Source organism: Cebidichthys violaceus, unplaced genomic scaffold (genome assembly GCF_023349555.1).
Source record: "Cebidichthys violaceus isolate CVI_PGR_0920_01 unplaced genomic scaffold, fCebVio1.0.p SCAF_21, whole genome shotgun sequence".
Lineage (NCBI taxonomy): Eukaryota > Metazoa > Chordata > Actinopteri > Perciformes > Stichaeidae > Cebidichthys > Cebidichthys violaceus.
The window spans coordinates 6063047-6186342 of record NW_027176384.1 but is presented as its reverse complement, the minus strand read 5'-3'; the positions used below and the strand labels follow the sequence as shown (position 1 = coordinate 6186342).

General features: G+C 42.5%; 1 protein-coding gene across 2 annotated transcripts; it reads left to right on the top strand.

The window, feature by feature from the left end:
• The first annotated feature begins 2599 nt into the window (after positions 1–2599).
• Positions 2600–115105, top strand: scube1 (signal peptide, CUB domain, EGF-like 1). 2 transcript variants are annotated; one of them, XM_068717060.1, is made up of 23 exons: positions 2600–2777; positions 6840–6962; positions 24570–24695; positions 35936–36070; positions 65568–65696; positions 67748–67864; positions 73118–73207; positions 79854–79970; positions 95318–95440; positions 97317–97433; positions 98320–98442; positions 98611–98730; positions 103272–103370; positions 104618–104734; positions 104852–105010; positions 105154–105357; positions 105473–105634; positions 106192–106359; positions 107431–107592; positions 107765–107962; positions 109582–109734; positions 109892–109971; positions 110082–115105. In XM_068717060.1, the coding sequence occupies exons 1-23, from the start codon at positions 2690–2692 to the stop codon at positions 110232–110234; spliced, it is 3063 nt and encodes a 1020-aa protein (XP_068573161.1). In that variant the 5' UTR covers positions 2600–2689; the 3' UTR covers positions 110235–115105. The 2 variants fall into 2 exon arrangements, with proteins under 2 accessions (XP_068573161.1, XP_068573162.1); XM_068717061.1 differs by lacking the exon at positions 73118–73207.
• The last annotated feature ends 8191 nt before the right edge of the window (positions 115106–123296 follow it).

Below are 123296 nucleotides of genomic sequence, written 5' to 3'. Positions count from 1 at the left end.
GAAATTGTAACTAGACGTAGCTATAGGCTGGTGATACATGTAATTAAATATGGGAAATAACAATGATTCACTCAGCGACCTCCTTCATTACCCAAGTCTTTATATCTATCAAAATAAAGCTGTGGAACAGTGACTATTTTGGGTTTGCCGAGGGTCTAATAAACACTATATTCACCAACAGCCTGCACAATTACATAAACTGCGGTCCTTCAACTCCCAGAGCTCAGGGGGGCAAAAAGGACTATTATTGTTTTTTAACTGTTAGCTCATTTAGAAAAAAAAACTTAAAACAATGACAATCACTGTATGTTGACTTGTTTTTAATCCTTGACATGAATGAATGGTTGGTGACCCTTGACATAACTGGATTAACCTGCCAGTGACATATGGCCCACATTGAGTGTGCCCCAACACATATTTCCCCCAACCCTATTTGTCCCGAGCCCCGTAAACCAACCGGTATTCAATAGCGTAAGATGAAAATCTGCCCTGTCTAAGGTTTGTGTGTCAGTTAGTGTGTGTGATCCTTTCATTCATTACATTATTTCAGGGTGTGGACATTGGTGATCCACTCTTTAACCTTGATGTCAAACCCACTAGGTGTCAGTATTTCTTAATCCTTGAAACCCTCAAGACAGAAAATTGTGCCAATAAATATTGAAGGAGAAAAACTTAGTGAATTCAAGCCTTCATAGACTCTTTGATATTTGCCAAGTCTCTGCTTCTAAAATTGCCCTCATACAATCACGCCTAAGTGGTTCCTAAACTATGACCTCGGGACCGTTGGGGTTCCTTAGTGGGCACAGTTAGGGCAACACTGTGGGGTTGGATTTACAAATTCAATTTAAAAGTAACTAAACCACAGAGTTTTGGCTGAAGCACCACATGAAGTGCTGGGATTGGTGTGCGTCACTTTAACATTTAACATTAGCTGAAATGTTTTTAAATGACCATTCAAGTTAGCCGTTAGCCGACCCTTTCAATTAGCTTATGCTAATCGCTGTCTGGCTGCCTATTGTTATGATTATGGTTGGGTATGTGCAATATCACGGTGAGTCACAGTCACGGTGACAAAATACAGTATGACCTCATGTAAACATTTGGGAATTTGAGTTTACGTGAGAGGCTGGGATATGTGTTTGCTGGTGATTAGCATAATGCTGTGTTCACACTTCACGAGTGACAAAAGCAACAAAATGGCCAAACATGGCCAGCTGCGTTGTCGGCGAAGTTTTGCCAAAGCAATTGTTGCTCTAGTTATGTCGTTACGTAGATTTTAGATGGAACAGAATGGGGTGGAACAAAAACCTATAATTGGTTGATGCTTTCTCGTGTCATTGGGGCGCTGAAATAACGTTGAGACTAGCTCAACTTTGGATTGTAGCGTGTCACGCCTGTCGCGTGCATGGACTGTATAAGACGTGGATGTAGTCATCATGACTTCACCCATTGGTTTGTGGACTGCCTTTATGAAGCCTCGAGTTTGGCAATTTGGCTTGGATTATGGCTGTCGCCATGTTGTTTTTATTCCAACCAATGAACGGAAGTTACCATATTTGGAATGCATAAGAGTGACGTAGAGACTTATGTGTCTCTGGTAAAGGCAGTGACCTGTCAATCACAGTAAGCCCGTCCTAAAGCATACCCTGCTTTATGGTCTATTTGACTCTAAATGGACCATAATCTACTAAATGAACATCATGCTGTATTGAAGAAGACTTGAAACTATGATTGAGACCATAAACTCATGTTTACGATGTTTACTGAGGTAATAAATCAAGAGAGAAGTAGAGTAATTTTCTCATAGACTTCTATACAACCAGAGGAGTCAGGAGGTTGGTTGCTGCCTGGTTTGTGATGAATGCTGCCTCCATGTATGTCATGTGCCTACAGATCAGCCAATAGCGAAATTCAATTGCATTAGCGGTGTTTCAACCAGTAGAGGGTAGACACCATGTCTATGTATAACACAATATGTAGAATTAAAATACTTTGCACTTCAATTTCAAGATTTGGACCCGAATCTATCAACAACACTACTAAATACACATATATGTGGTTTTCAGCAGAAAAAAGTTCAATGAAACAAAAGTCCTTTAAATCAGCAGTTCACAACTTGTTTTGGGCATGTGACTCTCAGAGTCACAACTTTGTGGACATAAGTTGTGAGCAGTTTAACTTGGATTCTTTTTTCTCAGATTGTTTGAGTTTAAGAAATACTGGAATGTTTAACAAGTAAAAAAAAAGTTAGAGAAACGTCAGAAAAAAACAATAATAATCTAGTTACTTCTCAGACTTATAATGGGACATTTTGGGAGTGGAAACTGCTATAACTCATTTTATATAATAAATGTATTCATGTACCATACGATTCATATTGATATATGTTTTTTTAGGTTTAGGGAACCTTGAGGCTGTCTCCATCATGTCGGTGCGCTGCTCGTCGCTCATTAAACCCTCTCCCTCTCTCTCCTCTACCGGCACAAACAAGCCAATCAGAGGGCTCGGATTGCCTCCTCTCTCTCTCTCTCTCTCTCTCTCTCTCTCTCTCTCTGCCGGTCCACCAAAGAGCAGTCCTCTTGTATACGAGACACATACACACACACACACGCACACGTACTCACACGCACACACGCACGGTCCAAACCCCCAGAAAAAGCCCTGCTGAATCCTCACACCGTCTGTCAGCATGGGGAGCGCTTGTTTTTCCCGGGACGTTTGTTTGTTTATCCTCCTCATAAATACTTGCAGGGTGATGGGGAATGTCGGACTCGCAGGTAAGAGCTCCCCTTTCCTCTCTGTCTTGCTTTATTGTCAGCCACTGAACGCACAGTCTCACCGGCTTAACGGGAGAAATGATGGAGACGATTGGAGAAAGCATCACAATATCACAGGGGGTTTTAATTACAAACCATGGAGCTCAAGCGGGCTACTTTAAAGTTGCCATTTGATTACAGCGCTCTGCAATAACGTTCGAATGTACTTGAATTAATGATTTTAGAAAAATAATCGTATACTAAATGCCACTGAAAACTCACATTTGCGCGCTTTTTTTTTTTGGTTTGTATTTTGACAAAAAAAAAAAATCATGTTGAATTCGGTCATTTTGGTGAATCATGCTTAATTTATTAAACGTCAAATTCTTGGTAGAAAGTCGGTTTCACGTCGCAGTTTGTCCTCAAAGGCATCCGAGATGAGTAAATGGATTACCAGTCTGTGTAACATCCGCGTCCCGGACTTCACTGGAACTTTGTGTTTCCTGCGCGCAAAGGTCAATTTCAATCGGAAACTGCAGCTTGCTCTCCGGGTTAAGTAAATTAATTTGCTGTGATTTGGAGTGTGACGGCTGCCATGTTTTTTAATGTCCCAACGCGTGGAAACGGTGCTAATGATTTACACCGAGGGCTGAAGCCGCTATAGAGAGCATCTCGTCTCCGGGGTTTGCTGGGCTTGTCCGGAGCTGCAGGAGGAGAGAGGCGGAGGCTAAATGTGTGTGTGTGTGTATGTGTGTGTGTGTGTGTGTGTGTGTGTGTGTGTGTGTGTGTGTGTGTGTGTGTGTGTGTGTGTGTGTGTGTGTGTGTGTGTGTGTGTAAATGTTGGTGGTGGGGGGGGTTGGTGGCAGAAGTGACCGTCCAAGTCCCAGGAGAAAGCATGCAGGCAGCAGGGGCCCGATATCGACCGCGCAGCAAGAGCAGCAGAAGCACATTGTTCAGCCTCCCACTGCTGTGAATGCGAGAGGAGTCAATATTGAGACAGTGAGCCACCATCCAGGAAAGGCTTTGTCAAAACCAGGGACACTTGGGGTTTATACAGAACACAGAAAAGAAGGGGATCTAAAGTGTAAAAAACTGTTCCTCCTCCTGCAGCGTTTCACCTCCCTAACTGGAACTTGTTGCTGCTTTTGCTCTCATTTCTCTCTCTCTCTCTCTCTCTCTCTCTCTCTCTCTCTCTCTCTCTCTCTCTCTCTCTCTCTCTCTCTCTCCGGTTCCAATAAAACACTCACTGAAATATTTATTGTAAATTCCGTTTTATCGTTTATTTATTGCCTTTACACAGCTGAGCCGGGCGGAGGGCCAGACAGAGAGCAGGGGCCGAACCGCAGGCAGCTTCCAGCCGGGTCGCCTAACTTACACACACGCGCGCACACACACACACACACACACACACACACACACACACACACACACACACACACACACACACACACACTATTTATATTGCAGAGGAAGAGCAGAGGGGCTCTGTGGTGATGCAAAGGTCTGCTGAACAGGAGAAACCAAAAACGTCTCTGTGTCTGTCTCCGGGTCCCCCTCCCTCTGTGTGTGTGTGTGTGTGTGTGTGTGTGTGTGTGTGTGTGTGTGTGTGTGTGTGTGTGTGTGTGTGTAATGAGTTGGGCCCAGATGTGACTGGCTCCTCTATCAATAACCTGATCAATTAGGAAGCCGTTAAACCCTCTGTCCTCTGCATGTTGCCCAGTGCTCTCTCTCTCTCTCTGTCACACAAAAGCAGTAAATAATTTCCCGGACACATTTGGTGTCCGGCAAAAAATATGCGAAGGTGCGAGTCTTAAGCTTAAAGAGGGTATGATTTTGTATCACACTCCCTTAGAGTTGGCAGACTGCCACAGACAGATGAAATTTAATTATAGTCAAAATCAGTGTACGAAATATAGGGGGTCTCTGGGGTTTTAGAGACCTCCTGAAAGCCTTAACAGCAACATTTTGAGGGGTCTAAAACAAATATTTTTTCACTCGCAATTGTCACAAAAATGTCTTTTAAAGGCGTACTATGTTCAACATTATTCATTATTAAAACTACAAATCATGTATTTACATATATGAATTAAGAAAAATATTGCAGTGTGTCCTTCTTTTGTCGTTGAATACCCGGTTGTTTCTGGTAAGGTCTTCTCCCATGGGTGGCAGCAGTGGATTTTTTTTTTTTCTGCCTCGAGATCAGGTCTCTGTGGGTTGTTTTTTTCTCTTAAAGCCACATTATAGCTCTAGCTTGTGTTTGCATGAGGTGGAAAGCTGAAGGCTGCAGCTACACACAAGTGTGTGTGTCGGGTGCGCTGTGTGGATTCTGTTGCAGGACATGGTTGTTGGTTGGTTGTGTAGTTGTGTGAGTGGCCTTATTGTTAACGATATTAGCCTCGGCAATGTGTGTGCAAAGCGTATATAACGTAGTTGATTGTCTTGACTTACATCCATTAAATCTTGTAGGCTATATTGCAATTTCAGTGTGTAAGACTGTGTGTGTGTGTGTGTGTAAGACTCACAGAGTGTGTATAAGAAATGGACTTAGTCATTGTGATGTCACCCATTGGTTTGTGGACTGCCGTTATGATGCCTTGAGTTCTGCGGCTCCACAGCAGCTTTCATTAGACTCCCCCTGCATGGTAATGGTGTCAGTATGCTTCAACAATTAAGAGAAGGCTTTTTACCCCGCTTCCGAGTGAGCTATTCGGCCAACACTTTTGTCGTCAGACGACTAGTTTTAAATATAACTCAACCGAGTATACATGTGACCGGTTCCACATGTCAATGGGTTGTAGCCAGGTGGCAACCTCTCTACTAACCCGCAGGGGGCAACTCCTCCGGTTGCAAAAAGATTGTCTGATTGTATAGAAGTCTATGAGAAAATGACTCTACTTCTCTCTTGATTTATTACCTCAGTAAACATTGTAAACATGAGTTTATGGTCTCAATCTCTAGTTTCAAGTCTTCTTCAATACAGCATGATGTTCATTTAGTAAATTATGGTCCTTTTAGAGTCATAGACCATAAAAGCTGCTTTAGGCCAGGCTTACTGTGATTGACAGGTCTCTGCCGCTACCAGAGATGTATACGGTGTCTCTACTTTAGTCCTCCACATTCAAAATATGGTCACTTCTGTTCATCGGTTGCAAAAAGCTAAGATGGCGATGGCGAAATTGTCAAACTTGAGGCTTCATAAAAGCATTCCACAAACCAATGGATGACCTCACGATGACTACGTCCACTTCTTATATACAGTCTATGGTTATAACCAGGTCAAGAGGGATTTTATTCTAAGTTCATAAGTCATAAAGAGGTAAAACTATCCAGTAATTCACTAGGGGGAAAAGCAGAGATTAGAAAAATATTTTAAATACAACATTTTAATTTTGTTTGTTTATCTGTTTAACTATCCTAGTAATCATGTTGCGACCACTTGGGGGGTCCATACCTCTAGGTTAGGAACCACTCATGTATGCTCATGAGCCGTCATCAGTGTCTCATTGGAAGGCGAAACATTACATAATTTCGTCCTACTGTTGGTGTAAACAAGCTAAATGAAAAGTACACATGGAGTACAGACCTGTTATCATCCAGGGCTATTTGGGTTGGCACTCAGAGCTCTGTGATTAGAAACACAGACACACTTCTTCTAATGTGACATCAGTTAAACAACACGCATCTCTGTAGAGGACACTAAAGGGACAAGATGTAACAAATGTAACACTTGTAACTGAGTGTAGCTTTTAGATACAGCTCACTGCTGACTCACTCCATCCTGGGGATGTACCAATCCAACTCTGAAGCAATTCTGAAACATCAACTGAAATGTATGGGTCGAGGCCAGGGATTTCACTAAAATTTAGCGGCATAAGGTCAGAGCGGTGCGTCCCTAGTCATACCCAACATCAGTGCTCGTTGAATCCATTGGGACTCATGTCTTTATACTATTTTTTAAATTTTACCTTTATTTAACCAGATAAGTCAATTAAGAACCAGTTCTCATTTACAAAAAGGCAGCAACAGAAAGTTGTTACTTGACTATTGACTCCTGATGGGTTTTTTTTCTTAATGTTTGGGCAGATGCAGACGAGTGTGCAGAAGGTTCGGACGACTGCCATATCGACGCCCTCTGCCAGAACACGCCCAAGTCCTACAACTGCATCTGCAAGCCAGGCTACAAGGGAGATGGCAAGCAGTGCGAAGGTGAGTGGCCTCACTCCGCTTCATTGCACTTCCTGTTCACTCTTCTCTTTGTGAACGGATGTGATTTAATCATGAAGACACATGTGCATCTATAACTGCAAATGGGTAGCCAATCTACATGATATGATCGTAAAAAACGTGCCGGGTTGTCACCAACCTCCTGAGCAACTTCTCAAGATAGTTGATATAGAGTTAAGATGCAACATGATTCAGCAGCCATCACCATTTTACGTCCAACGTTTAGTACCAATATAGAAAATACTGTTTTTAGCAAGGCAGAAAATAGAGTTAAGACTGAGTTACCCATCACAGAAAAATACCGAAGTTAATGTTTAAACTGTATCCACAGTTGACTTAAACTTTAATCATCATCATTCATCATATAAAGGCATCAGAGTTACATTGAGACTAATTCATGACAGGTCAAACATTCCTTGTAGTGCCTTCAATGTTGCATTTTCATTTGTGTAACCCTAAGCATACCTTGACAAAAGCTGATTTGCCATAATGATGATCTGTTCCCGACCGTAACCACACTGTGGGGAGAGAAGCAGTCAATTGAAGGAAGGGTTCACTTTGATGTGTTAAGAATAGACCTGTCCATCAGATCCAAGGCGATGGATGAAATACCCACCACAGAGATCTTCTCCAAATGTGTGTTCATTTATTTTTTCTGCGAAGCAGCTAGAGATGCCCCAAACCAACCCCAAGGATCGGCATCAGATAAACTAAACACCAATCGAATGCCGATCCTGTGTTTTGTCCATCTCATCCTGCTACTATTGCAGTGTTGCTCTCCTTTATAGCCTACACTTTACTGCATATACCAGTGAAAATTAGAGGTGCACCCGCATGAGTGACGCCCACTTTTGACATCTGGATTGGCAAAATACACAGACTCACTCCAATGCTAAGAAATCAGTTAGTTAGTTAGTTCTAGTTACGTGAGTAAGTGGATGTTATTGGGTTTGTTTGGAGTGTGCGCTCAATTCTGTAGCGGCACTTACAGAGGGATACCTCTTCTCTCCAGCTGTTCATTTCAATATAAGGCATTGTCTCGGCTACAGTGTGATTTATATTTTGAATTGACTATTTCATACATTTTAAATCAGGACCTTCGGTAATTGAATCGAGAAGATAAAAAAAAAATGTACAGCTGCTGTGTCAATGTGTCAGATACATATTTAATCCACATTCAGGTAAATATAGGTATCGGATTGGACATGATCGGCTCTTGAATCGGGATCGAGGCTAAAATAAACTTTTTTGGGACATCACTTGTAGCAACAGATAAAATCAAATGTGAACTTCAGTTAAACAAAGCTATAGACTGAATGTGGGTACAAGAACTAGGCCTCTGATGTAACGGCTGGTTGGACAGCTGTTTCACAACCCCTCCCCCCCACAGGTTCTCCCAATTAACGGGGAGGAAGTGGACTGAGCGAGGGTGTCCGGGTGAGACGGGGGCAGCACCTGGCTGTGCGTTCACACCTCCACTCACTTCTGCCTCGGAGCACACCACAGCTGGAGCTCCGTTGCACTGCACAGATATGCTCTCCCTCCCTGTTATGTAGAGCCCTAGCTCACACACACACGCACGCACGCACGCACACACACACACACACACACACACACACACACACACACACACACACACACACACACTGTAATCCTCTAATCTTTTCCTGTGTACCGTGCGCTCCACTGCTCATAACAAGACAGATTTTTCGGCACCTTGGTGAAGTATAATTTACTACAACTTGCGTCTCATTTTTGTATTTTTGGCCATCATTCCTTATAGCACTGTACTCACCAAATTAATTGTGAGAAATGGGAGCTAGCGGTAACAATAAAAACCCAGATGACACAAAGTTAACACTGGGCAGCGAGATGTGAACTGTTAGTGGGTTCCATTGGTTCCGTGGCCATCACTAGGCGGCATGGGAAAAATTATATATATAACAAAGTGATGGGGTTTCCATCCAAAGCCATTATTCTGCCACCTCTATCAGCTGTCACCAAGTTGCTCTCTCTTTAGATTTATAATATTATTCACTCCCCTGCCAAGTTAGTGTCTGTTCAGCACACCTACAGAATAGTTAGTTTTGTTTTAAAAATGTAGCCGGTACTATCAAATTCAACCTGGCTAACTTTAGGCATATAAGACCATACCTAACAACAGAGGCAGCCAAACTCTTTATGGATGCTATGATCTTTTTCCTACATTACATACTGTTTTACAAGCTGGACACAATTTTAAAAACCTATTGAGTCCCTTTACAAACAGACACTAAAAACACTTGACCGAAAAACCAATTGCTATCACCATTGCATATAGTTCAAAAGCACAATCTATTTAATTTCTGTAGTTTCAAACATTGAAACATTGCAGATGCTTGCCTCGTCTTTAAGGTTCTATATGGGCTTACACCTCCCACACTGAGTCAGTTCATAATGCTGAAGGATAGTAGCAGCAGGGCAACAAAGGCAAACACCAGAGGGGACTGTGTTGTACAATACAGATGTAGCAAGTTTGAGCAAACAGTCCTCTCAGTCAGAGCCACCCACGACTTAAACAGTCTTTCTATTGACTAATTACCTAACATTCAAACAAAAACTAAAGAGAGCGCTTAAAGCAAACCAAACCTGCAATCACAGTAATCATGCTACCTCATCTCAGGCACTGCCGTTACTTACTTTTATTGTTTTTACGAATCTGCTACTTTTGTAATGTATTTCTGTATTTTATTGTATTGTGTTGTATTATACTCTTATAGTGTTTGCTGTTGAATTGTACTGATAATATCAGGCCACTAAATTGTAACAACCTGCCCAGGGACTACAAGCAGAAAATAGCTCTCTAGCTAACTCTGGCACATTTACATTGAGGTGGAAACTGAAATGTTGATTAATGTGCACTGTCCCTGGTAAATAAATAAATAAAATAAATAAATCGCTGTTTGAGGGACGGCCTTTGTTAGTGAAGAGCGTTAGTGAAGTTTATGAAAATCAAGTAAACCAAGTTACGATGTTGCAAGTACCCATGGTGGTAAATAATCATGGGAGCTTTAGTTTTTTAAATACTATCAAATAATCATTGTTTGATTAGTAAAATTACATTTTTGTTTTAACTTCTAATAATAAGTGCTATTAGTGTCTTGGAATATGGAAAGTTTAACCCAGGTACATGGTGCATTTCTGGAAAGAAATGCTGAATGAGTGATTGTGGGTGAGTTAAAGAAGCTAGTGGAACAGAGGCTAGCTCACATGTGAGTCTCTAAAGAACATGTTTCTGCCATTACAGAGGGTTTATAGCATAAAAAACAACTTTACATGTAGATCTTTCCATTTTTTTCTAACACGTGCGCACACTGGTGTCTGATGTCACATTTTTGTGACCGTTTACATCAATGATTATTGATTGAGTCATTAAGCAGCTCTGTTGTCTTTTCCATTTGCCGTAAAGCATGCGATTTATGGCACCAGACAGACAGACACGGTCTGAACGAGGTCGTCCTGAATAACAACAGCTCCTCTGTCCTCTGACAGGAGACAGCGGAGGGTTTCAGGCTTTCAGGCTTTCAGGAATATGATCTTCCTCCCATAAAGCTGCTGCTGTCTGAGCCAACCTGTCCTGCCAGCCGCTGTTTATTACATCACTTCACCCAGGCCAGCGTTTGAATCAGTGTGTGTGGAAGCTGTACTCTGCTTTGATGGAGCTTGAATGTCAAATGCGTTTCATTACATCACCGTTCTACATCGAGCATTTGAATGCCTCTGCGTGAACGTGTGTGTGTGTGTGTGTGTGTGTGTGTGTGTGTATCAAACACGCTTTACAACACCTCCAGAATGTACGCTGAGATCTATCAATCTTCTCCCAGCGATGTAGCAACAGCTCACGGCAGAGACGTCAAATGAAGACAGATGGTGGCATGGGAGTTGACCCTCTGACCCCGGTGATTAGATATGGCCGCTGTAATTGGCCTGCTGTGTTTTCCATCAACAGGCATTACGGGCCACTTTGTCGGTCAGCGCGCCATTAGCGGCCCTGCTATTCCTGGAAGCACCTGGAAGCGGCAGAGCGCCTGTGCTCGCTCTCTCCATCACCCAGTCCTCCGCTGCTATTATCAGCGTCAATCCGCATCGGCAAAGACTCACTCAGCAGTCTAGTAAAACATGCCATGGATTAGGCGAGAAAAACAGAAAGTGGATAAAACTTAGTGTATGTCATCGTCTTTTTGCTCCACAATCCTCAAGAGTGCGTTAATGTATGATCCGTCCACACTGTTATCTATCATTTGTCATTTTATCAGACGTTTCTGTCCAGAGCACCTGCATTTATTATTATTTTACCTCCAGATGCACCCTTCATAATTCCTTGGATGCAATGTGCTATTTTTATTGTGAGGCTAGAACGTTTTAACATCTAGGCCTGTCTGTTATTTTTGGCCATATGTGTTGGCAGAAAGACCAGCAGCAATATGTGCAAAGTCAATTGACAAAACTGAAAAGTTGGAGCTGATTAAAAATAATGAGCTGGGTAAGTTGTAGGTTCTAACAGATCAATAACACAAATGTAATCCTATTTTACACCATGGAGATCCACCATCCTCCAGACAGACGAGTCATATTTCTCCTATACCTCATTTAGAAAACAGTTTTGCCTTGTAAGTGGCTCACTTTAAGGAATAGTTTGGATTTTTTTTTTAAGTGGAGTTGTATGAGTTAATAGTCAGTGTATTACCTACAGTAGATGGCGGTCAACACGCCCTTAGATTGGAGAAACAGACAGTAGTACCAGCACTGGGGCAAAGCAATGTAATGCTGTGAATGGGGGCAGCAACAACACTTATTTTAGACACCTAAAAAAAATTATATTAGTTTAAGTGTACACTATATTTAGAATATTTTCACCTCTTTACCTTGCTGTCAGACAGCCCTTTCCGGCGGGGAATTGAAGCCGTTATCTCTGCTCTCTTTTCAAGACTCCTTTGACAAAAAGAGTAATTTTACCACGCAGAAGACCGTAGTTGCTGTTCTACTACTGCCTCGAACGGTTAGTTTGTTTGTGATATTGTGTGACTTTGGTGAATCCAGCTAATCCTTCAAAAAATCTACTGTAAATTTTTTACTGACTAATTGCTTCATACAACCCCACGTCAAAAAATAAAAAAACATTAATTTATGTGTGCATATAACTTACCAGCTAGAACAAACTACCTAAAAAAATGTGAGTGGTGTGTTGGGTATGTACTGCCAGGTTTCTCTGCGGATGTCTCTAGGTGTATGTACTGTATAGATGTATTTATATTCCTAAAGCATAGACAATAAATACACTCTGTAAACAAGTATACCCATGGGCATCTACCCCAAAGTGAGTTATATCAGTATAATATCATTGAGACTGTCAGTCGGTACGTCTATCCAGAGGCTCCTCAGATAACGAGGGAGGCAAAATATTGATATCTGTTCATCCATCCATCCTCTACCACTTATATGGGGGGAAGGTTGTGGGGAAGCCCTGAGTTTCTTACCCTATCTCTAAGGGTGAGTCCAGCCAATTTACAGAGGAAACTTATTTTTGGCCTCTTGTATCCATGATCTAATCCTTTCCTATTCAAAGCTCATGAACATAAGGGAGGGTTGGAACGTAGATGAACTGGTTATTGAAAGCTTTTCCTGTCACCTAAGCTCTAACAATGGTCTGGTACAATGCTCACATTACTGCTGACACCACACGAGTCCGCCTGTTGATCTGACGTTCCATTTTTTCACTCGTGAACAAGACCCAGAGATACTTAAACTCTTTTATTTGCAACTCATGAAACCTAGAGGGGAGCAGTCCACCGTTTTCCTGCAGAGAACCATGACCCCAGACTCGGAGGCGCTGACTCTCATCCCAACGTCTTCACTGCAAACTGCCCCAGTGCATGCTGGAGGTCACAGTCTGATGAAGCTAACAGAACCGCATCATCTGCAAAGAGTAGAGACACAATTCTAAGGTCCCCAAACCGGACATTTTCCTCCCCCTGGCTGCCTCTTGAAGATGCATCTGTGAAGATCACAAACAGAATCTGTAACAAGGGATAATTGAGTCCAACTCCCACTGAAGCATGTTTGACTTTGCGCCGAAATACAGCTCTCATTCCGGTTGTATGATGCCCCAGTAACCCATAATGCCGCAGTATCCCCCCGAGAAATTGGTCGTAAACCTTCTCCAAGTCCCCAAAAATGCATGTAGACTGGATGGGCAAACTCCTATGATTACTCCAACAACCATGCAAGGGTAACGAGCTGGATTTGATAACGTCAAGAAGGAAGAGCGAGTGGATATGATGGTGTGGGTGTGTTGCTTAAGGTGCAAAATTAAATAAGGCATAGCAGAAGAGTTTTGTGTCTAATCTTTTTTTGAACAAGGCCTTAATACAAGCCTACATTAGTCTAACTGTGCAGCTGATGGATTCCTCTGCATTGGCAAATACTGAATATTTGCAGATTTGGACCAGGATCAGATGCTAAACCACTTGATTGGCACTCTAAACACATTAGAGATTGGCCTTATGTCCAGTTGTTACTTTGTTATTTCCCTAATTGAAACACTCAGTGTTTTCACAGATATTTCCTCAGAGTAAGTGATGCAGATTTGTTTGCAGTTTGTTTCATCTCTGGAGAGTACACTGCAGAAACACCACAGCAATGAGAGCTTAGCACTAAAGAAGCTGCCAAAAGAAAGCAACAATGTGACTTTTCGCAAAGCAAAATGTTTCTGGTTCGGGCCAGAAACCAGATGTACCTTTTGTCAAGATCGAAAAGCTCTCGGCTCTTGTTACTAGGTAATTTCGGAATCAGACATTTTTATTTTCCTTTTTCTAAAGAAAGTCACGAGAACACGGATTGTATTGATGATCACATGTTTTCTTAATGTGCACTTTAGAGGTTCCAGAGGGATGCGGCCCGTATGGCACCGCATTGACAAAACTGGCTCGCTCTTGAACTTTTATAACGGCTGGGATTCAAGCCCGGTGACCAAGGGAAACGACCTGTGCTCTCGGCCTCTGCTACACTTCGCCCCTACAAATTAGCAACTCGCAGGCGGCATTGTTCCAGCCAGTGTGAGTTTCACCCAGACCTGACCATGTATGTTTTCTCCGCTGACCATCGGTGCCCCCATCAGGACCGTGTCCTCAGATGAGTCGTTTTCTCAAACGAATGTGATTCCGCTCGCCACTGAAATTGGATCTGCCGTTTATGAACGCTGCCCTCTCTGTAGACATTTTCCGCAAACTGATACTGCCGGCCCGTTATGGAAAAATTTGAACTTTTATCCCTGTGCTGTCAAACGAAGAGTATGTGGGAGGAGCTGTGTATCAGTCAAGCCTGCTTTACTGCATGCTAGTGTGTGTGTGTGTGTGTGTGTGTGTGTGTGTGTGTGTGTGTGTGTGTGTGTGTGTGTGCAGAACAGGGCCAGAGTTGTCTCCCTGTTTATAGAGAGATCCAGCGAAACTGTAACCGGCTGTTGTGAACACTTGTTTACCAGGCTGAGAGTTAACAATTCGAAGGATTATGATAAGATGAATCACTGAATTGGAGAGACTTTGCTGTGTTTTCTGAGTTCAGGGCAGAAAAACTCCATGGGCTTTGGGAGATAAGTGACAGCATTCCTGCTGCAAAAACCCATCTTTACAACAATATGAAACGTCAAGTCTTTAAATCTCATAAGCGTCCAACCAATATTCACTTTATGTTGTCTTTATTTTGCCTTATCTCAGCAAGGATGTGAGTAAGGGCTGATTTAGAAGATACTGAAGGTAAACATCAGGTGAGGATATCCTTTTTTTTAAAAACTGATACAGTTTTAAAAGTTTGGCATCACTTTTTTGGATAAAAGTGTGACTGATGGGCCTGTTAAAGAAAAGGACCAGAGGGATGAGTGATCTGGCTGGTTGCCACAGAGCTGTCGGAGGCCTGCAGAAGCAGCACCGTGTTTACTCAGCATTTGTCACTTACCGGCTAATTGATTGGTTTTCATCAGTGCTGCCCTGAATAGAAGCCTCTTCTCCTCCCGCTCATTATGTGTTTTAACACTCAAGCCTCTGCCATTGCCATTCTCACACACACACAAACAAACTTGTGTGTGTATTTGGTTCTCTATTGAAGTCCAAGGTTTTTATATTGGTGCCAGAGCAACTAATTAAGTATGAAGCAGGTAGAAGAAAATGTCAGTTTGAACACTGTAATACTGTTCTAAAACAAAAAGTTAGGTTGTGCAGTTTGACTTTCTCAGCCAATTAGTTTATCTGTTGTGCTTCTTCTTTCATTTATATGTTAAACAAGCGAAATAATGTCACCACCGCAATAGACTTGACTGATCGTAGCTGTGTTCAAACCATAGACTGTATATAAGAAGTGGACGTAGTCATCGTGACGTCACCCATTGGTTGGTGGACTGATGTTTTGAAGCCTCGAGTTCAGCGATTTTGCCGTCGCCATCTTGGAATATGGACGCCGTCATGTTCTTATTTTCACAACCAATGAGCGGAAGTTACCATTTTTGGAATGTGGAGGAGTGACGTAGAGATGCCGTACACGGCTCTGGTAGCGGCAGCAACCTGTCAATCACAGTAAGCCCGCCCTAAAAGCATACCCTGCTTTATGGTCTATTTGACTCTAAATGGACCATAATTTACTAAATGAACATCATGCTGTATTGAAGAAGACTTGAAACTAGAGATTGAGACCATAAACTCATATTTGCAATGTTTACTGATGTAATAAATCAACTGAGAAGTAGAGTAATTTTCTCATAGACTTCTATACAATCTGACTTTTAAGACTCTTTCACATCGGCTTCACTCAGCAGAACCAGAGGTTGCCGCCTGCTATAGATCCGTGTGCAACTAATACAGTTAATACGGCAATAGCTTCACTTAATTGAGCCAATCAAATGCATCGTTTACTGTGCATAGACTGTTGGCTGGAGAGAACTACAGGGTCAGAGAGATGTCAGAGAGATGAAGCAACTGACCGGCTACTTTCTGGCTACAGACTGTTTTCTCTGGTCTAACCAAAGTAGCACACACCTCGATCGTGTTTGTATTGACTCAGCTGTGAGCAATCTTTCTCCACTATGAATGTTATTAACACAAAGAGCTGCTCCCTACACATGTGCATTAGAATGGCACTAACTTGATTTAGGGTAATATTCAAACTACTGGTTGCACCTCCGGTTCTGCCGAGTGAAGCCGATCGGAAGCGTCTTAAAACTTGCATTCTCTCTACTGACCATCAGGGGGCGACTCCTTTGGATGAGTCGCCCCCTCGAGGCCTTGAGGCTTCAGAACTGCAGTCCACAAACCAATGGGTGACATCACGATGACTATGTTCACTTCTTATACAGTCTATGATGTGGGCGCCATAGCGCTTCTTTCATGCGCTTTTTATTTTTAAGCTCGTAACACATGATGAAAGATACCCTGCCAGCTTGAGACTGGATTCTAATTTCAGCTCCTCTTTTACTCTGTGCCACCTGACCTGCTTTACTGAGACAGAGAGAGAGGGCATCTCATTTGGAGGGATGGATGGTGAGGGAGACGGCGCAGGTGGAAAGGGCGAGAGGGAATAGTGGCAGACAATTACTAGGCCATTGTCTGCCTGGCGTCTGCACCTCCGTCATCAGTCGGCTCTCCTCACTGGCTAGCTGACAGATACACAGACGAATGGGACCCTCCCTCCCTCTTCCCCGTCTGCTTCTTCCCATGCTCAGACTCAGTGGAGCAGGTCGGATTCAATTGAGGCTCAGGCTTTAAATATAGATACAGTGACCTCACGCCAGCAACTCCACGCCACTTTCTTGTCAGTCTTTGACGGATGATGTCTGGCACCGCAAGGTGGATGTGTCACTCAGGAAAAAGCTCACAGGGAGAAAAGAAATTCCCTCCAGCTTGGTTCTGACTTTCACAGTCGAGATTTAAGTGTTTGTTGGATGTGCAGACAAAGCTTTATGTATCTTTGTATATCATGACACATGCACACTCGGTTGGGACACAAGCGAGTGGAAATGGTTGCTAAAGTCTTGTCATTTTATCTACATTCAGAGACAGGTCTGAGTCACTCTGTTCTCTGCTTGTTCGCTCATAAGTTGCAATGTTGTGGTCAAACTTCACGTTCATCCGCCATATATTATAGTGACTAGTGACACAGATGTTTGGGAAATAACACTTAGCTGGCTGTGACTGCACTTTGGGGCCATTGCAGAGAAAAAAAAATGGTACCGCTTACTTTTAAAAGCTGCATTCATTGGTGGGAAGTTGAACTTTGACATACACACAGCCATATAGGTCCCATGTTTAAAAAAAAAAAAGTATATATAGGTCCATTTCATGAACCTCAAAACACACTGACATCTTGTTCTATTGTAGCCTGTTGTAATGTTACGGCTACAAAGATAATGGAATATAATTTCCAGCAGACATGGAGCAATATTGTATTTCATTTGGAGTAGTGTTTCTGGCTCGTAGAAAGCTTTATACGGGGTGACCCGATGACAGACACAGTGACCTGGTAGCTTATCTCTATGCTATGTTGTTATGTTATATAGCCTAGATATTTAGCACTATTCAATGAGCAAACACAGGGCAGATTATCATTCATGTAGAATTGTTTATGGCCACCTGACTAACGTTAGTCCAACATTCTCTCAACATACTCTTTGTATATCTGTCGTGTCTTCCACTAAACCCTGACAAAAAGCTGTACAGCTTTTCAATTTGGCCAACTTTGGGGACTGTAGACCCTCAAGATAACCTCACAGACAAACAAACCATATGGAAAGTTAGGCCTTTTGCGAAGCATACATTTGTTACATAGCAGGAAAAACACTGTGCAACTAATAGTATGAATGAGGGCTTCACTCCATTAATTATCCCAGTAAACTGTGCCAGTGAACCAGAAGGCACAATACCAGAGCCCTGGAATAACAACAGCCATTGTTAATGTCATTAATTACACCTGTGCTATTGCTGCAGCAAAATGTCTTCTGTGAAAAAGACCCATTATCACCTTATATAACATTTGCTTAAGTGTCACAAGCAACATTGAATGTAAGTTTACTCTGCTTTGGACTCCACCAAGATTATGTGAGCTTTATAGATATTTAATTGTCTTCAGTAGCTTGCTGCTAACGGTGCTGTTTACTGCTAGCTGCTATTTTACAATGAATACAAGTCAAATGTTCTTTTTAGCTTTGGTTTGGTATCTATCAAGTTTATGTAAGCATAGCTTGCTACATGTCTAGTAAACAGTCTACCGTAGACTGTATATACTGTGAAGTCATCCTTTGGTTTTTCGACTACTGTTTTGAAGTTTGGCATTTTGGCCGTCGCCATCTTGGATTTTTGCAACCAGAAGTGATACGAGAGGGTGGAGGCATTTTTAGACAACCAAAAAGGTTTGCATTAACTTTCATGAACTGAAAACACACTGAAAGGGATAAAGTTGCACCATGTATACACAAACCACACCAAGACTGAACATATATTGTTTGTCATGTGTTTCCTAAATCATCCTGAAATCCTGGAAAGCCTTTAACTTTTTACTAACTTGTGAATGCTAGACCCACAAAAAAGGCTCACAGACACACCACCAAACACCAAATGTAGGTCTTATGCATATACATTTTGACCTAACAGGAAGACAAAAAAAACACTGTGAAACTAATACTATGAATGAAGGCACCTCTCCAATAATTTTCCCAGCAAGCTGTGCCAGTAAATCAGCAGGCACAATACCAGAGCCCTGTGAAATCTTAATACATAGAATGCTGCCATCGTCAATGTCATTAATTACACCTGTGTTATCCCTGCAATATGTCAATGTGTCTGCTGTGAAAAAGACCCATTATCATCTCATAAAAAAGCTAATGGTTCTCACATTTGAAATTACAATTCTTGGCAGACACAGAGCAACATCGAATGTAAGTCAAATGTTTCCTGCTCTTTTTAGCTCTGCTAAGTTTATGTAAGCTTGGTAGATATTTAACTGTCTTCACGAGCTATAGTTGCAAACTTTGCTATTTGCTACAGCAACATTGAATAGAAGTAAAACATTTACTCTCCTTTTAGTTCTGTTTGGTTTCTATCAAGTTTATATAAGCTAAGGTTGCTACATGTTTAGTAAACTGTCGCCACTAACTAGCCACTAACTTAGTTGTTAACTTTTTCTGCCATTTGATGCTGGGCTCAATGACCTCAGCAGAGACTAATAGCCTTTAGAGTTTAGAGGTTTGTTTTACAAAATGGGAAGTTAACACGCAAGGGAGAATTACTTGTCGTCCGTAGAGCGTCTTTAATCTTTTGACGTGGAGGCAGCTGGCAGATACAGACTTGTCATATTTTTATCACCTCGTAAAGTTTGTATGTGTTAGCAAACAGTTGCATATTCACACTTCAGCCGGACGGAGCAACGTTAGCAACTTTCTAGGCACGTGATGAGTATAGAGTATAGTCTCCTGACTGAACTTACGCTAGAGCTTCATTTGTTACGTGTTATGTGTGTCGTTCGGTGCTCGGTATTAAGCACACAGCGGGTATATCAACTTTTTGTTGTTGTTGCTGAAAACAGCTGTATTGATATGATTGGTGAGACTGAACCATACTGTAAATGTGCTGAAAAACCAAAACTATGAGAGAACAAAGACTAAAGAGCTCTGCAACGCTGCAGAGCTGAGTGATAATGTGTGTGGCTTTGTCACTGTGGGCTACCCCTGTCACATCACATGTAATCATGGGACTTATATGAAAATATAATTTATTTTCTGTTTGATCCAGGCTCATTTGCATGATGCTCCCCTCATCAAAGTTTAACACCATTTACTGGCAACTAATTTGGTGTTGTTTTAAAGTACACAAGAAAAATGTACAGACTAACACATAATAGCTGCAGAACCCCCCCCCCCAAAAAAAACCCCAAAACAACCCAACAACAACAACCACCTTGGAAAAACAAATGTGTCATTAAGTTGGACTTGAATGTTAATACACATACCTCACTGATCTTTATAATTTGTTGTCATGAATTTAGTGTTATTATACATTCTGCATGGCATTGAAAGTATCGAATTTAGCTCACAGAAACCTGCAGAAACCTTAGACTGTAAGCAGCATCCCCTCCCCTCCCTTCCCTCCTTTACTCCATCTGCCCCTCAGTCAGGGGTGGGGGGGGGGGCACCTAATTCACTTGATGAGATGTGGAGCATAAACGCTTCCCTAGGCAATTAGAAAACGTGCGCGATTGCGAGCGGAAGCAGCAGCCGGTCTGAAGCTGTTGGGGCACTGCTGTCAGATGTCAACAACAGCTCAGGGGCAGGAAGTGGCACCGTTTGGGGCCGAGTCGACCCTACGACGCACCCTCCTCCGCCGGCCTCTCCCTCTAATCCTTCCGTCACACACGCACCTACGCATGCTCCAAGTCTTATTTCCTGTTCTTTCCAACACCTCAACATACACCACCCCGTTTGTCCTCCTTTCATTTTCACATGACAAGCAGAGACTCTAGAACCAATGGAAATTAAGTGGTTGAATTGAATGTATCATATGTGCTTGTGCTTTAAATGAGGGTTTTACCTACATCAGTGATTCTCAACTGGTGGGTCGCGACCCACATGGGTCGCAGACCTTTGCCTGAAAAAAAAATCAATAAAAATCAATAAATCTTGTGCTTTTATTTTGAAGGGGATTTTTAATGTAGCGAAGTTATTCACACTCCTTAACCGTATTTGGCGTTAATGCCTTGTAATGCTAATAGACACCCATTTCACAGTATAGAAGAACACCCACAAAGTTTATTTTCATGCTAATTGAGTGAAACGCAAGTACGACACCAACTACATGCGATATAGATTTTCTTACATTGAGGACAAAAGAGGACAAAAACCTCAGTGTGTTTTGTGCAGCGAGGTTCTGGCACAAGAAAGCATGAAGCCGTCAAAACTGAAGCGGCATTTGTTGGATCAATCCGCAGCGGATAAACTGAAAACTATACCTCTTTCAAATGACACTATAAGTAGGTGACTGAAGACATGTCGGATGACATCAAACAACAGACCACAGCTCAATATAAGGCAAGCGGTCATTTTGCATTACAAATGGACAAATCTACAGACATAACAAACAAATCAGTTTTACTGGTTTACGTGAAACATGTGGGACGGGGACTGACAGGAACTAGAGAGCTCCCTACTACTACGACTGCAGAGGACATCTTCAGCTCAAGTTCAAACCATCTTTTCATTAAATACATTTGAGAAGTTGAATATTTGGATCGTGACTGATCATTAACGGGTGATGGTTTTGTCATTTTTAGGCAGCCTTCAAACATCTGGCCGGGGACAGCAGATGAAAACTAACCTCTCTGGCTAACTCTGACTCACTTACAGTTTTACTGTTGATTGGTGTGCATTGTCCCTGCAAAATAAATAAACAAATAAATAAATAAATGGTGGGTTGAGAACCACTGACCTACATTATGACAGGGATAACTCAAAGAAAACCTCTGACTGCGCAGAATCAGAATCTTTGAGGAAAAAGGTTTTTGAAAATTGTGCACTGTTTGAACAATCGCGTCTCGCTCTTTTAGCGTTCGGCTCTCCCCATCTTGGAGTGTAGCCATTCAGAACAGCTAAACGCTGTGAAAACAGTTGTTGTAATGATGTCTTCTGTGACTCTGGAGAAGATTTGTCAGTTCTGAGGTCATCAGAGTAATCTTTGGGTTCACAAACTTGGGTTTGGGAAACTCCACATGTTTAACAGTGTACCAAACTGGCTATGAGTTAAAATAAGTGGGCTCTAATGGATAGTTTCTCTCTGTAGCATTATGAGAAATGTAGGATGTGATGTTTTTGGAGCCTGACTCACTATGGACTAATATAGGGGTCTGCTGCTTTGATTTTGACAATTGTTTGTTAAATCTAGTTCCCATTCTTATAAAAGAGCAATACTAAAAACCACACATCATATTATTGACAAATCTTGGAGTGACTTCTGCTCCACACCAGTGTTTTCAGGTGTGTTTTTATAAAGTTTCCCTCTATTCTCAGCAGCAAACAACATTTTGCTTTCTAGTTTCTTTCATCCAATCTAGAGACTGATTTTCAAACGCTATAGTTTTGCAAAAACCCGCCAGTTTAGTTGGAAAGCAAAGCCAAAACAGAGAGAAGAAGACGTGTTTTCAAATTTAGCCAACTTAGTGTGAATGTAGTCTCAGTCTGCCCGTTTGAAGCAGTTCAGGCACCAATTAATCACCTGCTGCTTTTCATTCACCCTCAGCAGTGAGCCCCCCCCTGCCGATCGCCCCCTCAGTAGACCGTAGTCTTTCCCTTCTCCCTTCATCTCCGACAGATGAAAAGCAGAACACAGAGGAAGTGCCACATCGTGCTGCACCGAGCTGGCAGCACAGCAAAGTGTCCAAACAACCTCTTTCCCCAAACAGTCGCCCATTCCAGCTCGCCCTAATTGGTTGCAAATGCCTTTTGGGATGAGCCAGTGATGGCCGTGATCAGTTTGTATACACAAGGCTCGGGCTCTTTAATTCCCCCCATGATTGATTTTTTTATGTTTTCCATACCTTTAAGAGGAATTCTGGCTGCTCGTAAACACATGCGACACAAATAAAGCAGTTTTAAAGTCAGTTTTATGAACCTTTTGATGGAGGCTTTGGTCACTATTTCATATCACGAAATTTAATGCAAAGAGCTAATAATAATCTTCTCATCTGACACTTGTGAGTACGTGTCGATGAGAGTGTTCCCTTTAACCTCAATCATGTTGGAGTATTACTTCAAGTGCAGAGACAGGGTTCCTTTCTCAGGGATCAGACAAACAGAATTAAATTGCACTGATGTGTGTTGGCCTGTGTAATTGGCTTCTGGTAAACATGTCTGTGGTGCTCCATGTCGCAGAATGTGGCATTGATTTGGCTTTTGTCATGATGGTTTCTAACAACCCCTCAGATGAGGATCTTTTCATGTTTATGTCTGCCCGCTTTTGGACTTTTCAAAGCACTCCTACTCCGAGCCCAAATGGCGACGTTAACCATCTGAACGGAAGTGTTTTGTGGATAGAAGATCTCTGTTGTTTTCTGTGTAAGTGATTACATTTTGCACGTGTTCTGGTGTTGGTGCATGTGCGTGCCGTACATTAGTGTTTGTATATGCTCAGCGTCCAGATCTGGGTTATGTCCACATGCAGGATGTGGCGGCTGAGAGCCATGTCTGTGTGTGTGTGTGTGTGTCGTCCATCGATGCTGTGTGCCAGCGTCTCATTCCCGCTCAGAGCCATCGGCCTCCTTCCATCAATCAAACCTGGCCACTGTGACTTTGTGATCCAACAAACAAAGTCTGGACTCATATGGCAGGATAATATCGGTGACAGTGCTGATCTGTTGGACCTAAAGTTAACTCAAAGATCTGCTGTAGTCACACCAGTGGCACACATGCCGTAACACCGACCACGTCTATCTACATAGTACTAATTGGTTTCTAAGTACATCTAAAAGAAACCGTAACTGTTGCCTGGAGTAAAACATGAGCTAGGTTTTTGTCTACCACAGAAGTTTGGTTGTTGGAAAATAAAGTGCAGGACTTTGCATGTGGTCAGGTTTAGGCTACTAAAAGACAACACTAGTTGTAACACAAGTGTTTCTGTTATTATACATGCAAGGGAAGGGGTGGGGGCCACTACCAGTGACTTAATTCTCAAAATATCTTCATTGATTTCAACTGTCAGACAGACAGAAAGACAGACAAGCAACGTGGAACGTTGACAGACAGCAGCCATGGTGTAAAATTAGGCCGGGGTCTTCCTTGCTGCCTCCTGGATCTCCTGCTGTTCACACGGAGGGGGGGACTGTTTGCTTAAGTAGCTCCGCATGGCAACCACTTGTGAGCCGCTCCTGTGAAAGCCCTCCGCTGGCTCAGCATGGAGATGGGGAGAGTGCATCCCCAGACGAATAAACACCGCCTGACACTCTCCTCTCCTCTCTCAGTCCGCCCCACCCGACTGCCCCCACTTTACGAGTATCCCCCATTTCTGCAAGGTAATGCAGCCGGGTTGATTAATTCACTGGCATCAAAACTTGAAAGTAAAGCATTAGATCAAAACTAGTATCATCATCATCACCGTCATGTGTTAGGTTGCAGTAACCTGCTGCTACTCTCTGACCGACGTCTAGACAGGAGGAACGTCTGCAATCTTGAAAGTGTCAAGTGGTGCTCACCTGGAGGCATGTGGCGCAAAATAAAAAACAATCAGGGAACTGATGCAATGGAGGCAAACATAAACACCATCTTCATTCCCCTAAAAAAAATTGTTTACATACATTTGGCCTCACTTTTTAAAAACAAAATTCCAAATTTTTGTTGAAATTCTCTTTAAATCTTGACAGCAATTAAACAAATGTTCAGACGAAAAAATGTCTGTGGCTGTCTAAGGACTGTAATGAGCTCGTCTAATTATTGTGTGACAAGAAAACACTCACCAACTCTCTTTTTTTTGCAAATCACAAATCAACTGCAATCATTAAGGTGTCAGTAACACTACCACCTTTCTCTTTCAGACATGGACGAGTGTGAGAATGACTACAATGGGGGCTGTGTCCATGAATGCATCAACATACCTGGCAACTACAGATGCACCTGCTACGATGGATTCATGCTGGCCCATGACGGACACAACTGTCAGGGTAAGAACATCCCTCCTCTGTGTGTGTCTCTGTTAACAGGGCTGATGGAAATGATGGACTTGATGATTGAATGATGGATGGACTAAATGACTAAAAGGACTATGTACAAGATAGTCATGTCTTGTGGGCAAACATGATATTAAAAGTTTTGCTGTTTTTTCCTGATCTTGACAAAATCATTGATTATACATCCGCTTAAATGTGGCATCGTGGGTTTTTCATCTGGTATTAAGTATTTAAAAAATCATGAAAGACTGTAGACCTATGTGAAGTCTACGATTGCGTATTATGGCTATTGTAAGTTTGGTTTAAATAGAAACAACAGGGGAGGGGGCTAATATTCGGGGAAAAAACTTGGATATTCTCTAAGATTGAAGTGGTAAATTATTATAAATTTGAGAGAAATCTCTTAATTAAAAACTTTATGATACAATGTTCTCTGATATTATTTAATCACAAATTTCACAATAAGAAACGATTCTTCCGAGACGGACAAGACAACATGCTCAGTCGACGGTAATCCAAAGAAAATATGACGAAGTAGGGCCGTACCAAAAAAGCTTCATTCCTAATGCTGACATTTAAATTATTATTATTAATAACTTGCTTCTTTTTTTTCACCTTAGGGGATGAACATAAAATCACACCTTTCAAAGTGAAGCTAAACAAAAAAAATAAACACTATTTATTTTTCCTAGTTTTTTTTCTTATAAGTTTACCTCAGAGAATATCCAAGTTTATATCCATCTAAGGTTTCTATTCTCAAAATATCACCATCACCCTCCTCTTCCAGCTCACACTTGTTTTTTTGTTAGGCAACGAGCCTAATACCTTGTTGTAGAAGCTGTGTTTCTCAATGTTAATCTACCCTTGGAGTGTATCGCTGAGTGTTTCTGGGTGTGTGCATCCATCTGAATCAGTACATGATTGAATATGTCTGTCTGTCTGAGCTTAAGAGAGTATGCTTAAGGGTGCGTGGATGTTCCTGTGTGTGTGTGTGCGTGTGTGTGTGTGTGTGTGTGTGTGTGTGTGGCTCAGCTCGCCTTTTCTCTGGAGAGTCCCTCCGTCATCGTTTGGAGGCTTTCCATGATCTCTGCTGTTTTGGTGCTTGTTTCTCTGCGCTGTTGGGAGGGCGGTCGGGGTTGAAGAGTTCTCCTACAGATATCTGGCTGTGCTTTGCCACTGACACATCCAGCCCCGTCTAGCCTTGCTGCTGCTGTGTTATTGACTTAGCGTCAGTCAGAGTAATGTTTTTTTTTCTTCTGCCCCGTGCAACACGCAGTCCTGCACAAGATGTGCTCGAACACATCTCATCCTGTCAGTCTCCCACTGCTGACTGACGGGAGCAAACATAAAACCTAACACATAAAAAGAAGCGTGTGGTTTTGAATGCCCTGTGTGTCTTCATTGTTTTGGCATTTGTAAGTGTTGCAGCTTCATTCTTTGAGCCTTTTGGAGAGATTGAGTGAGAGACGGAACGCTAATAGTAGCAGTCGGCAGCGCAGAGTAAAGCTCCGAGTTGTGGATTCACCTTACAGGGGATGAATTTCAGACAGCTGATATAAAGCAGAATTAAAGATGCCATGCCGTCAGAATTCAAATGTTCCTCCATGCACAAACAAGGGCCAGAGATGTTCAATGAAAGCACTATTTATAAAATCCATCCCCATGCTGAGGTTTCAGCTCGTTTCCGTGGTTTCTATTGGAATAGTGAAAGGTTTTATACGTTGGACGCACTATGTCTACAGAAGTTAAACTGTCATGAGACATAAACCTGATGAAAACAACACAATGCCAAACATCTTACATTATTATGCAACTAGTACAGTTCTGTTCTCGCTTCAATTTGGCATTCATTTTGTGAAATTAAAAGACATATCAGTCACTGAGCATGTAAATGTTTCATTATATGACATGTCTCCATACTGACCGACTAAAGGTCGTCATAGCATTTTGCTCACAGGCTGACTAGTGGAATGCAGACATATGGAGTCACTGATAGAAACAGCTGAAACTGAATAAGTCATGCACCAGCAACTTACAGTTGAAGCTTAAACCTTTTTAATGCACCAACAAATTAGTTAAAACTGAATCAGGAATTAAAATCCCAGTATATAATGTGCATTATATCTGAACATAGAATTGAATCAAATTATAACTGATACCCGATCCAGCTATATGAGTCAGTATCGTGCATCCCTAATTTATATATCAAATAAAACGTGAAAAGGTAAAGTTGCATAATGTGGTCTAATCCTATAGGTTCAGAGCTACTTCCTGCTTCAATGTGCAGAAATTACCTACTTACCTCGTTTTCGGTTCTTTTGTAAAAGTAAATAGAGTGTGTCATGAGAATTAAACCGAAACAGACAATGCAACTGTTTATATAAGTGTTTTGGTAAACACTTATATATATTTATATTGATTGTAATGCAGCTTAACTGTAGAGCAGGGCTCAACAATAAGGATTTCCCGGGGCAAGTAAAATGACAAGTCAGCTGCTGATGGAAGTAACTAAGGAGTGAGCCAACTCGTTTCCTTCTCAACTCTGTTGAGAGCTGCACATGTGCAGTACCGATCGGACATTCTCATGCATTTGGTGGGAGGGTGTTTAGTTGGGGGGCGTTAAAGGATGTGGGCGAATTAATTTACTTAAAGAAAGATTAAACATGGCATTTAACATTTGCCTTGTATAAAACATTTGTAAGTATTGACTTTGGGCAGGTAGATATCTATTTGTTTTCTCTGCTTCGACATCATGGTCACACACCTGGATCATCCTGAGAGACATGATGGAAACATCTATAAAAATGAAGCTCTGGTTTGTTAAGGAAATAGACATTTTCCATTTTTCCATGTCGGAGCAGCAAGTTGGAGGGACAGTGTCTCTGTAATGGTGTCATCACATGTTTTGTGTTGCTTATTTTCTGCTGGCTCGTCTGTTAACGGGCCCTGACTGTCTACAGCCGGTAGCTCGCTGGTTAGCTGCCGCGTCGCTCTTTGTGTTGTGGTGAGCTGGAGAAGGAGGGATGTGAGGTTAGCAGGATTCCACCACACGTGTTGTGTTGGTGCCGCTAATTCAAACGATTCCAATCTGCTCTTTACGGTTCCGGCGAGAGGAAGCCAGCCCACGTCTGACTTCAACCCGGAGACGTGCTTTATTGGATGCTAGCTGGATGCGGCCTTAATGAACCGCGGTTGATTAAAAGTGGGTTACTGAGTTCAAACGAGCCGGTAAAGCGTGAAATCACACACAAGGTCCGTGTGATCGCAATCAAAGAGGCAAAGAGGCAAAGAGTTTTCTTTCTTCTTCATCTTATTTCTACCTTTCTTTCTCTTTCTGTTGTGTCTTTATTTCACTCTTTGTTCCTTCTCCTCACCCTGCTCTGTATTTCCTCCCTCCTTAACTTGAATCAAAGCTTCAGTCTTTCTTTCTCTCCTTTGCTCGTTTTTTGTTTCATCTCTCTTTCCCTCTTTGTTCCTCTTTCAACCCTTTTATCATTCGCACTTTTCTTTCCTCCATTTCTTCACTTTTCCATTTCTCTTTTCCTTCTTTTTCTCCTTTTCCTTGTTCCAACAGTTAATTTGTTATTTCTTCTGTCTTCTTTTTTTCTATTCATCTCTTCTCTTGTTTCCTCTCCTCTCTTTTTTCCTCTCATCTCCTCTCTTGATTCCTCTCCTCTCTCTTGGATCCTTTCCTCTCCTCTCCTTTGTCCTCTCGTCTTTCTTTCTGGTCTTCTCTCAGAGGTGATGAGGTTCTTCTCTATTTGCTGTCTTTATTTTGCAATGTCTGTGTTAAAACAGACTAATGGAGGAGACATGTTCTTGTTGCGCCCCTCTCTCTCTCTTTATTTTCCAGACTGAAAAAGATGCAGAAGGAGACTTCTTTATTTTTTTCTGTCTCTCTCTCCCTTTTCTCCCTTTGTTTCCCTGTCCCCGTCTCCCTTACGGTCTGCTTTTTGTTTCATTTTCTTTGTTTCCACCATCTCCTGTCATGCTCCATATATTTTTTCCATCTACTTTCTTTTTGTCTCTTTTCTGTCTTTCTTTTCTTCCTCTGTTCTGTTATACTCATCCTGTCTGTCTGCTGACCTTGTACTAGCTTTCATTTAATTACCTTATTAGCTGTCTGGTGTTCTTTCCTCTTACCTCTTCTCTCCCATCACATTTTAAATCTATTTGTCGGATGAATCACTGAATGTTTTCACTCAACTTGAACCATCATGTAACAGTAGCAGAACTACAGGCTGACCAGTCAGCGTGTTTACGGGAACCATATAAAAAAACAAAATTTAAAAAACAAAATTTTATTAGACTCGTCATATACATATACATAAAATGTAACTTCTGCATTAGCTTACTGGGAGCAGTGGGCTGCTGAGAAGTGCCCGGGGAGCTGTTAGGGGTTCAGTGTTCAGTGCTCAGGGACATTATTCCTATAAAGTGCGATTGCCTGTCTGGGGAATGGATGAAACATGGCTAATACTAGTTGACATGAAAGAACAATTAAAACTTGCCCATTTCAAACAAATTCCTGAAGACCTCTCTCCATTTCTGTTTTTTTTAGCGCAAACTTCTGACCAAACTACGCTGTGGCTGAGTTTATTTGCTCAAAGCCGAGCACAAAGAACTCATTCTGGCACTGTCAAAAAACAACAACAACGGCAAATCAATTAATAGATATGTCTTCTGCACACAAAAGACGAAAAAGCACCCTGCCTTTCCTCCTAAAAACCTAACTTCTTGTCAAGATGGAAGTTTATTTTGAAAAGACACTATTCATAACGAGCGTATGGTGACAGGCCGTCCGTGAATACGGTCAATATTAGCAAAGATGTTGACATGTATGGAGCTAAATCCAGGTCAAAAGTTATATTCAACCCAAAAAAACTTTTCATTCGCTTATTTTTATTTTGAATACATTGCTCTATTTTTCAATGTTCAAGACCATAACTTGAATTTTCAGGTTCAAATTATTTTTTCAAATGATCAAAACTTTTGACCTGGATTTAGCTCCATAGACATGACTCATGGTTTTTAATAGGAGCCTGTATTATGTGGCTTACTCTGATTCCAGTAGTATGTCTGTTTTTGCAAATGTGGAATATCTAATTTAGAAACAAAATACTTGAATTTCACATTTCAAAGAATAAATAATAGGACTGCTGGCAGAGGACGGTGCTATCCAGGGGATTAGTCTGTATTTCAGGTATGGGTTTTGTAAGAGCTATATTTAGCCCACTTTGAGAAGATATACAACACTGCAGAATGGGTAATGCGTTCCTGTGTATTGACTCATGGACAGCACATCGTCACCAGCCTCACCGATGCTTTATGTCTACTGTCATCACTGACTGCAGAGTGCTCCGTGATGCATGGTAACCATATAAACAGGCCTCTGAGAGACTGACACGTCGGCCTATTGTCAAACCGAAGTTCAAGCGCAGCTCCAACCATTGCCGTCACGCCGCTCGTCAACAAGGGCCTCAGTGTTTGTCATAATGTCTCGCTCTCAAGTGTCTCATTCAGCAGGAGATTTATTGTATGAATGAGGGCACACGATCGCACACGCTCCCTCGTCCCAATTAATACTGGCATTCTGTGTACACCCAGAGACAGAAAGTGTCTCGTCTCTCATACGACGAGCTGTCATAACACAGCACGGCAGCCCCGTGACTGGAAATCGGCCGCGATTAGTTCAAAGATGCAGTCAAATGAAAATCATGTGTCTTCCATGGCTGGTAGAAATGTGGGATCCTGCTTTCAGACTCACTAATCATAGCTGGGAACATAATGTCAGGTCCATGCTCAGAAGACATTTGTTGCAGTGAGCTTTTGGGTTCAAGTCGAACACTGAAGCTAAGTAGTGTATTGTGGTGTGTAACCTTTCAGATTGACGCTCTTAAATCATAAACTGCAGCATCAAAGTGCAACAGCTCCATCTGAAAACAACAATTTTTATCCGACTTGTTTGTTTCTCCGTCAAAGTTCACACTCTATTTAGTTCTTATTTTTCTTGCACGCTCTGGGCCCGCTTGTGAAAAGCAACAAAGACTCTGTGGCTTTTAATAGACCCGAAGCATGATATTGAGAAACCTCAGAACCTTGTGGTGTTCTGAACAAGACTCAAACGGCACTTCAATTTGGAAGAAAAAAAAGAAAAGAAATCAGTTTGCGTGAGGGGGCAGGAAGTCACTCCATCATGTCCCAGATGCACTGTGTCAACAAGTTAGGGCACTAATTGATTTAAGATTGCGTAATTGTGCTGTGATTAAAGATCAGTCCTGTTTCGGCTCCTTTCTTCCTTTTGATTCTGACTTTATTTATTTGGTTTTGGCGTGGACACAGCTGGGCCCAATGTGTCGATCTTTCGGTGCCCTCTGTGAACGTCCGGTGCGGCTAGCGCAAGTTTATTTTCCTTCTGACGCGTCCTTTTCATTCCACGGAGAGATCTGAGAGGTGGCGGCACAGCGGGGAGCCAGCGGCCGCGGTGTGTCATGGAGAGGTCCAGCATGTAACGGACAGGAGGTGGGAGGGAAGGGGCAGATAAACTGAGGCAAAGTTTAAAAAGCTATCTAATCCACATTGATAAAAGACACTGGATTTGTTTTAAAATAAGGGACCAAAGAGTTAGACAAGTTAAAGGATAGTTTTACAGTTTTGCAAGGCTGCCTTCATGTAATTAGAACTCCTGTTAATACTAACCCAGTGTTAGTGACAGTCGGCAAAATCTATAAACATCATAAAATAAAAATATCTTTAAACGTGCAATTAGACAACACGACACGGCCGTAAAGTGTGTGTGTGTGTGTGTGAGTCATCGTATAATACACTTCATACAATCTTGCCAAAAAACTAAATTAAACTCACTTAACTATCTGCACGCTTAGCAGCGGCGAGGTACAGCAGTGTGTGTGCTGGTAGCTCCGTTAGCTGTAAGCCAAACACACCGCAACCGGTCGTCCCCCCCCTCAATGTGGGCACAGAGTAGCAAATGAGGGGTTGGAGATGCACTCAGCAGTGTTGTCACTAGCGGCCAATGACAGTGCGGAACCTGCAATAAAAGGAGTTTCAAGTAAGTGTGGCTCACCGCAACCACGCAAAGTCTTTGAGTGTGCAGCCATAACTGGCCAGCCAAAACATTATGCAGTTTGCTGCAGCAGAATGTGAGATTAACCGTGGACGAACACAGAGGCACACTCTCACTCATGGACTCCTGGACGCACGCATGTACACACGCATGTACACACGCATGTACACACGCATGTACACACACATAGATTGAATGTTTCTCCTGGCGGAGATAATAAAATCAACAGAGATTTGGACAACTAGCAGAATTGCTTACTGTACAAAACATACAAGTAATCTGCTCTCCTCAAAGCCACCAGCAATGGGACAGGAGTCTATCACCTATTTTTAGTGGGTTGTGCCCTGCACATATGCGCTATAATTTGTGTAGAATATAGGGTAAATATCGCACATTTGTGTGGTTTCTACTGGTGGTTTTCCTGATGATCAAACATTCTAGAAATCAAATCGTCTAGAAGACATTTTGAAATTACTTTCTTCACTTGTGTTGCATCTTTATTCACAAGTCTTTTATTTTCCCACCCTCACTCATCGCTCTCACTTCCGCTACGCCTCTTTGTCCCCCCCCCCCCCCCCCCCCGATGTGTCAAGCACATCCTCGTTGTGTCTAAACAAAATTGTACGCAAGTTTACACAAGCACAATCAAACAAAACAGAGGGGCTCCAGTTGAAACTTGCAAAATGGCCCTGTGGCCTGTGTTTATGCAGAAATGTTGGCAGAGTTTAGTTGGACTTGGAGATGGCTGCATTTCTTCTCTCTCTCTCTCTCTCTCTGTCTCCCTGCCTCTCTCTCCCTCTCTCTCTCTCTGTCTCTCTCCCTCTCTCCCTCTCTCTCTCTGTCTCTTTCCCTCTCTGCCTCTCTCCCTCTCTGTCTCTCTCTCGCTCCCTCTCTGCCTCTCTCCCTCTCTGTCTCTCTCTCTCGCTCCCTCTCTGCCTCTCTCTCTGCCTCTCTCCCCCCTCATCCAGCCTGAAAATGAAATGCCTCAGTCACATTTATGACATCTGTTAAACCATGAGATTTGCTTAAAATGCCGTTCGGAAGTGAAATGAAAACAAAGCCCAGAGTTCAGCGAGGACACTAATACACCAGTATATTTACACAGGAACTGGAGGTTTGTGGGTGTATGAGTCCGGGAGACAATGAAGCCAGCTTTAAGTTCGATTGCACTGTCGTTCTTGCTCCATCCAGGGTACATTCAGGGAAAATGATGGACATACAGCTAACGGGGGTGGGGTGGGGGGTGGGTAGTGGGTGGTGGTCCTCCAGCGACCAAGATTTGATCCCAAACATATCTGCAAAATGGGGAAGTGTATTGACTTATTGTTGAATTATTTCTTATAATTGACAGGTTTTGGTAAGATTGGAATCTTGAAATACGGGTTAGTAAGAAGAGCGTGAATCATAATCCTACCCATAATCCTTAAATCAAATCACAAAATGGTCTGGGAAAACTGGATTAAAGTAAAGTAGAACCCTTGATTTCAGTCTAGAAGCAAGTAAGCGTGTAAGAGTTGTATTATTGTGTTGCTGGACGTGTGGTAGCGGGGATAAAAGGGTACAGTAGAGTCAGAAGTTGGCAAGTGTTTGGCAGAGGCTCTAACAGCTGTATACAGTAACTACAACAGTATGTGTTCATCTTTCAACTACTCTCTTTCTAACCTGTTTTTGGCCTCCCCTCCTCTTAAATGCAGTCTAGGGCTCTGTAACTGGAGGAGATCAGCTACAAGAGGATCTTTCTACGAAATGTATTTGGGGGACGCTTTCAGTGAAATGTTACAAGAAGAAAGGAGATAGATGAGTATAAGAAATACGTCCTGATAAGATGTATTTTCGTGGCTTTCTACTTTTTTTGATCTGGGAGACGGGGGGGGGATGACGTTCTGCAACAGCAGCAGTTTTTGTAGCTTTCCAAAACTTACAATCCAGCAAACACGGCCATGTCGGCCACTGACTGGAAGTTGTGCAGAGGAAAGGAAGTTTTAACGGTTTTAACTTGTTAAGCTCTCGTTTTTGTTCACACTCCATGAATGTCTCCAGGACGGACTGTGCAAAGTTACCCTAATTTTTTCCTCCTTTCTTCGGCTGTGTGGGGGGGAAGATGATGTAAGACCAGGCGGCAACCTTCAGGTCTGAGAAGTGAAACCAATGTGGCAGTGCCTTAACCTTGCATTCTGTCTAATGGCCATCAGGGGATGACTCCTCTGGTTGCAAAAATGTATTACCTCGGTGAAGCGTACTGATGTTTCCAGAGGCCTTAATTTATTTTTTCTCATTTAAACCAATCTCCAGAAAACACCCTCCAGAAAACACCGTAAGAGCTACGGAACAGATACAACATAAATGAGCTCTTACAAGTTTAAACATTACTTGCACATTTCAATATACATGGGAGCATTAATTAAACATTTTCTCTAATATATACATTTCAAAAGCACATGTAAAAACCAAACTATAGCATTAGCTTAAAATTACAGCTTAGTAATTTAGCTAACCCTCTTAAGCTAACATTAGCATCTAGTTGAAACAGAAATACAATAAAACACACAATAAACACACAATACCCTGTTCCCGTTCTAGCTAGGTGCTTAAACGTTAATTAATAAACTAATATTGCAGAGGAATATTTATAACACTTTTCGTCTGCACCGTCAATTATCTTTTTATCCAAATCCAAAGTCAAACTACTATACTCTGACGAGTTGGATCTGCTTCCGGTTTCGCCAGAAGGACTTCAAAATAAAAGGACCCAAAACATAGAAAGGGCACTTACAAAATAAAAGCTAGCAAGAAGTGATTAACTTAGGTAACAAAGAAAAGGGTTTGTTGGAAATATTCACCTTACATATAACAGAACCTCATTAGAGTCCTTTACACTCGGTAAACATGTGTTCATGGTCTGAATCTCTAATTTCAAGTCTTCTTCAATACAGCATGATGTTCATTTAGTAAATTGTACCATAACGCGGAGTATGCTTTAGGGTGTGGCTACCTGTTTTCATCTTAGAACTTAGTTTTTCAAGACGAGACAAAATCCAAGATGGCGACGGCAAAAATCCTGAACTCAAGACTTCAAACGTCAGTCCACAAACCAATGGGTGACGTAACAGTGACTAGGTCCACTTTCTTATATACAGTCTATGGGCCAGACCTACGTTGGGCCACCTCGGCATGTGGTCTGGCCGATTGAATCCCGATGCGCGCAAGATCCGATCTTGGAGTGTACTGACTTGATAGTTGATGCGGCAGGATCATTTGACAAAATCGCATTGGATAGACAAGAGTAACCACGGTCTTAGGTATGGCCGATCAGAACATGTCGTACACGCTGAATGAACACTCTGTACTTTGGTCCCTTAATGCCATATATGGCTTTTGTCCTGGCTTGATGGTAACTATTAGATCAAATATAAGCTCAGGTAAAACTAGGTTGGACATCGTGTCCGGCGCAATAAACACCAAGTTGTACATTTATTTTGAGCATCTAGGTCTTTTTGTCTTTGTCTGTCTTTTCTTTCTTTCATTCTTTGCAGTATGTCTGTGTTTGTGTAACCTGCCTGTCAGAACCTCAGACTAAACATAGTGGAAAGTCATTCCAGTCAGCCACTGGGATCACGCACACACACACACACACACACACACACACACACACACACACACACACACACACACACACACACACACACACCGTTCCCCGTTAAAGTCAGTTGAGGGTGTTACAAGTTTGCAGTTCACTTCAGCCCCCATCAAAATGCCCCATTTAAAATTTACTGGTCTTTCAACAGCACAGCGGAGGCCCTATAAACACACTCTTGCACCAGCACACACACACACACACACACACACACACACACACTGTGATGCTCACCTTGTCAGATCCCCGTTACAGCCTGTTAGGACTCCCCGTCTGCCCTCTGTGTGTGTATGTGTGTGTGTGTGTGTGTGTGTGTGTGTGTGTGTGTGTGTGTGTGCGCATGCATGTAAGCACGCGTAACCCTCACATTCCCGACACTGACACCATCCCTCTCATCAGACATTTTCACATAGACTTTGACGGACACACGTTTGCTTATGAAGCCGAATCGGCTGCTGTTCCATTGTGCTGCCGTGGTTGACTTTATCTTTCTCTGTGCGTCTCCAATCCTAACAGATGTGGACGAGTGCATGGACAACAACGGCGGGTGCCAGCAAGTGTGCGTCAACACCATGGGGAGCTACGAGTGTCAGTGCACGGATGGCTTTTTCCTCAGCGACAACCAGCACACCTGCATCCACCGCTCTGATGGTAAGACTGGAATAGAGACGCCGAGTACACTGAGAGCTGTTTTCTGCCGCTTTCTGGAACGTAATCACTTGAGAGAAGCAAAGAAAACACGTTGAGCTTTGTTTCGGGGTGATGTAAAGCTATTTGATGCTCCTTGCTCAATCTTGAACTAAACACAGGGATTACATTGTCTAAAATGATTTTGGGTGACTAGATCACTCTGCTATAATAACGTGAGAGTGCGATAAAGCATTTGTTTATTATTTGTGGAGTGAATTCATGCAAAGTTGTTGGAAAGAAATCGATAGATCAGTGCTGCTTTGCTCTGGTTGGTGTAATATTAATGGAAGAGGTGTTTACCCCACTGTTCCTGACTGGATGTGTCAAAGACAGCTCAATGCAGACGCTTTATCTCATTATACTAAAAGGCATGACTTGCAGACACGTTATTTCTGTAAATATGATTCTTTAGGAGTGGCTGGGTTATGAGTTGATGGGCCCTCAGGAACAGACACGTAAAATATACTTGCGTATACTCTTGTGTAGCCTGAGACATTTTTTCCATATGGCCAATGAAAATATGTCATTTTAAACAGCTTTTAGCCATGTTAGTGATAGGGCTCAAGGGATGCTAATGTCGGCTCTTCCACTGAAATATCTCAGCAACTGTTGGATGGATTACCAATTATATCAGCTAGGGCTGGGCGGTATGACCAAAAATTTATATCACGGTATTTTGTAAGATTATACTGATTTCACGGTATATCACGGTATTTTTTTTCCGCGTTAATGCATTAACTAATTAATGCCAAAAATAATTTTATCGAGCGTTTAATTATTAAGCAAGCGGACATTTTTAACACAAGAACCGGCTGGCAGCGAGCGGTGAACAGCTGTTTGTGTGGCGTCTCTTCCTGCTTCCTTCACCTACATTCCCCTGGGTCCTAAGTCCCTCCAAGTACAGCTTCTTATCACCCTCTATGTACCAACATAACATTACATTTATAACTAATACCACACATATTACACTTTAATCAGCGTTGCATATGTGTCTAACCAAAATACCCCAAAAAGTAGAGTTTTTAAAGTGTTTTTGTTTGTAATATGTATCATAAGCATATCATTTAGTTATCGCTACTGATAATTTAACAAACATAAAAACATGACGTATATAGGTTTGCAGTTTTTAAGGTGTAAATTTCAGATTGCATCTATTACACACATGAAAATAACTCACGTTTTCTGCTGAGGTGATGTAAGTTGCTCTTGTTACCACCAGCGGCATCAACACAGTGGCTCCAAACTCGCAAAACGTCGGATTCTTTAAAACCAAAACACTTCCAAACAGCAGACACAGCTCCTCTCTTGGGCACAGACTCTATTGGTGCATCTCCGGTCTCTCTTTGTTCCTCCTGCATCGCTCTTTTTTGTTCTTTAAGTAACGGGACGGAGCCTCTCCTAGCTGTTAGCAGACTGTTGTGCTAACGGCTAGCTACCGAGTTGTACCCAGCATGCGGTTCGGCGGTGAAATTTTATAAATGTACAATTATTAGTGTTACAAATTGTTTATGTGTCACAAACTGTTGTGTGCCGTGGTGTTGCCCTGTTAAAGAGCGTTAGTTGTGGGTTATTAATTGTTGTGTTATAAAGTTATAACCATAATTTAGGGGTCCCTCTCACTACATAAGTATCTCCAACCATAGCGCTCTTTGCGGCGAACAATATATTTTGCTGCCTGTTGAAGAGTGACAGCAGTTGTTTCGGCTATGACGGTATATGAAAAATTCATATCATACAGAAAATTAAAACCGGTATACCGGTTGAACCGGTTGAACCGGTATACCGCCCAGCCCTAATATCAGGTACAGATATCCATGAATGGGTGAATCCTAATGGCTGTGGTACCACCATGAAGTTGACATTTGTGGTTTTGGGTGCCATGAAATTTGGTACTGACAATGATGTCTAATAACTTTGGTGATCCCCTGACTGCTATAAGGTCAAAATTTACGTTAGTAATTTATGACCAAACACCTGCAGAACGAATGAAGTTCCTAACAGCCTCAACTGCACTTTGAGTTTAATGCTTTTTTAGATGGGTAACATGGTAAACACTGCACCTGCTGAACATCAGCATGTTAGCATTGTAATTGTGAGCATGTTAGCATGCTAAAGTGTTTGGATTTGGCCTAAAATAAAATCTCTTCTGTAACCTGTATAAGGGCCATTGTAGGTTAAAAACAAATTATAGAGCTGGAGAAAGGAGGTAATGTTCTGAGAAAAAAACTTGGATATTCTCTGAGATTAAAGTGGAACATTTACATGAAAAATCTCACTAATTTACAAGAAAAATACTTGAATATTCTCTGAGATTATAAAGTAGTACATTTATGAAAGAAAAAAATATTAAATTCTCTGAGATTAGAGTCACAAATGTACGTGGAAAAACTACTCATTCCACCACAGACTCCACTGCCCTTCACAGTGGTAATGTGAGTCGCCTAGTGCAAAAATATATTATATTATTATTTATTCATGTTCATGAAAGAACATGATAGAAAATCTAAATATGTATCTTTCAGGACCTTGGTCTCGCTCAGAGGCCGTCCGTCAAAGAGGACATATGAAACAGCAGTCTTTAGGATTAGGAGTTTTTTCTCATAAATTTTTCTTTTATTTGAAGGAGTTTAAATTTTTTTGGGACAAATATATGATTTTACAATCCCTCCCACAAATGCAAGTTGTTTTCTCGTAAATGTTTTCATTTTTTCTTGTAATTTTACCACTTAATGCCCCCTCTTCGGGCTCTGTAATTGTTTTTTTGTTTTTTACCGTCAATGTCCCCTATCGGCTGTCCTACAGGTTCACTGTATGTTCGTTCATGTCTTAAGTGAAATAAATATCAGTTCACATTACCCAGGGCACTGTAAAATGGTTTGATCACTTTTGTGTTGATCCTTTTGAACATGAAGCTACTTCAGTCTTGAAATGGATCTCCCCTAATTTACGCCCCTGCTCAGTGCCTCCTAAAAAGTAATCTCCCTTGTGCGTGACCCTGTGACAGGCTCTCTAGATCACAAGGAGATGTGGGATTCGAGGGCACTGACATCATGCCTCTGGCTCGGCCGGTCGCCCTCCACACCCACAGTGGCATTGGATTTCTTTAAATCGTTTGACCCCACTACCCTGGCATCCCCGACCCATTACGCCTGTCACATTTAATTTATGGGCCCAGTCTGAGAGATCGGTGATCCCGAGGTGAGGAGGCCTCCTTATTCCCCCTCCACACACACACATACATTCTCTAGGCACAATGCTCACATGCATGTGGCTGTGAATGGGGACAGTGTGGCGGTGAAGTTCAAAGACGGGACGAGAGGACAGTCATCTGTCATCTTTGCGATGGCACAAAAGAAGGAGGCGCTGGGGGAAAGTGGTAAGAGATGAAGAGTGAAGGGGAGGAGAGAGGGAGATCAAATACAGGAAGAGGCTGCAGCAGAGTGACCTCTCCTTTATCCTCTTCTCCCTAAGCGCTCCTCACGGTGTCGGCGTGGTCAGCATGAGGGCGTGTCAGGAGCCGGCGTCAGAGATGTTAGAGGATTCTCTGTGGAAACATTCAGAGAAAGAGGTGAAAGAGATGCAGAAATAGAAGTGTGTTTGCTCACTGGAAACCCTATGAACCAGCATGTGAATATATCTCACTCCAACTATTTATGAAGGTTTCGGGATAGAATTCAAGGGACAGCCATTGAGAGTTCTCCCTTTTTATACAGTGAATTTGCAAAGTTGAACCACAGAATGAGACCACCAATTACAAATGCAAATTCCAAAAAATGCTAAAAGTACTTTATTTCACCATATATTCATACAAATTCAATGAAATGTCAAAAATCTATATATTATCTAAATCAAAGTAATTACTGTGTCAACATGTGTAATTCCTGCTCCTGTCAGAGGGATGTTCACGGTAAACAAGAAGCGAAGACGCTTGTGGTATTTTCCTGTTGCCCTGCTCTTGCAGGCTGTTCTGAGCCTTTAACCACCACCACACAGCCCCCACCCCGTCCAGAGATCCTCAATCGGACACTTGTCTCCTCTCCGTCTCCTGCACAGGAATAGAAGCAGCATCCCGGTGTCCCACAGGAATCTCCCTGCGCATGTTTTTTCCATCTTCCCTGCCGTGGCCCGTTTTTTTCATCTTGTCTTCTTTGAGTCACTCTCTTTATTTCATCCTCCAAAGGTAAAATAAAGAGATTAAACCAGATTAGGACCTCTAAAACTCTGTTTAAAGACAGCGGATCAATCTGACAACATACAAACATACATTTTATACCTGGGCCTTCTGTGCTGTCCTACTAGACTTGAACCATCTCCTAATAAGCTCATTATGATGCCACAGCTATGGTTATTTGTTTCTAGGGGTGTAATAATACACGTATTCATATTAAACCGTTCGGTACAAGGCTTAAGAACCGAACAATACGTTTGAATAATACTAGTGCATTTGAAAAATGCAGAAGCTTAAATTGTGGGAAATATAATGTTTTCGGTGGACTGCGCTCACGTAACAGACAACAGGCTTTGTGACCTCTGAACCCGGAACAATAACAAAAAACAGCTGAGGCTGCGGGGAGAAACAACAGCCCGAACGGATTCAATTGTCCGGACAATAACCCTGCGCATGACGGGATGCTTTGTAATTAACGGACAATGCATATAGTCCAAATCAATTTAATTAACACAATGACAAGAAAAACTCACAAGAACCATATGACAACAAAGCAACAAATCAATCCAGCAACACTGCAGCGCTAGAGCACGAGCCATTCATATTATTCATAAAAAGAACACAATAGACAAATGAACAGAGTAGAAACGCTACTGCAGATGTAAAGACTCAAAATCAGTTAACTTACCACAGCTGCTCTCCACTTAAAAAAGTCCACTCAGGTCTCTCCAAAAGTTTTCAAAAGCACGTAGCTTGTGCTTGTCCTGTCGTGTAGCTGCCTTGGTTAGCGTAACGTAGCTCCAAACAGCTCCAAACACCAAGAGCTCAGTTGCAAATGAAATGCATTCTTAGCCACTAAGATCTGCTAGCTAGCTTTCTGTTTGACAAAAGTCACACTGACCCACTGACCAATCACGGCGCACCTTAATGCTGACGTACTTAGCAGGCTACCTGGGTAGCTCTGGCACGTCAAAGAATACGCCCAACATGTTAAACTAAAGATGTGATTGGTTTAAGACGATGACAATCAACAATATCGTTCCCATATACTTTAATCTGCAAGGTCTACCTAGAGGACCTCGGGCCTCTCTCCTTACATAGAGAAATAGAGGCTGAATCTGATTGGATAAGAGCTCTACTTAAAACAAGCTGCACTGGAAGCAGCGCTGCAGGCTGGAAGCAGAGCAATTGAGGAAGACAGGAGCTGTGCAATGAGAAAATAAGCTAATGGGAAAAAAAATGATAACACTTGTAGTGTCTTTGTGAAAAATTATTAAATTATAAAATAGCTATAACTTTGTGATTCTGTTTAGGCCAGCAGAGAAGGCTTAGCTGGCCCTGACGGCCCACCACAGTACAATATTAAGTTCATATATTTTATAAGGGCTGTACTACAGTTATTTAAGATGTGTGCAGCATAGTAGTGATGATAACACTTTGAAGGCAGGACTTTTACATGTAATGATATTTTACAGGTGACCGTGGCTAAGTGGAGAGCAGGGTCGCCTTTCAATCAGAGGGTCAGCAGTTCGATCCCCAGCACTAGTCTTGTGTCAATCTGTCCTTGAGCAAGACACTTAACCCCAAAAATTGCTCCCGAAGCTGCGTCTAACAAATTCCCAAACACATGCGTCGCAAAAACAGAGATACGGACAAGTAATTTTTTGCTCAAAGTCTCAAGTCTTTGAGCTACAGTCAAGTCTCAAGTCTTTGAGCTACAGTCAAGTCTCAAGTCTTTGAGCTACAGTCAAGTCTCAAGTCTTTGAACTACAGTCAAGTCTCAAGTCTTTGAGTTAGAGTCAAAGTCAGGTCTTAAGTTTTTAAGGGGCAAGTCTAATGCTGTGTTCACACCAAATGTGACCCAAATTTTTGGCGAGACTACATTACATACAAAGTCAATGCAAAGACGCCAATGACGCAACTTCAATAATTGCCTCATTCGCGAGAGTTGAAATTTTTCCACGCGGACAACAAATTTCCGTGGTGCTGTGTCGCAAAAGCATATCAGCGTTGAGATTCTCCTCCTGTCATCACTGACATCCTGCTGTTGTTGAATCAAAAACTATGGAGGAAAAAAATATTGTAGCCGTAGGTGGGCAGAGCACTACGATACCTCATATTAGTAGACACCAGACGAAACTATGTGTATAAATGTATGTCTATAGGTAGTAGGTACATATATACATATATAGTAGGGTACAAACAATATCTATGCTGCCGTATTTACGCCTAGATGACATTATATTGAGTGTTGATGCAGCTGCTACAATGTCAGCAAAGCCTAGCAACATCGACCCAAGCTCCATTGAGAAAACAAGTATTTTAAAAGTTATTTGCTTGTCATCTTGCGGAGAGAACTAACAAAACATGAATTACGACTTTTTACAAATCTGCATCACTATGTAGTTATTTTGGCACCCCTTTTATCCCTTTATTGCAGTTAAATTAGATCAAAATCTGTTAAATTTGGGGTTCATACAGCTGTAGTAAACCAGCCGACATGTGGCTTGTCAAAGTCAAGTCGCAAGTCTTTGAGTTAGATTTCAAGTCAAAACTCAAGTCTTTGAGCGGCAAAGTCCCAGTCGAGTCTCAAATCTTTGAGCAAGAGTCAAAGTCAAGTCAAGTTTTTGAGTTAGAGTCCAAGTCAGCTCTCATATCTTTGGTAGGCAAAGTCCAAGTCAAGTCTCAAGCCTCTTATGGTTGTGATGAACGTTCTATCATCGTGACATCTGGTCCAACACATTCTCACTCTGGTCAAATACCGACGCTTGGTTAGTAGCCCTAAGCTTCAAACTATGACACTTTAGGAATCCCTCTAGCCTCTAGTGTTAGTTTTGGATGTGGCGGGGACAGGGTTTAGTTTTGCATGTGACACAAACAGCTGTCTCCTGGCCTAAAGTCCTGTGTTTCCACTAATAGAGGAAAGAGGCTCCGTGGAATCTTTCCTTCATCCAGCTCATGCTCAGAACCCCAGTTGTTCTATCAGAGACTAAGGTGTGTGCATGCATGTACATAAATGTACTGCTGGCCTTCCCCTGGGGGTAAAACCTGCCACCACATTCGTGTCACATCTTTTCCCTATGTGGGTTGACCTCATCACGTTCATCTCCAACCTGGAGCTTTGCCGTTTTGCTGGAAATGTAAGAGAAAGTAAGCCTTCCTTGATCCCCAGAGATCGTCTGCTTTTAATCTCACCATGATGTGATGTGATCATTTACCATAACTGCAACCGCCAACAACCAGCTTCTCAAATTATACTCTGGTAGATACAAATTATCTCTCACGCAACTGTTTTGTGTGTGAGAAGGAATGACGGTCGGTGTTAGATTGTTGCTTTGCGTATGGTAAGTGTCAGCTAACGGCTCATTTCTTTCTCCCTGATACTCGCCTAGAAGGTAATTAAGCCTAGTAACAATTGTTTGTTCCATTATGGTGTGTTTCCACTCTGTTGTGCTGCGCTCTGTCTGAAGCACATCCAGACGAGAACGTGGAAGACTCTGGCCCGAAAGCTCCCTATCTCGAGTTGGGGAAACAGCTCTCGCAGCAAATGTTCCTGATCTGTCATGATGTGGAAGGGCCATGACCACATGGGTCAGGTATGGCCCACAGGCCCGATGGTGACATGTAGAATGGAGAAGCTTGGTTCCAGTTTGGGAAAGTTTGGGAAATTTGAGTATCTCTAAAATGGAGGATCTGGCTTGTCAGTGAAAGTCTTGGGTTACCTGCTGACCCTGAGAAGGGATATAAATGTGTGCTGAGTTTGTGCCATTGATATTACTAAACTAATACAGCGTATGTTTCAGTTAAACAAACTTCTGCGTGTGATTTGCAGCAACAGTGCAGAGGTTGATTGGTTGCTGTATTAGATATAAAATTATTGCCTCTGAGTTGACCGGGTCCGTCTGATTTATTAATTGTGCCTTTTGGACCAACTTGGCCCCTGCCAAAATAGAGCGAAAACAATACGCTTGTAAATTCTTCTCTGAGCTCAACACCAATTTCCTGGCAAAAGTTGGATTTGGCTGTAAGCGGGGAATTTTAAACACCTTCTCATGTGGACGCCATGCCTGGCGGTCCAAGAGCATGTTTGGTCGCAAGAGTCTCTGTGAACTGTGAAGCAGGATGATCGGGCGATAGTGGGCCGACTGTGGGCAAGAAACAGAAACCATTTTGATCAAACAAACTATTTATAAAGAATCTTAATACTGTGGTGGAGAAACTGTGGCTGGCAGCTCCTGGAATGCTTTATGTAGTATTTAATGGTAAGGATTACAATCAACAGGAGGTAATGGGCAGATGAGGCATGGTGCTCCAACATGTGGGGCTCAGTGTAGTGCAGTTTAGCAGCAGGTAACTCATGTACTCAGTATAATGTGATGCCTCTGATGTGTTTAATCTGGAGATTTTTTTCTTGATTAATCAATTAATTAAATTGTAAAAACAAATCCCAAAAGGTCCAGATGTAGTCTTCAGATTCCTTGTTTTATCCAGTAAACTCAGTGCAGAACCCGAGGGTATTCAGTATATAGTCACATATGAAAAAGAAAAGCAGCAAATATTAGAGAAGCTTTACGTAGGGGTGTCACAAAATGATGACAGTAGTGATGATAACCATGATATTTAAAAATGCAATATTGATATCATTATAAGGCTCAATACTAGGGCATACTCAGGCATCAGCTTATGGTCGCCGAAATTGAAAAAAATGGTTGCATTTGTAGTCACTTTATATTTTGATTAACTAATATACTATGCAGCTGTATGTCAGCTTAATAATGAAAATGTGACACTTGATCTCACATATTGAACATGCTTCGCAAAAAGGAGCTTTGTCCAGTTCAAAGATACCAGGACACTTCACCTCCCAAGACTGCACTTTGACAGCTGAATCAATTTGCACATTTGTTTGTGATGCTGTGTATATTGTTTGTGATGAACGTTTCACCCCACAGTCAAACAACTTCATTTGCTTTGCCATTATTTCTAAAACAGATGCCTATGTGCACACAAGTAAATGCAGTAAACGTGTTATGACATGCAGCGTTCCAGTTCTGACTGTAACAGCAATATTTAAATTTCACCCCAATATCAATAAAAAAAATATTTATTTTTGGGTCCATGTTTTGCCTTTTGCTATTCCTATTTTTAAACGTTAACAAATGGTTGCCATCAAGATTTGGTTGCCAATTTCTCAAAATGGTTGCCAGTGGCAATCGGGCAAACCCTTAATATATGGAGCTCTATTACACATATGAAAAATATTGTGTAAATATTCTTAAATTATTTTGCATATACAGTTATGGTAACAGACAAAATGTGCAATAAACAAAGATACATTTGACTGCTAGCATTATTAATTGTTTTCAAATAAATAATATTGTAATTATTTTGGCCTGACAGCCCTAGCTGGAACCAAAGAATGTTTGGCTTTTCTGCTTGAAAATTTTGTTTTCTTTGTATTTGACTTATGATATTTCATCATAAGTCATACCTCGGTATCACATTTTTATTGTAATCACAAATGAGATGGCAGCATGAGAAACACTCCCATTGGTATCCTCATTCAGTAACACTTTACTTATTACATCTATTTAGCAAAGGCTATACAGATTTATAAGCAGTTTATAAACATTGCATAAATGGTTTATGGAATATTATAATGTAAGAAAATATACAGAGATTTTAAAGTGTTTATTATTATACTGTATTTGTCAGGTTTCATGTCTCCTATGAAGACATTATTCAATAATCAATCTCAATATTATATATTGTTTAACAATGCGAAATGGCAGGATATAAAGTGTTGCCATTGTTTGAAACAATCACATGGCTCACACATGATATCTGTATCCAGTGTGATGTGTGTTGAGAGAGAGGGAAGGCAAAGAGAGCAATGGATTGTGGGAGCACGCGATGGGGGGAGTTGTGAACGTTGAGTGGAGAGAAAGAGAAAAATAAACACAGAGAGACAAACAGAGTGGAGTGGACCAATGGAAGCTGCACGCGTTTATTTGGAGTTGTGTGAGGAGAGGAAGCAGACTGAGGCTGCTGTCACACACACACACAACTATAGACACAGATGCACAGACATGTATTTGTGCACAAAAACTTGCACATGGAGGAATTCTCACTTTAACCCTCTGAACACCAAGCAGTTTCGGGGTGTTTTTTGCTCCAGTCACATTTTACTCTCCGTGGCCTCGATTTTCACTGCAATATAAAAGTCCTGCATCTCTATGAAAACAGCACAATCATGGCTTGAAGTAGAGAGAACTCAGAGTTGTCTTTTGTGCAGAATAACACAGTTACCATGCCATAAATCATAAAAAAAATTAAAAAATAAAACGCAGAGATCAATTTCTTTGATCATTTATTTTACAAAAATTGGAAAACAATGGATTCTATATACATCCAACATTTTTAAGTGTCCACAAGAACACTTAAAAAATATGAAGGCTCCATGTGCTATATATATTGAACTATTGACATTTTTACAACCTCTACTTACAACTCATCCTGTCTTCTCCTCTCTGCTCTCAGCAGCCTGCAGTGGATGTTTCAGGGAGTTTTGTGTAACGTGACTGTTGGTCTCAGCCGAACCAATCATGGCTTCCTAGTGTCGCTGAAGAGCTCAGAATTGAATGTTTTTTACAGGATCTGGTTAAAGCAGGGGTCACCAACCTTTTTGAAATGGAGAGCTACTTCAAGGGTACTGAGTAGTAAGAAGGGCTACTTGTTTGATACAAACTTCATGAATAACAAAGTTGCACAGATCACCTTTTAATAATAATAATAATAATAATATATGTGAAAAGATGTCTGATCACATGTCAATGTTAATTATTCCTCACAATAATTATTAACAATGATTGTGTATTTTGCTGAAAATCACACCTGTTCTATTTTTGTACAAATTATCACTTCTAACATTTTTTAGGAAATCATTAACTGTCATATCTTCACAGCATGTCTTGTTTGTACTAACCACTACCGTTGTAACATTTTTGAAGAAATCATGAACTCTGTCCCATGTTTATACAAATGATATCCGGCCAATCCAAAGACGAGGATTGTAACCAATTAAATGTAGGTATACAATGGTGACTGGGTCCGCCGATTTAGTGTCAAAAAGCGGGACCTCTACACACGCACGCACATGAATCTTATTTGCGCTCTCGGATTTTGACAGTGATTTGCCTTCATACAAGTGCTATTTTTAAAACATGCCTTGCGGGCGACTCATGTAGTCCCTGCGGGTGACCAGGTGACCAGGTGTTGGCTACCTCTGGGTTAAAGCGAAGGGTTTATTTGGGGAGAGATTTTAAATGTAGAATAAAATGTTTTTGATGAAATATCACAATTTTAAGCTTTGTTTCAGTTGCTTTTTCTGACGGAAGCGTTCATCACACATGATGTGTTCAAGGACCAACGGAAAGATGAAAACCGGACAATAGTGTTTTTACAGCGTATGAAAAACACCTCGCCATAGCAAGGCCATCGATGGGACGTTCATGTTGCTATTGTAGTATTATGCAATAGCATTAATAGCTAATTAAAATGAATGGTGATATTGTTAGGCTACATGAATACATTATAATTATATTAGCATCATTATATTAGCATATAATCAAAACTGCAGGGTTTATAATTTATATGGCGTTTCGAACTCAAAGTAATTGGAATATACAATCCATTAGTGAAAAACTAAATGCACGAAAGTTCTACAACCATTTTGTGTTCGTATCTAAGAAAAAAATCAAAGTATTGAATGTGGCGAGATCTTCTAATCACTTGAACAAGCAACCTACAAACAGATCTGTTTTGTAGGAGTCATTCTTGCATGAGGCCCAATGTTTTTCTCATGCACCGCAATTCATCACTTTCATCAACAAAAAACTAATTCTTTTGTTCAAGCAAAAGCAAAAACCTTTCTGTCTTTTTTCTAAGATAACAGGAGCGTTTCCATAATCAGTGCCCCTCCCAGTGGCCGGATATCAACACGTACTCACACCTAAACGTACTGCTCATAGTTTCAAACGTGGTTAACGTTTTGAAACGGTCCTAGTTTCAGCAACAAAACTACTTGGGTAGGTTTGGGAAAAGATAATAATTTGGATTCAAATATGTTTAACCTAACTTTAACCTAAGTTATGTGCACAACCTATGTACAGTACATGACGTAAGTTTAAACAACTCCATTTTGACTTTAGTTCACACAGGACGTGAAAAATGGTCTGCTGGATCAAAGTTCTGGATGTGTTTGACCCATCCATCCACCCCGACCTCCTACCTCCACCTGACTCCCTTTTTGCTCCCATCATATTTTACTATGGCCACAAGAAGTCGCCCCTAAAAATGATCGTAACTATGAGGCGTTTTTGGGGGTAGGATATTCTTGGAATAAAAACTATAGTGAGACAACTAAATTACAGTTGTGACTTCAATTCATTAAGTCCAACTCTTAAATTGTAACCATATTTTTTGGTCAAACTTAATACCTGTAAGGCCTTTACATTGGGACTACTGCATGCTACAGATTAAAACTGAGCGTTCCATCTGATGACCTGCTGCTACACACAGGGTTTCTTAAATAACGACTGCTGTGCGTTTACAGTATTTGACAGACACACGGACCTGTATGGGTGTAGGACGTGTGACAGGTGAAGTGTCTTTGGCTTTTGATGGTGTCTGTAATTGATGATGATAACAGCCAGGTAGACAGAGCTCCCTGTACTTAAGAGTTCCCACATAACCCTGGGCCATCATTAAAAAAGCTCCACCGTACCTTCAATTTCCTGCTTTGGTTTGTTTAAATAAACACACAGGCCAGTTGAACACGTAAAAGTCATCGTCAAAAATCTTTGCAAGGTAAATTCACCTAAATGGGATCAATAAAGTTTATCTTCTTTTAGACTTTTAGGGAAATATAAAGCATGCAGTGAATGAGCTCCAACCCTGCATGGAGACAGTATTATCCCTCAATGTTTGTCCTGTTCCCGAGTGTCCCAGCACTGAGTGAATCCTTGAAGTGGAGTGGCCTCTGTTTGTGTTTTGTATTAACCCCCCCCCACACACACACTCCAAAAGGTCCTGGTGTGTGGAGGTGAAATTCTGCTATTTGTCTTTGGACACTGTAACTGTGGAACTGTGTTCTTTTACATTTTTAGTTGTAGTTGTGTGTGAGTGTGTCAAACCAGGCCTCGGCATGAACTCTCTTTGAAACGATATGTCCGTTATAGGCGCACACACAAACACAAACACACACACACACACACACACACACACACACACACATACACACACACACACACACACACTAGGTCATCATAGCATGGTCGAGGTGCTGAAAGTGACTAATGCTTTCCTTTCCAAAACACCTGCTCGCCTTCATTTTATAAATACTTTGTTTAAATATTAATCCAGCATGTGATTTTAACTTTAACTGAAAACAAGCTCCAATAACTTAGCAATCTCTCTCTCTCTTTGAGGTAAACACAAGTTATTTACCTGCGAGCGGAAGGTGGAATACACGTTTATTTTTAATTTTTTTCCCCACTGTTCTGCTCTTTCCCCCCCCTCTGTGCTGCCTCCGCTATATTTTTAGGCCAGAGTTTGTCTGTGGTCAGTGGAAATGTTTTATACGAGGGCGTGGTAGCTGACCTGGTGTGGTGCTGCTGCTCAGTAGCAAACACAGGAAACACGGGGAGTGGACACACACACACACACACACACACACACACACATATGCACAAAGTAAACGTCTTCCTGTCTCATCATCTCCCAGCTTTTTACAGAAAACTAACATCTGCCTTTAGCCGGAACAAGTCTGATACACACACGCGCTTTGTAGTCATACTATTACAGTTAACAAGGGCTGTGCGAATCAAACAGTTCCCCCCAATGTTTTTTCCTGTCTTTAACGTTAGCAGCTGGACTCTGTTAACATAACACACTGAACTTTGGTTCGCCTGCTCTCTTGCCTTCATCTAAACGTTGCTGCTTTGACGTTATAGCCGAGGACACGAGTACTAACACTGCTTGAGCATTTCAAGAACCATACCTGCAGGTTGTAACAAATTAAATATACTTTACATGACAGCTGATCATCTCACTATATTGTGAGGAATCTCTGTCTGTCCATGTATATGTGGGTGTGTCCTTAGTATATTTCGAGAAGCACTCCTCCAATCTACTTCACACGTGGGGGGTGTACTGCTGGGGACCCAAGGGGTGTGCAGTGTTTAATATAGTGCAATTTGGACATGTGACACGTTAGATATTAATGAACTTTGAATAAACAAGCCATATTGCTTAGTGCAGCAGTGGGTGAGGGGCTTCTGGACTCTGCGAACTAATTTGAACATGCCGACGGCAGCGCGCCTTTACAGGCCCCGGCTCATTGACTGTAGTCCACTTTTACTGGTGGAAGCTGGATATACTAACGTTACAACCAAACTCTTTGTCACTTCCCTTGATGTGACAAAGTGATTTTAGTTTGTAGTGCCCACATTTGTATGAAATTTGCTCAGTGACCCATGAAAGTATATAATTTGATACAATTACTCGGATCTAACGCAAAGTTCTGCATCCATTTGCCCATAGAGCAAGCACGCCCAATGGCCTTACGTGATGGACCCGAAATTGTAATTCCACAGTTTGGCCACTATTTAAAACTTTCTTCAAAGCCAGGCACTCTTCTTGGGGGCTTGGGAAAAAACAGGAATGCAGAAATCTCCGTTTTTTTTGCTTTTGCTTTTGGCTGCGTGCACTTACAGTATACGTTGGCGTACTAAAATTGTGGATGTTAGCATTTCACTCAAATCACTGCTACAGCCTCACAGAGCTGCAAAGCAGAGTGCAAAATCAGCAAATGTAAACTATGCAGACGATTCAACAGGTGGCTCAATCGAACGGACCTCCACCCTGAATCATAGCATAGTGGGACAGCAATGCTGTTAGACTGTTTTTCAACCTGGACCCTATTTTTCAATGTTTCTGTGTCTACGTGACTGATGGGGACAACCAGTCCAGGTTTAAAAATACTCTTCCCTTTATTGTGACAACTAAATGTCCATGAACAATGCTGATGTTCTCTAAACCACCAATATTCCTCCATGGTTGGTTTTTGCCTCCCAGTCAATGCACTCAGTAATAAATTCAGGTTACTGTCACCGCTCTGCACTGCGCTCATACGGGTGGTTACAGTTAATAACGCCGTCTCGACCAACAGCGTCATGGGCGAAAGCATCACGTAAACACGGCTCAACTGATGCCATGGTGAGACCAATGTGGAGGGAATTGAAATGCTATGAATTTCGAATTTAGCACATTTAAAGAAATACCAACAAGCCAGAGTGTTTTTTCTCCCTATACCAGAATGATAATATGTGGAGCCAGACCTTTATTTAGCGCTGTGAAGATAGGTCTGGCTATGCGAGACTATCGCTCTTATTAATCTAAAAAATATGAATCAATTATTTCAGCTCTGTCTTTTAAACTAACTACATTAATGGCAAGAAATGCTCGGTGAAAAAGGGAATTATAGTTCCAGGTAGTTCCACTGGTCATTTTAATGTAATCTTTACTGTACATGAAAGGAGAGAATTCACTGCCAAGGCAGTTTGGTAGCGTTTGTTAGTGTTCCTTAAATTAAGACCACATTTCCCATACACCCTGTTGCTTCCGGTCCCGAAGGGGATTTTGCTACTTGCCCCCTTTCTCTGTTATTGCTTTGGTTATGTTTGCTTTTTGGATTCACTGAAGCGGAAAGTAAACATGGTATTTTTGCTCTTTCACAACCATTCACTACTGAGCTTTAGTTGTGTTTGCTCTGGAAGAACAGGACCTACTTCCTGGTCAGTGCTTTCATTCAACTGGTTTCCCTCCAAATCTCACAATGCAAAACATAAAAGCTGACTGTACTCCAGCTTGGTGTTACAATGCTCATGATTTAAAATGTCATATATTGCTGATAAAATTCACAGTCCTTGCACTGTGATGCGTGTGAAGTTAGAGTGAGATACAGAAAGAGAAAATAAAAGAATGAGGGAGAGAGATATGTTGTGTGTGTGTGTGTGTGTGTGTGTGTGTGTGTGTGTGTGTGTGTGTGTGTGTGTGTGTGTGTGTGAGTGTGTGTGTGAGTGTGTTTGAAGAATAGATTGGGGAGGGTTATAAGAAAGGCACCGTCCTTATTTAAAGGAGTTCAATGCAGCCAAGAAAAGCTCTCATTGAAATTCATGGCTTAGCACCTATAGCACAGTGGTTTGAGCAGACCAGTGAGAGAGAGACACACACAACCAGCGTCTGACAGATTTCAATTAAAACGGCACTTACAAGAGCAGGGATGGAAAAGTGGAGGGAGGGAGGGAGGAAGGAGGCGGTTGAGGAGGGTTTTTCCTGTCTGATGGGCTTTTCATTTACTTAATAATTTTGTCACACTTCATCATTTCAATTCAAAACCGCTTTTTGTAACTTGGTTTCCTTGGTGTGGTTTAGTTACCAAGGTTCAAACACTTCAGCGTTGATTAAAAAAGCTGTTGTTCCATGCTGCTATGCAAATTTTAAACTATCGCTGAATGTCAGATTTAAATATTGGCCTCCCAGAAATGACATGGAAGAGAAATGTTGAGAAAAGCAGAGACTGATGTCTTTACTGACAGCAACAGATTGATAAAAGGTACGTAGCTGTTGAGACAAAACGGTGGAACTCCCCAATTTTGCCATTTTTCAAGTTTCATTTCAGTTCCTCATCAGATCACCTCACTTGATTTTGCCTAAAGGACTGCAAGTCCCGTAATGCACCACCAGCAGGCCAGTGCAGGCTGCTCACTACTTTAAGTTGGAATACCTGCGAATGGAAGGTCTCTCTCAGCAAACATTTCAGCAGAGAGAGAGGCAAGCAAGGATTCAACTCATGATACAACCAAATAATCCACTGGTACTGTACTGTTGTGATGATTGTTTGGTATTGGGAGTGCTTCTATAGTCATTGATGGTGGGATGTATTGTTTGATGAATTGTACAGTGGTAACCAAGCAGCAAACAGCCAGCATGCACATCGGTTTGCTGAATGCATGTGAGTTTGACTTTTTGTTTGAGTGTACTTGGTTTATTGTTCAATTTGTATTGATGTTTTGATGTGCTTTCTTGAAACACCAGTGCTGCATACTGTTTGCATTAAGTTGTTGGATTGAAATTGGTTGAAGTTTATTTACATTTTTGTATAACTTTTGCTTCTTGTGTTTTGAAGGTTTTCAACCTGATGGACCAACCAGTCAACAACTAACAAATAAGGAAAAAATAAATATTGAACTGTGTTGGAAAGAGTTGTTCCGTGCGTCCTTTGGGGTTCATGCACCAAGCCATTTCAAGTTGGGCAAGAGTTGAACAAAACACCTAAGAACTTGACAGTAGCCTATGACACAATCGCACGTTAACGATACACAAGGCACGGCACATCACAAAACAGTGATGCAACAGTGTTTTCTTTCCAGAGGAAGTAAATACAGCAGTATAAATAGTTCCTGTTTGATTGAGTGTGTGAGGCTTATTTAAAAGCTTCTTTTAAAAGAGGCCTTTTAAGTGGAGTTCTTTATGTGTGGCTTGTAATTCATACATGTGTGCGTCATTAGCTGGTTATCACATAACACACATCGTACACGACGTATACGCACACACAGATGCTCTTATTATTGGCAGCTGTATTGTCAGTTCAGTGTCATTCTTTTCTTCTTTCTGTCATACCATGTCTCTGGGGCAGTCAGTCAACCCTGCAGTTTGTACATACACACACAATAGTTATAGAAACATGACCGTGTCGACTCAGTTGACCTTTCCCTAAGCCATGCACCCTGTTGCGACTTTGTCAAGCTGTCAAAGCAAACGTGGAGCCCATACTGTCACTAACTGCACTCCCTGGAGAAATATTAGACAGAAGGGCTAGCATACCACTGCTGACAAATATTAAAACGCAGTTAAAATCTTACCGCAGTTCTCGCTGAAGAACAGACGACCTGTGTTTCCCAGACCATGTACTCATCCAGACTTGTTTAGCCCTTCTGCGTTTGTTCTTTCTCTCTACAAAGCATGACAACGGCAAGTTGTTGCACCACATCAGTTTACAGTTTGTTTATGTCTGCTTCCCCATGGCCGGAGATCACGCTGCATCGCTTCCTCTGCCAGGATGATCGTAATTATGTGCTCAAGTGTGTGATGCACCATTATTTTCAAATCTTGCAGTGTGTGCATGTGAGAAAGAAAAACATATTTAAGTTCCTAAATTTGGTTAGGATTTAAAAACTTCTAAATTGGTCTGGCTGTCATTTTTGCGTGATGTGTTAAGTTGGCATGATCACGTACAATGTGCCCATGCACACATAAAGCATTATATGCATGCACATAAATCAAAGCAGAAACAGACTTCTACAGTTTGAGCAAGAAATCCACAACTGATGCTTGAATTATCACAGCGGGTGTGGAAATGAAATGTGTCGGCATGGCACTGAAGTACTGCAGCATTCAATTGTAAATTAGCATTAAGGTTCGTAACATTATTTCACCAGGAAGTGTAACTGTTCTAAGTGCTGGTTAATGTTGACAGGAATCCTAATAAATAGACGAAAAACAGAGGAAGAGTAACAACTTCTCAGAGAGGCTAAAGCCTGTTATATTAATTTGTGTATATTTGGTATTTTTATAGTTGAATTATTCAAATTTACAATGTTGCGACATGTTCTAAAGTCAACATCACACTTTCTTCTCAGTTGATTGAAAGTGTGAAATGTCTCTCTCTCCCTGGTGAAAAGATCAGGCTGTGAGACTGGCGTTCAGCATCACCTCATTCCTCATCAGCCTCAGAGGAAAGTGGGAGGAGAGTGACTGTGAGCCTCTAAATTATCCTACTCTCTCTCTCTCTCTCTCTCTCTCTCTCTCTCTCTCTCTCTCTCTCGTATACCTTTCTCTTCCACATTCCTCTCCTCTTTCTTCACTTTTTCTCTCTCTATCTGTCTCTGTCTTTCACTTCATTCCTCCCCTTCTTTTTTTTCTGTCTTCGAATTATACTCTGCCAGCCAGACTTTTGGGGCTTTGGGGTGTAACACTGCAAGAGTCAGGTTGTAATAACACACTGTGATATGCTTGGACCTCATCTGGAGTCAGAGTTCCTGAGAAAGAGAGAGCGAGATGTGTGGAGAGGTGGATGAAGGAAGGCAGGGAACGTGAAAGAGAGAGACAGACAGGAGGATAATAAAAGAGACAGAGGAGAGAAGGTGCGAGAGACAGACTGTGTCCTAGGGGCTCTCGCTGGACCGTGAAGACGTGTCTCAGTGTTTTATCTGGACCTGCTGGGGCTCCCGGTGAGGAGCCTCAGTAGCTGTAAACCTGCTGACCTCCCCAATCCAAACAAAGCTTCACGCCGAGCTGGAAGGAAGGAACATCAACCTTCTCTCTATACCTTTTCCTTGCTGACTGAAGAATTGCCATTAGAAGTGACATAAACACCACTTTATTGCAAAGGAGCATGCACATGTTTGCACTCCAGAGCTAAAACGACTCAAATCAATTTATGTTCAAGCCGACCAGTTCCAAAAAACATAACATCATTATTTTCCGATTACCTTTTGGCAGTCAATGATTTCGGTTCCTTTCAGAAAAGCAATTTACACAGACATTTTATCTGCTTATAAGTTTTTCACATCATGCCAGAAAATATATAATATAAGATGTTCAAAATCACTTAAAGTGGACACAGTGTTCCCTGCAAATAAATGAGAGTTTTAAGTCTTTGCAAAGTGACTATTGATCAGCCTTCTCTATCCAACTAGCTGCTTCTACATGACAAAATGTCACACATGATATCAGTTTTGACTGTTTTTAGCTTGAAACTTGAGCTTGTTTTGATAAATGTGACTTTCTATCTGAAACTAATGAAACACGTCTTAGCGTCTCCAACGTAGAATTATGTCACAGTCTTAAAGAAGCTAAAATAACCCACTTACCTGAATATCCATGTGGGGAGGTCATGTGTTCGATATGATACAATGCTCGATTCGTGATGAATAAATCTTTTTTTTAAATTTATCTTTGTCTCCATCTTGATTGTAAGGGAGCCAGGAGGGACAATGGAATGATTTGAATCTTCTTTGTTTGGAAATGAGAGAGGGAAACACACCTCTGGAGATCTGCATTCTACTGAGTGCCCTTTTCTAACACTTGAGTGCGTTTAAATCTTCTAAATAACTCTGGTAAAACCAGGGGTTTTGCTCATGACTGTTTGATTGTATAACCACCTGTATGATTGCCATGATTGCCCTCTACGACTCCATTGTTGCTGTGTCTCCAGATCTCAATTCATTTAATCTTCATGGAACACTGTATCATAGTACTTTACCTAGCAGTAATGTAAAGAGGACAAAATGTGGCTTTACAAAAAACACTGGTGATCCTTTAGTTTATCGTTGGTGGGAATGTAAAATGCTCAGCTATTTTAGTGTTTGGAAGTAAGTACATCAAATCTTTTAAAAAAAGAATTGCATTGGCTGAATTAGGAGGGGGAAAATGGCTTTACATTTTTTTTAAGAATTTTGCAATTTTTGTGAAGAGGACCAGCATTTTCTTGACAAAAAAGTCCTTCAGGGACATGTAAGTTGTGATCGAGTCTTGCGGGAACGATGCAGGTATTGCACAGAATAATGTCTCACCGGTAGTTTTTTGTGCAGTGCATCACTTGTCAGTCCCTTTTATATTTGCTTCGTTTGTATAGTGTCTATGTGGTCTCTGCCCGTGTATCAGCAGGTCAACGCTGACGTTTAGCTAAACACGACTCAAAATCAGATCCGGCTGAATATGTATCCAGAGACCCATGTGGGTTATTCAGGTCTGATGAGTAAACGTGTCAGTGAGCTGCCGGCTCTCCCCCTCGCCCTCGCCCTCCCCCTCACTGCCTCCTCACATCGGACCCGTCAAGAGGCCACAATTTGTGTTTGTTGCTTTAGGCTCGATTGTGCCGAGTCCCAGGCCCGCGTCCACCTTCTCCCTCTGCCTCGGTTTATTTAACTTCTCCCAGGTTTAAATTGATTGTAGATACTCGGCTTTCTTATGAGTTAGTTTTCAAACAGGGTCAACACACGCTTTGGCAAACTGTTTAAAGTTTTTTTTAGCCCCTGGTGTTGTTGCCCTGATAGTCTTCTGGGTTGTACAGGGTCCTACTTTGACTGTGCACCAATTTCTGCCTAAATTTGAATGTTATCTGAATTATATCGTCTGAATTATATAATGTTAAAAAGAGGGGCGGATTCTGTTTGATCTTTTGTTAATCATGTAAATGCACAATATCCTTTGGGTACATTGATTTGGAACTTTGATGGAATTGTCCTATTGGAAGTGGACAGCTAGAATGGCAGCGTTTAAGAAAGGACTTTTTGTTTGTGAAGGGGACTCTCTCGAAGGAATGGCACCCTAATGAGGTACTTGAAGCACTCCTGGGCCCCATGAAGGGACATTATTCACTATGGTGATCAGGAAAGGGGTGTTCCTTTGGACCAGTAATGGATGAAGTTTGGTGAGTGCTACCACACTAATGGACATCCTGAGGAGTAAAGATGCAAAAATAATGAGAATCACGTTAATCTCTTATCTACAACGGCCAATTTGGGTCATTGTAGGTAAAAGAAAAAAGACATTACAGAGGCGAGGGAGGGGTGTGAGAAAAATCTCTCAGGGATAAAAGCCGTAAATTTATGAGAACATACTCATTATTATATCCTTTAAGATTAAAGTGGTATTGTTACCGGAATAAAAAACCCTGGTATGTTGTTTTTTGTCTTAATAGGCCCAATTCGCTGCAATGTCTCTTAAAAGCCTTTAAGAGTATTTCCTCATTGCTAAACATCATTGCAAATTATAATTTGATCAGGTTATCCACTGCTTGCATAATACATGGTGTGATGAGGTTGATCCAACCTTGAAAAATGAAGCAGTTTGTTTTCTCATACATTTTTTTCTTTAATCTTTTTCCGGGTTTTTTTCTTGTAAACGTTTGAACTTTTAATCTCAAAGAATATTCAAGTTTTTTTTCTCATTATTACAAATGTAATCACCCCTACCCACAATGGCCCAATACGGCATCATTCTTATCTGACTGATTGGTTTCTTTTTTTAAAGACTCACATTTCAGTCTTTGAAATTTAAATACTTGCTACTTACTGCAGCTTTAATCTTCCACATGGTTCTTGAATGTTTGGAGAGCATCCTCAAGGGGAAGGCCTTCACAGCCAAACACAGCCAAACATAGCTATATCTAAAAAGTATTCAGAGGAGCTCCGCCAAGGTTGTACAGTTGCCCCAATGTTATTTTAATAATATCCATTTCCATTTGGATTCTCGTCTGCAGCAACAGTGATGGACTATCGTGATTTCCAAGATACCTAAATGTGTGGGAATAATGGAGCTCTGAAAAGATGAATTGCAAACTTTAAAGTGAGAGACATTCAAGAATGATGGTGATTTATTATTGTTTTTATGTGCCGAGTGTTTGGGCTGTGGTGGCCCTGCTTTCTAGGGAACTGTTCATACTATAAACTATCCAGCATAAGTTGGCCACTTGGCCTCGCCTTAATGAGCCAGCAAAGGAGAGAGAGATGGCAGCGATGGTCGAGCAAGCTAGAGATTGAATGAAGCAGCCAGCGTTGTGAGAATGAAGCAGATAATCAGAGAAATTATGTGTTATTTTCTGACTGTTTCACGGCGTTTACATTCTAAAGCACAAATAAAGAGAGCCACACCTCTGCAGACCTTTGCACTATCCTCTCGGGAAGATGCTGCCTTGACAGATTTTGCTCTCGGTCACTCTGCACACAATGTAGGAGACAGAGAGGAGCAGAGGGAACACATGAGCACATGCACATGAAAACACACAGTGATGTAACAATCTGTTCTCATCCTGTCAAATATGGCAGCTTCGTAACTGACAGAGCTAAAGTAGGCCTTGTGCCTATAAATGTAATGCTTGTGTAGTAGGTGGCTTGTACAGATACCGCCACACACTTCTAGTGGATCATACGTGGTGATTGAGAGGGATTCTTTTTGTCTATCCATTGTTTTTCGAAAATTCCTCCAAATAATACCTTTGAAGTATTTGAAATAACTTAGATCTGGCTTGATTGTATTTTTTGATATCAATATCAGGCTGCAATATAGTACCAAATCCTGAAATTCCTAACTACTAAATCCGCCAGCTACCAACAAACTACAGCTCTTGTACCGTAGCTCTTAATCCAGTAACAGCAGTAATCTGTTAGCGCTAGCACTGCAAACCACCAATGAAGGATGTTGAAAATTTGGACTTGTCAATGAAAATTAGCTCCAGCCAGCACAAAATGAATAATAGAGTCTTGGACTAATACAATCTATTTTTTATTTGGCAAAGAACAGAAGACGATGTCTTGGTAACAGTAATGTCCTCTGAAGGGAGTTCATTTTGATAGATGGAGTATATACTTTATTCATCCTGCAAGAGGAAATTTGTTCGCTACAGCTGCAAAAATATACTAAGCAATCAAAGTGACTAGAGAAGTTGAGTAGAATTGTTTTTTTTTAAATGAAGTATACAAAATGCACAATACATACAATAAAATAAAAGAGTAGAACATATTAAGTAAAATAAAAAATGCACAGTATATACAATGAAATAGAATAATATTAATTTAACTAACTAGATAAACTAAACAGTAGTGCAAAGACAGTGTAGCGATGTTGTAGTCAAGTGAATGATGATTTGGCCAAAGGTGATTTGTTATAGAGTCTTATTGCAGTGGGCAAGAATGTTCTCCTGTATCTGTCCTTGTGACAGATATCCAATATTGATAATAATTTCTTCAGCATCCTCCTCTCCACCACCTTTTCCAGAATGTCTTGTTTGCAGCCAATGATGGAGCCGGCCTTCTTAACCAATTTGTTGTCTGTTGGTGTCTCCGGTTCCAATGCTGCTCCCCCAGCAGACTACGGCGAAGTACAGTGTACTGGCCACAACAGACTGATAGAACATCTCCAACATCTCCAGCACACGTTGAAGGATTGAAGTTTCCTCAAGAAAAAGAGTCGACTCATCCCCTTCTTGTACACAGTGTTGATGTTGGCCTTCCAGTTCAGGCTGTTGTCAATGGAGACACCCAGGAACTTGTACTCCTCCACCATGTCCACATCCTCTCCCAGAACTCTCAGCGGTTGTGGAGCCGTCGTCTTCCTCCTGAAGTCGACCACCATCTCTCTGGTGTTGGCCACGTTCAGAAGCAGGTGATTTCTACTGGCCCACTCCACAAAGTCATCCACTACTGCCCTGTACTCCTCCTCCCGTCCGTCCCTTACACCCAACCACTGCAGAGTCATCAGAGAACTTCTGCAGATGGCATGACCCCGAGTTGTACTGGAAGTCAGTGGTGTACAAGGTGAACAGGAAGGGAGACAGATCAGTTCCCTGTCGAGCTCCAGTATCACTGACCACCGTATCAGACAGCACACGGCCCAGTCAGACAAACTGTGGTCTGCCTGTGAGGTAGTCAGTGATCCAAGAGACGGTGGACGTGTCCACCCCCACCACTCACTCAGTAGCAGTGGTTGGATGGTGTTGAATGCACTGGAGAAATCAAAGAAAATGATTCTCACAGAGCCACCGGTTCCATCCAGGTGACTGAGCTCGTTGCAGCAGGTAGATGATGGGGTCGTCCACTCCCACATGAGGCTGGTATGCAAATTGCAGAGGGTCCAGTGAGGATTTCACCTGCAGTCAGGGGTGGGCCAAGACCAGCCTCTCCAGCACCTTCATCACATGAGATGTGAGGGCAACTGGTTGGTAGTTGTTGAGGCCAGATGGAGTCGTCTTCTTTGGTCCAGGAACCAGGCACGACATCTTCCACAGCACCGGGACTTCCTCCTGCTTCAGGATCAGGTTGAAGAGGTGTTGCAGGACATCAGACAGCTGGATAGCGCAGGTCTTCAGGACCCTGGGGCTGATGCCGTTCTGTAGCCTTGTCTTGGTGGAGTCTCTCCAGCTGTCACCTAACCTGGCCAGTCATCACAGGGGGGGGAGACAGATGAGGGCTGTGAACTAAACCTATTGAAGAAACAGTTTAGCTCGTTTGCCCTCCCCAGGGAGCCCCCTGGTTGTCTCCCTCCAACCTTGAAGCCAGTTATTTGCTTCATCCCGGTCCACACCTCCCTCATGTTGTTCCGCTGGAGTTTGGCTTCCAGCTTCCTCCTGTAGGAGTCCTTGCACTCCCTGAGCTTCACCTTCAGGTTGTGTTGAACTCTCCTGAGCTCGTCCCTGTCCCCTGACCTGAAAGCTGCTTTCTTCTTATTAAGAAGAGCTTTCAGGTCACTGGTGATCTATGGCTTGTTGTTGGGGAAGCAGTGTACAGTCCGGGATGGAATGGTGGTTTGTTCACAGAATTTAATGTATTTTGTGATGCAGTCCGTCATGCTGTTGATGTCCTCCCCATGTGGTCCACACAGCACATCCCAGTCTGTTGACTCAAAGCAGTCCTGCAGGGTGTCGTTAGCCTTCTTTGACCACCTCCTCACAGTCCTGGTGGTCACAGGCTGCCTCTGCACCAGAGGAACATACTTTGGTGTTAACAGGACCAGGTTGTGTTCAGATCTACCAACGGGGGGAAGGGCAGTTGCACTGTATGCATCCTTCGCATTAGCATACAGAAGGTCCAGGTTGTATTGTTCCTTGTGGGGCAGTCAACATACTGGTGAAAAGTTTGCAGGGCTTTATCCAAAGTGGTGTGGTTAAAGTCTCCAGTAATTGCCAAAAATGCACCAGGGTGTTGACTCTGCAGTCTAGACACAGTGGAGTGGATTGTGTCCACTGCTGACTCAGCGTCAGCTGATGGAGGGATGTACACAGCGACAACAATGGCGGATGAGATTTCCCTCAGCAAATAATACGGACGCATCCCTCACGGCTAACAGTTCAATGTCCGTGCTACAGAAACGTTCCTTCACACACACATGGTCAGGATTGCACCACCTCTCATTCACATATATTGCAATCCCACCACTTTTCTTCTTACCGCTCTGTACAACGTCTCTGTCCACCCGAACAGTCCTGAAGCCGGGTATGGTCGCACTGTGGTCCAGGAAATTTGTGGTACAGCCATGTCTCTGTGAAACACATGACGCTACACTCACGGAAATCCCTATCGGTCTTAACCAGCGAGCCAAACTCGTCCGTCTTATTTGCCAAAGACCTCACGTTCCCCATTAGAATGGTAGCGAAGGTTTATACTTCCTCCTCTTCACCTTCCGCTTAGCGCCATACCTGCAACCCCGACTTAATCTCCGCAACTCCTCCGGGACTTAAGGCCTCGCACCGGGCAACAGCCACGGCTCACTCAGCAGATCACGGGAGTAAACAATGCTCCCAGTACATTGTGCGTGGCTCTCCGTTACAAAGAGGGAGAAAAGTAACAGAAAAGCCACTAGAAAAGTTGCGAAAAAGTTATGGTCCATTGCCTGACAGTCACTTAAACCAAACGTTAAAGAAAAAACAAAAGAAGAGAGGAAAAAAGTGAATAAAAGACTAAAAATTAAAACACACATAGGGAGCTGCTGCAGCAGGCGGCCACTTCGCACGGCGCCAGTAGTATATTTGTTGTGGGGAAGGTCTTTTGTTTGTCCCTGAGGAGACAGATTTCTTCTGACATTACGTCTTACCACAGAAATGTGTTGATGCTGCCCCCATCACATGATTTGATTGATTGGTATGAGGAGCAAAGTGTTCCCACAAGGTTAACATCATGGAGCAGCTATTAAAATTGTACAAAGGTAATTTAAAAAACAACAACATCATATCGAAACTACACATTCTCACTCCCAACTCGTCAAATACGTGTCTCGGTCAGTAGCGCTACTCTTCAAACTATGACTCTCATAGATACCACCTCTACTGTCAGTTTTGGACGTGTCAGGGACGGCGTGTCAGTACATGCATAGTGTCTTTTCAAAATCAACTTCTGTGTTCAAAATAAACATTACAGGCATACAGTAGTGCGTCGGTATCAGATGCTGAACGGAACTTTGAACAGTTTGGAGTGTAATAAAGCTCAGTCGCAATCACATTCAATATACACACTTTGTGAAAGAAACCATCTTTTGCAAGTGAAGACATACAATTGTACCATGATTGGTCCACACACCCACAAACAAACTTTCCCAGTTCTTCCCAGAGCTCAGTGATATCTTTGGCCGGCTTCTCGTTCCCCGCTCGCCTCTCTGGAGAGCACTGGCCCCTCCGTCCTCCCCCTCCTTGTTTCCTCCCCCAGCTGATGAATATTTAATCGCTGGCCTATTTTAGACATTATTGCCACAGTGTGCTCTACAAATCACCGGGATAGGAGACCACATCAAACAGGCTCGGATGAAGAAATTAAGGGATGGACGGATCAGACAAGTAGCAGTAGTGTCAGTGCTGACAAGAAGCGTTGGATCGGCTTGGTGCTGATGAAGAAGAGAAAATCTGTCTGGATTTGTGTGTGAGAAAGTGGGATTGCAGAAAGCATTAAACTGTTTTTTAGCAATTAGGAAGGAAAAGCAGTGGTTTAATGACCAATGGCTGATCAGCCTGAGGATCGTGCTTGAAACCTCAGGTCCTCAGTTCCGTGTCTCCTCATTGTCTCACAAGGTTGTTCTCTGCTGTGATCATGGTTCTAACTTTATAATGATGTAGTAGATTAAAAAGAGCATCCTGATTGGAAATATTACAATGCCATGGTTTGTGCACGGCCCTGGACAGGAGAGCTCTGCAGCAGTTCATTAAAACCATCCAGAACAGAACAACATTCTACTGAGCATGATCGAAATTGGTGATGGGAGGTGCCTGCGCAGAGCCCAAAGGAGCCCAAAAGACAATACCCAACCACAGTAACAGCCTGTTCACCCTGCTGCTGTCTGACAAGTGACACAGTAGTATCTGCTGTCATACCCCCAGACTTGCGACCAGCTTCTTTCCTCAATCTGAAGGCTATACGCTCAGACTGAGACGCATCTGTAGAAATCCACCTCCAAATGTGGTTTTGATCCAATTAGCAAAAATAACATTGCATGTCTTCTTTTTTGCTGTCCAGACATTCTAAAATCAATACGATGCAATCTGGATGTAGCAAAAACAGATAGGCTGGCAGTCTGAACAAGGCCAAAGACTCCTCAATTCATCCTCCACATTCCACCAAAACAAATATTTTGTTCTGTGTTTTTTCTTGTGTAGCATAAAGGGACTACAACTTTGAAACTAGTATTTGTGAGCAGTGGAGTCCACCCATTCACAGTAAAAAAAACTTTAATAATCTCACATGAACACAGTTTTCTGCCAAAGTTACATATGTTTTGATTGTGTCACATGACGGTTTCTTTTTTCTCGCTGTTATTCCAACACGTTCTCACACCCAACTCTTCACCTGGTCAGGATCACTTGGGTCACTTTTTAACACTGGGTAGACCTTTAGCATAATTTTTCAACACGCAAGGTAAACTCATATTGCCATGTGTGAATTTACAAAACTACTTGTTTGGGTTTAGGCAACAAAAACTACTTGGTTAGGTTTATGAATTTTTTTTAAAAATAAGCACATTTGTTACATAGCTCAACTTGGGCATGAAAGTTGAATATGTTATGTAAGTGAAGTAAGTTTAGTACGTTGTGTAGCTTAACCTAAAAATGTAAGTCTTGCTGAGACAGAGAATGGTCTCCTAATTTGTCCGTATGTGGCTTGTGAAAAAGGGGACCAATATTTACTTTGGTGACTATGGAGCGAAATAAATGGTCATAATGTGTTTGTGTTTAATTCTCCCATTGCAATTAACTGACCCGGGAACTGCCGCTAGTCTCCTAAAGGGGTGAGGCAGTGGCGAAACCCACGTGACACAGATACAGGAAACTGATTCTCAGTGGGTTGTCTCTGTTCTAAACTGTCTCTGAGTATCACAGTTTGAAGCGTAGGGCCACTGAACAATCTGCCGTATTTGAAGAGTTGGGAGTGTGAAAGTGTTGGCTCTTCTTACTGATTTAAAGTGGGTGGGGCTGATTTAGGGGATGTTTTCAAGTTCTCCCCTTCAGGAGTCAGCAATGAATTTGAAGTTGGTGGGTCGTTTGCTAATGTTTCCTCCAAGCTTTTTTCTACTTTTCATAACTTGAGTGTGCCAGTGGAGATGATGACGTGTCAACTGAAATCACCTCTGTACAATCAGACAAAAGTTCCATAGCTCTCTGTTCCTGTGTCTCTGTCCCCTCCACAGAAGGGATGAACTGCATGAACAAGGACCACGGATGTGCCCACATCTGCAGGGAGGCACCAGGCAAAGGCGGGGTGTCGTGCGAGTGCCGTCCTGGCTTTGAGCTTGCCAAGAACCAGAAAGGCTGTACATGTATGTATTACACCTGACCTCTTTATTATTACAGTGCTGGCCTACATCCCCACATTGACACACACACACACACACACACACACACACACACACACACACACACACACAATGTATACCACAGGATTGTTTCTTCTAAAAATAGTCTTGCTTTTTGATGTTGTCATTGGCAAACAGGTTCACAAAATAGCTGGTTTCCACCCATCTTTACTGTGTTTCTTAGGAGTAAAAACAACTTTGGTCCGGCTTTGTTGTAGGCGATCTTTCCGCCAGCTTTCTCCTCAACCCGTTTCTCATTGGCCATAGCTCGTAGACAGGCTACCAGACAGGTCCAGATATTTAGCCTAATAGTTATCTGGAATGCATAAGTGATGCTACTGCGATGCGTCTGCGGTGCGTCTTCGACGTGTCTATGATGTGTCTAGGATGTGTCTGCAATGCATCTACAATTTGCCTCTGATCCGGGGCTTTTGTTGGGGAGCTCAATCATTTTCAGTGAGTGGAAAATCATGGTTAAAGTCATGTAGTGTGAGCTATTAAATGAGCAGCTCACAGACATTGGATGTCTTTATTTCCCACATGTAGTCAAACGCACTTTTGCGTAACGCTCTCCATCATCTGTTAATCTTTAGTCAATTGACTTGTCACTTTATTTTACAATTCACATGGCAGCGAGGTATTAACACTTTGCTTCATAGACTTGAATTTATTGAGGTTACGTACTGGTGCGATGAGGGATCTAAACTGTTCCTGTAATCAACATCTGTAATAGCAATGATGGACAAGTTCCAGGAGGCCTTCAGTGGTAAAATATGAGGGTGGACATTTAATACCAAAATCAGCAAAGCATTTCAGGCCAAGCTGAAGGTGCAGAAGGATTCAGTGGAGAAAATGCACGTCTCGAACTCCCCCCTCACGGCTCCATCCCTGTTTCTCACTCTTCACACTGAGTGCCTGCGGCCATGGAATTTAGGGCTGCTGTTTTTTTTGGGGGGGGGGGGGATTCGCTTTTTGTTACACTTTGTTTGGCAACACATCTTGTTCTCCTCTCAGACGGTGAGAGTGTCAAGATTGTGAAAGCATCTGAAAGTCTCTAATGCATCACCCACTGTGGTAAAATTCATTAATGGCGAGGGACCCAGTGCTGTGCCGGCCTGTTGAGCATGGCGGCACAGAACAGCAGTAAACAAGTGATGAAATGAGAAACTACTTATGTCTACACACACACACACACACACACACACACACACACACACACACACATACATCTTTCCTTCCTTCTCCTCTCTCTCTGTCCATTTTCACCATTCTGTTTTTCTGACTCCCACATCCTCTCTCTCCTTCACTCTCTTCTTAAATCATCTCAAACCTTCTTTTCTTTTCACAAAAGTCTCACATTGTTAGTGATTGACTAATCAATTCTGCTCGTTACGGGAAACTCCTTCTCAGGAGTTTGTGGCCCATTAAATTGTACTACTTAGCAGGCTGTTAGGGCCAAGTTAAAACCTAGTTTCCCTTGTGGATAAGGGATAAGGTTGGTGAGTTCTCAATAAAGGTTCTGCAGTGAAACCTCCTCGTTACAATCCCCTCTTTCTTACGTTTTCCATCTCCAGCCCTCTCCTCCACGAGTGCATTCTCTTTCTCACTCTTACACATCTTTTCTCATTTCGCTCTCTCTTTAACTCTTAAGGCCTCTTGACCCTAAGTTTTCCAGGAAGTCAGGAACCTTTTCAAGAACTACATTTCAAACACAATAACCTAGACTGAGTTAGGGGGGATGATGGTCCCCTTATCTAATCAAAGTAATAATTTTAACCTAGTCCTAACTGCTTTGGTTTTGTTCCTAAGCCTAAGCAAACCTTAACGATACAGATGAAAAGTCAGAAAACAGGTTTTATTTTTTAAACAGAGATGTTGTTCTGGAAGGCATGGACCAACAACGTATTTTGTTGCATTGGAGAATTTGTTAGAATCAACATACAGCTAAGCTTTGGCTGATGTTCTTTTTACCCAGAAGAGACCAATGAATGTGTGTGTGTGTGTATTGTCTCCAGTGACGTGTAACTATGGCAACGGCGGTTGCCAGCACACATGTGACGACACAGACACCGGTCCGGTGTGTGGCTGCCACCAGAAGTACGCCCTGCACTCAGACAGCAAGACCTGCATCGGTGAGTGACAGTCAAGACGGCTTCAAAGTTCACACACATATACACACACACATTTACTCTGAAGCCCTCACAGCTGTAACATGTGTTGTATGATAGAAGGCCCTTAACACTGTCACACACTGTCCAGCTGATAAAAGAAATGAGGAAGAAGTGTGTTGGGGAGTGTTTAAGGTTGGAGGTGGTCAGTAACAGACAGATCATCTCCGAGCTCCCCAATCATTAATCGGGTTTAGCTGTCCTATTGGTTTCATTTGTTTTTCCCTTGCCTGGACTCTGTCTCAGTCAGTTCCAATGTTCACTTGGATGTTGTTTCAGAACTTTATTGCTTACTATCTCTGGTCAACTTTGCTGCACTAATGTTCTGGTGAAAAGCAGTACAAAATATACAGAGTGGTCAGCTGATTACTGTTTTATGTTGATTTTAGAGTATGGTGTGTAGATTTATTGAACATTCTGGCTGTTCTCACTCCCAACTTGTCACATACAGATGTTTGGTCAATGGCCCTACGTTTCAAACAAGGACGCTACACGTAGTCCTCTAGCGCCAGTTTTGTACATGCAGGATGACCTCTAGTCACTCCTCAGCAATGCTTTCCAGCTCCTGAACCCAAGGCGCTCCCAGGCCAGACGAAATCTGTAGTCTCTTTAGCGTTTGGGTCAACCTCAGGCCTTTTATCAGTTGGACGTGCCTGGAAAACCTCTAAAGGACAACGTCCAGAACGCATCCTTATCAGAGGCCCAAACCACCTCAGCTGGCCCCAGTGGCTCTACCCCAAGCTCTTTCCGGATGTCTGAGCCCCTCACCCTATCTTTAAGGCTGAGCCCAGCCACCCTACGAAGGAAGTTCATTTTGGGTCACTTGTAACCACAATCTCATTCTTTCGATCACTACCCATAGCTCATGATCACAGCTGAGGGTTGTAACGTAGATGGACTGGTAAATTGAGAACTCCGCCTAAGCACCCTCTTTACCACAACGGTCTGGTATACCTCCCCCAGCAATGTTGACGCCATACCAAACCGCCTCTCCATCTCAGGCTCCATTTTAACCTGGGTTACTATAAAGAGAGATAAAGTCTGCGTAGGCAGGAAGTCGGGGTGGATGGATGAGTCAAAGAAACACAGGACTTTCACCCAGAAGGCTAATGCTTGTGTCCCGAGTGGAACCAAAAGTTGTGTAACGTACTTATGTAACGTACTTAATTTATGCAACTAACATAACTTGTGTCACTTAGTTGCGTCACGTAGGCTACATGACGCAGTTAACTTACTTAATTACTTACTTATCTTAAGTTACGTAACAAACAAACTTATTTAATCCCAAACATCATCTTTTCCCAAACCTAACCAAGTAGTTTTGTAGTAGTAACGTGACATACTTACCTTAAGTCAAGTAGCCAAAGTAACATACTTAATTTATGTTGTTTACGCAATGTTGCCCTGCACACTGAAAAATTACGCCAATGGGGTACCCAGCTCATTTAAAAGTGGGCCATATGTGACAGGTTGGAAGGCAGAACGTGTTGGTTAAACACAATGTTGTGTTTCTGTTTGTTTCCTTTGTGTTGGAACTATCAATTTGAAGGTATTAATGAATCCGTACTGGGCTCAGATAAGAGCAGTAGTCAGCACTGTTAATGACACCACATGTTTTAACTCATCACAGATGGTTTGTCTAAAACACTAGTGCAACAATATAACCTTTCAGATAATTTTTGAAGACGTGGGCCTACACCGTAACACTCTAAGTAGATGTATAAGAGTTCCTTTGTACTTTGAGGTTGCAGCTCCTCAATTTGGTTCAATTGCATAGATGAGGGCAAAAGGCCCTTGGTGGCACCAAAACACCTAAAAAAAACCCTGTGTGGATTCCCACTTGATACACAAAAGGTGTTCTTAGCATTTAATTGTAGGCAAATAAATCTCACAGTTTAGAGCTTGGAATCAGAATTTGTATTGACTCCCCACCTGCCAAAATCTCTAACCTGACAGGTCACCAAGTCTCTGTCCCATTGGTGGGCTGCTTGGGAGTCCATGTGATTTTAGTTCACAAGTTTTGGCTCATTTGTAATTGGGCACCTTATGAACCCCCCCAAAAAAAAATCAAGTAAACTTTTCCATGTGGTTTAGACCAAAGAGAGCGATTTAACACTTTGTTACATGTAACATGGCAAGGTTATAACCACTTGCACGCCCAGATGACACATACAGTTTGTCTCATTCCTGATTGTCAACTGGGAAACGTCTCAGTACGTTGTCAAAGCTGTTGATAACACACATGGACACAAAATTATCTGATGTCATTTTGATGTGCTGTCCTTCCTGCTGTGTCCGTACACTGGAAACACCTCTCTCTTCTCTCTCTCTCTCTCTCTCTCTCTCTCTCTCTCTCTCTCTCTCTCTCTCTCTCTCTGTGTCTGTCTGTCTCTCTCTCTGCCTGTCGTCTTCTTTCTCTCTCTCTGTCTCTCTCTCTCTGTCTCTCTCTCTGTGTCTTGCCCTCACCACTCAAGCAGATTGCGGTTTTGACTGTCAATAACCCCCTTTTGTTTCCAGCTGCTTTGAAGAAATGAAACACCGTCAAGGAAAGGCTGCGAAGAGGAAACAGAATGAGAGGGAACCCTCCCCTTTCCCAACATCTTGTGTCTTTTCTCTCTCTCTCTCTCTCTCTCTCTCTCTCTCTGTCTCTCTTCATACTTTGACAAGAGAAAGGACCTCAGTATCTCTGGTCTGGGTGTCCCAACTGCTCTATGGATCAACCTTGAACCCCCCCTTCCCCCCACCCTCCCTTTTACCCTTTCTGTGTAGCACTGTCCTTCTGCTCCTCCTTTCTCCCCCCCTCCTCCTCCTCCTCCTGCTGCTTTCTGGTGATAGTACCTGATTGCCTGTCTTGTCTGAGCATCCGTGTTTAAACCAAATCAGGTGGATTTAAAGGATTAATCCTCAGCACACAAGAGGACAGAGTGACTCTGGGTGGGTTGGGGTTCGGGGGGGGGGGTCACGTGTGGTCAAAATGGACATCTCAATTGCAGCCTGATCTTAGTCAAAGCTCCCAAAGAAAGCAAAAACCTAACCTCCTCCTCCTCCACCTCCTCTCTCTTTACCTCCTCATCCTCCACCTCCTCACAAGTCCCGAACAAAAAAGCGAGCGACTCGTCGAAAACCCCGAAATGACAAATCAACCTCCATGCCTCATCCCCATCAGCCCACTTTCTTGCGCCGCACACCTTAATAGAGAGGCAGGGACTTGCACCCTTCTTTCTACTGCATGTGTCCACTCACGTGTGCCACATCGCCCAACTGTCTGCCACTCTTTCTTCCACTAATCAGCATCTGTCTGTCTGTCTGTCTGTCTGCTTGTCGAGCTGCATGGGAGAGCCTGCACTGCATTTGTATGGATTCCCTTTTTCATTTTCCCTTTGAATTGCAGTACATTTTTTATTGCTGTTGTTGTTTTTAGTGACCCTGGTCCTCCTGCATTGTTTTTTTGTTTTGTTTTTTTACCATTCTCCTCCTAGCTTTAGTAGTGTAGAGTGATTTAACTCTTCCCCCCTTCCTCGTCCTGTGTAGGTCCGGCTCTCTAAACCCCCCCCTCTCTCTGTGGGCCTCTGAACCACTGCTTAGCCCTGTAGACTCCCTTCTTCTCAACCTGTCTTACACATCCACCCCTCACACACACACACACACACACACACACACACACACGCACACACATTTTATCTCCATTTTTTCACACACTCAAGAAAGCAGACGCTCAAAAGCATACAGACTGGTATGCACAAAGTCTTGATTTAACACACACACACACACACACACACACACACACAACCACACACATTCACACAGCCACATTTCACCCGTTAGCTGAGCACCAGAAAGCCTCCATTCATTCCCAGAGTGTACTTCAGAGACTACTCCACTTTGTCCATCAAGCGCCTGAGAGGAGAGAGAGAAAACGGTAGTGGGCCAGGCCCGGGGAATGGGACATTAATTACCCCTGTAACCCCCCCCCTCCCTCCCCCCCCTCACAACCCATAGGACCGTGTGTATACATCAAAGCCCAGTCCTATAGCGGCAAGTGGCGTCCATTCACAGAGAGATGCTCATTCAGGCCCTAATGACTCAGGCCCCAATGAAAGGCCGCCTCCATCGCCAAAACCCACCATCCCTACGCCGCACCACATGCATGCCATCTCAAGAGTGATCCTACCTCCTTTGCCAAGGCCAAACCCCCCCCCCCCCAACCACCACCACCGCTTTGGGAACGTGGTTTTTCCAGCGTTGACTGTCAAAGCCAGTTGTGATGTGTTCCATAGACAAACAGGCAACCAGCGCTGCCCCCAGACTACCTCCTCCTGCTTGTTTTTTGTTTTTGTTTTTTTGCATGCCCTCCCTACACTCCCCCTTCAAACCCCATTTCTCAGTGTGTGCACCCCTGTTTCCCTCACATACCTCTCCCATTGCGGGCCATGATGGGACTGATCCTGCCTTTCCTCATTCTTCTCTCCCCTGCTCTCTCTCTCTTATTCCCTACTCAGTTCATCATTCCCTCTCGATCATCTCGACATCGTTCGGCTCTTCGAGCGCCTCTCTCTGCTGTTTGACCTCTCGTCCTCCTCCCCATGCACCACCCTTTCTCCTCTTTCCTGTCTTCATCGTCACCCCCCTTTTCCTTTGCTTCCGTCTTTGTTCCCACATTCAAGGCAGCTTGTCTTGGAAATGTTGGACACGTGTCCTCCCTCCCTCTCTTTCTCGTCTTCCTCCTCCATTCTAACGCAAGGGAATCATTGCTGACAAAGTGTGGCTGTTTGATATGGAAGACAGACACTCCATCGGCGACAACAGCAACGTCAACATCAGAGTTAAAATCCCCCTTAACGTTCACCCCAACCCATTCCATCCCCCAAACCCCACACCTCTAACCATCCTTGTTTTTGTTGACTTTCTTCATATGTAAGCCCTGAACCTTCTCCCCTCCCTCCCTCCCTACTTGCCTACCTACCGCTTCATTTTGTAAGCTACACACTGATCATTTTATTCATTTTGTTTTGTTCTTCTGTTTGCTTTGGGGGATTTATCATTTGTTTGGGGATTAACATGCTAACAGGGATTTTGGCGCTTCTTCATCGCTTCTTTGCTTCTTGGCTTTGGGTTTTTTTTTTTTGCTCAAACGCCAAGAGGGGCTGAAGGTCTGGTCATTTGGGCTTCTCATTAACCTGCTGCTCACTGTTTGTCCCCTTGTCACTTGTGTTTTAGAGAAAGATGAGGCTGCAATTGAGAGCTCTGAGTTCAATGCCACGTCAGTAGCTGATGTGGACAAGCGGGTGAAACGGCGGCTACTTATGGGTAACTCTTTTCTTCCTCTTTCTATGTGTTGCCATGGCGCTTGTGCTTGTATCCCCGACTCCACTCCTCTCCGTTCTTCCTCGTCTCTCTGTCTTTATTTTGTTAATTATTTTTTTTTAAACCTTTGATGCCCACTGTGTTTCCCACAGTCAGTTTTGTTGCAACTGTATCTAAAGTGATAAAAACAGAACAAAACAAGTCACTTTTTTCCTTTAAATTGGTCCTCCCTAACTCTACCTACCAAATCTCTGGATTGCTCGAAGGTTTTCTTATGACTAACATTTACACTCCCAGTTACACCTTACTCCAAATGTTTTGTGCTCCATTCCCCTCACTTTTCATTACCCATGTTGCAAAAACAAAATAACTTGCACCAAAGCAAAACCCCTGAAAAGGTTGCGGCCCAAACTTGCCCCATGATTACAGAACTACACCATGAATGTTTTGCACTGCACTTGGTAGAATATTCTTAAAACCATAATCCTCAGAAGGGGCAGTAAAGTGAGACCTCTCTACTTAGTGAGTCTTCTGTTTTTGGATTTTCAAGATATGCATTAAAAATCAACCATAAGTTACTATGAATACACGCACGCATACACATATACATACAAACATATATATACATATACATACATACATATATATACTATATATAAATAAAATAAAAAATATATTAATAGTAAAAAACTTAGTAATAAGACATACACGCCCTTACTCCGTAATCCCCCCCTCCCTCCATCCCACAATTGGCGACAACAAATACCGATGCTTGGGGACTAGCGAGTGCCTAAAGACTCATGTGACTAGCAATTGCCTAAGGATTCACATGACTAGCGATTGCCTAACGATTCACATAACTAGCAATTGCCAAACGATTCGTGTGACCAGCAAGTGCCTAACGACACAAACGCCGGTCTCCTGGCCAAAAATCCTTTGTTTGTCTGACCCATCCAACTCCCCTACCACCCTTCCAGTGTTGACTATCTCACTCTTTATACTACGCAGTTGCTCTGAGCATCTAATAATGATGACAGTGGTTTTACATTTGCGAAAGTTGAAAGTGCGGAGAATCGTAAAACCTTGCACTGTAGGAAAACACCAGGCCTGAGATCAGTGTTCTTTACCGTCACGCTATCACAAGCTAACGTTACATAGTAACCTTGGCTATCTAGTGTAACTGTCAGTAACTGACACGCCCTATGGAATCGGTGTTATAGCATTTTTAAATTCAAAGCTCAGCGATTCTGTGATCACAGAATCTATCATGCCCTGCCTCAATACTGCCATCAGTCTGCCGCTGGCCCGCGCCAGGCCCCCATCAAAAGATACTTGCCATTGGGCCTAACGATTTTTTTGGCGGAAACCCTGTGACTATGAAGGAGTTCTACTTAAAAAGCATTGATCAGGCCATGTTTGGTTCCTGAGGGACTGCACCCTGCCACTTCTTGCTTTCAGATCTTCAACCCATCTTTCCATAAATTAATCAATGTTTTTCGACCTGATCAATCTGACAAACTTAAATGGGTCTTTCGATCAAAGTTGAGCCTTACTTTCGTCCTCTACTGTTTTAAATTGAACCTTTCTTTTATTTTCTGAGACAGTGGTACATCGGAAAGCCTTCCGGTGCCCCAGTACTCCAAAACGATGTGCTACAGTCTGTAGTCTATTAAACCATGTTCCAGTCTTATATACACATTTCACTTCAGCAGGTTCTGACCAGTGTGGAGGACGAGTGAAGAGTTTGATTCTAACAGATCTATCTGTCTGTCCTTCTCTCTCCTCCCTCTATGACCTTTTAACTGAGTATTGGATTTCTCCTCACTCGTCACTAAACCCTGCTTCACCTCCTGTTGTACCAGCATGTCGCCTGTATCCTGTAGTGTTCCAGGGCTGCCCTACTGTAGGTCATGGACAGCTCACTGGGATTACCTTACACAAACCTCACAACAGTGAATCAAGTTTTTAATCCGTTTGGAGGTTTTGCTTTCAAATCAATCCCTCCATGACGAGATCAGCCACGGCAGCACCACTGTTTTGAAATCTTTGACATGGTGGAAGATTTGAAAGGGTCTGAGGACACTATGCCATACAGATGTCCATCCTACAAATTGCTGAATGGTTTAATGTCCAGCTGGTTACTCCCTCAGTTTACCTCAGAAAGGTGCACAGATAGAAACAACGGAAGCTTCCAACAAAATGAAAAGTTAGCCAAAACTAATTTTGTTCAGGTTGAATTTGGAATTCACGGACAAGATTAAACACTTATTGATGTCCTAGTAATTGGATACTTACCCTAACCCTAACGATGTGATGACCAGTACTGTCTGTGTTTTAATGAAACGTTTGAGGCCTGATGTGCCTCCATCATGCCCGTTTGCATGAACAAACATACATATGTATGGATGCTGAGAGCGTGGAGAGCATCCCGCTGCTGCTCCTGCGCAGCCTGAACAGCAGCAGCGTGTTAGATTTGACACGGCCATCAGTTTGTCTGCTCCCTCTGACATGCAACGCTCCTGTCTCTGCCCCCGCTGCCGTCACACGGCGCAGTAAATCCACCGATCAGGACAAACTGATCTGCAAGCTAGGCTCTGATGAAAAAGGCGCTGCTGAGACGAGGACAGGATAGAGAAAGCGGCGGAGGGAGAATGGGGGGGAAAGGAAGGGGAGAGGAAGAAGTGTGGGGGCGACTTGATGAAAAGCAATCCGGAGACATTTCATAATGTAGAATTTGAAGGAGAATCAGGAGCCAGGTGCTGGACACGTGAGCATAGTGTCAAAAGAGAGACTCAGTGGTGCTACTGTTTTTGTGGCCCTGGATTCCAAATAAACCTCTGGACAGATGGAGCTAAGCTGAGGTGTGTGTGCATGCACAGTGGGTGTATCCATACAGCGTGATTCCAGGCCAGAGCTATGCTGACTGACAGCTGATTTAGTTGCCCATCACAGGGCAAAAGGGGGGGATCTTGTTGAGCGCTGACAGATGATCGTGCTCCTCTCACCTTTTCCCAACACTGCAGCAGTTGCTGTTACTTGGCACGATGCTTTAGTATACACAGTGCACATCGTTTTCTCTCACGCTCTCCAGCTTTAATCAATAGAACGTGTGTCCTCCTCTCACGGAAAGAGCGGTCAGCGTTTCCAATTCAAGGAGTGTGACGGACATGTGTATACTTGCTGTCTTCCCTCCCATTCCTCTGCCCCTCGCTGACACATTGTAATCCCCACAGATGGAGTCGCCGCCCTTGTTCTGTCTGCAGGAGGAGAGTTGTGTTCAGTTGCGTTCATGATTCCAACCTCCCCTAACCGGAAATGTTCCCCTTCTTTTTTTCATATTGATTTCATCTAGAGTCAAAGAACCTGATGACTGGTCTTTATCATCTAAGTATCCCAAATGAAATTTAGAATAAAATAATTCGATTTTCGGCTTCATCACTGATCAGAATTCACAAGTTAACCACAGAGTTGCCGACCCACCTGTGTGAACCTGGTGACATAATACAGAAGGGAGTATGGAAATGTCTAGTTACTTCATGATCTGTTTCATAGTTCATCAATTATGATCAACACAAATTAGTGGAATTAAATGAAGTTTGGGAATTGACTCAAAAGTCATGTCATGTCGATTGCACAGAATGGGCAGTTTCATATGAATACTTGAAGTGGAGATGAAATGAAAAATGCCTTTTTAATTGGTTTAGACATCCCAGGTCATATTACTTATCAATATATTTTAAAAGAAAATAATCAAAATTTCTTCATATTCTTTTATATAAAAATTCGATCATCTTTTATTCTTGTAAAACAATATCTTGATACATGACAAAATAATTGCTTAGGAAAATAAATGGAGAATTTTAAAGACAAATAAATTGAGAACAGGATTAGAATTTATAATAGTTAGGCAGTTAGGTTAGCATAGAGACTGGAAACAGCTAGCCTGAAGAAAATCAGCCTACCAGCATTAGATTTGCTTTTTAATTGTCTACAAACTATACAACATGCCCAAGTGGAAGATTTGTATTGGTGGAATACCACTATAAAATGGCCACTTGTTTCAGACCAGATCTGTTTGACTCCCTGAAGAAGGCTTGATGCTGAAGTTATAGTCATTAAAATATAGGCATATTAATTGTTTGCTGTGTTGTGCCTTGGCATTTTATTGTGTTGTCTTTCATTATATTCTGCTTGTTTTATTTGTCAAAGTGTCCATCAGGGAGACACTAATCACGACAAGTTGCTCCCTGGGCAATTCACAGCAGTCCACTGCTCCTAAATACAGAGGTCAGATTTTATGTATGTATGTCACAATAAAATAAAGTTAAAGTTTGAAGGTTGCTTGTCAACTAACGCAGTCTAAAAAATAGTGTTAATTTGTGAACTTTAGAGATGCTGCAAAAGGTTGACCTATTCCTTTAATCTTTACCACAACTGACTCTAGACATCTCTGCTGGAGCAGAAATGCATTCATTTTATAATATACAATAATGCGTTTATTTTGAATAGAAAGACCACGACACACACTCGGTAGATTTTACTGCTTTATTACTGCTTTAATCAGCAGCTCATTTCTTCATAGTGTCAACAGTCTCAGCAGAAAATACGTGTGGTGTTTGATTTGATCTTCTACTTTAAAAAAGATAAAAAAGTTTCCCAAATAAACACCAAAGAATGATTAAACAATAAACTAACAGGCCAAAGCAATGTGATCAGAATCCATCATTGGTGATTCCTAATAATAGAGAAGTTCACTGCAGAAATAAGTGCGGCTGCACAAACACACACACTCACACACAAACCAGGCTAGGATGGAAATATGCAGGGTTAGATGGAAGGTGTAGAGGCTTTGAGAGGGGGCTGAGGGGGTTATGAGGGGCTCGTCCAGCACATCAATCAGGTCCGGCGGTGCGTCTGTGTTCCCGTGCTTGGTCTGGCCCCGGGCTGTGCTGGGGCGTGGCCTGTAGGGGGGTGCTCTGAGCAGGACTGTGCTTACCCGGCCTCACCTAATGATAGGGCCAACTGTACTCAGTATAAATCACTCTGACCCATAAACACCACCTCTGCACACATCAAGTCCACTCACATGCACTTGTACCTTTACACACACACAAAAAGTCTTATTGACTGTATACACCTGTGCAGGCATGCAGACCTTAAACTCACGTTAACGTAACAATACGCATTCCCACACAGTTGACAAAGACCCGACCTCGGGAGTGGAGAGGGGACAGGGGTCTTCTGTCTCACTTCTGTCCTGCCTCTTTCTAAAACACTTCTCCATTCAAGACAGAGTTTGAAAATAGCCTCAGAACTTCTCTTCCGGAGAGAGAGAACTAGACATGAAAAGGATTGCAAATGTTGAACACAGCTTTGACGAATAAGCACAGCGAGGAACAAATGCCGTCCAGAAAGCAGAGATTAAGGGAAGAAACTGTGAGATTGATGTTGTTTGGAGCCGCGCAAAGAAACACAAACAAATCCACAAACACCTTCCTGTTTCTCCATAGAATGCCACCGCCATCTTGGCTCTGATGCAGTTTGTGACTCTGCATTCTGAAAGGCCATTATGCTAATGCATTGACCTCTGGACGTGGATGTGTTTGCCAGCCTGAAAGGGCTTTTCCTATTCCCTCTTCACTTCTCTTAGGCACACAATCTCCTGGCGTTTTAATTAAATGGGGAAAAACTGCCAGAAAGGAGGGGCACATCCATGATTTACTTGTTGCTGTTGTCCAGGAAAAGCCTTTGAATTCCAAATGTCAACTTTGTAGAAAACAAAGAACTTATTTTTGATGATGTTATTTAAATTGAACCATTTGGGTAAAAAAAACCCATCTAGAACATCCTCTGGAATAACTGAAGTCAGACCCACCAAAAGACGAACAGCTACCAACTGAAACGTCCTTATTCGGTGTAGTATTATTGAATCCCTTTCAACAAACACGAGTCAACATCATATTTCAGCCTCCTCAGCACTTCTCAGGCCCCATCGGGAAAGTGTGTGCTGAGCTTTGCTAAAGCAACAGTGGCTGGGCAGGTGAGCTAGAGTTACCATGAGCTGGTGTTTGTTTTGGGATCAGATCGGGCGAAGTCCCAGCAAACCTTTTATCTGCGCCACACACACCAACATTTTTTGTGGAGTAAAATATAAACGCCGAGTTCTGCCCAGTGTCTTCTAGACTTACATCACTCTACCTTGCACTAACTTTTATTTTTCTGTCTACTTACATTAACCCTTTCTTTTTATTTGGATACAGGACCAACCTTTGAGCCAAAGACTTCTTCACCCACCTTTTTCAGCATAGTGTTTTTGTGTTCTTGTAATGACGCACAGCTGCCAATGATAAACACATCTTGATTGTGACTTTATGTGTGTATGAACACTGTATTCGTCTTTGTATGAAACAAAATGCTGTGTTGTGATGTAATTTCGTAATCTGTGTGTTGACAAAGCTACATGAGAAAACATGAGAATACATAACATCATACTGTTTTGCTGTTTGTGTATTTTTCAACCGCATGAAGTTTTGTCTCAACCCACATCACCCTCCCGTTTCTTTTTCATGCTGCTTCCGAAGCGGGGGTCACATGTTAACACCCCCTTCTCCTCTCTCCCTCTCTCCAACTCTGTCCTGCCATCCTGCAGAGACCTGCGCCGTGAACAACGGCGGCTGCGACAGGACGTGTAAAGACACGGCCACAGGGGTGCGCTGCAGCTGCCCCGTGGGATTCACTCTGCAGCCTGATGGCAAAACCTGCAAAGGTCAGTAGATACACGAACATGTGGGAACATGCACGCGTGTGCAAGCATGCTGTGTGGGCGAAGAGTCCCACGGCTTTACCAACACAGTCTCACGGCAGTTCGTGAAATAGTCATAAAATGCAATCTCTTTGTGTCGATCGGCACAACTTCTTTTTTGGGACAACAAAGTTAGATTTAGGCAAAAAACAAAAATGCTGAGTAAGATTTAGGGAAAAATGTCACAAACAAGGTCAATGTCTAACCTCAACCAACTGTCTCAACGAGCTATGCAGAGCGGGTCTTGCCAAGAAATGCAGTGGGATTCGTAGGGATTCTGCTATGACCGGTATCTGAGTGATCCAGAGCCAAACCAGACCCCCGCTATCCGCCTCACTTCCAACCGCATAGAGCTCCGGTCGCGGTCACTGCTGCCACTTGTTGTTGTTGACATTGCTTCCGAGCATTTTTTCCTCTTCCGCCAGCCTGTCACTGACGTCAATGACAGTGGTCCGAAGAGAAGGCTGCCGCAGCGTGGGCCTACACATCCCTACCATCTTATTCTAGTGTTTCGTCTTTCCTTTTAAACAAACAGCCTCGCTAAATGAGGCTGACCTGTGGGTTCAAACAGTGGTCTCTACAGGCAGTGGGGCCTTATTCTCGTCAGGACTTGACACAGTTGTTCCCTGCAGACATACAAGCCAGTCTAGATTGCACAATTCTAGTACAATGTTTGCTCTTTGTTATCTCTCCTCCATAGCTCAGCAAGGAAACACTGTTCAGGTGTTAGAGTGGAAATTGTATACTAAAAAGACATTAACTTTAGATGATACCCACTTGATTTGATTAACTGCTAAAACCTCATATTTGCTTCATATAAACTTTTGACTGCATCTATTGCAGCGTTCATTTCAACACATGACTATTGTTTCTCGATATCGATACTGTAGGGTTGACTATTGGTGCTTTCTCAAAATATTAACACAATGACATTTTTGATAAATAATCATCAGTAATATAGATATAATGACTAAGTGGGTAAAGAACAGCTAGGACCAGGAAAAGACACTTTCGCTCCAAAACCTAAGATGATACCCAGTATATCACGATATTGATATAATATTGATAAATTGCCCAGAGCCTATCTCATGTCTCTTGGGTAAAAAACTACCTGTAGTTAACTGTGAGAAGGGTAATGATATGGATGGAGAGATGGATCGGGCGGGCACAATCCCACAGGTAACAGACGTGGTCAAGGAGATATGAGAGTCCTTACAGCAACAAGGTGCAGGTAATGTGACACCTGCATGACTCTTTTGTGCGTCGGAATTCCACGAGCATCGTGTGATGTGAGCTGGCTCTTTTAAATTGTATAATAGTGTACGCATACGTGTGTGTTCTGGATTGTGTGTGCGTGTGTGTGTTTGCAGACTGAGCGTCAGGCTGTTTTGAGAATGTGACATGTAGGTGTGTGAAATCCTGGAGCCGGAGCTGTCTCAGGCCTGGCAGGCAGACGACGCATCGGCAAACTTTGAGATGTTTGAACAGTGAGGCCCACGCTGCCCACTCTCTCTCTCTCTCTCTCTCTCTCTCTCTCTCTCTCTCTCTCTCTCTCTCTCGCTCTCTCTTTCTCCCCCCATGACATACTCACACAGGCAGCACCATCCAGCTGCAGATTGTCAGTTCATTTGGGAAAAGGGAAACAAGACAAGACAACACTTTTGGTTAAGGTTGGTTAAAGTTTGGGGAAGTTTGGTGAAGTTAAGGCCCGTTAATTTTAGGTTAAGGTCATGGTTTAGGTTACAGTAAGTTTTTAGTTAAGCTTAGAGGAGCTTTATCCTCATGGTTACAAAAATAACCATTTGGTTAAGGTTAAGGAGCGATGGTGGTCGCGGTTAAAAGAAACCAGCGTTGACTGTCAGTTGGAAACAGCATATGATCAGCGGTGTCCCGCGCTTAACATGCAATATGTAGTTTTCTGCCGCTAGAGGTCTCTCAATCAAAACAATAACAAAAGACGGAGTTTGGTGACCTGACGAAGTAGCATGGGATCATGGGAGCTGTCGTTGTCACTGCAGTCAGCTTCTCCCCATTAAGAATATCTCAGTTTTCATCGATCTGGAAGTTTTTACCACAGAGGTCTCCTCTAAACCGGTAAAAACACTGAATACAGCAGTTTGAAAAATCAGTGTTTCGTTTAAATTCAGTGTTTCTCCGATGCTGTTTGGCGGTCCATCAGACCCGATGTCACCAGACTTGAGGCCAATAGAGGGCTTTGTCACGTAAACAGATGTTGTTTTGGGCACATTGATGAAACAGTTGATTGTGTTTTCATGGGGAGACAGAACATATTGAACATGAAAAGCCACGTTCATGAGGCCAGCCGTTGGGCTCTAGAAGCCCCTCCAGCAGTATTGTCTACTGACAGACATTGCACTGCAGTTGCATGCTGGGGGAACATCCCGTCCGTCCCTCTGATGTCAAGTTCAAACCCAGAAGCTTGTGCAAACACTTCCACTCTGTCTCCCCGCGGTGATTTGTGGTCCTGACAGGACCCGACATTTACAGTGGTGGAAAAATGAAAAGTTTCCCCTCTTGTGTTTGGCCATGAGTTGAGTGGAGAAGATGGATAGTGCAGTCCAGCTGTGCCCCGCCCACATAATTTGGCTGTGGATCAGCCCCCCGGGCTTCATAAATCCCAGAGCGGGAATCAGTGCTAAGGGGAGTTGAGACACACAGAGGAGGCGGCGCACATCGATCAGTATCTATCACCTATGCACCGGGCAGGAAGACACACATCGGGTGTGCTCGATGCTGCTGTTGTACCTCAGCTAGATCCAGACCACGATGTGCAGGACTTATAGGATGTGGGAGAACATGAATATCGAGTGACATCAGATCTCCTAGGGGAGTTTCGAAAATCAAAATCTTTTTAAATTACTATAGGGAACTAAATATTCTGGAGCTGAGGTATAATGTACAAGAGGCAACCACATCAACTTCAAGGCTGAAAGGATTGTCAGGATGTAAACTTTTACTTTTCTTTGGTAAAATGTTTCCCATTCATGGTTTGCCCAAATTACCAAATATGTATTTTCTGTCCTACCTTTAATGTTGAGGTTTTGATCTTATTAGTCCAGGTTTTGAGGTATCTGTCTCTGGAGATAGGGAGGTGGATGGAATGATGTTTTCTGTCCTCATAACATTGAAAAATTCCTTTAAACCGCAATTTGTCTTTCCAAAACCAATGTCCCCATTGCTCACAGTAATCAACAGACTATGAACAGTTTTTCTTGGAATAATTTTCGACTGAACAAATAGTCCCTATCAGCATGGTCTGTATGGTGTTCTCATAGCCTGAATTGTCAATTAAGTTTTAAAGGTTCACGTTTGTTTTTGACATATTGCAAATACGTTTCTAATCCAAGTCCGCCTATAGGTTGAGGTAGATGGATGGGTCAAACGAACACAAGACTTTCACCCAGGAGACAGCTGTTCATGTCAAGTGTGACACCAAAAGTCACTTGTAAGTTGCTAAGAAAATTGTTGACAACCCATGCTGTGGATTATCCAGCGGGACAGGGACATAGATTCTTTTGAACTTTTAAGTGTAATTTTGCAGTTCACTGTTGGAACAGAAGCAGAAATTTGAAATACTGTGCATGGCTAGAGACCACTAGAGGTAAGTCAGTGTTTTTTGTAGTTTTGGCCATCTGACAATCCAGATTTAAGGATTTATCTGATAATCAGCAGTAAAGAGGCAGACAGAAAATGAGTGAACGATGGTGCAAGACATGCAACAAAATCTCCCCGTTTGGACTTTAACAAGGGATGTTGCAGTGACCTGGTCAGCTTCTTAACCCCTTGGCCACCAGGATGCTCCCATCTAAACACTTTTGTGTATAGATGGGAGTCTATCCCATCATGCAATTGACAGAAGGCACGTTACCCATTCTTAAACTGCATGTCTTTGGACCTGGAGGAAGCTGCCAATGCATTCAAACTGTTGCTGTAAGGTGACTGTGCTGTTTTATTGACGGTGCCTGAAGAACATTTCGTAAATGCCCCTGTATGACAGGGGGCTTCCTGTAACCTTGGCAACAGCACACATAGGTTGCAGTGGCTCTCTGAGAGTTAGTGAATCAATATCTCCTGCTGAAGCTTATATATGTGTGTGTGTGTGTGTGTGTGTGTGTGTGTGTGTGTGTGTGTGTGCGTGTGTGTGTGTGTGTAGGCGCGTCGACTCCGGTAGCACATGTAATCCCAGTCGTGTTAGCAGTGTATCGTAGGACGCAGTATGAAGTATAATTGCTGGCATTTAGTAGTTTACCGAACATAGTAGTTAGCGGCAAGATAAGTGCCACACTGTGAGGTGGTCTCGTCTAATGTGCCACTGAATTGCTTGATAGAGAAAGACAGCTCTTTCTAACTCTCTCCCTGTCTGTGTAAACCTTGCTCTAAAGCCAAGGGGATGTGCCCTATCATGCCTGTCTATCATAATCATTTCAATATAAACTATGTAGGGCATGTTTAAAACCCACCAGTCTGATAAACGCCCTTTCATCTGCGCTGACAGATCAGCCGGTTCAGCCTCTCATGATGACAGACACGCCAACGAGAGGAGGCGGTTCATCACTGGGCTCTAGTGCCAACAAATGGGTGAGAAAGAGAGAAAGAGAGAGAGAGAGAGAAAGAGAGAGAGAGAGAGAGGGGAGGAAGATTTTTTTTTTAACCCTTTCCAGATGTTTGATTAGAAGGTGCATGCTGGAGGAAGGATGAGTTACTGTTTGTGTGTGAGTCTGTTTTTGTGGGTTAATTAACACACATTGAGGTTGTGTGTTAGTCTGTGTTTTGTGCACATACTCCTTGGAGGCTGGATGTGTGTGCTTGCGGTTGCGTGTGGATTGCGTGTGGTCGGTGCACTGTGATGTACAGCACTCAGTGTTTATTGGCACCTGAGACACGTCTACACTGGCCTGAATTCCTCCTCCACCTGAAAAGACCTGAAAGTACACACACACACACACACACACACACACACACACACACACACATACACCACACTCAACACAATCAAATCAAACTAAGACAGGGACATGATCACATTCACCTGGAAACTAATAGCCGTTTAACAAAGGAACATCATGACCACTTTATGCATACAAACATGCACTTTGTCACAGTTGTCAGGTTTTCATCACAATTAAGAACAAGTTGTAATCGATTTTCCATAAAACCGGCAAAATAAATATGAATTATTATTATATTATTAAGAGTTTGGTGCATTTAGATAAACAGTTGGTGGTGCTAATGTCGGTAGTATTAAACCAAGAGGGCGCATCAATAGGATGTAGAGCTCCAATCAAAACTCTTATCAGTGGAAAACAATGTAGAAAACATGATGGAAATATGACATTTGGTTGTTTATACATGAAGGACAGCGCCTGTACCATTTTAGAAATATTTGTTGCAGTACATTACATTGGTTTTAATCATAGACCGTATGTAAGAAGTAGTTTTCGTGACGTCACGTTTTAAAGTTTGGCTTTTGGATTACGGCCATTGCCATCTCGGCTTTTTGCAACCAGTGAATGGAAGTGACTTTATTTGGACTGCTGCAGATAGACGTAGAAACAACGTATACGGCTCTGGTAACAACCTGTCAATCACAAGGTAGCCCCGCCCTAAAGCATACCCTGCTTTATGGTCTATTTGACTTTAAAAGGACCATAATTCACTAAATGAACATCATGCTGTATTGAAGAAGACTTGAAACTAGAGATTGAGACCATAAACTCATGTTTTCTATGACTAGTTTTCTCATAGACTTCTATACAATCAGAGGAGCCGCCCCCTCGCAAGACCCGAGGGTCCCCCATTTGGACGCAGAGTACATCAAAACTTAGAGAGTTTTGTGTTAAAAGTAACTGGCAGAGAACCCACGAAGAACGAATATAATGATGTTATAGTTCTGCAGAAACCTCAGCGTCCTGGGAACAACATGAACTAGGTCACTTCTACATGAGACAAACACATCTCCCATCAGCCAAGCAAACAAATAACAAAATATCATAAATCATACTCGATATGACTGGGACAGACCGGAGAAAACAGCTGCTACACTCCGTTAGCAACGTGCTACCTACGAACATGCAGCATGAAAAAGCATGTCCGCCTGACGGAGATTACGGACATAGTTTCCATTTCTCTCCCCGGTAAACCATCGCAGAGATATTCAGCTTCGAACACAAAAAGTCACACAGCTTTCATCGAATATTGTACTTACTTTTGGTCGAATCTCAGCGAAAAAATGGAATATCTCCGTACTTCCACTGCATGTATGTCCAGCTGCTGGTGCTCCGTGTGAATCCGTTCGATTCGTGTCTCTCCGACACTCCTCGGATTCTTGGGAGGGTTGGAAGCTCAGCAAATTAGATTTCAGAGATGGGACGTTTTTGAGCTTTATTGGCTAATAGTGCTGTCAATCATCTAGCTTTCAATTCCAGGCAATTCTATTGGCTCCTACGGTTCGAAGGATGTCTCAATGGTGAAAATCGGAGAAGGGGGGGCTGAGATACAGCCCTGAACAGAGAGAAGGGCTGAATCTGAAGCAGTATTTGACCTTAAACTAAACAACTAAAAAGGGCTTAGAAAGAGCTTAAAACACTGAAAAAAGGTCCAATCTTCTGTCTTTTGATTCATTGAACATCAGGAGTGATACATAGAAGTGATATAGAGTGTTTTTGAATTTAAAAAATATTTTTTTATTCAAATATTGGAATATTTGATCAGTTTTCTAATTTTATATGCTCTATATTTTATAAATGTTTCACTGTATCTATGTATAGCTGTGTATATAGAGCCTATATCAGTTGTTCTAGGAGCTCAGCATATTTAAAGTCTTGGATTTCCATACTTTCCAAAAAACAATATCCTAAAAGTGCTGTTTTTCCAGGGCGAGCTTTTGAGTTTTCCAAGTTGTGCTGTGTTCCATCCTTATCTTATGTGAACCTGTAACATGTATTCTGATAGTTCCATCATTTTTCTCATCTCAAAAATATATTAAAATTTTTTTTTTTTTTTTTTTAATTTTTTAATTTTTGTATTTACTTATACACTTAATTAGGTATTTCTTATCTTTATTCTAGCTGAGGCCTGCAAATAGGCCTCGTTTGTAAAAGGTTTTAACACATAGCATTGGCTTCACTTTTCAGAATCGGAGGTTGCCGCCTGGTTTTAATATTTGTAGTACTATCGCTGCTCTTAAAATCCATTTTTTTGGTGTGATAATACTTATGTGTGTTGGTACAATTTCTCTTAGAGGTAGCCTGGGGGGTTTTGTTGCCCCAGTGAAGAGTCACAGATAAGTGTCCACACTGGTCCTGGGCAATAATCCAGTCATAAAGCTGCGGTTTCCATTACCTTACATGACTGCAGCCCAGCCGGCATCCCTCGCTCCGGCCCAGCAAGGCCCAGATCACTGGCTGTTTTATTGTTGTGGTGAGAGTTTCCCTTGGCCCACATGCCCCTGCAGAGTGTTTGTTATTACACAGAATCGAGTGCTGAGGTTGTTTAATACCTGAATAAATACACGCTACCTCCCGGCCTGATGTTCGTCTTCTCCACCGGCATGACCCTACGAAGAAATCCAGCGCTCTCCAAGAAAACTAGATCCCCTGTACTCAGTCCGTAATTATTTGTAGAGGTTCGGGTTTCTGCAAATGTATTCCATTTAATTGCTTTTTACTGCAAATATTTGGTGAAACTATATTTGGTAAAACTCTCCACTGTGTGCAGCTCATACCCTCGAGGTATGAGTAGCACATTCCTACAAGCAAGTCTAAGTGACAAAGCAAGATCCTGTTGTATCCCTGGTCGGTTTGTTCCTTCTCAGTCTTTCTCTCAGGAACAAGGTAACCAGACAAGCCTCTTACATAACAGCCTGACCCTGGGCTTGACCTGTAGATTCAGGGGTCAGAGGTGAGGAGTTACGGTTCAGTCTATCCAACCTCATTGGTGGCGGTCGGTTTAGGCTTCAGTGCTGATCAATCAGGTCAGCTCCCCCGGTCTTTATCAGGCAGCTGAGCCCTGCAGCAGCATCAGGGTCCCTTCTGGAGTCGGGTTTCTCATTCCAAACACTGGACTTCTCAAACCCAGCCCCGAGGCTTACAGAAGAGCAGGCAGGGGGGTAGAGGACTTGTTTCCTTTGGCCCAGGTGGATATTAGCAAGCCTTCTCATTTGGCCCTTAGCCTCCTTCTCAGCCAGAGCAGTGTATGTTAAAAGTTCACATCCAAAATATATAACCTGGAAGAAAAATGAATCCCCTCAAGGTCACCGTTCAACTACCAGTGGATTCACTTCAAATTCTCGTAGTGCAAAAGGCCTGCCGTTTGGATTACTGAAATATTGCATTAAAAAGTGCCTGAATATGTTTTCTAATCCTAATCAATTACTCAATGGCACATCAAGCAAACTTGCTGCTCTAAGGCGCTGTTCACACCTGGCATTAACATGAATCTCGGGTGATCCGATCACAGGTGGACAACTCTAAGTACAGGTGTGAATGCACGAAAGGCGCACTGAGGACACATTGAGATCCGATTGCTCAGACCACATTCGGTGGTGGTCTAGGCATATGGCCACATTCTTTTAGCAGTGTGTGCATGAATGTGTCCTGGTCCACATTAAGGACCGCCTACTCAGACGTCCTCTAAACAGAAGTACGTACTCATTCACTTGTATCAAATTAAGTAAGCTATTGGTCCACAAGGTCTGAAACTAGGCCATAGAGATATATCACAAACAAACGTCTTTGGCAATTTGTGCTTCCTGGAACACACCCAAGAATACACACAGTCTGTACTGTTTGATTTCTTCTTCTTTTAATTCTCAGCGGCTGAGGCACAGGAAGTGCATTGCTGCCTCCTGCAGGTTAAAAACAACAACACAAATGGAAATGATGTACATGTTTATTTGCATATAGAGCGAGGAAGTAAGATCCGATCACAAGTGATCACTAGAGCGGCAATATAATGCCAGGTGTTAACTGCACTTCCTTAAATGGCCACTGCTGGCTCCAAAAGACAGTAAATCCCCATTGATCCCCATGTTGAAATGACCAACTTTACATGTACAAAACAGCCCGGTAAAAAAAACGTTCTATGTCTCTTCAGCTAATATTCCCATTGATGACAAATGTACTGAAGGTGAATATTATTAATTCATATAACTCACCCGTTAAAGTTACACATAATTTTTTGAATGAAAGGTAGGTGTTGTCAGCTGCTAGCTGTCTGCTCTACTGCGTCACTTGTCTCAGCCGTCTCAGCTCCTCCAGCGACCACCCTCTTTGCCCATTTTTAGAGTTAGGCGGAGTCGTCACTGCAAAGAAGGCGACGCCTGGAGCCTCCCACTTTGAGCTTCACAGCGGCTCTTCAGAAACCTATGGGTGATGTCATTGAGATGATGTCCATATTTGTTTCAGTCTATGGTGTGCACTGGCACACTTAGAGCTGTCAACTTGTGATCAGATCACCCAGGACACTGCGGGTGTGAACAGGGCCTAAGATATTCATGGTCCTGAACCTGAACCATAGCTGCTTCCTCTGCTGCTAAAGAGTGTCAGACAACTGTGCTCCTGACTGAAACCATTGCTACAGCAATCAGTCAGTTAATGGATTAGAATGCAAACATTTAACTTTCTTTGATAGTATGACTGATTAACTTCACAGCTGTCAGATACCAGCAAAGACTCTAATGTCATGTGAGTAAATAAGTGCATTTATATCCACCTCTTTTTATGTGCATTTGGAATTTGAAAAAAATCTGAAATATTGCAAAAAGGTTTTACTCTTGGCTGAGTTAGAAAAGTTTGTGTATTGATAAAAAGAAAATTTAACAAAGTGCAGTGAAGTACGTAACTTTAATGTCATTTAAGCTTCCGATGAAAAATTGAAAACATAAGATCTGTGTGGAACGATGAGGAGACTGTAATCTTCCTCACATTAATACATGAAACAAACAGAAATGTCATATTTCCTTCACATTTTACATGTTTTTTGCTCATTTCACATTTGCCTGAAGCTCATTATACGTCATTTCATTGCACCCTTTTCTTCTGCAATTGTTTAATAGCACCCAACTTGGATTATTAGCACCATGATGCTATACCAATGCTCCCAACTCCCAATTGCACAGTAGTGGATGCAAATATGCATCAGTTTGCTTTTTTTTTTCGCAGGTTTTCTGTAAATTCTGTTAAAATTTAAAATTTGAATGAAAACGGTCAGACCTGACAGGAAGACTCTCTCCTGGCTGGTGTGATGCCATCGCAAGATTTCATTTAACATTTTTATTTTATTTCATATTAAATAAAATAACAGCAATAAAGGTTTAAATATAGGACAAGTTACTACAATATGATGTTATGTTTTCATGAAATGGCCTTTAACAGGTATCACAACATTTTCTTAAATCATTTTAGAGTAATGTTGTTTTTTTAAATTTGTATTTATAGTCTTGCAACTTTTCATTAGTTATGTTCAATTGGAAATAGACAGCTTTTGCCAGTCTCTTTATTTCTTTATTTTGGTTGTTAATTTGCTCTTAAATCCAGCTTTAAAAAGGCTGTAAAAAGTACCACATTTGGCTGTTTTGAAACCTGTACATGCAAGCAGCAGCAGATAACCAGTCTGTCAGCAAGAGATTCGAAATGTCTGTCAGAGCTGTGTGATATTCAGAGAGTCAAACAGCTCTTGGTAAAGGGTGAAAGTATTGATCGAAGGCTGGAGCAACATATTGATCGTCTAGAGTAAATGTCAGAGATGGATCCCAGGAGACAGCCAGGTGTCTGTGTGTGTGTGTGTGTGTGTGTGTGTGTGTGTGTGTGTGTGTGTGTGTGTGTGTGTGTGTGTGTGTGTGGATCCTCGTATTGTGAAAGTAACGAATGAATCCTCTCCCACAAGGGCAGACAGCCATTTGTGGAGGAAACATTGAAGTGAGAGAAGTGTGCATGCTTTTTACCCTTTTGTGTGATCATTGGAAATAAGCAGAGACAATTCCCAGCGTGGTTTTTCCTCAGTCCATGTGAAGCACTAATTAGTTCATTAGGAGCATCTTCATGAAAAAACGCCTCAGGCCAGATGGCTTCTGGCGCCCCAGATGTTTGTACATGATGACATTCAGCTGCCCATTCATATGAACACTGATTTTACCCACAATTTTATTCTTCTGTTCTTATACAGAGAAAGCTGTTGTAGTATTTCTACATTTGTAGCCATGCCAGTGACATGGCTCTATGGATGTCGATGTGAGTCTTTCAGTCTGTCTAAACTAGTCTAGACTAAAATATCTCGACTATGAGATGGATTCCCATGACATTTATTTCAGAGTTTAAATCCTGATGACCTGATGACGGTTAATCTGCCACCACCAACCATTCAAAGATTTTACTTATCCAGTGAAATCTCAACAGCTACCAGATGGATTCTCTAACTTCTCATCTAGTGCCATCATAATCTGAATTAATCATATACAAAAAGTGTATGACCTGTAATTAATGGCGTTCCAATCAGTCTGAGTGTACCTGCAGCCTTGTGGCACCTGTGTCAGGGAGAACATGTAAAGCCTCGGACAGTCGTTCGGTAGACGCTTCCATTCATACTCCCATTGAGGGTCTGCGTCTGTCTGGCTTTCCAGGCATGCACATTTCCCGGTCCACACTCCATTCCAGTTCAGACTCAGACTCAGAATCAGCTTTATTGGCCATGTACGCTTACGCATACAAGGAAGTTGACTCCGGTTTTCGTTGCTCTCTATGTGCAAACACAGAATTTACAATAAACAGGAAAGATGTAAGCATAAACATTTAACGACTATGTACAATATAAATATAAATATATATTCAAAAAGTGTATATATACTGTATATATGAACATAACCCTATACAACAACAGTGTCAAGTTGATTGCACTAATGCACCAAGATGTTGTGTGCCAGAAGTTCAATGCCATTTGACTGTCATTGTATTTATTTAACAGCAAATTATTTAGATACAAGTAACTGTGGATCTCCTCGCACAAATTCTATTCAGAACAAGCATCCACTTTGTCATCTTATTCTTCCTCTTGGCAAACCAGCAAGAAGTGCAACACCACCAACTGGGCAGGAGTGTTGCACAAAACTGGAGGATGCATAAAGTGTGCGTGGTCACACAATTTGGGCTGCAAGTGCACGTCCACTTAGGGTTTGCACGGACATGGGCGGATAACGAAATATACATTTCCCAGACCGAAGCAGACCCTCATGGACAAGCGGGCGCGGAAAGTATGAATTGGTCTTAACTGTTGAGGCATTATTCTCAAAGTCGTCTCCTTGATCTAACTTGGATTTTACCTCATTCGTACTTCGCTTTGGACAAAAATATCTGATGAATATTGTGCTAATAAGCAAATACTAGCATGTTAACATGACAAACTACAATGGTTGCAGTGTAAACATTGATGAAAGCCCTGTTGATGGAGGTTAAACACCAGAGGGACAACTGACATTCTCGGAACTGCCCCACACGTCAGGCCACCCTTCATTCTCCCTGCACCCACTCTCCTGTGCTCTCTCTCCACTCACTGAACTTTATTATTTCAAGATGTGTGGAGGCTTAATGTATTTATTTAAGCTCAAAGCTTATTTAAGCTCCATTAAAGGTAATTATAGACCCCGTTATGAGGCTCAGGCATCCCCAGAGTGGCCATTAAGTGTGGGTAGCTGTGGCCGCTCTGCCAGTGTTTGTGGCTGCCAGAATAATTATGAAGTTGTGTATGTCTGCATTGGGTAGACCCAGGGTGGTATCCACTGTTTTTACATAGGCATTAGAGCGGAGACGTCGTGGGCAGAGGGGGAATGTTGTGGACTTGCTCACTTGCCAACATGCCTGATTCGAGAATCCAGTTTTCCTCAACTCCTGAAGCTGTTCTTCTTGTGGTTTCTGTGCCGTTTTTTCTTATCTGATTCCTTCAAAAATCACAAAACGGACAGTGTGTGGGTAACCTGAAGGGAGGGGAAAAAAAGCCATTCCTCCTGCTGTGTCACAGATAGAGATCAGCCTACCAGCTACTGTCAGCATGTCAAAGAAAAGAACAAGTAAGATGACCATGACTGATTTGAATCCTTTATCCAGACGGCGCTGCAGGTTAGACATGAGACAACAGAGCATTGGAGGAGCGAAACTGGAAATAAATTAAAAACAAGAGAGAGTCAGACAGGTAGGAAAGCACAAAGTCAAGAGGAGGTCATAGACTGGCAATTGAGAGCAGATCTGAAAGCTTCTCTCCTGATATGATATCACATTTCGGGATGTTAGACGTACACTTAAGTCTACTTGAACACCCTTACCTGTCCCACTCTCCTTAAAAAAACAAAACAGAGCCTTTCCTTCCCACCAGCCATGGGGATATCTGTTTCAGCCGAGCCAGATGGAGGGACAATCCCTCTAAAAGGCCACTGACAGGGCACAGCGGGACACACAGTTTACTACATTTTTACTGCACCGAGCAGCCAGCTCATTGTGGATTCCTGTCTCGGCTCCATATTTAGATGAAGAGTTCATTCAGTAGAAGCTCCCTGAGGATACAGACTGAGATGATCAGCCCAGAGAGGCCAGAGTGACTGATGAAAAAACATAGCGGCTTAGTTACTTGCTGTTTTATAAGGGCTCCTATCACGCTACACTGAGGGCCATTTGACAGTGTGTGTTGACTGGACCTCTCTGTCCTCTCACCACCTTCTCTTGACCCTGTTATCAGTGGGGTCTGAATTGATCAAGCTACTAACACACTCTCACTCCCGACTCGTCAAATGCTGACCAGTCAGTGGCCCTATGGCGCCCCTCTAACCCCTCTAGTGTCAGTTTTGAACGTGTCTGGGATGGAGTGTCAGTTTCCGCTCATTACATATATAGTGTCTTTTCAAAATAAACTTCTAACTACTTTTAGGTTTACTTACGCAACAAAACAAAAAGGTGCCAAATAATCAGGCCCAACCCTACATTAACCCGCATAGTTTCTATCCATGCCCGCCCCAAGCACGAACCAGGGCAGAAGTTACTTTCACTTTCATTATCCTTATGTTTCTCCTTTTCCTCTGTCTTCTTCTGAATCTTGTCTCCTCTACCTCCCTACTCCAACTTCTCCCCCTCTCTCCTCCCCCATGTCTCTGTGGTGTCTTGCTGGACTTATTCCCCAGCTCAAGGGCTTAGGTGTTAATCCCTCACAGTTTTCATCACTTAGAGCACCAATCAAAAAGGGTTTAGCCTGTGTAATCTGCTAGACTATTGTCCCCTCTCGCTCCTCCTTTGCTCCATGCTCCTCTCCTCGTCCTCCTCCACCCTCAACCTCTATACACCTCTTTCCAGCCTGATCTCTCCTCCTCTAGAAACAAAGTTTTTCCAGTGACAAATGGAATGTGGATAGGGAACACTTTCTATAAAAGAGAGATAAGGAGCAGCAAAATGTATTTATGGGAAAAAGCCAGTGGCAGTTTGGGTTCATCTGAGGATACCGAAAACTGGATGGTTGGGGTTTGCCAGATCTGGCAGCAGGTTTGCGGTTGCCACTGAACATGCTCCCTCGGGGCGGTTACATTGTTAGCATTTTAGAATATATGCCTCTGGATGGCTGCGCCACACCTGGACTAGAGGTATCCAGGTTTGTTTTACTATTTTAGAAATCAAATAATCTTGAGTTGTTTTCACCGAGTTTGTAGATTCAAGTGCTTTTAATGATGCTTTTTGCTTCCCCCTCCTCTCCTTACTTTCTTTTCTTATTTTTTTATTAAGACATTAAGATATAAAGATGTCGCAGTTCCTTCCATTACTAGATCTCTTCTTTTTCTCTCTTCTCTCTGCCTGACTGCATTAGTTCCAGGTAACTAGCATATCATGGGATGAGACAGGGATCCCTATGAACAAGCTGAACCTCCAAAGACTCATCCACGCTGCCTGCTGTAGCCCTGTTAAACCATAAAAACACTAAATGTTCCATTCCAGTACTCACACCACAATGGAACTCTGCGCCTATTTTGGAAAAGTCAGTAAAAAGATCAAAGGAGAGAGAAATAAATTAAAACATTGAATCACAGTGAACATGACGAATAGACTCAGCAAAGTCAGCATGTTACATGACACCACAAGTACATTAACTGTTTGGTGTGCTCCAGGGATGTCATGCAAACCGATACTTTGACGCTAAAATTCTGAAAACGTGACGGTACTCATTTTGTCTACACTACCTAGTAGGTACTGTCTTGTCTAAAATCCGGTTGAGCTTTGACACAAACCTGTGCCTTTGCTGATGGACCTTTCTGTTTCTCCACCCAGACATCGATGAATGCCAGGAGAACAACGGAGGCTGCGATCACTTCTGCAGGAACACAGTGGGCTCCTTCGAATGCAGCTGCCAGAAAGGCCATAAACTGCTCACCGATGAACGGACATGCCAAGGTCAGTGATCGACAGCTGTCAAATCCACAGATTATCACTGTCATTGGGCTCAACAGTCAGGTCTAAACACACTCAGAGGCAATCATTAGAACTTTCAGCTCTTTGGTTTTACTTGACAAAACTCAGAGACAGTACTTGTTTTATGAACCACATTAGTGGTGGCTTGTGATTATTTAGCTCGGTGGGGCTACAGGCATTGAGGACTTCTGACACACAGCAATGTTTTTGACTGTTTTTTCATGAACATATTGAATATTGTCTTGACATATTCCACTTAATGCATAAAGGCCTACTGCTTCTCTGATTGTTACAGCAATGCAAATCTTGCAATGCCTTGCATGCCATCTTGCTGTTGAATGCTCCTTTGTTTGCAGTCATCTACTGGAAACCTTTAATACAAAAAATACTTATCTTACTGTCAGTAATTAACTGGGGACATGTTATGGTGATATCTATTCGTTAACATTTTTTTTTTTACTCTATCCACCTGTAATGTATTCGCTTAAATGCTTAAAAGAGAAAAGGTCAAGCGTGCACAGTCATAGAATCTGCAGTTTGACATCCTCAGCTGGGTGTACAGTGCCACATGAGATCAGCGGTGATGTTTGTTCGTCCAAAGGCGGACTCCTGGTTACAAGTCGCAGCAAGCAAGAGCAGATGAACACAAAATTATTTTTGTTAAAAACACAACCACGGCCCAAAACTGCCAGCAGTGTGTACACGTGTGCGTATGTGTGTCGGATGAACTGTGCATCTCCGTCAGTGCATTTGAAGTCTTTAATAATGTGGTGTTGAGCGTTGTTAGCCACATCATGGCGTCAGCACCTGTTTCTGACACACCATTGCCACCGTACCACGCCACCGCTTTCTGTGCCGGTGAGCTTTTCCAGAGAAAATAGCACCTGGTAATACACACTAGTGTATTTTGCCAGAACTGGCACAGAAACCAATGCAGAAAGATGAATCATTTGCCATATTTGCATAAGAAATTTCCCCAAGTGATTCCTTCTATTCTAAAAGTTAAGAAAGAGTGTCAGCAGTTAGTTAAATGTCAGCAATCACTGTTAAATCACCTCACAGAGGATCACATCAGCCAAAACAACATGTATTTCATATCTGTTCCTTTTACCTTCAACAGCTGCAGAGTTCAGTTTACATGAACGTGGGCTAGCTCGAAACAGGCGACCTATTCCTTATCCCCACACAAACAGATGCCTGGAATATTTACCAAGCCAACATCCAGAGCCTTAACAACTTCCTCCACATGACAAACTCCATTATGACATGTTGTATTTTTAGCCCCTGTAAAGGGTAACAAGAAAAGGAAGGAGAGACTGACAGTGTCAACTGACATTAATAGGCACAAGCGTAGTACAGAACCGATTTAGACAACAAACTGGTTTGCTTTCTCATCTGAAAACAAAATAAAACTTAATAAAGAGACTTAAAGACTGACGACTTATCTGTAGGCACCCACACACAATGCATTGTGAGGCACTTGAGCCAATGCTTGCTTATGTAGTATACATCCGGGCATTTCTTGTGTACACAGAATCCACATATGATGCTATGTGAATGCACTCCATTCTTAATTTGTTCTCATACTTAGTATGAATAGTATGTTAGTATACAATTTCGAACAAAGCCTTTGTTGCTCTTTATACTAATGTTACGTCACCTGACTTCCTTAGCCCATTGCATTACTTTTTTATATGTTTAAGTACGAACAGTGGATGATAATAGCCAGATGTATGGATATGAACAGGAAAACCACTATCAGAAAATGAAGCCTAATTTGATGAGTCACTGACGATGATGCAGCGGTCACTGTCTCCAGTATTTCTCACCAGTTGTGTATCTCTCTGGTCTCCCTCAGACATTGACGAATGCTCCTTTGAGAGAACCTGTGACCACACCTGCGTCAACTACCCCGGCAGCTTCGAGTGCCTGTGCCGCAAAGGCTACATCCTGTACGGCCTCACTCACTGTGGAGGTGAGAGTCCGCTCAGATCCGTCACCGCTACTGCAAACCGGGCTGGAACTAGCCCGGTTTGCAGTAGTGGTTTGCAGTTTGCCCTAGCTGCGTGTTTGTGTGTGTGTGTGTGTGTGTGTGTGTGTGTGTGTGTGTGTGTGTGTGTGTGTGTGTGTGTGTGTGTGCGTCTGAAAAAGGAGTGTGAAGGTGAGGGGTCACTGAGCGGGTGCAGACTGCTGCTGCTGAAAACACTCTCACAGCTCAGAATAACTTCTCGCTGGATAATAAGGATTACCTACCAAAACGTTTTAGTTTCACAGATTTACAGACAGGAATTTAGAAAGATTATCTTTGAAAAGCCTATTCTTAAATCAAAAACACAGGAGAGAAAACAAATTAGATCAGACTTAGAGAATGGATCACAACAAAAAAAAACATGTCACTTGCATTTCGTTGTGTTATACCAAGAGAGGTCTCTGTTATTAAGCTTTCCCTCATTGATATGAAAGGGACAAAATAACACCTGTCACATCGACACCTCACATTGTACAAACAGGAGGGAAAGATGCAAAACAAAAACATTAATTGTTTCTTAAAATGTAATAAAACACTGACATTATATTTTATATATTAAATGGTAAATAGATTCTACTTGTATAGTTCTTTTCTAATCTTCTTACCACTCAAAGCTCTTTAACACTACATGTCATCATTCACCCATTCATACACCAATGATGTTAAGGTATGTGGGTGTTTGTAACAGTTATGCCTTCACATTCTCTCATCTATAGAATTACATAATGCCCATAATCCAGATGTTTTGTCTTGTTGTATCATGTCTTACAACTGTGATTACAATCTCTTATGATTCATACTGACCATAACGCTTCCTGTGGTTGTGCCTCAGACATTGATGAGTGCAGCATCAGCAACGGGAGCTGTGAGTACGGCTGCATAAACACCCAGGGCGGCTACGAGTGTGTGTGTCCGCCTGGACAGAAGCTCCACTGGAACAAGAAAGATTGCATCGGTAAGCACCAGCTCTATGCGTGTGTTTGTGTGTTTGCATGCGTGTGTGTGTGTGTGTTTGTTTGCTTTTTTTGTGGCGTGTTGGATTCCTCGCAGCAGGCCAAAACACAAGTGCACGCGGGTGTGTCCAGGTGGTTGTCATGGTGATGTGACTCTGTGTGTTCCTCAGAGGCGGTGAAGTGTCTGCCCAATGGGAAGCCAGCACCCCGAGCCCAGCTGACGTGCGCCAAGAGCGGAGGGGCAGAGGTCTGCTCGCTCTCCTGCCCCTCCAACGCCCTCTTCCTTGCAGGTATACACACACACACACACACACACACACACACACACACACAGTTTATGCCAAAACAGTTCATTTGATTACTCAATAAGATAAAATGCATTGTGCTAACACATCTTTCATATTTCCTGAGCTGACTATCTATAGATTTACAGTAGGAACCATACATTATTAGTGCTGACACAACAAAACATGGAATTGTAAGGTTGATTATCTATGCAAATAATTTATGGAAAATACCAAACATTTACCAGTTATAGCTTTAGAATTCAGCCTTATCTTTCATTGCCTACCATTTAAAAACTGCAGCTGTCATCATTTTTAGTCATTCTAAAGGGATGTCTGTCAGTAAAGACTGAATCTCAACAACTATTGGATGGATTGCCGTGAGATTTTTTAACAGACATTCATTGTCCCAGTGGATGAATCCTGCGACTTCACCAACAGCAGGTCAAAGCTTGTACTTATTCGGTCACATATGTTGACGTCAACTCAATGGATTGGCACCAACCTCAGGGATTTATGGTTCCGACCATGAATCCTGAGGACTGTTCATCTTCTGCCAACATTTTTGTTTGGTTTTGAAATATCTCGATACATTTTGGCTGGATTGTGATGTTTGGTTTACGACCAAAAAACCTGCAAAACGAATGACATTCGCCTCAGCTGCACTTTGTGTTTAATGCTAGTTATTGAATGTTAGCATGCTAACATGCTAAACTAAGATGGTGAACAAACAAACCTGCTAACATTGTCAGCACCGCTGTGCCTAAATACATTTTTTATTTAAACCTTTATTTAACCAGGAAAGTCCCATTGAGATTAAAAATCTCTTTTTCAAGGGAGACCTGGCCAAGACAGGCAGCAACATCAGAAACACATAGTTACAGACAGAAAATACAGAACAAGACAAGTTAAAAGAAACTAAAAGTTAAGAGACAATGATGAATCCAAGTTAATTTAAAAAACATTTACATTTTTGGGAACCTGCCTGTATTTCTTTCATTTTAGATTTAAAAGCAGTAAGTGATATCAGTTCTTTGAGTTTTCAATCATTCTGCAACATATTCCATGATGAGGGTGCAGAGTACACAAAAGCCCTTTTACCCATTTCCGTTCTGGCATTTGGGATAGTGAGCATAAAGAAGTCCTGAGAAGGCAAGGAGTATTGTCCGACACGTTTCTGCATGATGAAGACACACAGGTAGTTTGGGAGCAGATCAAGGATTGCCTTATAAATGAAGGTGTACCAATGACAGAGCCTACGGATGGCCAAAGTGGACCATCCTACCCGAGAGTATAACTCACAGTGGTGAGTCAGAGCTTTACAATTGGTAATGAACCGCAGTGAACCACAGTAAGCTGTGTCCACCATACGAAGACAGTTAGCAGAGGCATGCATATAAAGAAGATCACCATAGTCCAACACAGGTAAAAAAGTAGCAGCAACTAGTTGCTTTTTTACATTAGTTGAAAAGCACAGCTTATTTTGAAAATAAAAACCCAGTTTTAACTTTTTTTACCAGGTACTGCACATGTGGCTGAAAAGTGAGGGAGTCATCAATCAAAATACCCAGATATTTATAAGAGTGAACAACCTCTATTTCACTTCCTTCAAGAGTGACCACCGAAGGGATATTCCGTGGCCTACTCCGACAGTTTGAAAACAACATAAGTTTTGTCTTATCTGTATTTAGAACCAGTTTCAGTTGACAAAGGGTATTTTGAACAACATTAAAAGCATTTTGCAAGAGATCAGTTGCCTGCCCAAGAGTTGACGCACAGCAATATATCACAGTGTCGTCAGCATAAAAGTGAAAGTTAGCGTCCACCACATTTTGGCCCAGATTATTTAACAGTAAATAAAAGTGGACCTAATACAGAGCCTTGTGGCACACCTTTATAGACAGTTGCAATATCAGAGGATAGACCCTCATATTTGATGCACTGAGACCTATTCTCAAGGTAGCTCATGAACCAAGCAACCGCTTGCTCCGAGAGCCCTGAGTTGAGGAGCCTTAGCCTTAAAACATCATGGTCAACTGTGTCAAATGCTTTAGACAGATCAATAAACAGTGACGCACAATGTTGCTTCTTGTCAAGAGCAACAGAAATGTCATTTACCACTTGTTGTAATAGTGTTATGTTTTTTCCTAAAGCCTGACTGATCAGTTGATAAAATGACATTGGTGTATAAGAACTCCTTAAGTTGTTTGCTCACAAGAGCTTCAAGAATTTTAGCAAGTACAGATAATTTAGATATTGGCCTATAGTTATTTAAACTAGCTGGGTCACCACCTTTAAACAGTGGGTGAACAAAGGCAGATTTCCATTTCATTGGTATTTCGTTATTTTTTATTGTCAGATTAAAAAGATATGCAAGTGGCTCTGCAACAAAATCAGCAGCCAATTTAAAAAAGTAAGGGTCTATACAATCAGGCCCTGAAGATTTCCTGTGATCTTCCTGCACAGGAAATGGGGTAAAATTAAAAGACTGACCAGTATAAACTGGAACACCAGTACAGGGTTTCACAGACCTTGGACAACAAGAGTCAAACAGAGAGCCAGAAGATATGAAGTGTTTGTTAAAACAATTCAGTATCTCCATTTTGTCATGAACAGCGACAGTATCCTTCATAATAAAAGCAGGTAAAGCTTGTGAGTTCTTGCTCACAGAGAGGGATTTTATAGTTTTCCAAAATCTCCTCGGATCATTTAAATTTTCAGCAGTAACAGACAAATAATATTCAGATTTAGCTTTCTTGATAAAAGAGGAACATTTGTTTCTTAGTTGCCTAAACACAAGCCAGTCAGTGGCAGAACCTGTTGTTCTTGCCTTAGCCCAAGCCAGGTTTCGCTCATGAATACTGTCTGCTAGATCAGAGGAGAACCAGGGATTATCACGTCCCTGTACTCTGTATCTCCTGAAAGGGGCGTGTGTATTTATGATTTGTGTAAAACCATTATTAAAAAAAGACCAGGCTGTTTCCACATCAGGGATTAGCTCTATCCTCCTCCAATTAAAATTAAACAAATCATGATAAAACCCTTGTTCATTAAAATGTTTATTATAAATGATACGTGGTTTTAATTTAGGGACCTCAGTGTTCCTGTTTGCAGCAACAACACAATGATCACTTAGGTCATTACAGAAAACACCCACAGCTGAGAATTTATGAGGAACATTAGTTAAAATCAAGTCAATTAATGTGGACTTCTCAGAGCACTTAAGATTTGGACAAGTGGGTGAATTTATTAACTGAGTAAGATTGACAGAATCACAAAAAGATTTAAAATCATTAGACACTCATCATTACATCCTCACAGGCTAGGGGTGCACTGCAGAGTGAGTATGAGAGGTCACTGATTTAATATTTTTTATTGTTTTTCTCTTCTTCTTGTTGTTTTATACATTTGGGACATTGATGTTTAGATCAGGACGGTGATCTTACAAGGAAGGGTGTCTGAAAGTGGTCTGGGTGTAAAGGAGATTACTTTAGATGTAAAAAAAATAAATGAGTATATGAATATTTTGGATAGCTATTTGTCTATGTAACTTTATTTCAATAGAAATATACTGTGGTCTTCCACTCTGTGAATGAGAAAAGTCACAGAGTGTGTGTTTAAGTTGGTGACCCAGCAAATTAAATATATTCTGTGCCTGTAAATCCCTCTAAAATGGCCTTTACCCTCAGATGGGTTGTTTCTGTCACACGTAGCCTCCCTCTGGTGGTGACGGCTCGCAGTCACAGATTTACCATCCTTTCCTCTCGATGCCACCGATGCTTGTCGAGAGCGCTCGCTCTCTTTATCGCTGTATGTGTTGACTCCTTGGGGGGGGCTCTGCACTCAGACTGATGTGTTTTTCACTCTGCGAGGTCATCTTAGCTTCTCCCGTCCCGGCACTTTGGCTGTCACCCCCGGCCTCTCCTCCTGCCATAGTACTTAACACACATCTGTAAATCGATTACATTCTTTGATCGCGCCTTCGTTTTTTCCACGGCGAGGCCTTCGCTCCGTTTAACTTGGCCGTCGCAGTGTGAGAATGATGGATAGCTCTCAGGCACGCAGTGAAATATTTGTTTTTCTGTCTTTTTGGAGAGCGTCTTAAGTTCACGGGAGAGAGCCATGTAAATTCCTGTGGCTTGATGCAGCTGGGGCTCTTATTTAATCATCTCGCTTTTATGACTTCATCCCTTGAATTGTCCCTCACGTTTGTGCCTATCAAGAAAGAAACAGGATTCATAGATCTTTCATTTGTGCTTTAATCCATCAATGGAGTTTTGAGGTCACATGGCAGCAGATTTTCCTCTGGGCTGTCGTTTCTGAATACGGCATTTCTAAAGTTCTTATTAATCCTGTGCGTGGTCTAGCTCACTGCCAACTGCAACACACGCACGACTCCGACGTGTGATGGAACAGGAGGACCAGGTCACACAGTCCTTCAGACCAAATAAAAACTCTCTGCCTCCCTAAGCTCTCATCGTCAAGTCTGATTTCTCTTCCCTCGCTGCAGTATAATATGTGTGTGTGTGTGTGTGTGTTTTTTACAGACTCAGAGAACAGCTACACACTGAGCTGCGGAGTACCCGTCCAGCCTGGGAAAGCGCCTCAGAAGAGGAACACCACCACGGCCTTACCCACCTGTGCTGGTACGGAAGGCCTGAGAAACACTCCAAATATTCTTCATAAAATGATGATGATGTTATGATCTACAGCATATATGTGATTAGTAATACATTGGGGGGTGATAAACATGTTCACGGTAAACAACAAGGAGATGAAGTGAGATAATAAGACAAGTTGTAGACACAAAATATACAGGTGCCAGCAGATATCCAGATGATGAATAGTATGCTGCTCATTGTTCACAGTCCAATTAGCAACTTGAGATGAGAGTTAAAAGGCGTGTACAACCAGATTGTTTCGCAAGTAGCCAGATTTTCAGGTCATTTTAAGCCAATAATAAGCTAAATTATTGTCGAACAATAGCCAATGCGATCCCAGATTGCATTTCAGCGAATGTCTTTTGCTTCTTTTGGTCCCCACACGGACTGTCTACATTCAATCAAAGCCTGCTCTAACTCAAACTACTCAGAATACTAACGTAACCCAGAACGCTTCCGATACCAAGATCTTGCACACAGATTTTGCATTGATATGCAGATATGTTTAATTACAATAATGAATTAATATTAATACTAACTATATACACACATATATATATTTATATAAACATTGCTTGTTTCTTTTCCCCACCACAGTCTTTCTTGTTGAATTTTCCCATTAAAACTGACCTCAATATGCTGATAGCCACCATTAGGCTCCTGTATAGGTGATTAATGGGGGTCTTTGACCAGGCAGTGTCTTCCATTACACTCTGTATGAGAAAGATTTGCAAATGTGACCAACCAAATTACCAATATATGAGAACCTAGACTAAACTGTTGATAGTGCACAGTCGGCAGCAGGTGAAAATGTCACACACAGTGTGTCCTGCAGTGTGAAGACGGCGACAGCGCAGATGTAGAGGTCCGCAAGCACTGAACAATTAGAGCAGACTGGGCATTTTTTTGGAGGGGGCCTTAAAGAAACAGACGCTAAAACGGAGCGTTTCAGACAGAGGGTGAACACAGGTATATGCGGTGAGACAGTATGAGAAAAATTAAGTGTTTTTTGGAACATTAATGCATGTAAAAGAATTTTAGTAGAAGCACAAAATACAAGTATGAACCTGAAAATGAGCATGATATGTCTCCTTTAATGGGGCAGAAAATGTCATATTGCATAATCACTTGAGAAGGTAAAAAAGAATACAAAATGTAGACTTTACACACCTGTAGTCTTACTACATGATGATTAACAGTCTTTTGTTTGTCTCTGCTGTGTATGAATCCAGACACGCTGGCCCCGCCTATCAAACAGAAGGCCAGGTTTAAGATCAAAGACGCCAAGTGTCACCTGAGGCCCCGCAACAAGGAAAAACACAGAGATTCATCCAGGCAGAACCTGCAAGGTACAGAGCTTATGCTGGGTTAGCAAGGGTTTTACACACACTATCATTTATAATTGATGTTTTAACCAAAACTGACTCTCCCTCTCCTTATCCACCTCTGTGTTTTTCACCTGGCAGGAGGCCAGTTCCCCTGCACCGACGACTGCCAGGTAACTTTTGTCAACCTCAAGTGCGACTCGTCTAAGAAGCGCCGACGAGGACGCAAATCTCCTTCAAAAGAGGTTTCCCACATCACAGCAGAGTTTGAGATGGAGATGAAAGAGGAGGAAGCCTCAGGTGTGGTGTTCTGTCTTACCTGTTTTGTCTTACTCCATTTGGAATGAAATAGTAAACTTTCATGTGCAAAGAGAAACACGCAGAAAAGCATCCACAAAGAAAATAATCAATTTGTTTTTTAATGAGCACCGATGTTTGTTCAGACACGTGCAATGTGGACTGCGTCCGGGAAAGGATGAAGCAGAAGCTGCAGAGCGCCATGCGGACGCTCAGGAAGTCCATCAACAAACAGCAGTTCTACATCCAGTTCTCCGGGACAGAGTACGAGGTGGCCCAGAAACCGTCCCGGGTACCGGAGGGAGCCGAGGCCTGCAGCACGGGACAAGTCCTCCGTGACGGCAAGTGTGGTGAGTCTGGAGTTTTGCTAGTTGTGGGTTGGTGTTGTGATGTTGCCGCCTTGTCACAATGAGGAAGATCACAGAAAGTATTCCTTCAAACCTGCACATGTGTCCTCCTCCTCAGTGAGCTGTGGCTTGGGGACATTCTACAGCGGCGAGCAGGAGCAGTGTGTCCAGTGTCCCCCCGGGACGTACCAGGACACAGTGGGTCAGCTGTCCTGTGAACCGTGTCCCAGCACTGAAGGACAGGGCATCGCCGGTGCCAGGAACGTGTCTCAGTGTGGAGGTAACTCACCGTCCCATCATTACAGTCAGATCTTTCATTCTTCCTCCAACAGTACTGAAACAATTGCTATATTAATCATATGAAAACACAACTGGAGCTGGTCCATTCTGAGTCTACAGCCCATTAAAGGTCCTCAGATGTTTCTCCTGGCTTTTGTTTCCCTCTTTTATCTTTGTCATTGCTGGAAATTGTGACATTTGAATTCATCTAAAAGTGCAGGTTTGCTGCGAAGGTGCAATAAAAGAAGCCTTCTCTAAATTGACAACACATACATACAATGTGGATGTATAAAGATGTTGGGTTGGCACCACCCAGTGGCCATTCATGCACAGTGAATCTGAGCTGCAGCCACAAGGGAGCGCCACAGACCACTGTCAGTGTATTCAGTGACAGAGCTTTTGCTGGGTGCTGAGATTAGAAAGATATTAACCAGCTGAGAAACTCTCTGACATTGTGCGGTTCATATATTCAAACAGTGTCTTAGAGAGACGTAAAGCTCACAGGTACATTAAGAGAAGAACATAGAGAATAAAGACTTTCTTGTGTCCTTCCCTCAGGTCAGTGTCCAGCGGGTCACTTCTCTTCCGACGGGTTCCGTCCATGCCAGCCCTGTCAGTTGGGCTCCTACCAGCCAGAACCAGGCCGTGTCCTCTGCTTTCTCTGCGGAGGAGGTCTCATGACCAAGTATGACGGATCAGAGTCCTTCAGGGACTGTGAGGCCAAAGGTGAGGCTTTGTGTCCGCATGTGCATCTCTATATGCAAACTGTACGTCTGTTTGTACAGTGTTTCTTTTGCACCAAGGTTTATTCAGAGTGCTTTACACAAAACATCAAAAGTATCCAGACAAAGTGCAAAAGAAATACACCACAAAATGACATTCAAATACAATTAAAACATTCACTAAGGAGCCAAAAGATTAAACAAATTCAAACAAGCTGAAATAGAATAAAGTGTAAAATACAAGAACTACAGTTGCAGTACAGTGCTTCTCAGCAGCAAACGGAGAAATCTTCAGCCTTGATTAAAAAGAACTGAGTGTTTTCTGGGAGTTTGTTTGGAGCATAGAAACTGATTCTCCATATTAAATTTTTAATCTGGGGACAGAAAGCGGAACTGTCCTAGATGACTTAAGAGGTCTGGATGGTTGATAATGTAGCAGAAGATCAGAAATTAACCATTCAGTGATTTATAAACCAACAGAAGTATTTTGAAGTCAATTCTTTGACCAACATAAAGCCAGGGGAAAGGTTTCCGAACTGGAGTGATCCACTTTCCTGGTCTTAGTGTGGACTTGAGCAGCAGTGTTCTGAATCAGCTGCACAGGTCCTGCAGTTATGCTATTTTTTGTATCTTCAATGTAGATACCAGTTTGCTGTCCAAAAAACTGACTATTAAAGAAGCGGTCACCTATATATACACCACTGTATGATAATAATCCATACTGAAGTGTTGTTGAGATGTTCCTCCATTAATATTCTATAGATTAAGAGCTTGATTTGCTTCTGTGTAATTGGAGCTTTTTTTCTGCCACTTTCAAAACTGTGTATGTGAATGCTTGGATTTGCATTGACACGAACCATTTGTCAGCAGATTCATTGCTGATGCCATCATAAAGTAGTGTTCAGTTTCACATGTAGACGATAAAGTCATCTATTCAGGCTTTTGTGCTTTGTTTACAGGACTGCTTTGTAATCTAGGCATTAATAACATCACAGCTGTGTGATGTATCTTGTAGATGACATGCTGTTTATCCTCATTCATTTTAATCTGCCTCCTGCCTCCTGTTCCTCCTCAGTGCACTGCGCTCCTGGACATTACTACAACTCCACTACCCACCGCTGTATCCGCTGCCAAGGAGGAACCTACCAGTCAGAATTTGGGCAGAACTACTGCATCACCTGCCCGGGGAACACCACCACTGACTTTGACGGAGCCACCAATGTCTCCCACTGCAAAAGTAACGCTGTTTAACATATACATTCAGCCTGCTCCAAAGTATTTAACAGCATGGTTGGTAATGAGTGCTACATGAGAATTGTCTTCAAGTAAAGCAGTAGATTTTTCAGATCATGGTGCTGTTGTATTAAAAGGAGATATATTGCTAAATGTTTCTGTTATTTTACCCTCAGACCAGCTGTGTGGAGGTGAGCTGGGAGAATACACAGGCTACATAGAGTCTCCCAACTACCCTGGAGATTACCCATCCAACGTGGACTGTGTCTGGACCATCAACCCGCCACACAAGAGGCGGATTCTCATCGTGGTACCAGAGATCTTCCTCCCAATCGAGGATGAGTGTGGAGACGTGCTAGTCATGAGAAAGAGTGGTAAAGAAATAATTGATCATTCTGATTATTTTTAGGTAAACATAACTAATCAGACATATTCATGGACTGAATGTTCCTAGTCTGCATGTTACTGATTAATTAATTCATTCAAAACTCAAAATAGATTAATATCTATTGCCAGGCCGCAGGGTTGGCCATAGAAACAGAAAAGGGGTAAAAAGAACATCCCCATTCAAAGCAATGTAGCAGGAAGGTCAGAACGGTGGGCATTTTTATGTGTGCCGTTGTTGTTAAGTAGGTGTGTCTGCAGGTCCATAGTACTGAAGAACAGGCCTGCTACATGACATGCCCTTGAAACGGTCGCAGTTCTGTTAGGTTTAGGCACCAGAACCTTCAGGCACAAAAACTACTTGGTTTGGAAAACATCATGGTTTAGAAAAACATCATGGTTTGTGAGAAAATAAATCTGTTACTCTGGAAGTTATGTCGGGGGGTGCGTCATGTTGTAATGTGGGTGTGTCGTGTAGTAAACTTGATCAGTCTTGCAGTAAAGTGGGGGTGGTGTGTAGTAAAGTGGGTCAGTCATGTAGTAAAGTGGGTGTGATGTGTAGTAAAGTGGGTGCGATGTGTACTAAAGTGGGTCAGTCATGTAGTAAAGTGGGTGTGATGTGTAGTAAAGTGGGTCAGTCAGGTAGTAAAAGAGTTGTGTTGTGTAGTAAAGTGGGTCAGTCAGGTGTAAATTGGGTGTGTCATGTTGTAAAGTTAGTGTGTTGTGTAGCATGCAAAACTGCAAATAGAGTCTTCTCGTTCCTCATAGCGGGCTACTTCCGTCAAAACTTCCGTATATACCTGACTTGTGGTGAGTCCCGGACTCACCAGGACTCACACCAGTGTCTGTACCTAGTGTGTGTTTCAGACCATTTGACAAAACAATCTCAACTCACAGTCACCTTACTGTTTTTGGCCACATCACATGGTCTTCATCAGCAGATTCATTTTGCTTAATTACCATGAGATAGTAGATTCCGAGCACCTCTAGGACTTCTCATCTGTGAAGTTGAGCAGTTCTTTCTTAACCTTGGAAACAGCAGTTAGCAAAACAATCCTGCAGGTGGGCTCAGGTGCAGGTAGATTTGGAAAATGTTCAAATTTTTTGACAAACTGCTCCTGATTTTGTGACAAACTACCAGCTTCAGTTTGTCTTGCTGTGCTCATTTCAACACAGTTGAGCGCTGAAGCTGTCTACCGGTGCTAAGCTCCCTCTGGGAAAGCAACCTTTCTTCTTCTTAAGGCTTATACAAACCTGTGTTGTTTAGTCTAGTTGGATCCGACTCTGGTTCCCCTTTTGATGTGATTAGTTGGGCACATCTGAACAAAGCAATCATACTACAACCGCACCAAGACCCTTTTCAGGAAGTGAAGAAACAAATTGATTCTGGGGCAAACAGTACATAAAGGTGAGAGATGCTTTCTCAATTGAGTATGTAGTAACCCAGAACACCGGGTTTCCTGGGATTTTTACACACATCTAACCAAGAATTTTCCTGTGAAAAGAAACTGAATTAATCTACTAAAGGTTTAGAAACAGCCTTTAAATCCTGTAAAATCACAAGGATGTGTAGTAGTACTATTCTAACATGTTTGTACCATTCCTCCAGCCCTTCCCACCTCCATCACTACCTATGAGACGTGTCAGACCTATGAGCGGCCCATCGCTTTCACCTCTCGCTCCCGTAAGCTCTGGATCCAGTTTAAGTCCAACGAGGGCAACAGTGGCAAAGGCTTCCAAGTCCCATACGTCACCTACGATGGTGAGTCACCTTCAACACAGCTCAGACACTTAAGTTGGATCGAATCTCACATACAGGCTGCGAATTTCCTTGTGAATCATATCCACTGTTCCTCATTTTTATACTGCCATCAACTTACACTCTACATACTCTGTCATCAAACCCTGTTCTGTTCCAGAGGACTACCAGCAGCTGATAGAGGACATAGTGCGAGATGGCAGGCTCTACGCCTCCGAGAACCACCAGGAGATACTGAAGGTACTGACAGATACAGTACCAGTCTTTCATTCAGAGGGAATGTCTTTTAACTCACCTCATATGATTGGACCAGTGGGATGACACTTTCTGTCCGTGTGTCCTCTCTACAGGACAAGAAGCTGATAAAGGCCCTGTTTGATGTGCTGGCCCACCCCCAGAACTACTTCAGGTACACGGCACAGGAGTCCAAAGAGATGTTCCCCCGCTCCTTCATCAAGCTGCTGCGTTCCAAAGTCACCAGGTTCCTAAGGCCGTACAAATAGACCGGGCCCCTCCACTGTCCCTTTAAAGACCACCGTTCATCCTGCGTCATTCCAAACCCAGCAACCTAAATGTAACCCCCCCCCTACCCTGTCTACTTCTCCCCTACCTGGGTCAACACATTAATGTACCCGTTTTATGACTAAACATCTTCATTTCCTTTTAACACATTATTAACTGACACCCTTTCCTCCGGTTAGTGCAGCGCTTCTTTCGCCTGGCTCCAGACCTTTGAATCCTCCCACTCCACCGAGGTGATTACTTCGTCTGGCATCATGACATGAAACAGCGGTTTCTCAGATAAAGCAATCGCGCTTATGAATGCCGCGAGGGAGGGGGGGTCCACGGTTAGCCAATTAGCACCATGGGCGGGACTAACGCCATTGTCAAACTGTTGTCAAGCTGTGTGCTGAAGGTAGCATGCCTTCTCAATATCACCCGACATCCTAGTTTGTTTTTACTTCGCTCTGCTACACTCTTAAATCCCTGGCAAAACCAGTATGTTGGCATGGCATCACACACTGATACCGCTCAGGCGGATGCGTTGTTCTCTAGTGAATGGTTCGGGAAAATCAAATTGGTTTCAGTGGAGGCCATGTCCGACTGACGATGGAAACGGAGTGTAAAGAGTCGACAATTCTGTCTGATATCAGGCAAACTTTTCGTTTAAGGTTTGACCGATATGGGTTTTTGCAGGCCAGTATTAATATTTTTGATAACGTAGCATAAGATACCTGATATATATTATGTGTATATATTGTTTCTTTAAATTTGACATGTGTGAATGTTTTTTTTCAATTTTGGTATTGTAACATTTCAGTTAAGGTTTAAAGTGGGGGTGCAGGTTCTAATTGAATATTGAATAGTATTTTTCAACAAAAGAATATATATACAGTATAAAGGGCATGGTCAGACACAACATAGCAAACCTTTACATCCTTTGTCTGAGTCCAGTTATAGCAACATGCATATCATTACATTATTTTGATTGTTGTCACTGAGGATACACAATCTTGCAGCTGAAAGGAAACCTGTATATTAGATGTTATAGTGGCTATTATAGTTTCCCAACACATTTGTTACTGACCAGCTTAAAAGCTAAAAAGGCCAATCAAGCTGCGGTGGCAGTTTGATACCACTCTCATGTCTGTATGTTAAATATCAAGCAACAGACATCTTAGCTTAGTATATAGACTGGACAGAGAGGGAAACAGCCAGCCTAGCTCTCTCCAAAGGTAACAGAGACAAAATCTGCTCACCAGCTGAGCTCAGTAATTAACACGTCATATCTTGTTTGATTAATTGGGACTCCCTGGTCCTTACTGGTCCTCACTGGTCCTCACTGGTCCTTACTAGTGCTCTTCAAAGACATTTTTTTTTGTACCTCGGACAAGCGCCAGGTTAGCAGTTTCCCCGTTTCCAGTCTTCATGCTAAGCTAAGCTAACCTGCTGATTTAGCGTCATATGTGATGCACGGAAATGAGAGTTATTGATCTTCTCATCTAATTCTGTCGGACCATGTGTTTTAGTATATGTAAAGCATGAAAAGTCATTAATGGTTATTATTATTATGCATTCCTTAAGTAATTAAAGTACATATTATCGTAAAGTGGAATTTAGTAAATGGCCAGTTTCAGCAACCCAATGTCGGTCAAACCCTATTTCAGCACGTCATAAACTATCTCCTCTAGTCTCCAAACCATCCCCAGATTTTTGCACCTTTGTCGACAACTTCACTCCTCTCATTTTATCCCGCTCTGCTTGGTTTTCTGTGTTTTTGTTTTTGTAATATTTATACTGAACATGTCAGAACTTGCAGAAGCCCAAATCGCAGCTGTACACCGCATACACAGGTGTGTAGGATGTGTGCTTTTGTGTGGACCACACACGGGTGTACGTGCACGATGTGTTGAGACTTATCGGCCCACACAGTGAACATGGATGTATTCTGAATTTGGATTTCGTCATTGGCCCTGATGTGCACAAGACAGAGATAAGAAAAAACTATTGGTGCACTTAAAACCTATTTTAACATGGAAATAATTTGAAAGAAATGTGAAAGTGGGGAAACCATTCCGCCTTCAGAGGGTGGAAGATCAAATAGGGTGAATCAGAAAGTCTATATTGTAATTTTTTTTAAATAAAAAAAAAAGATATATAACAAAATGAGATAAACTACCTGCAAGTGACAGCTTGTTACTTTAGAGAGAAATGTATGTGATGTAACTAATATTTGGAACTTTAATTGCACTTGAATTTTATATTTTAAACTGTAGGAAAAAAAAAAGATCTAAGTTACGTATTTGTTACTTTTTTTTTGTGTGTGTTGTTTTGAAATGTCGAGAGAGAAAGACAGCTGTGTCTCCTGCACTCTGTAGCTTGCAGTGACCCCGATATCTCTCAGTTACAGTAGAGCTTCAAGTCCCATTCACACACACAGTGAGAAAAAACATTTCTGTTGAAGCTTCAGCATCTTGACGTTAAACTGATGATGATGATGAAGAAAAACAGTGTTGGCATTAGATCACTTAAACCACCACTACTGCCCAGTCCTGCTTCACCCCGCCAACATGTCCTATAGCTGCCAGAGAGAAGAAGCATCGTCATAAAAGCTTCTTGTATGATGGCACTACTTACATACATAGACTATATGCCTGTTTAAAAAAAAAAATACTTACAATATCCGCATCTACCCAGATGCAGTCTCTTACCATTAAACAGGAAGTATAGTGTGTATGCTATGCTTTACTTTTATAACCCAACTAAATGTTTCTGTGTCATTCCCGTTGGTACTAATATGTCTATGAAATCCTATACCATGTATTGAAGATGGGCTCTATATCTGCACAATGCGACTGGAGTTTGGAAACATGTATGTTGTGACCAGAGCGTTGGTCTGGAGGTGAATGTAGTGGCAGTGGGAGATAGGAGGCATAGCCTCTCAGTGTCCATAGCACTCGCAACTCGTCAACTGTAAACCAGTAAACTTTATCTGTGTGTTGTGTTGTTCATTAAGAAGCAAGCCTCGCCTGACAGATGATTTAAAAAAAATGCACATGTAACATTCCTTGTTGGTGTTGAAGCTCCTCTAGAAACTAAACTCGCAGTTGTATCAAAGCTTACAGATTCGACAGTAAAGGACCATCTTGGAGGTTTTGTATGTTTAAGCCCATTTACTACAAATCTTGTATCCTACTACGTTTTTTTTAAACCATAGGTTCTTAAAGTTTCCAGTCGGCTATTGGTTTCAGTTAATTTCAGTACACTCTCATAATCAATGTGCAATATTTGTTTAATATTTTGGGAAATACACTCACATCATCCTGTCCATGATATCCACTCAGGCTGTCGTTATTTACTGTTTGAACTTATACCTACGAAAAGTATATAACCTACATAATCGTGAGCCAGGGGGTGCAGGGCTGCCGCTATGGAAGTCAGGTATGTATTGAAGAGCAACAAAGTCTGTGCAGAAACACACAATGCCACATGGTTAACGTTGCCACACGATTGGTTAGGTTGAGGCAACAGAACTACTTGGTTAAGGTTAGAAAAAAAAGTAACGGTTTGTGTTAAGACGATAACGTAACAACATAGCATAATGTTACATGAAGAGCGTAAACACAAGATTAATTTCTGATTTCACACAGGACAATAACAACGGTCTCCTGGGTAAAAGTCCTGTGTTTTTTCCATCCAACACTCCCTCCATCTCCAAGTGAACTTTCTCACTCTCAAGACTAGTTATTATACCAAGCAACTTTCAATAATGGTGGCTTGATATACTACGTCACTTGCTCTGCACAAATGCAAAAATGTTCTAATAACAATTAAAAAATATTTTGGCATTCAACATGTCCGTGGTTTGCAGAAATGTACGATACCAACATTTATCCTTGAAGGCTGTGTTGGGTCTATCACATTTTCAACATCTGCTTAGTTTTGAATAATATTTTAGTGTGGGCCAGCCTTCCCTTTTGATTGTCATACTGCACCGAAATGAAACCAATAAGATATGAAGGTAGGAAATAAAATAATAAAAAAACAAAGTTATGTTAAATATTTGTAATAATTGGGCTGACGGTTGGAAAACCACCAGTGTGTTCCTGCATGGCACTAAGGGGGGTTTTAGTCCAAAATAAGATATTAAATGTGGAGAACCAATAAGAAAATGGGAAATAATTTTGAAGACCATACATTGGCTGATAATCACCCCCTTAAAGTAGATACGCTCTCTAGCTGTCACCCCAAATGTCAGTGAGGTCACTGGATCATCACATAGGTTCCCCAGATAAAACCATACTGTCGTTAGGCACAGTTCTAGGCCTTGCCAAATACCTGCCACACACACACGTCGTGGTATGGCCTACTGTTTGAGGTGGGCACCGTTCAATATGAGTGTTATGAAAGAAATTATATGAAATGCTCTAAAATGCATAATTGACTGTTTGTTTTTTTCTTCTTCCTGAGAATGTATTATATTGTGAATGGGTGGATGCATGTGGTGTGTGTGTGCGTGTGTGTGTGTGTGAGAGTGATTGAGAAATTCTGAGAATGAATGTGTGTGCAGTAACTGTGTTTCTGTGTGTGTGTGTGTGTGTGTGTGTGTGTGTGTGTGTGTGTACGTGAGTTTTTGTGCTTGGCGCCTGTGACAGAGAAAGAGACTGTGTGTGTGTGTGTGTGTGTGTGTGTGTGTGTGTGTGCGTGTGTATGTGTGTATATGTACTTTAGTCCAATTTGTAGAGGAATAATTTTAACGTTTGTGTTAGTCGGTTGTACCCAAAGAGAGAAACTGTAACGCAGTGTTGTGCCATTGTTTGGTCCATGAAACTCCAGTACTGAACAAATTAAAATAAAACAGTAGCAGAAAACAGTCTCGGGTCGTCTCTTTTGTATGTCCCTGTAGAATGTAGAGCAGTGACGGGAGGAGCCCTCAGAGTGACTCGTATCTGCTCATTATATCTCTTATCTTTCCTCAGATGTGGCTTTGTGTGGCGTCACACGCACAACTGGCCCCGAAAGTATGCTTCTGGAAAATTTAGCTGACGCTGCTAATGTTGCGCTTATCTTCGAGCGACACAATCAGCGAGGCAGATCTGGATGTTGCATCGGAAACACTCATCATCATCCACACTGGGAGTTTTTTTCTTCCTCATCCCATTGATGCTCTCTTTCTTTGTCTTAGATTGAAAGAGGAGGTGGAATAACCTGTTTCTCCAATCTGCCTGTGCTTGCTCACCTACTTAAGTAAAGTGACATTCACTAGTTCCCAGGAGTTGATGAATCCTGCTGGTCGCTTGAGGTTTTGAAACCAGAAGTGCAACCGAGCGCTGGATAAGATATTTTTAGGCAACCGAAATATTACAATTAACTTTCATGAACTGAAAACACACATTATATATTATTATTATTATCATACAACCCATACTATGACATTTTTATGGCATACTATATACTTTGACTTTTAAATACAATTTGCATGGCATATTGCATTGCCACTGTGACATATTTAATGAATTAATTTAATATTTTTAAAATTTTAATGAATAAAATATACTATACTATGACATTTTTCATGCTCATTTTATGGCATACTAAACCATTTATTTTTATTTGACATACTATACTAGAACATTATTTAAAACATTTTTATGGCATACTATACTATAACCTTTTTATGGCATACTATACTTTCATAGCATAATGTACAATGATATCTTTATCTTGTCTTGACGTACCGCACTGTAACATTTTAATAGCATACCAAACTATAATAGTTCTTATGTAATTTTTATGGCATATCATATGATGACTTTTCCATTTTCCATTACAGTTTTTTTTATTAATGTTTAATGGCATAATATACTTTGACTTTTTATGACATTTGTTATGATGAAATGTAATGACATACTAGACTATGACATTTTTATGGCATACCATGATTTTTTTGTGCCAATTTGTATGACAAACTACACTATTATATTTTTTAAAAAGTATACTATAACTTTTTTCATGACACTTCTTATGACATGCTTTATTATAAATTGTGTCTCCATCCAGTCTGCTGCTTCTCCCCAGTCTTTTCTCTGAGAATCAACAACAAAGAATGAGCTCCATAAAACAGCTGTAATGTCAGCTTCAGGTATTCAGGAGTATTGGATATCAGATATAATAATATTCTCGGGAAGTGTAAATCGCACTGAATGATGCCTGCCATGTCTATTACAGACCATATCCTATCATAATTTCATAATGAAGTTCATAATGAAGCTAAAGAGGCTACTTAAATTGCTATATAATTGCTATAGAGTGGAGTGATGTTCATGACTAAAATGACAAAGATACACAGGATTTGGACAAACCTGAAGACCCTAGTTCCCTAGACCCTAGTTCCCATAGACTGTGTAAACACCAGACCATCTGCAAACATCTGTACAATGAAACAAATTGAATAAAGCAATCAGAATTTTGAGTTGCATTCATTTTAAGTTAAATAGTGTTCACATTCAAACCAACCTTGGTGTATGAAACAAAAAGGGGATATCTCACTGATAAATTATCTTTCAATTCCATTGATTTCCATTCATTATGGCCTTTATTAATAAATCATTTAATACAATGAAGCTTGCATAAAATTGCCTATTTACATTTAAATATTGATAATTCTGCTCACAAGAGCAACGTTACAGTTTTTAAGCTGTTGATAATGTGAGGCAAAGACAAAAATAGGAGAATATACGCCGTAAATTAAAACTGCGTCATGAATAATAATGAAACTGCTGGTGAACATGTTGAAGAGATTATTTACCACAAAAAAACACATTTAAGCAATATATCAACCATTGTATGTATGAAGTCTGTATAGAAACTATCACAGAACAAGCAACAGTTAGCGGCACACATTAGCCATTGAACCACTTTATTATTTATTTAAATTTATTTCTTAAACTCTACCATCTTAATATGTTTATTACCAGCTGTTGTTGCCCTCCTTCCCATCCACCTCTATCTTTTTCTTTCCGCTTGATGTTGTTCATGAGTCTGTAAGCTTGTCCCTTTCGCTGGGTGCTCTTGAAGAGGTGGCGTTGATTTCCTCTGATAATAAGGGTAGAATAGAATAGAATTAAATCAATATAAAACACAATGCTCCTCACAATATTCTCTAGTTTTTACAACGCATTATTCAGGTGGATTTGTTGATTCCTCCCAAACATGCAATGTATCACTGTACGGATGTTACTGGGACAGAGAAGCTGAGATGACTGGTTATAGTGGGACAGAGAGACTTAGTGGACTGGTTATAGTGGGACAGAGAAGCTGAGTGGACTGGTTATAGTGGGACAGAGAGGCTAAGTGGACTGGTTATAATAGAACAGAGTGACTGAGTGGACTGGTTACAGTGGGACATAAAGGCTGAGTGGACTGGTTGTAGTGGGACGGAGAGACTGAGTGGACTGGTTATGGTGGGACAGAGAGACTGAGTGGACTGGTTATAGTGAGACAGAGAGACTAAGTGGACTGGTTATGGTGGGACTGAGGGACTGAGGGGACTAGTTATAGTGGGAGAGAGAGGCTGAGTGAACTAGTTATAGTGGGAGAGAGAGGCTGAGTGGACTGGTTATAGTGGGACAGAGAAGCTGAGTGGACTGATTATATTGGGACAGAGGGACTGAGTGGACTGGTTACAGTGGGACAGAGAGGCTGAGTGGAATGGTTATATTTGAACAGAGAGGCTGAGTGGACTGGTTATAATGGGACAGAGAGACTGAGTGGACTGGTTATGATGGGACAGAGAGACTGAAGGGACTGGTTATAGTGGGACAGAGAGGCTGAGTGGACTAGTTATAGTGGGAAAGAGAGGCAGAAAAGACTGGTTATAGTGGGACAGAAAGACAGAATGGACTGGTTATAGTGGGACAGAGAGGCTGAGTGGACTGGTTACAGTGGGACTGAGAGGCTGAGGGGACTAGTTATAGTGGGACAGAGAGGCAGAATGGACTGGTTATAGTGGGACAGAGAGGCTGAGTGGACTGGTTATATTGGGACAGATAGACTGAGTGGACTGGTTATAGTGGGACAGAGAGGCTTAGTGGACTGGTTATAGTGGGACAGAGAGGCTTAGTGGACTGGTTATAGTGGGACATAGAGGCCGAGTGGACTGGTTATAGTCGGAAAGAGAGGCTGAGTGGACTTGTAATAGTGGGACAGAGAGGCTCAGTGCACTGGTTAGAGTCGGACAGAAAGGCTGAATGGACTGGTTATAATGGGACTGAGAGGCTGAGTGGACTGGTTATAATGGGACTGAGAGGCTGAGTGGACTGGTTATAATGGGACTGAGAGGCTCAGTGGACTAGTTATAGTGGGACAGAGAGACTTAGTGGACTGGTTACAGTGGGACTGAGAAGCAGAGTGGACTGGTTATGGTGGGACAGAGGGGCTGAGTGGACTTGTTATAGTGGGACAGAGGGGCTGAGAGGACTGGTTATAGTGGGATAGAGGGGCTGAGTGGACTTGTAATAGTGGGACAGAGAGGCTCAGTGGACTGGTTATAGTCGGACAGAGAGGCTGAGTGGACTGGTAATAATGGGACAGAGAGACTGAAGGGACTGGTTATAGTGGGACAGAGAGGCAGAGTGGACAAGTTATAGTGGGACAGAGAAGCTGAGTGGACTGGTTATAGTGGGACAGACAGGCTAAGTGGACTGGTTATAGTAGAACAGAGTGACTGAGTGGACTGGTTATAGTAGAACAGAGTGACTGAGTGGACTGGTTACAGTGGGACATAAAGGCTGAGTGGACTGCTTATAGTGGGAGAAAGGGGCTGAGTGGACTGGTTATAATGGGATAGAGGGGCAGAGTGGACTGGTTATACTGGGATAGAGGGGCAGAGTGGACTGGTTATACTGGGACAGAGAGACTGAGTGGACTGGTTATAGTGGGACAGAGAGGCAGAGTGGACTGGTTATAGTGGGACGGAGAAGCTGAGTGGACTGGTTATAGTGGGACGGAGAAGCTGAGTGGACTGGTTATATTGGGACAGAGGGACTGAGTGGACTGGTTACAGTGGGACAGAGAGGCTGAGTGGACTGGTTATATTTGGACAGAGAGGCTGAGTGGACTGGTTATATTTGGACAGATAGGCTGAGTGGACTGGTTATAATGGGAAAGAGGGGCAGAAAAGACTGGTTATAGTGGGATAGAAAGACAGAATGGACTGGTTATAGTGGGACAGAGAGGCTGAGGAGACTAGTTATAGTGGGACAGAGAGGCAGAATGGACTCGTTATTGTGGGACAGAGAGGCTGAGTGGACTGGTTATATTGGGACAGATAGACTGAGTGGACTGGTTATAGTGGGACAGAGAGGCTGAGTGGACTGGTTATAGTGGGACATAGAGGCCGATTGGACTGGTTATAGTCGGACAGAGAGGCTGAGTGGACTGGTTATAATGGGAAAAAGGGGCTGAGTGGACTAGTTACAGTGGGAGAGAGGGGCTGAGTGGACTGGTTACAGTGGGAGAGAGGGAATGAGTGGACTGGTTACAGTGGGAAAGAGAGGCTGAGTGGACTTGTAATAGTGGGACAGAGAGGCTCAGTGGACTGGTTATAGTCGGACAGAAAGGCTGAGTGGACTGGTTATAATGGGACTGAGAGGCTGAGTGGACTGGTTATAATGGGACTGAGAGGCTGAGTGGACTAGTTATAGTGGGACAGAGTGACTGAGTGGACTGGTTACAGTGGGACTGAGAAGCAGAGTGGACTGGTTATGGTAGGACAGAGGGGCTGAGTGGACTTGTTATAGTGGGACAGAGGAGCTGAGAGGACTGGTTATAGTGGGATAGAGGGGCTGAGTGGACTGGTTACAGTGGGAAAGAGGGAATGAGTGGACTGGTTACATTGGGACAGAGAGGCTGAGTGGACTTGTAATAGTGGGACAGAGAGGCTCAGTGGATTGGTTATAGTCGGACAGAGAGGCTGAGTGGACTGGTAATAATGGGACAGAGAGGCTCAGTGGACTGGTTATAGTGGGACAGAGAGGCTCAGTGGACTGGTTATAGTGGGACAGAGAGGCTCAGTGGACTGGTTATAGTGGGACAGAGAGGCTCAGTGGACTGGTTATAGTCGGACAGAAAGGCTGAGTGGACTGGTAATAATGGGACAGAGAGACTGAAGGGACTGGTTATAATGGGACAGAGAGACTAAAGGGACTTGTTATAGTGGGAAAGAGAGACTGAAGGGACAGGTTATAGTAGGACAGAGAGGCTGAGTGGACGAGTTATAGTGGGAAAGAGGGGCAGAAAAGGCTGGTTATAGTGGGACAGCCAGGCAGAATGGACTGGTTACAGTGGGAGAGAGGGGCTTAAAGGACTTGTAATAGTGGGACAGAGAGGCTCAGTGGACTGGTTATAGTCAGACAAAGAGGCTGAGTGGACTGGTTATAATGGGACTGAGAGACAGAGTGGACTGGTTGTAATGGGACTGAGAGGCTGAGTGGACTAGTTAAAGTGTGACAGAGGGGCTGAGTGGACTGGTTACATTGTGAGAGAATGGCTGAGTGGACTGGTTATAGTGGGACAGAGAGACTGAAGGAACTGGTTATAATGATACAGATAGGCTGAGTGGACTAGTTATAGTTGGACAGAGGGGCTGAGTGGACTGGTTATAGTGGGACAGAGAGGCTTAGTGGACTGGTTATAGTGGGACAGAGAGGCTTAGTGGACTGGTTATAGTGGGACATAGAGGCCGAGTGGACTGGTTATAGTCGGAAAGAGAGGCTGAGTGGACTTGTAATAGTGGGACAGAGAGGCTCAGTGCACTGGTTAGAGTCGGACAGAAAGGCTGAATGGACTGGTTATAATGGGACTGAGAGGCTGAGTGGACTGGTTATAATGGGACTGAGAGGCTCAGTGGACTAGTTATAGTGGGACAGAGAGGCTTAGTGGACTAGTTACAGTGGGACTGAGAAGCAGAGTGGACTGGTTATGGTGGGACAGAGGGGCTGAGTGGACTTGTTATAGTGGGACAGAGGGGCTGAGAGGACTGGTTATAGTGGGATAGAGGGGCTGAGTGGACTTGTAATAGTGGGACAGAGAGGCTCAGTGGACTGGTTATAGTCGGACAGAGAGGCTGAGTGGACTGGTAATAATGGGACAGAGAGACTGAAGGGACTGGTTATAGTGGGACAGAGAGGCAGAGTGGACAAGTTATAGTGGGACAGAGAAGCTGAGTGGACTGGTTATAGTGGGACAGACAGGCTAAGTGGACTGGTTATAGTAGAACAGAGTGACTGAGTGGACTGGTTATAGTAGAACAGAGTGACTGAGTGGACTGGTTATGGTGGGACAGAGAGACTGAGTGGACTGGTTATAGTGAGACAGAGAGACTAAGTGGACTGGTTATGGTGGGACTGAGGGACTGAGGGGACTAGTTATAGTGGGAGAGAGAGGCTGAGTGGACTAGTTATAGTGGGAGAGAGAGGCTGAGTGGACTGGTTATAGTGGGAGAAAGGGGCTGAGTGGACTGGTTATAATGGGATAGAGGGGCAGAGTGGACTGGTTATACTGGGACAGAGAGACTGAGTGGACTGGTTATAGTGGGACAGAGAGGCAGAGTGGACTGGTTATAGTGGGACGGAGAAGCTGAGTGGACTGGTTATAGTGGGACGGAGAAGCTGAGTGGACTGGTTATATTGGGACAGAGGGACTGAGTGGACTGGTTACAGTGGGACAGAGAGGCTGAGTGGACTGGTTATATTTGGACAGAGAGGCTGAGTGGACTGGTTATATTTGGACAGAGAGGCTGAGTGGACTGGTTATATTTGGACAGATAGGCTGAGTGGACTGGTTATAATGGGAAAGAGGGGCAGAAAAGACTGGTTATAGTGGGATAGAAAGACAGAATGGACTGGTTATAGTGGGACAGAGAGGCTGAGGAGACTAGTTATAGTGGGACAGAGAGGCAGAATGGACTCGTTATTGTGGGACAGAGAGGCTGAGTGGACTGGTTATATTGGGACAGATAGACTGAGTGGACTGGTTATAGTGGGACAGAGAGGCTGAGTGGACTGGTTATAGTCGGACAGAGAGGCTGAGTGGACTGGTTATAATGGGAAAAAGGGGCTGAGTGGACTAGTTACAGTGGGAGAGAGGGGCTGAGTGGACTGGTTACAGTGGGAGAGAGGGAATGAGTGGACTGGTTACAGTGGGAAAGAGAGGCTGAGTGGACTTGTAATAGTGGGACAGAGAGGCTCAGTGGACTGGTTATAGTCGGACAGAAAGGCTGAGTGGACTGGTTATAATGGGACTGAGAGGCTGAGTGGACTGGTTATAATGGGACTGAGAGGCTGAGTGGACTAGTTATAGTGGGACAGAGTGACTGAGTGGACTGGTTACAGTGGGACTGAGAAGCAGAGTGGACTGGTTATGGTGGGACAGAGGGGCTGAGTGGACTTGTTATAGTGGGACAGAGGAGCTGAGAGGACTGGTTATAGTGGGATAGAGGGGCTGAGTGGACTGGTTACAGTGGGAAAGAGGGAATGAGTGGACTGGTTACATTGGGACAGAGAGGCTGAGTGGACTTGTAATAGTGGGACAGAGAGGCTCAGTGGATTGGTTATAGTCGGACAGAGAGGCTGAGTGGACTGGTAATAATGGGACAGAGAGACTGAGTGGACTTGTAATAGTGGGACAGAGAGGCTCAGTGGACTGGTTATAGTGGGACAGAGAGGCTCAGTGGACTGGTTATAGTCGGACAGAGAGGCTGAGTGGACTGGTAATAATGGGACAGAGAGACTGAAGGGACTGGTTATAATGGGACAGAGAGACTAAAGGGACTTGTTATAGTGGGAAAGAGAGACTGAAGGGACAGGTTATAGTAGGACAGAGAGGCTGAGTGGACGAGTTATAGTGGGAAAGAGGGGCAGAAAAGGCTGGTTATAGTGGGACAGCCAGGCAGAATGGACTGGTTACAGTGGGAGAGAGGGGCTTAAAGGACTTGTAATAGTGGGACAGAGAGGCTCAGTGGACTGGTTATAGTCAGACAAAGAGGCTGAGTGGACTGGTTATAA

Excerpts from the sequence above, each read along its gene's own strand:
- scube1 (XM_068717060.1), top strand. The coding sequence starts at position 2,690 with ATGGGGAGCGCTTGTTTTTCCCGGGACGTTTGTTTGTTTATCCTCCTC. Across the intron at positions 24,696-35,935 it reads TGACGGACACAACTGTCAGG|ATGTGGACGAGTGCATGGAC; the intron begins GTAAGAACATCC and ends CAATCCTAACAG. Across the intron at positions 36,071-65,567 it reads CTGCATCCACCGCTCTGATG|AAGGGATGAACTGCATGAAC; the intron begins GTAAGACTGGAA and ends TCCCCTCCACAG.